The 141939-nt window shown below is 53.1% G+C and overlaps 1 protein-coding gene across 1 annotated transcript; it reads right to left on the bottom strand.

Moving 5' to 3' along the window:
• Positions 1 to 69106: 69106 nt before the first annotated feature.
• HS3ST4 (heparan sulfate-glucosamine 3-sulfotransferase 4) lies at positions 69107 to 122021 on the bottom strand. The gene is made up of 2 exons (XM_059861671.1): positions 121378 to 122021; positions 69107 to 69945 (listed from the first exon to the last, which is right to left on the bottom strand). Exons 1-2 carry the CDS (start codon positions 122019 to 122021, stop codon positions 69309 to 69311), a joined length of 1281 nt encoding a protein of 426 aa, XP_059717654.1. The 3' UTR covers positions 69107 to 69308.
• Positions 122022 to 141939: the final 19918 nt, after the last annotated feature.

The raw sequence follows: 141939 nt of genomic DNA, 5'->3' as shown, positions 1-141939 counted from the left end.
GTGTCTTCTTTTCCAGATGCCAGCACTGACCGCTGACAATGGGGCTGACCTCCAGGCAGGTGTCACCTGGAGACAAACAGCTCTCACTGGGCAGTTCTGATTTGCTTCACATTGTGGCAGCAGTAGCACCAAGTGTGTGTTCCTTCCACAGGAGCAGGGGACCAGTTGTTTATGAGGTCTGGTGGGCTTCAGGGTTTTTTCTGTTCTTTCTTCCATGAGACAAGAGGATCACAGAGAGATGGGGTTAGTGCTGGTGCTTAGTGCACACTGGGAGGAGATGAATGCAGGACTGTGCTGCTGGAGGCAGGAGAAGCCACAGAAGCTCCCAGGGACAGGGGTAGACCAGCACCACTCCTATCTGATGCGTGAGTCACAGAGCCTGGAGAGGAGAAATGTTTCAATCATTTGTATTTCATGCGTGAGGGGGTTAATTGCACTGGTGGTAAAGACGGGCATTGGCATGACAATTTGATTAGAAAGGAACTCTGGTTCTCAAAAAGATGTAGCCAGAGGCAGAGGTTCTCTCTGAAGCAGCAGTTTTTACCCCAAAGGCTGCATTTCCTGTTGTGAGCCAACTGGGGAGAGCTTTGGTATGATTTCATGCACCAGTTGGTCTATCTTATCTAAGTTGCTGCTTGTGCTTATAAATCTCTGGGCAGGGGTGATAGGATCTCAAGGCGTTCCTGTCTGTGCAGTAAGAACTTTGAAAAGATACATTAACAAGGTTATTTAATTGCTGTGTATCAATGCCAGGAGCTTGGCTAATGCACAAGAAGATTTAGAATTGCTGCTTTCTGAGAGTCCTTTGCAACCATTTGCTGTGTCTGGGACCTGCTGGGAAAGTTAACTGAAAAGTTACATGGAAAACCTCTAGCCAGAAAGCTGATGGAAGGGGTTGGGAGGCAAAGACGGTGGAGGTCCATCTCAGCAGAAGTGCTCTTGGGTCAGTGGTGCTCTTGGGTGTCCTGGTGCCTAGGGTATGAGGTGGGGAGGTGGTTGATGTTTGCTGTAGAAAACAGAATGTGCAGTGGAGGAGGAGGATGGCTCCATGTGAATCTATGCAAAGAGGACAAAAGACCAGGTTTACACAGGATATTTTACTTGGAGTCATGTGACTGGAGGTCCCATGCTACCAGAGCTAAAATGACCCCATGTTTCCAAACCCATACATGACAAGTACCCAGTTTTGAGTTGCATCCAGGAGTTCTGTGCTAGCCCTTGTTTTCCCCAAGGAAAAGCAGCTGTTAACCCTTTGTTAACTGTGTCAACCCTTCTGCAGCAAGGACATGGTCCCTGAACTAGACCTTCCAGGTAGCTTTGAAGGGAGAGCTGGGGGGGTGTTAGGACTCAACTTGGTTTTTTTGTATGAACACAATAAAATCTAAGTAGTCATCCCTTCACAGACGCAGGACAGAGTAGGTTGAAGCTGAAGTTTACCTGTGGCTGGTGTGGCTGGAGCAGAGTGCCTGGGTCTGCCAGCTGTGCTAAGGTGGAAGCTGATGCCTAAGAGAAGAGTTGGGAAGAACTATGAGATTATGGAGAATGAATCCTTGCTGTGGGGTGGGAGCCTGCAGGAAAGGATCTCTTATTCCTTGTCAGAGACAGGCTGTGGAAGCAGCTTCCTTCAGCCCCTACTTAGAGGACAGAGCTCAGGTAGCAGACACTGTGTCTGGAGGACAAAGGTCTCTCTAACTAGATGCAGCTGAGCACAGACAAGTTTAGATTAGAGAGACACAGTGGGAACTGAATGTAATTAAGCACTGGAACAATGAACCTCAGGTCTCTTCCTCATTAGAAGTGCTGGCTGTGAAGATCAAATGTTTTCTTTCTAAAAAAACCTTCTGGTTGCTCAAACTGGAGTTAATCCAGAGTAGTTAATCTGAAGGCTTCTGCTGGGCACAAGGTCATCCTGGATGATCATCACCTCCCTGTATTGCTCAGGTGAGACCCCACCTGCAAAGCTGCATCCAGCTCTGGGACCCAGCACAGGAAGGACATGGAGCTGTTGGAACAAGTCCTGGGGAGGCCAACAAGGCAAGGGATAGAACACCTCTCCTGTAAGGAAAGGCTGATGGAATTGGGGTTGTTCAGCTTGGAAAAGAGAAGGCTTTGGGATGACTTAATTGTGGCCTTTCAGGACCTGAAGGGAGCTGAAAAAAAATATTGGAGAGAGGTTTATTACAAGAGCATGTAGTAACAGGACCAGGGGGAGTGGCTTCAAACTGTCAGAGAGTATGTTTAGATTAGATATTAGGAAGAAAATCTCACCCATGAGGGAAGAAAAGCAGCTGTTACCCAGAGCAGCTGTGGATGTCCCATTCCTCTGAGTGTTCAAGGTCAGGTTGGATGGGGCTTGGAGCAACCTGGTCTAATAGAAGGTTCCCTGCCAATGGCCAGGGATTGGAACTAGTGAGCTTTAAGGTCTCTTCCAACCCAAGCCATTCAAGGTTTCTATGATCAGGTCCCGGCTGGCCTTATTGCTCACAAATGTGTGTGGGAGTAGGATGGCTCTGTCATCAGCCTGGCAGGGCCTGAGTGCTCCAGAGGGGCAGCTGCAGCAGGGTGGGCAGTGTCACAGCGAGCTGTCTGGAGAAACACAGTGGAGAGCTGCCCTGGTCTTGGTGATGGGCCTGGCAGGGATGGAGTAGGAAGCAGTGAGGGCAGGTGACAGGTCAAAGCCAGGTGTGAGGTTCTTTAAGCATTGCAGAGACCAAAGAGCACAGCAGCTGGTCTGGGAACTGCAGTGTCTGCTCGTGGGGGCTGCACAGGGCAGCACAGGGCTGTGTGTGCTTCTTGGGCAGCTGCTCTTCCTTAGGAAAAACATGCCCTCAAAGAGCTCCTCTCAAAGAAGATTCTGAGGCTTTGCTTCAGATGGCATTTTTTGTTGATTTTATTTTTCTTTCAGCAATTCTTTTTTAGAAGGAGAAATCAAAGTGCCAACACTGACTTGCTCAATAAGCCCAAAGCCATGTGGTGAATTGTGGTTTCATTGACCTGAGTGCCCAGGAGGGCTTTCCCCATCCATCCAGGGCTGACTGTTGGGGTATTGCCCTCAAAGGTTGTTATCTGTGTTTGTCGTGGTTGTGGCAGCTTCCCTCAGCTGTCAATTCAGATTACAGCTGCCTAGAATGGGTTATACAGACTCTTTTTTGCATGGCAGAAATATTTGAATACATCAACATGCTTTGAATGCCAACGCTTTAAACCATACAATGTGCAGGTTCAGTGTACAGGAACAAGGAGGGATGAGGCACTGTTGTTGCTACTCAGCTCTTTCAGTCAAGCTGAGCAGTGAGCAGCCTTGGGGACTCCTGGATGGGAGGTTTCTATGCACACTCCTGCTGCCTCAGGCACATCCTGGAATGGCTGAAGCAGTGGGCTGACCTGGTGCTTCCAAGGAGCCAGTCCAGCACCTTCCCCTCATCTCTGCCAGTTGCCAACATCTCTTTTGATAGTCCTTTTGTACATCTTTGTCAGTATTTGTACCTGCTGCCTTTCCACTCACCTTGGTTTGTGAAAGCCTTTCAGGCAAAGGCTCAGTACCTGCGTATGGCACTGCCCTCCAAACTTGTGCATGCCTGTGTCTGCTCCTCTAGCTGAGGCAGGAGTAGAGGCAGGAAGGCTTATGGGGCCCTTAAACACATTTCTGTTACTCTAGAGCCTTGTTTAGTTTTTTGTGCATTTTCCTTCCCTGCAGGTAAATGCAGACAGACATCTAGGTCAACAAAGCTATCCTGCTCCAGCCCTTGTACAACATCTGCTTTCTTGCCACTTGATAAAATCTTCCTCTCCTTTTCTCTCCTACATGCAGCTCTTCATCCTGAACAGCTCATGTACTTTTGGTTCTGGCAATGCTTCACACCTGCTCCATGCTCTGTCTCTGCCCAGGTTTTGTGAGTGGTGACTCCTATGATGAGTTAAAGGATTGAAGAAGAGGATGGTTCTTCTCTGACTGACTCTCCTGCTATGCTAGAACAGTTAACTGTGTTGGCCACGTCTGGGTGCCATGGTCCTGGCCTTGCTCTGCAGAGCAGGAACACATCTCAAGCCCCAAGTGCTGATGGAGCACAGTCTTTCTCCACTTCAGCTGCTGACTTTTAGCATGGGCCTGTGTAGAGACAGATCAGCAAGGATTGCTTTACATCGACAAAGTATGGTGCCCTGTGTAAATGGCTTTTTTCCAGACCAAATAAGTCCTTTTGTCAGATTTTCCTGCTGTATTATTCCCCACTTTGTTCTTTTTTTGACCTGTATTATTCAAGCTCCAATTCAGTTCTACCTTTGTGTAAATCAGGTGACCAGACACTCTCCTGTGCTGATTCATGGCTGGCACCATGGCACCCTCTGACAGATGTAAAATGTTTATCTGTGCAGAAGCCTGGCTCCTGCTGACCTTCTAAGCAGCATGTGAGGATCAGGATACAGACAGAGGTGTTGAGTTAGACCTGTACAGTGACTCCTGTGCCATGCTGCCTTTTGCAGTGGCATTTAAGCAGCTTGTAGTATCAGTTTTTGTTCCCTATACCCCCATGTAAAACTTCTTATTGCTGATAACTTGTGATGCATTCAAAGCTCTTTGCCTTTTCCTGGACCTGGACAAGTGGATCCAGACAGCAGAATTTTCATCTGGAATGGGCAGTTACTGGGCCCCTGTGGTGGTGCCTCCACTCTGTCTGCTTGACAGCCCTGCACAGGCATCTCCTCCCAGCCTGGGCTGGTGGTTCCAGGTCCCTTCTGCTTCCCTGAACAGGAGCTGTCACTGCCTGCACTGAGCAAGACCCCCCCAAACGCTGAAGATGCTTTGAACATGAATCAGCCAATTGAAATTCTTTTGGGGGAGGTGGGGAGGAGCTGGTTGGAGATCTGAGGCACAGAGGGCACTGCCTATAGCAGCTTGAGTAGCCTGCTGTCCAGAGAATGCCATAGTGCCAGGCACACCATAGTGCCACAACCTCCTGCATTTGGAGACTGACAAGGACAGCCCCCCAGGCAGTGCAACTGGTCTATAACATCTGCTGTGCACTGAGGAAGACATTTGGTGTCAAGTCCCCCAGCCTGGTGGGAGAAGGACCCTCTGACAGGGAGCCCACTCTGCTGGGCAGCAGGCTGGCTGCCAGCTCTGTGGGGCTTTGTCACTTGTGGGTGGATTGGTGGGCATCAGAGAGGTGTAGCCTGGCAGATAGGAGGAAGAAGGGCCCCATGTGCTGTGGGGGAAGGCTGCATTTCATGGAGACCACTGCCCATTGCCAGAACCCTGTCGAGGGTCTGGATACAGCACAGGCTTCCTGGGATGGAGACACCCCTGGGAGTGACATGGGAGAAAACAGCAGAAATGGGACCTGTGACCAGCCACAGGCACTTCTGCTGATGGGCTCCTTGCAAGGGCGTGAGTCTGGTCCTTCAAAAGACTTTGTTCCTCAAGGGCTGGTCTTGGGCAGCTCCCTGCTGCTTGGCTGGGAGCAGGGAAGAGGAGCTTGAGGAGCACTGGTTTTATTTCTGCAGCCTGTGTGAAGTGGTGTTTGGATGGTTTCAGTTTGTGTTGTCATTAGGACTTATATGGAAGAAAAAAACCCTTGTGCCTGTAACTGGAAGGTAAAAGCTAACAGCTGGTCTCAACTATTATTATATATGCCAGCAGCAGTAATGATTAAAGGGATGACACTGTGAGGTAAAGAGATGCCATCCTGGAGCCAGAGGACTGGGTGATACAATTAAGATAAAGAAATCACATGTTGTTGGCAATTGGGAAGCAGGAGTGATGAAATGTGTGATTGGGAAGTGTGGGAACAAGATGAAATTAAATAAAAATCACAATATGGAGCAGAAAATGAGCAGGACTAGGAACAAGAGATGCCGTTTTTGAGAAGATAAGAAAAGCAGAAATAAATTGAGAGCAAACATGCTTGGAGTAGAAGTGAGGACATACAAAAAGAAATCTTTCCAAACTCCATAAAAAATAAGTCGGTGTGCAAAAATGAGAACACTGCAGTCAAAAGGAAATGACAACATTAAACTGTTGGCTTCTACAGTCAGTGCTTGGGGAAGGAGAGAGGAAACCCCTGACAGGCTGAGGACTTTGTGCAAAGACCCAGCTGTGCCGCTGTTGCAGCTCTCAGGAATGGTTCTGAGGGGTCTGTCCGCAGCGATGACCAGCGAGGAGCCTCCAGCGAGCTCGGTGGCTGCAGGTGCTCTGCAGAAGGGACACCCAGGTGCCGTGGGCAGCGGACCAGCAGCACAGGAGGAGCTGTGCACAGGTGGGCACACGCAGCTCCAGAACACTGCTCACTCGAGGATGGAGCCCAGGGCTTTGAGGAGGAGCTTTCAAGGTGGAATGGGTGCTCCTGAGCTGTCCTGAGGGGCTGGTGGAGCAGTGCCTGGGGGGTGTGTCTGTGGCCACATGCTGTGTCACAGCCCTGAAAATGCTGTGGAGGCCTGAGCTGTCCCAGCAGCCCAGCGTGTTCCTGCCTTGGCTAAAACATGCCATGGTAAGTGGTGCAGCTGAGCAGTTATGCACCATCAGGAAAGGACTCGCCGTGCCGCGGAGCGGCTAAAAGCAGAGTGAAAACATCACGGGGGGATTGCACATGGGGTGGCTGGGAGGAAAGTGCCTGAACCCTCTGGTAGAGCCATTTGCCTGCACAGCTCCTCCCTTCAGTGCTCCCAGACACAGGGACCTCAGCTTGGGGGCAGCTTAGCAGGAGCAGCAGCATGGCTGCAGCCAGTCGGACTCTGCTCCGCAGGGCAGGGGACCGGGGCCAGAGCTGCTGCAGGGCTGGGGCCCCGTGCCAGGAGCTCCAGGCTTGAGGCCCCACTGCAGGCAGAGCGTGGCTGCCTTTTGGGGGCTGAAGGCAGGGGTGACTGGGTGGGGATGAGTGCTGTTACGGCTGTGGCTGACGGGGTGTCCTCCACATCTCCCTCCAGCCGGGGGTCTTCCGCAGCCCCTGGCCGTGGGGGAGCCGGGAGGAGCTGTGCTCCCACGGGGAGCTGCTGCTGCTCCACACAGAAGGCAGATGAAGCAAGCACATTATTGGAAAATTGTTTTGTTTAATATAGGAAATTGGGAGGTCTACTAAACCCTAGCTGGGGATGAGGGCAGAGCCTACATGCTTATAAACCTTGTAACTCTGGCCTGAGTCATGTAGATGAGAGTCTGAACAGTCCCTGGGGCACAATTAGGATAGGAAAGTAGCCTGCACTGATACAGAAAGTCCACATTCTGCATAGAAGGGAGAACTAAAAAGCAGGAATACATACTTAAGTATTTATATATTCTGCTTTTGATATGTGAAATATCTGGCAAGGCAACGTTTTTGCAGGAAAGGATGTGGGTGTGATGGTGCCAAAAAGCAAAGCCTTATTTTAGGACACATTAACATGAGTGCTGCCTCTATGGGCCCAGGTATAAACATTCCCCCTGCATGTAATATCAGAGAATTAAAATATTTTGTATCTTAAAAATAATGAAATATATATTTCTTCTAAGAAAAAATACAGAGAAGTTGGTGAAGTACTGGAAAATTTTGAAAGAGATGCTGAGATCCAAAATGTATGACTCATGAGGAAAGCCTGAAATAATTGAGTGTTGTTGTCCTGAAATGGGAAAATAAGAGGTGGGGAAGTGACAGAGGAAAGGTTATTGCACAAAGGACAGCATTCAGTTGTCTTTTGCCCTTCTTAGGCCTAAGTTTCCATGATTTTGAAAACCCACAGTACTGTTTTTTTGCAAATGAGGTTATAGATGAGGACAAACAATAATCAGTTTCTCTGAGTCTGCCATGGGAAATGCCTGCTCCTTCCAAAGGCATTTGTTACAACGTGGGGAAGCCCAAATGCAGGGGCACTGTGGCTGAGCCAGCTGTGGCTGCTTGGGGCTGGGGTCCAGAGCTGGACACTGCCAAGGATGGCACACACCTGCAGAGGGGCCTTGCTAGCCAAAGCTAGAATTAAGGTCTCCTGGAGAAGTTTTTGCTTCAGATGACTTTAAATCTCTTTATGCAGTATCCTCATGCTTTTTGTGGGTACAGGTATCATTATTTCATTATGCTTTCATGTGAAGTGTGAAAACTATCTTTACCAATCCTCTTAAATTAGTTAAATATAATATTCAGGGAGACAGGAGATAGCAAAATGTTAATTGAAACTGGAGAGGTGTTTATAGGGTGATAGAGTGTGGCCAGCTGTGACTGAAATTAATGTTCAGGGTCCTTGATAGCGATTCATATTCTAGAGTTTATTAAACATTTTCAACAGCAGTCAAAGCCACGTGGTGTAGTCTGCTACACTTGTGAGAATCCTTGGTGCAGGTCCATGGCACTGTCAGGGAGCAGGTCATGCAGGATTGTTTTTAACTGGGCTGGTTCCCCACGGGCTGCTGAGAGGATGCCTGTGAGTGGCTCCAGGCCTGCCACACTCAGTGTGTCTCCTTGGGCCAGAGCATGTCTGTCACGTCCCCTCCCCTCCGTGTGCGGGCTCTCCATGCTTCTCCACGTACAATTGGAGGCAGAGCTCCTTCCCAGAAAAAGGCTCAGTGCTGCTGGGCATGCTGCCCTGGACAGAGCCTGCCTGTGGCTGGGCATCCCTGAGCTTGCTCAGCAGCTGCTGGGCTGGGCAAGTCACAGGAATGGGGTCTGTGACTCATTTTCAGCTGCTCATCAGTAAAGACAACCCAAGCCTTCACCTCTGCTTTCCCATGCAGAAATAGAACAAGGAGCTCTGTCCCTGGCTGCGGGGCTCATCATGGCCTGGGCACGTGTGAGCCTTCACGGGGAGCAGCGTCCTTCTAGGACACTGGGATGCAGGCTGGGGAGGTGTGTGTGTGGGCAGGCAGGTCCCCTCACCTAGGAAGAAGTCCAGCTCTTGTAGGTAATTGGTGACTGTAGTTGAAGCACTTCTTTTACCTTGCACTCACTCAGCTCTGTTGCGCTGTTGCTTTCGTCCATCTGAGCCACCCCTCCTGTTACCAGCAAGCCCTGGTAGCTCAGAGCCACCCCTCCTGTTACCAGCGAGCCCTGGTAGCTCAGAGCCACCCCTCCTGTTACCAGCAAGCCCTGGTAGCTCAGAGCCACCCCTCCTGGTAGCTCAGAGCCACCCCTCCTGTTACCAGCAAGCCCTGGTAGCTCAGAGCCACCCCTCCTGTTACCAGCAAGCCCTGGCAGCTCAGAGCCACCCCTCCTGTTACCAGCAAGCCCTGGTAGCTCAGAGCCACCCCTCCTGTTACCAGCAAGCCCTGGCAGCTCAGAGCCACCCCTCCTGGTAGCTCAGAGCCACCCCTCCTGTTACCAGCAAGCCCTGGTAGCTCAGAGCCACCCCTCCTGTTACCAGCAAGCCCTGGCAGCTCAGAGCACTCGCCACCAGTTCACTGCTGCAGCCATTTGCAGTCATGTGCACTCCCTGGGAAGGGAGAGAAAACACAACTTAGCAGGGATAAGTGATGGTGACATGTTACAGGTGACAGGCTCAGCACTTTAGCAAACCTTCTGCTTGCCAAAGGCAGCAGAAAACATTTGAAACTATTGAATACTGCAGCCAATAGGAAGATGCAGTAATTTATTGATGTTTCTAGCTTGCCTTTATTCCTTTCATCTATCTTTGTGCCTGCCCTGGAAGGCTGAAATAATGAATGTTGCTGTTTTTTTAATGAAGTTAGGTAAGCTGTTCACCTTTGGCTAGGGGGCCTCAGCTCTTGTTATAGGGTCCTGACAGCAGCAGAGGTCATGAAGAAGCCATCCTTTGCTCTTCCTGGGTGTGTCCCTCCTGTGGGAGGGAGTGGTGCAGGACACAGTGTGCTGACCAGCCTTGCAGTGCTCTTGCTGCAGGGTGTTCATGGCTGTGGGGCTCTCCGTTTCTGTTATGCATGCAGCAGAAATTCCTGCCTGTGCTAGTAAACCCAGCAGCTCCCAGATGCCCACCATCTGCAGGATTGGGCTTTTCTGCTCTGGAATACTGAAGAAGTTCAGGATCTGCATGTCTTCTTTATGACAAGGCTTTGGGCTCAGACCTCATTGTCTGTGCAGTTAGGGCTGTGCAGTCTTGTGCTTCCAGCATATGCCATTTCCCACAGCTCCTGCACCAACAAAATGATTCTGCATAATCCCATGGCAGCTCCTTGAGCCATCAGCACACCTCATCACTGTGGAGAGAGCCAGGTCCACTGGAGGAGAGACTGCTAAAGGAGAAACCAATCTCCATAGAGCACCATCCCTGGTGATGCTGAGTTGACTCCTGCCTGATCAATTCCCACTGTGAACTCATCCCTGGCAGGAGCTCCCAGGCATGGGAACTTGCTGCTGTTTGTGCTGGTTTTCCTCCTTTGTAACAGATGCTGCTGTGCCACTTGCCATGTGAGGCCCATCTGGTCTCTGGTAATACTGTGGTGCTTGTTTCCAAGGCTGTGGACTGTCCTGCTTGGGCTATGCCTGGTTCATTTTCTTAAAAACATTGAAATTAATTATCCTTGTCATGCCAGTAAATCAGGAGGTCCTCAGTGGAAAGAGGGAGCATGACCTTGTTGTGCCAGGGATTCCCATCCTTCCAAATTTCCAGGTACAGGTTGAGTATCTGCCTCCCTGGGTAATGTCCATAACCCTGGATCTTTGACTGGCAAAGCTTTTTCTTTCATTAAGCATTTACATTATCTGAATTTATTTTGCTACTAATATTACAACAGTAAGCACAGACAAAAGGAGTCATCAGCAATCCTCAAATTCCAAGGCACCTGTCACTCACTGGAATATTTGCAGATTAGCTAACAATAGTCCTCAGAAATCAGTAACTATTTTTGGTGTTTCTTGTGAATTTGCAAATACTAATGCCAACTGCTGCCTGGTCCCAAGAGTGCCAGGAACAACAGGAATGTCTCCACTGCTGTCCCAGACCAAGTGAATGGGGAGTCTCCTCCAAGTTTGTTGTGAAGGCAACTGTCTGTAGACAAAGCAGACTACTGAAAATGTAACTTTTCAAATGTGTGAAAATGAGGTCTACTGATTATTTCATTGCAGAGAATGGGAGACATTTAAAATACTTTTAGAAGTCTTAGTCTGGATCTGAGTGCTGCCTCATGAATTGAGGTCAGCTGGTGTAAGCTGTGCAAATGTTCCAAGCCTCTTGAGCTTAGGAAGGAATTTAGAAGACTTTGAAGTGCTCTTGATCTTCAGAAGGACATCTGCAGCTAATGGTCTGTGCGAGCACACCAAGAGCTGCAAAGTTATACCAGTGCTGTCTTGAGCCTGCCCAGTCCCACTAGGCTTCCAGGACCCTTTAATACAAGTTCAGAGTCTAGCACGTTGTAAAAAATGTACTCTAGTGCCAACAGCCGATAATCTAGTGCTGGTTAAGTCAGGTGTAAAATGTCATACTGGGGCTTTAACTATGGTGTTTGACTGCCTGCTGAAGTATGGCACACAGTGTTACAAGGATTTCAGTAAAAAGGGGACTGGGCAGAAACTCCAAGCTCTTTGCTGTAAAACTCAAGGTTTATTTTGTAATTGTATCTAAATAGAAAAATGCCTGCTTATTAGATATGCAGAGTAGCAGAATAGTAAGCCAAATTGTTTTAATTCCAAGCCTAATAAGCAGGGGAAAAAAAAGCTTTGCTGTGAATTCAGGATTGATATTGGGTTTTAGGAACAGTTTTTCATCTGCCTCTCTTCTCTCATTAGCTGATGGTACCAGGAAGTTCTGTGCTAATGAATGCCTACAAAGTTCTCTGCAAGTCCTTCAGATGAAATACCCACAGGAGCACAGCGGAGGGTGCAGTCACCCCTCAAAGGATGCTGTGTGCTGCCAGCCAGGACCTGAAGGCTTTGCTGTGCTGGATTCAGATCAGATACAGAGCTATGATCATCTCCTGGGGATGGGGGAAGGTTTTGCCTTCAGTCCTGGAAGTTGTGGGTCTAGCACCCAATGGAGCCGCACCAATGTCCTGGACCCAGTCTCTGGGATGCAGATGCATTTACTTGGCACAAACACTTCATAGCATCAGTACAGGAGGAGAAGCCTCTGATCTGACACAATTCAGCCTCCAAGTCCCTGTCTGCAGTACACATCTGCTGCTGAATCTGGCACTAGAGCTGATCAGTACCCTTGGCCTCCCTCCATCCACGCAGCCCGCAGCGCCCTGCTCCTCAGGCAGGACTCACTTCAATCCCCTCTCACTCTGAAGTCCAGAAGTGAAGCAGAAGGTATGAAAGCCAGGCTGGGGTCTGTCTCACTCTGGACCTTTTGCTCTGCCTGGAGGTGGTGGAATCCATGCCCAGCTCTGTCTGAGGCAAGAGCAGATGCCTTTGTGACAGCCTCAGCAGGTGTCCTGAGCAGGCTGGGAAGTGTTTTTTGTTTGGCAGCCCTATCAAGGCTGTGGCAGTTTTGTTCCTGTCCTGGGTTGCTCTGGTGAGATGCCACAGCATGGTGGGACATGCTGGGTGCCAAGGACAGGGATGTGCTGAGAGATGTCTTCTCAATTCCCCCAAATTCAAAAGTGATGCTTTATTAACTAAGGAGAGCAATAAAAATGCACAGAGTCACTGTGCTGAGCATCACGTGGTCCATGACAGAAAGACAAACTGGACAACTAATAGGTTATATGAATGGCAAGTTTAGGTGACAGACTGACAGTGTGACACAGCAGAGTTGCAGCAAACAGATTATGGGTGGCTCCTGACAGGCCACATTGTCAGTATGTCTGACAGGGGGACAATGGCCATTACCCCTGCAAAATGGAAATGACAAGGTGTTTCCCTGGTCAGTTCTCCAGTCACCCCTGGAGACAGCAAAGCTTCCTGGTGACATTTCTGAAGAGCTGCTTCAGAGCTGTGGCAGGTGCCCCTGTGCTGGGTAGGAGGGGGCTTCTTCTGCACGCCAGAACAGTGGGCAAGCCCAGGCAGCTCTAGCTTTGCCATGGTTCTCTGGGTCCAGGACAGGAGAGGTCAGCTGGGTGTCCTGACAGCAGAGGTGCCATGGCAGTGGCAGAGCCCGTAGGTGGATCCTGCTCTGTGCCAGGGAGGCACCATGGCCTGTCTGACTCATCACGGCTCGAGCACCACGGGAATGCCCTGCAGGGGACCAGAGCCAGGTCCTCCCAGAGCCCAAATGAACCTTTGACCCATCTTTGTTCTCCCACGCAGAGCTCTCGGACTTGCTTGGCTATCACTCACACATGGTGAGCGAGCACGATCAGAGCCATCAGAGTGGGAGTGGAGTGTGCAGGCTGTGTGGCCAAGAGTGATCTGGCTCGGCAGGAGAGCTCAGAGAAATCTCTAGACTCTTAATTTTTTTTGTCAAATGGTCACTGGAGGGTTAATGTAATTTTGATTTTAATTACATTGCTGGAGGGCACACTTACGCAAGGGAAAAAGACATAATTACCAAGACATTTTATTAAGATATTATTTAATTTTATTGATGTGTCACAAGCAAAGGCACAGAAATGTTCAAATCGATATATACTTACATCAATGTTTAATCTACTTTCAGCATTTTTGCCTGTTCTATTTATGCAGTTACTAGTTGATAAATTAAATTCCTGGAAATATGCAGAACATTAATGAATTTTCAGCAAATTCATGCCTTTTGTATTTGTTTCAGTGGGAAACCAGAACACAAACAGGCTTTCATCTTCTTTCAGCAAAATTTTATGACCCTCTGCCTTTCTGCTCACCATTACCAGGTCACACGTGATGTTTTTTTCCCTTGATCGCCTTTTCCAGAGCAGGATTCAGACCTCGAAGGTCAGGCTCTCCTGCCTGGAAGGAAGACTCGAGTGAGGCAGGGTGTCAGCCCCGGAGCAGAGCAGGGTGGTGCTGGGCAGTGCAGGGACTCTGGGCCTCCTCCCAGCAGTGCTTTGCATTAACAGCTCTGTCTTTTCTGTGGAGCACCTGGGGCTGCTCACTGCTGATGGCAAGAGGCATTTGCAGCCTGTGAGCATGCAACTGCATTTGTCACTCATTCCAGGAGGCAAAATCTGCTTGGATCTGATAGAAAAACCCCAGCCAGTCTAGGGGGCTGTTACACAGGACCAGCTCCTGGGCAGCCTGTGGTGTTGTCCCCACAAGAGTGACAGCTGCACTGGCTGTGACAGAGGAGGAGGATGGGGTTCAGAAGGAAAACAGAGCTCCTGGAGAGCTCATGGACCAGGCTCTGCAGAATCCCTCCTGCTGTACTCTGATGCTGAGGCTGACACAGGACAAGGTTACTTCCAGATAGACAAAATCAGGTTCAAGATTGCAGAGCAGTGAACCATCTTTTCACCCACATTTACAGCTGGGAGAAGAGCATATGTAACCTGAATGGTCAGAGATATATGGTCAGAGAGAAATTGATGTCTTCATCCCCGTGAGGTTTCTGATATTTTCCTCTAGATTTTTTTTTTTTTTTTTTTTTTTTTTTTTTTTGCTTTTTCTGTTTGGGTGGCCAGCCCAAAGATGGGTCTTGCCGTATGCTGTTTCTGCCTTTCCTCTCCTTGCATGGGCAATTGCCTTTTCATCTTTCCACTTTTCAGGCTCCTGGTTTTCCCAGGGCTGCACTGCTCCTGTGCATTGTACCTTACACAATGCACCCTTTGCACATCTCCACTCACTGCCATTTGCATCCAGCTGCCTGTGGTTGAGAAATCTGTGATGGAATCTCTGATCCAGATGGCTGCTGAACTACCCTGACTTCAGACAATTTGTCACCAGTGGAAGGATTGATGTTGGGAAGCACTTTCTGAGGTGCCTTTTATCTTCCCACATTCACGGTGCTGCAGCACAGTTCCTCAGATGTCTTCATCTATCAGCTCTCCCAAGTTCATATATTTTCTCCTGGTTCAGCTCCTTCCAAGTCATGCAGGTGCCACTTTCACTGGTTTTGCCTTCCCCACAAGGGAAGTAGGTGGGTGTTTGCTCCTGGGCTGATTTTCATTAATGCCTTCCAGATGCTGCCTCGACTGGTCAGATTTGCAGGAATTCTGGCATGGCCCTTCCCTGCTTCCCTGCAGAATTGAGCCATCTTTTTTCCCAGGCAGTAGCTGCCATCTGCACCAGAAGGTTAATTTGTTCCTCTTCCCTATAACTGCATTTATCACATGGAAGTGGTGGTTGTGGAAAATATTGATCAAACACTGGCTTTTCCCTGGCTGGACTGAAACAGAGCATTTCAACTACTCAATTGCTCAGGATTTCATTTGTGTGCAGCAGCTCTGGAGAGTGTTTGCATGGGTGTGTGTGCACACATATGTTTTGTGGTGGGACAGTGCACAGTGGCTGCTGCTGTCTCTGTTTCACCCTTCAGCACTTTCAGCAGTGGCTTTTCTGGAGCTGGATGTGTGTGGCTGACACCTTGCACAGTGCAGGTTTCCTGCTGCATTCAGCCCCAGCTGAAGGCTGGTGGCAGCAGTGGTGGGCCTCCATGTGTGGCCAGGAGGAGGGAGGGAGGCGCAGCTGGATGGATGGAGGGATGGATGATGGATGGATGGATGGATGGATGGATGGATGGATGGATGGATGGATGGATGGATGATGGATGGATGGAGGGATGGATGGATGGATGGATGGATGGATGGAGGGATGGAGGGATGGATGGATGGATGGATGGATGGATGGTGGATGGATGGATGGATGGATGGTGGATGGATGGATGGATGGATGGGGGATGGATGGATGGATGGATGGATGGATGGATGGATGGATGGAGGGAGGGATGGATGGATGGATGGATGGATGGATGGATGGATGGATGGAGGGAGGGATGGATGGATGATGGATGGATGGATGGATGGATGGATGGATGGATGGATGGATGGTGGATGGATGGATGATGGATGGATGGATGGATGGATGGATGGAGGAATGGATGGATGGATGTGTGTGTGTGTTTGTGTGTGTGTGTGTGTGTGGAGAGGAAGCGCTGTCCCTGTCTGGGAGCGGAGAGCTGGGGGTCTGTAACTTGGCACTACATGCCCACAGAGAGTATATTTGGATGTGACCTGGTTAGTGGGAACGCTCTGCTTTAGTCTGCTTGAGAGCTAAACTCAGGCCCTGGCACCTGCCTGGTGCCTGTGGCAGCCCTGGGCTGTTTTGGAGACTCTGGCAGCTCCCTCAGGCTGCCCCAGCACCGCACACACGCCTGCCATGGTCTGGGCTCCAACGCTTGTCTGTCTGTTAAAGAACAGTACAATAGCAGCAGCTCCTGGCAGCAGCTGCACAAACCCGGGTTGTTTTGACAGCACCTTATTTCAGCCCTGTGCTCTGGAAGTCTTGTGGGAATGTTTCCTGCAGCAGCTCGTGGTGGTGGAGCCGTGGCACAGGAGAATGTACCAGCTGCCCTGTGACAATGGCATTTGCTCAGAGCAAAGGTTTAGAGCAAAGAGCTGTCCCTGGTCTCCACTGGGTGCTTTCCAGGCACTTACTTAGGGGAAATAAGGGCTGGGGACCCCTGCCCTCAGGCACTTTCAGCAGTGTGGCAGTGGTCCCAGCCCCATACTGGCCGTGCACACCTGTGGGCAGGCTGTCTCCAGGTGGGGATAGCACTGGGCTCCCTGTCCCCATCCTGTCACAAGGAATCAAGGGCATTCGGGTAAGGGCTGGGGCAGAAGTAACAAGGGGCATCCAAGAGCAGTAGGCTTGTCTGCTGGGCTCTCCATCTGTGTCCTGGTGTGCGGAGCAGCTGAGCAGACACCAGGAGAGTCAGGATCAGTTTTTTTAGGAAGGCTGAACCCAGTGTGCAGCTTTGACCTGACATACTGGGGACAGGCAAGGAACCACCCTGGCTCTGAGAGTGGCAGGTGCAGAGAGCCCATGTGCTGAACGGTGGGTGCTGCTGGGACCAAAGTGTGAGCACAAGGAAAGCAACTGCCTAGAGCCTGGCACATGCCCAGGAGGCTGCCGGCTGGTGTTCGCCTCTGCCTGGAGCAGGGTCAGCCCTTTCGGCTGCTATCTGCCCCTTAAAGACGAGCAGAGGAGCCACCGGAGGAGTATTTCATCTGCTAGAAAGAGAAAGCTACCTGGCCCGAGGTGCCGCCTGCCAGCCGGCAGCGCAGAGTGGGTGGTGCATCCGTGAGCTGCATCCCGGGGAGGGGATGCCGTGACCGCTGTGCTCGGGGCTCTCCACACCAGCCGGGAGCTGATGCCGGCAGCCCCAGGCAACTCGAGCCTGCTCTTTTTCTGCAAAATCTGGCACACTGTCCGATACAGATTCCCTAGAAGAGCTGTACTCTGCCGGTATATGAAAATTTAATTAGGCAGTAAATGCTTTCTGCTTCCAAGCCCTGAGGCTGAAGAAATCCAGAATGTCTTTGGGTTTCTTAATGGGACAATTGTCCCCTCCAATAGGCTGTGAATGGTGTTAGTGACATTGGGCAAAGCCTGCCTTCTGCATTACATTTGTGCACTTGCTGACCCGCCGGTGCATCCCTGCCTCCCCCTGAGTGCTCCCGGGGGTGCGGGAGGGACGGGCTGGGTGGGGCGGGGGGACCCTGCTGAGCCTGACCCCTCTCATGGGTCACTGAGGACACTGGTCCTCCTCGGCAGGAGGAGCTCACAGCAGTACCAGGTCCAGGGGCTTTCATCCCAGCTCCTCTTTGGAGGGTCTGTGAAGGCTCAGAGTCAGGATGAAGGCAGCAAGCCCCTTCTCCCCATGGTGGCACCCCTCCTCGCTGGCACTGTGCCCCCTGCCCTGAGCTCTTGCTGCGAGACCCCTGGATGAATGTTAATATTAATGTTGGCCTTCCTTCACTCTCTGCACTGTGCAGCACTCACAGCTTCAGCAGACACAAATTTTCTGTCCTGGCCCGTGTGTACTCTCTCCACACTAAATTAGACACAGTCCCTTCCTCAGAAAGCTCAAACTCTAAAATAAATATAATGCAAAATAGGGCTCCTGTGCTGTGGAGAACCAAGTTCTGCTGGAGTCATGACCTCTGCTAGTGTCACAGCCTGGCTCTGCTGAAGTCAGGGCTGTAGCTGCCCTGTTCCACAGCTCGGACAGAAAGCTTCACCACTGAGCAACTGCTGAGAGCCCAGCTCTGCTGTTGAGCCTCCTCACCTGGAGAGCTGTCTGTTCATTCTGAGTATTGATTCTGAAAATGCAGCTTGTCCTCGTAATTTAAAGAAAGCAAGAAATTTTTAAGCACTGAGAAAGCTCCCAGTTCTTTGAAACCTGTTTGGCTTAAAGTACGAAAAAAGGAAGTATTTTCTACATGTCTTGATGTCTTTTGAGTGGGGAAAAGGCTGAATTGTTCAACACCTTTCCAGAGGAACCCAAATGATGCATATATTGCAGGAAACTCATTAAAACACATTTCCAGTATCAAAGGACCTTTCCTAATCCCTTGCAACCTGCTGCTTCAAACAGCACCTTCAGCCTCCCAGCTGGTGTGTTCACTTCTGGGACAGCTGCTGCCCACTGCCACGTTTGCTTTCCTGCCCCTCCCTAGGGGAGCACATCATCCACATGGTCCACATCTCCATGTGGAATGCAGGAAATACCTCAGGAACAGACACTGAGCAAAAGGTAAATCATGAGCAGCAAGGGAGCTGCTGCCGAGTGTCATTGGTGTCACTGGTGCCACAGCACCTCTGTCCAGCTGTCACCCCTCTGCATGGGACAGCCTGCTGCTGTCTGTCTGTCTGCCCACACCACTGGCCCAAGACCAGGATGGGAGCCAGCACATGCCAGATTGGCAGCTGAAAAATTGGCACAATTTTTTTCTTTTTATTGTAACGCAGAAAATAATTTCACCTTGGTGTCTGTGGCAACTCAGGAAGTTCCACAGCAAGCAGACCTTGGAGGCAAACACAGCTCCTCCTCTTGGCACAGGCAGGAGTGGTGTGAAGCAGCTGCACTCCCTGGACAATGGCATTTGCTCAGAAACCTTCACCCTTCCTCAAATCTGGTGCCCATGAGGAGCATCAGGAAAAGCCTGTGACTGATCTCTTGGCTCTGACTAGTCCCAGGCTCTTGAGGCCATGCGAGTTGGTGCTGGGATCTCACTCCTCCCACCTGTTCCCAAAACTTCAAAAAGAGCCTCTCTAAGCTCTTACTCTCAATGTTTTAGACACTTGTCGCTTTATGAAATGTCTTCATTATTTTGAAATGAGACAAACTGTTGTTATTTATAGATATCTGTCTGCTGTCAAAGCACTTATCACTGTCACACCCCAGAGCCTCCAGTGAATGCCAGCTGATGGCCCCTCTGGAGATGCAGCTGGACAAGGTGGGCTGTCACCTGTGCCCCCCGCCCCCCAAGGGGCTGCAGCCCCCACCAGGGTGGGTGTGTATCACCCTTGGCTTGGAGCTGCTCGCTGGGACACAGGGACACCTCCAGCAGAGCCTCCGACAGGGGTAAATTCTCCTGGACATCCCTGTCCCAGTGGGACTGCTGCTGTGACACGGCCCAGGACACCCAGGCAGAGCAGAGGTGGGCACAGTGCAGCTGCCGTGGCTGCTGCTGACTGCTGGTCCTCCTGGGGACCCGTGTGTCCTCACCTGTGCCAGAGCTGAGTCCAGCCAGCAGCAGGATGCCAGCGCCGCTGGAGCTGAGCTGGAGCCGGGGGTGCCAGGTGCTGTGTGTGGGCAATTGTTTTACATTCGGGGAGAATCAATTCTCCTCATGAAACAGCCTGTTAGTCACTCACAGCTCTCTGAAATCCACTGCTGGGAGGGTGGCTCAGAGGGTCTTCACAGCTGCTGGGTCTCTTTGGAGTAGGAGCCTTTGCCTGCATCTCACAACCGCATCTCCCTGGGGAATCCAGCTACCCATCTCAGCCCTATAAGAAGTGTTAACATACAGGGAGCAATAAACATCCTCTGGCTATTATTTTCCATTTGCGTGGTCAGCTCAAGCAGACACCAGCTCACAGCAGGGTTTGATATGCTTATATTGATTTTCTTTATAGATTAGAGTGATTCAAGCAGTTATAAGGTTAATTTCAGACGATTAACTTCACCATATTGTAATATTTGATTTAGATTGGCTTTCAAACACTTTCCAGCTATTGATTTTCAATATCACACTTCTAGCACTGCAGCCAAATGTCATTTAAATAAAAGGTTGACAGAGTAGAAAATATCCACATCGGTCCTGAAAATTCTGCCACATCCAGCCTGGATCAGCCCTGGCGTCCCAGGCAGAGGAGTGTGCTGCAGGGTAGCACGTCTCCAAACCAGGCCTTGGCCAAATCAGTGCTGGGCTGACACAGCCCTGGGTGAGGGTGGCTCTGGCCTGGCAGGGTTTTGCCAGCTGTGGTCCCCCCCTTCATTGCTGTGGGCTCTGTCCAGCATGAGCCAGTGCTGCCAGCACATTGCTGTGTCCCTGCCACACGGGCCATGGGGACTGTGGTGTCACTGCTGTTGGCAGAGTTGCTGCTGTTTTCTTTGGAACATTAAAACTCCCGTATAAAAATCAACCATGACATTGTTGGATATCAGGAGAAGTTTGACCTTCCTCGTGGCTTCAGGTAATCCCCCCATCCTGGGGAGGCGCAAGAGTTGTAAAATGTGTAACAGGTTTTCTTTACATCAGCTGAAAGCAGCTGGGGGTTTGGAGACTGTAAGAAAATTTCATGGAAATTTCAAAATTTCAAAATTTCAAAATTTCATGTGATTTTATAGGAAGCTTCCTCTTAAAATACACAGATGGGATATGAAATCTTTTCTTTTCAAGGGACCCTCACTCCTCAGAATGTGCCAGCCCAAGGGAAGGTCAGTGCTTATGGTTCTGATAAAGGCACTGGAGATGTGGAATGTGAGCAGGAAGGACTTGTGTCCAGCACCCCCTTTGGCAGAGCACACGCAGGGAGCTTTTTGCTTTTTTAATGGCTCGTGTCTCCTTCTCTCTCTCTCACACTTTTATTTTCAGGGGCTATTTTCTTCCTCTCATTTTGGTGATGTGCTGAATACAGATGAGACTTAGAATACACAGAGCTATTAGACTGACACACACTCATTTTGTAGGTTTGGAAAAAAAATAAACCCCTGCTCAAGTTAGCTTGGCACAGTTGGAAAAGGATGTGAGCACCTGGCTGGCAGCAGTCCCCTCGCTGCCCAAACCTCAGGGCCACTGGGGAGCTGCCCGGACGTGTCCATGCAGGGGTTGGTGTCCCCACCAGCCTGGTGGGTGCTGGAGTCCAGGCCTGTGCCCTGTGGCTGCTCCCTGCCCCAGGGAACCTTCTGGAACCTGCCTTGTCTGGAGTGCCCAAGTCCCACAGTTTATGTTCAGGCCATTGCTCTCTGTGCCTGTGCCTCCTGAGGTGAAGGGGTATTGCTTCCCAGAAATTTCAGGGATTCTTTACAGAGTGCCTGGCTGGCCACAGTGGCTCGGACAGAGCTGATCAAATACTTATTTGTCAGATGAATTGTCTGATTAATCCTGTAATTTCAAATTATTTATTTATACGTCATCTGCAATAACTAATATTTATATTGCTTCATGACCAGCAATGGTTTGCCCTTTCTGATGATAAATCCCCATATATGGCTGATGCTGATGGCCTAAACTTGGGAACAATAATCCAAGCAAGTAAGGAGTGCTCTGTAATCCCCTTGCAGGCTACAGAACATGTGTATTGTCTTCAGCTCTTTCCCACAATTCTTCCACATACACTTTTTGACAAAAGGAGACTGCACAGACCCCACAAAGGTCAAAGCTATTAAAAATCTTTTCAGTGAGCAGTGCTGCATATCTCCAAACACTCCCAGCTCTCCAGGGAAAGTCAGAACTTGCATTTTTCACCTCAAGCTCTTTTAGTCCTGTCCAGCACCCACTGAAAGAAACCTGTGTGGAAAATCACCTCCTGAGGCCCCTGGATTTGTCAAACCAGGCAGATGAAGCAGCCATTGGCTTGTCCCTGTTGAACCCAGGGAAATAAATGCATCTGTTCAAGTAATTCGTGTGACTGGAAAAATACAAGACGCGAGATTCAAGGCATTTTAAAATACAAAGTAACATTTGTTCAATAGTTTTTCAGGTATCTGCTGAAACTGTATTGCTTAAGAAAAACATGTGGGTTAAATAGACCTTGCAGTCTCTGCTCCAAGACCAGGTGTCTTGGCAGGATTTTGTTGCTCACTGTCTTTACCTGCTTTCACCTCATTGTGAGACGCCTCAGAAGCTCCCTCCAGGAACTTCTGGGCTTGAATGATGTACACAGTAGTGTCATCTGTATTTGAGGCTGAGGTGTCTGCCTGCCATCCCACTTATATAATGGAAGCAGTTCCTATACAGCCCAGGACAGCTCCTTGCTAATCACCTTTGTCCTGCAGACATCTGTGATTTAAATCTGCTCCCCACTCCTGCTCCTCGGCCCCAGCTGGGAGAGGCTGTAGGTTCTGCACAATTTGCTGTGTTTGCCCAATGATGTCACCCTCATGCTGGTGAGGTTTCTGAGAGATGATGTGAAGATGACATTGCCTGCAGCCTCTCAGTCTGCACCAATTAAACAGAGAAATTAAAAAATGTCTGAGTCAATTAAAAAGAGGAATTAAACAATGTGATAAACAGGAGACAATGGAGACAAAGCTGGCACATCTTAGGAAGGACACCCAGTACAGCAGCCACATGAACAGCTGTCTGTGTCACTGCAGTGGTGCCTTCCCCACCTCTGCAGTCACCTCACTGGGGTGTGGGACCTGTCTCCTGGGGGGCTGGCACCTGAGACTGCTCAGAACCCAGGTCCTAAGGGATTTCTCCTCCTTGGTCTGGCCTCTCCTCCTGGCACCTTCTCTCCTGTGCCAGCAGCAGAGTCCAGCAAATCCCTTTCCTCTAGGCACCTGGGCAGATGTTTTCTGGCCTCGGGAGCTGGGTGCTTGGTGAGGAGTGTGGGAACTTTGAAGGATTCACAGAGCCAGCTTTGGAAGGGCAGCATTCCTTGAACTCAGCCTAATGCATCATCTCAGCTGGAGCTCAGAGATGAGACAGACCAGCCCAGTAGTCAGAGCTGCTCTCTGTGGTCACAAACGTGGCATCCAGGTTAATATGTGCCAGAAATTAATTCTTAATTCCTCCAGGGAGCTCATATGTTTGGGTGAGCTAGAGTGTGGCTCGCTGAAAGATAACAATCTGCAGGATTCCCCCCTGCTGCCCTCAGTGTGCTTGGCAGAGGGGAGAGGCTGTCTACAGGCAGGACAAGTCCCTCCTAGAGGCTTGGAAAGTGCAGCTGTAATCTGTTTTCCAAATAACTTTACAGAAAATTACTTATATAATAAAGCAACACCATATCTACAGCCATGCTTGGCTCAGTTAGTGGAGCAGCTTGCAGAGGTTGCAGGAGAGAATGGTGCTGTGGGTCAGCCCTTGAGACCTTGGGAAATGTCCCTGAGACCTTGGGCATTGTCACCAGAGTCATTTCCACAAGCTGCCTGCCCGGCTCAGCCTCCCAGTGCTGTGGGTCCCAGTGGGCAGGTGATGGTCACAGGCTGCCAGCCCCTAGGGTCCTCAGCAGAGGATGTGCCAGCAGCAGCTGGGCTCCTGCTCCTGGCTCTCCTGGGGCTCCTGGCCCTGCTGGAAGGGCCCCGGGCCCCAGCACCACAGTCAGTGGGACCCCCCAGCTCAGGGCAGCACAGCCCAAGGCCTGGATGGTGTCGAGTGTGAGGCACAGAGATATCCTGTACCCTTGGAGGGGAGAACTCAATGGACGGTCCGTCACAGCTCCCCTCTGCCCCGGCTGGAAGCAATCCAGCTTCCACGGGGTTTTTCCTACAGTCAGTTGAGTGACTTTTCTTTCCCAGAGCTGTTAAGCAGCTAAGCCAGGCTCTGTCTTTTCTGTATCTAATTGGCACTCTCAGCTGTAAGTAAGGTGATCTACAAATCATTTTGATCTCTGTTCAGTTCTTTGATCTTACTGTTGTTCTCAGGTGCATATAGTGACAGCACAATTAATTAATTGCAGGCTGATAATTGTGCAGTTGCAGCATGCTCTAGTTCATGCCTAGAGTTTTACTAGTTGAGTTGCCAGGGTTTGTCATCAATTCTGGCAAACAAGAGTGATCTGAAATAGCATTCGTTGACCTTTTCAACATCGGTAAGTCCACAGGCAGAGTGCACACGCTGGGGAGGAGCCCCAGCCTCCTACACGGGAGGCACTCAGCACCCCGAGCTGACAGGCATGAGGTGCCCAGCTGCAGATTGGCAGCTCCTCAGGATGTTGGATTATTTATTAGTGAATGCTCTATGATGCTCACTACATCCAGCCTGCAGAGAGAGGAGAGAGCTGGACGGCACTTCGGGGAATAATCCAGAGACCTTTGCTAGTATTAACTCTTCTGTGCCCTTCAGTCTGAAAGGGAATTAATTAAACCTTGTGCTGCAGGGTTTTGATCCATCCCTGCTGCAGGACAAGACGAGTCCCAGCAACAGAGTAGGATGTTCTGTACTGGATGTTCTGCTCTGAAATGTCTGGCAGGAAAGCAAAGCAGATGCATCAAATCAAATGTGATTTGTTTGTGCTGGTCTCTTGGCTTAACTTTCCACACCAAGGAGGTGATATCACTGTCCTAGTCCAGTGCCAGAGGGCTGGTGAGCTGGCACTGTGGGCAGGGATCAGTGCAGTCCCTGGGGGTGAGGAGGGTCCCCTTGCAGGAAAAGGGAGGAGAAGCCATTTGCTGATGGTGGTGACTGAAGGACCCGTGAGGGGAAGCCCCAGTCCTTTGGGATGGGCACACATCTTTTGGAGCCAGTTTTGCTGCCATCCATGCTCTGGCAGAACTCGTTCAGCTTTTGCAGGCTTGTGCTTCACAGGCTGTCAAACCTCTGCCAGAAGAGCCAGTGGACAAAAGAGCCTCGTCTGTGTATTCCGCTCCCTTAAAACAAGGCAAATATTTCACTATCTGTTGAAGAATATTTGCATTTTTATGGATAAATTCAAGAAAAAAGGCACCACACAATCCCAATTTGCATCCCTTATTTCCATAGAAACTACAGGAGCCTTAATTGCTTTCATGTGCTTTTGATGAAAATTGAGTGGGGTATCTTTATCCTGCCATAAGGTGGGAAGAAAAATTGGCATTCAAAATAATATCTAATGGTTCAAAGGATACTTTTGCAAAACAACTTTCTGTGATTTATTAAACAGCTTGATGTTTTTCAAATAATTGAAAAAAAACCAAAACTTTCTGGAAAACTTGTTGCAAGCCTTCACTAAGCTGCTGCAGATTGACATCTGCAGTGTGGAATGAGGGCTGTGTACCAGGCTGTGGCTGGTGAAGTCGAGGGCATTCAGAGCCTAATCAAAGTTGAGACCCTAGCAGGGAGCAATAAGGAATTTGGATATTGTAACCTATGCAAGCCTTTTTAACTGTAAGTCAACAGCGTGCCAGCAGGAGAGACTGGGATCAGGAGCAGCCCTGGGCTCCTGGCACAGGGCTCTGTGGGCAGGACACAGCCCCCGTACGTCACTGTGATATTTTATGAAAAATCCCTTCGCCGGGATTTCTTCCCCTGAGAAGATGAGAAGCCTCAGCTTCTCCATGTTTTGCTCCTCTGCAATGAGACTTGGAGAATTGTTTACCCAGCATGTGAATTGTTTTAATCTAATGACCCATCACAGCCAGCTGTGTCAGACTCTCTGGGTCTGTCACAGGTTTTTATTATCATTCCTTTCTAGCCTTCTGTCTGTATCCTTTCTCTATAGTTTAGTATATCATTTTCGTTTAATATAATAAAATAATAAATCATCCTTCTGACAACTTGGAGTCAAATTCTCATCTCTCACCTCGTCCTGGGGACCTCCCAACACCACACCGGTGCCTGCCCAGACGGGAGCGGGGCTGGGCAGGAGCGGGGCTGGGCAGGAGAGGGGCTGGGCAGGAGAGGGGCTGGGCAGGAGAGGGGCTGGGCAGGAGCGGGGCTGGGCAGGAGAGGGGCTGGCAGGAGCGGGGCTGGGCAGGAGCGGGGCTGGCAGGAGCGGGGCTGGGCAGGAGAGGGGCTGGGCAGGAGCGGGGCTGGGCAGGAGAGAGGGGCTGGGCAGGAGAGGGGCTGGGCAGGAGAGGGGCTGGGCAGGGCTGGGCAGGAGAGGGGCTGGGCAGGAGCGGGGCTGGGCAGGAGCGGGGCTGGGCAGGAGAGAGGGGCTGGGCAGGAGAGGGGCTGGGCAGGAGAGGGGCTGGGCAGGGCTGGGCAGGAGAGGGGCTGGGCAGGAGCGGGGCTGGGCAGGAGAGGGGCAGGGCAGGAGAGGGGCTGGGCAGGGCAGGAGAGGGGCTGGGCAGGAGAGGGGCTGGGCAGGAGCGGGGCTGGGCAGGAGAGGGGCAGGGCAGGAGAGGGGCTGGGCAGGGCAGGAGAGGGGCTGGGCAGGAGAGGGGCTGGGCAGGAGCGGGGCTGGCAGGAGCGGGGCTGGCAGGAGAGGGGCTGGCAGGAGAGGGGCTGGGCAGGAGAGGGGCTGGGCAGGGCAGGAGAGGGGCTGGGCAGGAGAGGGGCTGGGCAGGAGCGGGGCTGGCAGGAGCGGGGCTGGCAGGAGAGGGGCTGGCAGGAGCGGGGCTGGGCAGGGCTGGGCAGGAGAGGGGCTGGGCAGGGCTGGGCAGGAGCGGGGCTGGCAGGAGAGGGGCAGGGCAGGAGAGGGGCAGGGCAGGAGAGGGGCTGGGCAGGAGCGGGGCTGGGCAGGAGCGGGGCTGGGCAGGAGAGGGGCTGGCAGGAGAGGGGCTGGGCAGGAGCGGGGCTGGGCAGGAGCGGGGCTGGGCAGGAGAGGGGCTGGGCAGGGCTGGGCAGGGCTGGGCAGGAGCGGGGCTGGCAGGAGCGGCCTGGCAGGAGAGGGGCTACGGGGTGCCCGTCCTGCGGGAGCCCCGGGCGCTGCGGGCCCGGTGCCAGCCCAGCACGGGCAGGGCTGCTCTGCTCCTGCAGCAGAGGGTGTGCTGTGCCTGCGCCGCTCAGCCTGACACCAGCCCATTTATATTTGATGGTGTTTGGATGAATTATGCACATAGCCACTAAGAGAAATTTAATGATGGGTTTCGTCTTATTTTTTATAGATTTCAGCCTTTGAATTAAGCACCAGTGCTACAGGGGATAAAAGGGAATATTCCAGTCCCCGTGTCCATCACAGCTGCTCTGCCAAGCAGAGTTAACAAGTAAACAGTAATCGCCCGCAATTATTGCCCATTACGTGCTCTCTTCACCTGAGATCTCACCACAAAGGCCGAGTGTGCTGTCGCAGGAGGAGTCGGGTGGCAAGGAGCTGTCAGGATGAAATAACAGCAGAGACCTGTCAAACGCTGGCTCCGTGAAAGACCTAAATCCTCTCTCGATGGCCCCTCCGTGCAGCGTAGAAGAGCTGTTGCTGTGTAATTATAAATTGTCTGTAGGGCTTATCTCAGGTTCAGGGTTGACATTACAATAATAGGGTGGGTGAGCTTTATTTAAGGGATAATGTGTGGTGTACACACGGTGAAAAGGAGTGCGGTGGGTGATTAACACCGGCAGGAGCCTGTGTGGTCCCTGCTGCGGGGTCAGAGGAAAAGGAGCTTGAGCAGCCATGGGCTCTGCTGGAGGGGAGCAGGGTCCCACCAGGACAGGTGGGAGGAAGGACTCCTGTTGCCCAGCTCTGGATGTGCCACATCTCCAGGAGTATTCTGTCTGAACACTTCATCACCAGCAGAGAGGGAAGGGCAGGTTGCTGCTCTACCGACATACTTGAGATACTTACTTCAGGGATGATTTGAATTATTCCCAGAATTGCTTCTTCTTTCTTTTTACTATAAAAAAAGCAGAAGGTGATAATCTCAGACGTGGAGGTATTAGTCAGGAGGGATAGATCCTGTTGGAAATACCTGTTGGAAATGCCCAATATTTTCCTAGTGTGCTTCTCTGGTTCTACTTTATTTTAAGGATGCATTTTTTAAGCATGGATCTCCTACAACGTTTCCATGCAAGTAGACGTTAGAAAGGGAAGATGCAGAGAACACGCCTCGCACATCTTTGTTCAAGGTAATGTTCTCTTGAGCCAGGTTTGCCCCGAAGACAGGTGGTCCTGAGCAGTAATTGCCCCTGCCAGCCTTGCCCGGGTGCCTTCTCCTGTCTCTCTGCTCTGTCCTGCAGTGAAGGGGCAGCAGTGGTGGGGATGGAGGGGTGCTGAGAGCCTGGCCAGATGTGGTGGGATCCATGCAGCAGCTCATGGTGGAAGGCAGCAGCAGCACAGTGCTATTTATAGAGGAAAGAAAGAGTCTCTGTTCTCCTCGAGTGCCTTGGGTGAGATTCCTGAGGACAAGAGAGCCTGGAACTGCCCAGCAGCTGGGCCAGTGTATGAAGGCACTGTGCCCATTTCTGCAAGCTCTGACCCCATCTCAGTCAGTGAGGCTGGTGGAGCTGGTGCCACTCAGGGGAGTTAGCAGTGGTATTAACTGGAGGAAATACTATAGAGTAAGTATTAGCCTTGTATTATGTAGAATTTTAAAGCGCTTCATTAATTTACAATTCCACTTTTTATTAAATTAATTTGCATTTTAATGGAAAAAAATAAGTGGAGCCAGCTCTCTTCTTGAAGTGGCAATAACATGCCACCTGTATGTGAATGAGCATGCCTGAGTGAGCTGAGGTGGCTTGGCAGCCCAGTGGGGGACTGTCCCCAGGCACGTCCCCTCCCTTGCCCGTGTCCTTGAGCAGCCTGCGTGCTCAGGCTGGCTCTGTGTGTGGGGGCTGCAGCTCAGGCTGGGGCTTCCCCTGAGCGGGGGGGAAAAGGCTCCAGGAAAGGCAGGAGCAGGATGCAGTGATGCCCCTGGCAGCAGGAAATGCCTCTGGCTGCCCCCTCCTCGGCAGGGCCATCCTGTGCCCCTGCTGCCAGGCTCTGGATTCCCCAGGAAACCTGGGGCTGTGGCAGCAAAACACCCTGGGACAGAAGGGCCCCAGCACCCTCTCAGCACGCAGGGCAAATGCAAGAGTTCAGCTAAAGTTTACAAAAAGTAAAAACTCCCATTGCTGGGCACCCTTGGGGATGTGCAGCTTGTGCTCCCTGCCGCTGCCAATGGCCCTGACAGATGCTCAGTGTCTGTTCCTGGTCTGGCATTGCTGCTCTTCAGGGAACCAGCCTCACGGCCCTGCTTGGCTGGCAGGTATCAATTCTGGAGCGAAGCAAGGGGCACTTGTGTGAAGTAAATAGCAGAGATCATTCTGGTATCACTGGTGTCAAACAGCTGTGTTTAAAGTGGGACAGAGCTGATATATTTCTCTGCAAGTTTGTTTTGTTAGGGTTTGGGGTTTTTTGGGGGGTTGTTTGTTTGTTTGTGTTTTGTTGTTATTTGGTTTGTTGGGGTTTTTTTGGTAGTTTGGGATCTTTCTGTTACTGTTCTTTGCTTAGAAGTTTTTTATGTTTTGAGGGGTTTTATATTTCTTTGGGGGTTTATGTTTGTTTGTTTCAGAGTTTTTTTGGATAGGATTTCAGATGTGATTACAGCTAGGCAAAGTAAAAAAAAAAAAAATTAAAATCCACTAGCCTCTTTGCCTTCTGGCTCTGGGATCAATAAGAAATATCTCTGGTGCCTCAACGGCCTCCTAAACTATCTACTGGGAAACAAGCATTTCTCTTCAGAGTTTCATAATATTATTATTTAATAATATTGAAATTATTATTACTGTTATTGTTATTAATAATATTATAATTTCAGTTGACTGCAAATGAGATTCTGTCCACCAAACCATCTTTACTTTCAGCCTCTCTTATCATCAGCTCTGCTGTTGACTTTGTGGCAGCAATCCCATACAGTCCTTTGGCTTTTGAGACAGGTTAACTTAATAAGTATTTTAATGTTTAATTATTTTTTCCCACTATCAGCACTGGTCTGCTAAGGGAGCTTTGGCTGTGTTCCCTCACAGCTTGGTGTCACAGAGGTGCCAGCAGCTGTGAACCTCCCGAGTGGATCTCCTGGCCTGCACAGCCAGAGGTGATGGCAGTGTCTGCGCTCCAGCAGCACAGCCCTGCAGTTCCTTGCCCCTCAGAAGAGGAGCACCAGGGCATTGTGTGCATGTAGGCTTTTCTCAGAAAGGAAAATTAGGCAATAAACATCCACAGAAATGAGACATTTAAACATTCCAAGTAATTGATACCAGGAAAAAATATGATAGGATGAAATCTATTCCCGCAATAAACTGTCCATTAGTTGGGCCATCAGCATAAGCCTAATCTAAAGTTATGAGGATCCATTACAGATATAATCAAATACAATTTTCTATATTCCATGAATCAAAAGCACCATATGTATTAAGAGCCTAGTTTGTCTTTTTGTTCCTGCCTTGTCCTAGAACAGTGTATATCTGATTTCTTGTGTTATATTGCTCTGATGTCTGCTAAGGGCACCATGCCCTAGAAATTCACATTAAATAACTGAGAGCGAGTACTAGAAATGAAAAAAGTGAAATACTATCTAGACAGCTGGAAGTAAAAATATGAAAAGTGTTGCACTTACAGAAGGAAAAAAAGCCTATTTTTATGACTTGAATAGACAGCCTGGTATAAAGAGAAATTTCTCACCCAAGATCACACATGCAGCTGGGTTGCAGCAGGCAGCCTGGGATGCTGGGTGTGGTACAGATACTGGCTCCAGAGAGCGTGGGGATGTGGCTACAGGTGCCAGGTGTGTCACACTTGCTGGGTGGAGGGTCACTGCAGCCCGGGACATGTTCTGGCTTCACAAGGACATTTGCAGCGAGCATTTAAAGGAGATCCTGCAGACAGGGTGAACTTGTGGCCAGATATGTCTGCAGCTGTGAACTCTCACACTAGGAGGGCTGTTCCCTCCATCCTCAGTGGCCTGACTTCCAACTTGTCTTTCCTTCCCTTTGTTTAGTTAATTTTTCCATTTGTCACTGCTGACCAGCATGCCTCTCTCCAACAGCCCCTACCCAGGTCCAGCCTGTGCTTGCTCTGCTCAGCTGGGATGCCTGAGCAGGTCTGCTTCTGTCCTGGACATACCCTAGGTCTGGCAGATGTCTCTGGGAGCCAGTGGCCAGGGAAGGGAGCTGCCATGGTTTGTGAGGGTTGCTGCTTCCTGCCAAGAGTTGCCCCCATCTCTGAACACAGTTTTCCAGGAAGGTGTGTGTGACCTGCCTGTGGCCCAGCACAGGGGCTCTAATGTGTTGGCAGGAGCCTGGAGCCATCTCCTGTCCTGGCTACCTCATCAGTTCTCCCGCTGTTCTCTAGTCCCATCTGAAAAAAATAAACTCTTCTGTTTCCCCAGACCAGTCCTCTGGTTTATCCCTGTTCTTTTCCGTGGCTGACCTGCGCTGTTTGGCTTTGCAGCATCCTGCTGGGAAGACCTTCTCCAGAAGAGCACTTGGACACTGTGGCACTGCTGGTGCTCTGGATCTGCCGTGTGGCTCCATCAGCTGGACAGGCTCCAGGGATACTGGTTGGGGCTCTTGGTTCTTGCCCTCTGTAATGTTTCACCTTGTGCCGTGGGTGGCTGTGAACTCCCAAGGGCAAATGTCCCTGCATGGGCTTGTCCTGCTCAGGGAACCTGTCTGAGGCTGGGGAGAGGGTTTGTTCAGCAAAGCTGAAGCCACGGTGGGTCTTTTGTGCCAGCACAGGGGTCGGCTGTCAGGGCATGTTGCAGGCTTGCTGCTAAATTCTAGGGCGAGGAGCAAAAGATTGTAAAAGGATAATATTCTGTTGGTAATTTGGACAAAATTAGTGGCTGTGTAATCATCCTAAGTTAATCAGTGGATTAGCCACAGGGGCTAGGAAGCACGAGCCTGCTGAGAGCACCAAGTGGGAGAGGGGTGACAGCGGAGTGGGATGCTGCCACAGCCAAGACAAGAGTGAAACCCAGTACTGGATTTCTTTGCTAAGAGCTGTGGATCAGCCAGCTAAGGAGGCAGTGAGTTCTGGGGGCAGAGGAAGAGCTTGGGACATGGTTAGTGCTCATTAGCAGCCAGAGATGTGAGAGCTCTCAGCACCCTGGTTCTTTGGGCTGGCCAAGCCTTTGACTGTCCCTGGAAGGAGGGCCAGCACGCTGCTCCTGGTGGCACAGCTCCAGCAGCTGCCGACTGCTCCTCAGCCAGAACAGATGCTTTTGGAGCTGCGAATGCTAAAGGCTTGAGAAATTAATTTTGCCTGTCAAAAATTCAAATGTACCCGTGTGAACTGTGGTTCAGCAAGGTATGAACCCACCTGGCTGCGCTCCAGCTCCGGGAGCGCCGCTCACCGCAGGGGAGAGGAGGCCAGCGAGTACCTGCCAGTGTAAGCTGCTATTGTCTTCCACATAAAACATGCCCTTAATTAATAGCTAGCATGAACCTAAGCCACTATCTCTGTTATCAATTTGTGGATGTGGTTGGATTGTCTGTCTCCCAGGACAGTAATATCCCTTCATCTTACTGCAAATTGCTCACAGCATCCTTCTATTACACAGGCTTAATGCTTGAAAAATAGAGATTTAATACCCTACCATATCAGACTAAGTGAGGTCAAAGCAATTCATATTCACTATCCCACAAAGCTCCCTGATGGTGCTCCTGTGAGGAATGTGATGTGGAGGATGCAAACCAGGGAGGTCCTGCCCTGGCTCACGGCTGTCCCGCAGCAGCAGGGACCAGGACAGCCCCCCGTGGTGGAAGTGTTGGCTCATCCCTGGGAGCAGAGTGGGTGCAATGTGTGCCCAGGTGGGGCTGGAGGGGTCCCTTGGGGCTGTGCCAGCCTCTGGCCCCATGTTGTTGCCACCCATTCTTGCGTTTCCCATTCTGAAGGGTTTTGCTAGAGCAGAATGGCAGCAGCCTGTGTGTTTTGTGTGATAGGATCAGAAACTGCTTCTGGGGTTCCCAGGGTACTGGAGGTTCCCTGATGTGTTTTTAATGAGCTGGCTGAGCGTAACTTGTGTGCAAGTTTCCTCTAAACTGCTGGTTGTCACCTTGGCTCTGGGCAGAAAGCCTGGGAGTAGCATGTCCTGTATTCACATGTTTATTTTTGTCCTGAGAGGTGTATATATATTGAGAAAAAATAGTAGCTGGTGTTTGTGCATTTCCTCCCTAGCAAGAAAAAATATATCTCCAGGGATGATGCGTATATTGCCAGGACACATCCCTCCTGCATTTGCTTTTATGTGTGTGCCAGGACATGGATTTCACCGGCAGCTTGTGAGAAAATATCTAAGCACAGAAAATGAAGGGGAAGTTTAGTTTCAGAGGGATTTTTGCTGAGAAATTAAACATGGGTAAGGAGACATATCCCTTTGCCTTGCACAAAATTGGCATAATGAACATAATTCTCCTGGTGTGAGCCGAATGTCTAGCTGAATTTGCCACTGAATGGGGAGCACAGCTATCCCAGCCCCAGAGCAACACGTGCAGCTGGGCAGCATCAGTGCTGCCATGCTGGAGCAGGCTGCCTTCTGCACAGAGAGCGCTGGGCCGCAGCACTGCCCCCGAAAACACTGCTTCTCTCAAGAAAGGATTGCTCCCGAGTCTGAGGAATTTAGAGAATGAAAGTGCTGGGCTAAAATTAGGTGGTGCAGCTCCCGGTGATGGCTATACAAACGCACTAATTGCAGAGGAGAGGCGCTGTGGTTCCCTGCCGGGACCAGCTCCCGGTGACTGCCAGCGATGCAGGGCCACTGCAACCTGGAGAAGGATTCGGGGAAGGGAGCTGCCAGGCCCGCTGTCCTCTGAGGCACGGTGACATGCTGACGAGTGCTGATGGGTGGCTAATTGCTCAGGGCAGGCTGACATAATGGAGCAGTTCTGAGAGCACCTCAGCTGCGGAGGTCAGCAGTGACGCAGAAGGCTTAATTTTTCATAGTGTGCTCCTTGTATCCTACAACTCCTCCTGTAATGGACTAGCAAATTACCACACTATTTAAAAGGCAGCAATTTATGACATTTTGATAACTGCATGCTCCTGAGAGTATGTTATCTGTGCCTGCAGAGAGAATGGGTGGGAATGCTGCTGTCCCTGCAGCGTGGGCACGGGCATACACACACCTCTGCCATCCCAACACCTCCCCTCCAGCTCCGGTCAGAGACTCATCAGGCTTCCTAGAAAAGAATTCTGCCTCTCAGATCTGGGCTGTCTCTGTCCCATTCCTGCTTATTTCAACATGTCTCTGGTTTAGGGACCCAGGTGATGTTCCAGTGCCACCCAGTTTCACTGTTCCCCAATGTCACTGCCTGGGGTCCATGTGTGCATTGCTCTGGGTGCACCTGGCTGTTTCCATGCTTGCACTGCCTCCTATCACAGGAGAATTACTTCAGTCTCCAAAGGATGTCCAAGTGGTTGCTCCCACAGAGGAACTGCAATCGTGAAAAGGGGGTAGGGCTCATGGAACCATACTGACCTGATTTACAAAGCCCCAAGCTCAGCAGACAATTCTTTTAAAGATCTCTTCTAACCTCTTTGTGGGAAGGCACCTTGGGGCTCCATCCCAAGTGCAGCTGCCCTCGTGTCTGTGAGTTCTCTGCAGACACACTCAGGCCACCACACACGTCTGGGTGTCCCATTCACAGTATTTCAGGTACATGCTGCCCTGCTGCTGCTGCTGCTGCTGTGTTGCACAAACATTGCTTTTGCTGCATGCGAGGAATCTGCCTTCATTTCTCACTCAGGAGTCTGAAGAATTGGGTGCCCAAAGAATTTGCATGGAAACATACATCCCTCTCAAGTAAATAAACTCTCATCCCTGGGTCATGGCAGCAGGCTAGCTCTCCCTGCTCAAAATGGGCCCTCTGCAATTTCTACAGAACCACCAGGTGCCATGTCCTGGGAGGAAGGGAACACGAGATCCAAGTGCTGGTGTGAAGCCCAGGGGCTGGTGCACCCCCTTGGCACACTGTAGGAGTGAACAGAGTGAGCACAGGAGCAGGGAGCCACGCAGCTGTGCTTGGGTGGACAGTTAGCAGTGGATGTGCCTGTGGGTTTGGCAGCAGAGTGTTCCTGCACTTGCACCACAGCAGCAGGTGTTATTAACTGTCTGCTTTCCCTCTAGAGTGGTGTAACTGCTCCATGCAGCAGAGATGCATCCAATTAATCGGATGGATAAAAGTGGTTAATGCACCTTGGAGAAGCATAATTTAATTGGAAGTTATTATTATGTTCTGCCCCTATGTAAAGAGTGTGAGAACCAGGGCTAATGGCTCTGTATGAACATGACTTTTAATTGCTCTGAGGTTCTGTGATTTAAGCTTCTTTCTGGTTATGGTTTTGTTTCTCAGAGGTCTTCAGTGGGATGCAATAACACACTGGGGTCCAATGAGGTACATTGCCATGAGTCAAGGCTGCCACTCCTCTTTGTCCTGGTTCCAAGGTGGAGCCTAAGTCCATGTTTTGCCTTTGAAACCCACAGGGATGGCTCCTGAGAGCAGCAGTCCTGGCTGAATGCTGAACTCCTGGCTGAACTCCATCCCACAGCTGCCCCGTGCGGGAGGCAAAGGCTGTTCCTGCTGCCCTGTGCTGCCCTGCCAGCACTGCCTTCTGCACCTTCTGCGCCTCTCCCATCCCAGCAGGGTCTGCAGGACACCACTGGCAGCAGCTGTGCTGGTTCCTGGCTGCTCCCACACCGTGGATGCTGTGGGTTTACAGCTGCATATCAGCAGCAGGAGTGGGGCTCCAGCAAGTCGCCCTCCACAGGGTTCTCACCCTGGAGCTGACCAGCAGCGACCGTGGGAGAGATGGAGAATGGAGCCTGTATAGCCTGCAAAGAAGACAGCAAACCCAGGAAGGGAAACTTTCTCCCCCACAAAGCTGTGAACCCTCCCTGGCTCACAGACCACTTGGGTTTTTTACAGCCCCTCCAGTTTACCAGAATGGTGCTTACAGGGGTGGGGGAAATGCGGTTTTGCAATGGCATGGCAAATGTCTGTATGGAAACAAGACATCAAGTCTGCCATCAGCACAAATATATCTGTGCCTTGTTTTCCTGCTTTCCTGGCTTTGGACAAGTGCCACCACAGCCAACAATTTTCCTGTTCTTTTTTAGCTTTGCTTTCACAAGTGTCTTAAACCAACCCCCTCTATCCCAGCAGAAACAGAATACACTGTTGGGTACAGAATAAAAAAAAAAGGGATTTTTAATCTGTCAAAGAGAAGCAGGGAGAGCCTTGGGCTCCTTTATTGGGCTCGTGGCTGCAGACTTGAACACCACTGGCCTGGCTGTGTGCAATGGGCATGCCTGTTCTCCTGGCCCCTCCAGGGTGGGTGGCTGTGGGGACCAGTCTGGGCATTGCACTTCCAGTTGTTTCCCACAGCAAATCCAGGTGAGTGAGAGTCTCCTGGCTACAGGTGCATCGAGCCACCGCCATGGGGACCAGCTGTGAGCATGGACAGGAGGCAGGAGGTGGCTGTGGAGCTCGTGTCCATCCTGTTCCCGTGGCTGCTGGGGGAGAGGCGGGTGGGCTGGCAGGTGCAGCCCTGGGCGCTGACCGAGGGCCTGGCAGGTGGTGCCTCTGGGTCTGCCTCTACCAGCGCTGCCTGGAGCTTGCCCATCACAATCTCATCAACAGAGAGTCCTTTTAAAACCCGTCACAAGAGCCCAGGCAGTAAAGTGGTAACCCTGGGCACCGCCAGCCCAAGGAATCTGTATCACAGCTGGGGTGGCTCAGACGCGGGGTGGGACGGGGGGACAGTGGTCCGGGGGGTCCCAGCACGCAGGCAGGGCAGCAGTGCCAGCAGTGCTGTGCCTTGGAGTGCACTCGTAAGTGGAGCTGATTTTATAAACAGCAGGAGTGTTTTCCCAGGCCACATGCTGAGCTGTATTCAAAATACATTTGTACGAACATCAATTTTTAATGCAATTTATGCCAAATGTTGTTGCAAAAAGCAGCCGTTAACATGACATTAATTCAATCACTGGAAATACAGTACGTGCTGCTAAATGAAAACATGTTATTAGTCAATTAGATTAACTGGATGTAACACTTCCAAACACAACGTAATATGGTTTCTACATGGTTAATTATGTTGTACAAATTACATGGCAATAAGGCTTAGCACTGGACGCACACACGCAATTAATACATAAGCAGAAAAACCAGCTTGTGATTCACATTTGAACTACGTAAAAATTATTTAAAATATAAATATCTTGCAAGCTTGAAATAAAGAGGCAGAATGATGCTGATACTATAATGGGCACAGGGTAATTTCTAAAATAGCCAGGAAGGCCTTTGTGAGGAGATCACAGATGTTCGTGGTTGCTTTCACAAGTTTTAATTTGCTTTGAAAAGACCATTTTAATTTTAAACAGGAGCTCTCCTGGCCCTGTTGGAGTCCCTCTATGCGCAGGAATCTGTCAGTGCCCACACAAGCCTCCTTCTTTGTTTGTGTTTTAGGAAGAACTCGCGCCCACTCACGGGGAATGGTGCCAGCCCCTGGCACCAGGAGCAGGCACGGTGCCTGGCGCGCCACAGGCGCCACCAGCCCTCCCCGCAGCACACGTCCCACCACACACACACTGGGCTGGCCAGGTGGGGAACCCCACAGCTCTGCCACCTCTGGGACCCCCCGGGGGGTGATGAATGCCCAGCCCCAGAGAGATCTGGAAGGAGGAGGCAGTTTCTGGGAAGGACTCGGCTCTGCGGCCAGAGGGCAGCTGTGCCAAGATGGAGATCCAAGGCAGAGCCCCACACTGTTCCTGCTCTGCAGGGAAGGAACTGCACACCCAGACGTGGCTGTCTGCAGGCCCCCAGCCCCGAGGCAGCTCTCTGCTGCTGGTATAAGGTGGCTGGCACCTTTGGAGAGCAGAGCTCCAGGCCTTGTTCCCGGGGGCTCTGGGGATGGGGCAGTGGCTCGTCCTCCCTGGGGACCCTCGGAACCCTGTGCTGCAGAGGCACCAGAGAGCTCATCACTCTGCACACGAGGCAGAAGCAGGCAGGTCATGGAGCTATAGAAATGCAGTTTCATACCTACTGCTGCAATAATTATGGCAGTTCATGGAGATGTGACTTTTCCCCTCTGTTACTCCATCGGTGATTCTAACAGTAATCCAGCAGGACTTGTAGGCTGGGGGAGCACACAGAGGCCCTGCACTGGTGCCTCCATGGCACCAAAACAGTTTGGAGGGGGCAGCCAAGGGTGTGAATGAGGGAGGAAAGGAGATGTGCCAGTGGTTGACACCCTGGGGTCCTGTGGCTCCACTGCTGGGGCTGGGTGCTGCTCTGGCAGCTGCAGCCCCAGCCCCCGGTGCCCACCCCTGCCCAGGGACAGGTGCTGATATCAGCAGTCTGCCCGTGCTGGGTTGGGGTTTAATTTGAGATACCCGGGGGCATGGTCCAGCAGCCACTGTGCAGTGGAGTATGGCTTATTGGTTTCACAGGGAGAGGGGAGTGGTCTGGGCAGCCTCTGCACGGCTGGCACAGACACACACCAGCGCACTGCTGCAGCCACTGACAGAGCTGTGATAAAGCTCTTGGAGATACTCCTGTCTCATCTGCCTCAAGTAAATCAGAGCAAACCTGGAAACATCAGAGGATGCAAAATGCAAAAGCAATAAAAAACTCCTGACTCCAGTTTAAGGCAGAATGTGGTCTGACATGACCACTGGCAGCAGAAGGATTTCACATGATAGGGGGCTGCTTACATGAGGAATTGTTCATTATTTAGTGGCTGCTTAAGGGGCCAGGGAAACAAAAATCAAAGCTCCTGCTGTTCTCAGGTGATGAAAGTGCTGCAGCTGCCCCACTGCAGTCGTGTTTACCTCCAGCCTCACCTGCACCGGGATCTGGAGAGGTGTCTGGCTGCTTGCTCAGAAATGAAAGTGCTGAGAATCAATCATTTGTTTACATTGTAGGTCTTGTTGAAAATCAATTGGCTCCACATGCTGTAGATCTGATTGCATTTTGTTAGCGGTCACAGGGAATGGTTTTCCCTTGACAAGTCTGTGTTCGTGGTTTCTCCAGTGCATCAGTTGTACCAAGCTTTTAGGATAATTGAGACTGAGCAACAATCCCCTTTATAAATATTAACTCTGATATGCTTGGGAAACTCTGCCTCTCCTGGATGAATTTTTAACTAGCTTTTTAATCTATTGTTCCTTGTTAGAACAGCAGGAGCATTCCTTGGTGCCTGTTCCTGCCTCCCCAGCTGCAAGAGAGTGGCATCCCTGCCAGACCTCTCTCCCAGGGCAGGGACCCAAAGCCCCTGGTGCCAGGGCAGGGCCTGCTGCTGCCCTGCCCATGGAGAGAACCCCACAGAGCAGGGACACAGGGCTGAGAGCAGCCATACAGCGGCTGAGGAGAAGTTTTGTTTCTCCCAAAGGGACTGGTGCACAGGGATGAGTTTCCATGTGGATCTTTGGAAGCTTCCTTAGGTGATGCCTGGGACAAGCAGACCCCAGCAAGAGGGCAATCTCTTGGAGCAGGTGCCTGTCCCTGTGCCCACCCATGGCAAACAGCCCAAGGGATGCAGCCAGGGTCAGGCACCCCCAGAATGGCTGGGGAGACAGCACTGTCTGAGCCATGGAACTGCAGAGCTGGGGGACCCCCAGCCAGACCCAGACCCCTGTACTGGGGGTCCAGGACACACTGATGGAGGGATGTCCCCTGGGAGGACGTGCGGGGCTCCAGGAGCTGGGAAGGCTGTGGGATGGGCTCCTCTCTCTAGCAGGGGCTGCCAGGCCCCTCTGAGCCCTCCTTCCTGCTGGTGTTTGGTTCTGCAGGACAGCCAGCCACAGTCCAACAGCTCGGGCCTGGCTCAGCTGAACTGTTTCTTTTCCCCCACAATCAGATGTTGCCCTCTTTAATATTATCTGAACATCTGTCAAAAAGTGGCTCTTTGTGTGAAACCTCTGTACAGGAGGAGACAAAAGGCAGCAGGGATGCTGTTGAAATGAAAGCTCTACTTTACATTTCAAATGCTTTAACAGATTTTTCTTCTCTTTTCTTTTTTTTTTTTCTTGGATTTTTAATAAAAGTTTTAAACAGACCTTTTTTTTAAGGTGGTTGCTTGCCAAAGGACATGTCAGTGGGGATGTGAGGAAGCTGTTGCACTCAGAGGTTGCACAAGTCACTGCCCCAACTAGGCTTGGTGTTCCAGGCTGGTGCGTGCCTGTTCCAGTGGAGTGGCTGCTGATCTTCCACAGGGGCAGGATGGATGGATTGCCTGGAGAACCCAGGCATGTGCTGCCAGCATTTGCCTAATAGGCACCTCAGAAATGTGTCCTGGGAGCTGAGCTTGCCTCCTGAGCAGCTGCTGTTTCTCTCCAGTAAGTATGTACAGCTTAGCACATTCCCAAGTGCCGGAGGTTTCTGCTGGGGTCCGGAGGCTGCATGCTGCCACTGTGGCTGGTAGAGCCCAGGGGGAATTCCAGAGCTTCATGATACAAACAGCACCAGATGAAATAACAGTTCTTGGGCACTCACTCAGGCAGTACTTTCAGGTTTCTAAGCAGTCTGTGTCATGCTGTGGCTATTATTAAAATGCTTCTGTGGTCAGTAGCACTGCAGCTTGCTCTGAAGAGTGCACAGAGATTTGAGGCCAAGCAATCCATTTAGTGTTCTTGCAGGCCAGGCTGGGGACAGTGGCATTTGTCCCACGGGGAGCCAGAGCCTGACACAGCTGTGCCCCAGACTGTGCTGTCTGCCCCTGGCTGGGGCCACAGGAGAAGGCCAAAGTGGCCAGGTGCCAAAGGGCACTCGCACCGCGTCCCATCGCCTCCTTCCGTCCCCGGCGTCGTGGTGCCTTGCCCCGTGGCTGCTCCACAGCCACCCCGGCACACTGCAGGCTGCCAACAGTTCTGGCTGCCTGGGATGCTGCTGGTGGCAGTGGAAGGCACCTCCTTCGCTAGGAGGAAAATTAAATTCCTGCAGCAGGATGTTGCTAGCTGCTGGGAGCCGCTCCTCGGCCGGCGGCGGGGGAGCCTCGGCTGGCTGTCGTGCTGGACAGCTGTACCCATATTTCAGTGCTTGGGGAGGGCAGGTTATTTCCTCACTGCTTGGCATGGCTGCAAATTTTAGTGGAAAAGCTAAACCAAACAGACTGTGGAGTGTCACTCTGTGTTAGTTCTGTGTGGAGAAGAGTTGTCAAACCTGCAAACAAGACACGGGAGAAGCCTGGAACTGACACTGGGCTGGTGTGTGTGTGAGGGCTGCCGAGGCAGGGCTGGGACACCTCCCTCGCTGCCAAGCTCCCTGCCAGAGTCTGGAGCTTGAACCAAGGCTGATGGAAGTGGATTTATTTAAATTGCCAGGATAAATTAACTTTTAAAGTCACAGTGAAAAAGTCTGTGCTGCGAATAAGGGCCATGAATATTCAGGCACATGCACTCATTGAATTAGTTTGTTGCAAACATATTTGGAGGCAGCTGTTCATTTAATAATCAGGGATAATCACAGAAATAGGCGACCGGTTACTCCATCTAAATTGCATGGTTAAAATTATAATTTTATAACTCTATCTCCGCAATTAGATTTAATAGCTATGGAAATCCAGCAAAACCCAGTTGAGGGAAAGCTGTTAGTCCTTTAGCGCAGAAAAGCCAAGGTCAGGCTAGGGTTCCCCTCTGCCCACACGGCAGAGACACTGGGGCTGGGGCTGTTTCCAATGCTGCCCAAAGCTCAGGGCCAGGACTTCTGGGCTCAACACTCCAATTCCAGCACTGAACCGGGCGGGGGTTAGTTTTCTTGGCATTTCCTGTCTTCATTACAATATTTGTCCCAAGAACAGATTAATTCCTCTCATTCTTTCTGCCTTTCCAGCCTTTTGTCACGGGAATGCATTTCACAGGCCTGTAATGTGTGCTACTTGCTCTGAGTTATGGCTCTGCCATACGCTGTAAAAGTTTGACTCTCTCAGTATTGTACATTTTGATTCTACCCCTGCAGGCTATAAACAACCCAAATTACCTCTTTCTTTAGCTTCCAAGAGGACTAATCCCCTGTCTAGTGCTTTATCAGTCAGTTGAGAAAGACTGAGACCAACCTGCCAATCCAAACAGAATATATTGGGAAAACCATATCTATCTCCACAACACGGCTCCTTGCCATAACTCACCAACCAGCTCAGCCAGTGGAGCCTGGTGCTGCAGCCACCTCTGGCTCTGTGACAGACCAGCTGCACCACCCAGCCACCCACGCATCATCCTTCCTGCCCCATCAGCCTCTCCTGCAGCCCTGCAGGAGCAGGAAGGGCTGGAATGGTGGAGGGTGGTAGGCTGCTGGCTGGGACCCCTTTAACAGCCTGAACCCTGTGCTGGTGATGAGCTCAGCGCTGCCAGCAGCTCTTGCTGTCCCCCCAGCACTGGCTGAGGTCCGGCCTGCTGCGGGCTGGAGTGGGCAGGGGGCTGCTCTGGGGACACTGTTTGTGGGTGGGGGGTCTCCTGAGCTGCTCCCTCTTGCCCCCGTCCTGGGCAGGCCCCGCTGGGTGGGCTCTCCTGCACACCCTCCCTTGATGCCTTCAGCCACTCTGCTGAGTGTGGCTGCTAGGGAGAGGCAGGACACAGCCTCTGCTTGGGGAGGGGGCTCTCCCAGGAAGAGGAAGCCAGAATTCACCACAGCCACCCTGAGAAGAGGCATCCTGGCCCCAAGGGTGCTCTCCTGCCCACAGCAGGCAGTTCCTTGGCTTAGCTGGAACTCCACTCCTCTCCAGCACCAGGCCAGTGTGGTTGCTCCAAGGTTTAACACTTTATTAGAAAATGAGAGGTTAGAGCATGTTCCAGAGGAGAAGGAAATTTATTGTTGCCCTGGCCCTGCAGCAAAGCAAAACTCAAATAACCCAGGTGTGGGGAGGACAATAAATCCCTGCTGGCAATCACACTGCTAAAAGGATGGTGACAGCCACAGCAAAGTTTGGCCAGTTAATATTTCTCATATCTGAGTGAGAAAAATAGCTATATTTAAAATTATATCTCTGCTGAATTACACAAGGGGAAAGTCCAGATAACTGTTAGGCCTTCTAAACACCTTTCTGCAGGAGGGGAGGGTTTGCAGAGGGCTCCTGGGAGCAGCAGAGGGTCCCAGGGGTGTCTTCCCCACTGTCCTTCTCTGCTGAGAAAGGGAACTCTGCCCAGCCAGCCCTGGTGCCACATCCTGCCCTGAGCCAGGCAAGGGGGTCTCATTTTGTGAAGGGGAGAGGAAGATGAGGAAAGGGAAAGGTAAGGAGTGAGGGCTCCAACAGGCATCAGGTGGTTAAAGCACTGGAGGGTCCCAGCAGAGGGAGCAGGACAGCGTCTGTGGGGTCACTGAGCCAGCCCAGCACGGGGCAGGCACGGAGGGAGCTGTGCCTCTCTGCCCCTGCTTCTGCAGCAGGATGGGGAGGCACTCAGCACCCTAACAGCTCCAACTCCTTCTCCCATTTAAAGACTTGATCATGAGAAACTTTCTCTTCCTAACTTTTATTTCCACATGTCACTATTGTGAAGCCAGACTTGTCCACAGAGTAAAGGTGCTTGCCTGGGGGTCCTGGGAACAGCAGGGAGCACAAAGCAAAGGAAGCATTTCAGCTCAATGCATGCTATAAATTTTCAATGTGTTTTTGTTTTATGCTCCAGGTAAAGGCTACAGAAGCCATCAATCCTCTTCCTGGCTGATCCTGAGCTGCTGGTGTGCAGGCAGCATCTGTCTGGGACACCCCTGATGGGGTGAAGGCAACGAGGTGTCCTGGACCATTTTGGTTAGCCTTTAAATATTTTCCATTAACAGAAAATACAAGCCACCGAGGGATATTTGGATTTTCTTGATCTGATGCCTGAAATACCTCACTGTCAGCCTGCAGAGAGCTGTGGCACAGGAGCCAGTGTGATGCCAGCACAGCTGCCCTCTCCTCCTGCTGCCACGTGATTCATGAGCTTTCACGTCTCTGCCATTAGCCTGTTAATCCAGCACCTTGCTCCAGCCACACCGTGGGGGAGGATTTATAGTTCTTACAGATCAATTTTGTTGTCCCAGGAGGAAAATCAGCATCTTGTTATGGGTAGAATGACAATAAATGAAATGACCATTAATTTACGATCTTGCCACACAGTGGCACTCAAACAGATTCCCATTAATGGCTTGTTATTATCACCTCCCATACTGAGCTAATAACAGCTCCTGGGAAAAGGCACACTGAGCACTGGAAGGGGCTGCTGCTGGGTGTGAGGGATCCCAGCCCTGTCCCACAGCAGTAGGGCAGCCCCCAGCCCCGCTGCCCAGTCCTGCAGGCCAGGCAGGGAGGCAGCAGGCAGCCCTGGCTTTCGGGAGGGAGGTGCTGTAACTGCCCCTCCATGGGATTTGGGATTAAAAGCCTTTTGCAAAGGCACAGAGAAAAGCAAGTCCGGGCTGGTTGCATCCTCTGGGGACGCAGGACCAGGGCTACATCTCTACAGGGACGTGCTGGGCATTGAGGACCCTCATCCTGTGCTCCTCTGCATCCCCTTGCACCCAGGATGATCCCAGGAGCATCACCCACTGACCATGGAGCTCCTCTGGGCAGCAGTTTAATTGCTGATGCAGGCTGACCCCACTGATGGCAAGTGAATTTGTGCAGACCAAGGCCAGTGTGATCCTTGCCTGGCTGAAGGCCACAGGGTCCCCCTGTCCCCCAGGGCCATGGCCCTGTGTCATGCAGGAGCAAGCTGCAGTGCAGCTGTGCTGGGGGAGGTTGGTACATGGGATGGATGGAGGATGCCAGGCAGAGAGGGGAGCAGGAGCTGTCAGGTGAGAAAGAGTTTCCTGGGCAAGTAAAAACCTGATTTACTTCCTGGGAAGTAAAAACCTGATTTTTCTATTTGCTTCCAGCTCAAAAAGCCTAGAAACATTAGCTTGACATTAAATGACTCTTCAAAAACTTCTACAAAGCAGAGGGTACCATAAAACACAGAACAAAGGGCAGCCTTTTGGTATGGGGAAGTGCTTAATTTGGTCCAAAATGAATAACTTAACATCCTTACTGAATTTGTTCTTTTTAAGAACATTAAGGCATCAGGTGGACAAGCACCAAAACTCCTTAAAAAGCTGTTCTTTTGAAAGCCAAATAAATTGACATACCAAACTCACTGTCAGCAAATTTACTTCTTTGCCACAAAATGCTTCATCTAGTACCTGCTCCTGGCAGCTCCCTGAGCCTGCAGTGCTGTGCTGGCCTGGGCAGGGCGAGCAGCCCGAGCTGCCCCAGCTCCCAGGGCTCAGCAGCAGTGCCCAGCCAGGGCAGTGCCCAGCCAGGGCAGTGCCCAGCCAGGGCAGTGCCCAGCACGGAGCTGCCTCCCCTGCTGGGCGTCAGCTGTGTCAGCTGCATTTTGTAAACACATTTTTTACATGACAAGTAAACACGTGAGGAGCTGATCTCCATGAACACAGTTTTACAGTAATACAGCAGTACAAATAAATACTCCAGCATATCTCCCAGTGTCACTTTTATTTACAGTTAAGTGACCTGTTATTACTGACCCCTCTGCCACAAAGGCCTCATTGAGAGGAGGCCACGGAGCAAGCAGGGCTGCTGTGAGAGTGCATCATGCTAAATAATTCATAGCAAGCACTGTGGTTCTTGCAGTGATATATGTAAATAGGAGTTCCACAGTTTGTAGCTTGCAGTCTGGGCTGTTTTATGAATTTTAAAAGGAGAAAGTCTTGGTTCTCTGGTGCAGAACTGAGAGGAGTTTCTGTTGCCTGTCCCGTCCCCCGGCGCCAGCTCCACAGGGCTGGCTGAGGCAGGAAGACTCTGCTCATGGCCTCTTCCTGCATGAGCACTTCTTCAACCTGATTGCTCCTGTGTTTTACCTGTGGCTTCACGACAGTCCCTGCAGGGCCAGCTGCAGGTCCAGAGGATGGAAGCTGGCACCCCAGGGTGGGAGCACAGCCCTGGCAGAGAATCCTTCCCACACATCATCCAACTGCAGGGACCTCAGCCTAAAACCCCAGCTCTGGGTTTCTCATCAGCTCAGCAAGATGCCTCTGCTGCAGGAGGGAGCCAGTTTGCCACGTGCACCAAAGCCACCAGCAGATGCCAGGCTCTTTCTCTGCATCCCAGAGCTTGTGAGGCAGAGCTGAGCTCCCTGGGGAGTGTCTGGGACCAAGCACTTGTTGCAGCTCACATGAGGAAAGTGTTTACCTTTTATTCCACCTTTTAATTCAACATCATATTTCCTCTGTTTTATAAGAGTGGGATAAGAGGAGCTCCCAGACTGTCTCTTGAAGACCATTTATTATTTATTCATTCTGTTTCTACCTTGTTTTTCTGTGTCTACTTACTTGAGAATTGTTCTAGTCCTTGATATTACTCCTGTCCCTCTCTAGTTCTTTCCTATTCCTACAATACCCTCCAGAGACAGGGTAATCACTCCAAGAAAATTGACTTACATTCAATGGCAAAAAGCTTCATTAAAACCCAGGTAAGGCTCCCAAAGGTACCTTCTGTTCCTCAGAAATATTCAGCAGAGCTCTTCCTTCCACCAACACGTGCTGAGGGCTTTCAGTGCTGCCCAGGCAGGGCTTTGTGTGGGCTGCTCTGTGCTCTCATGGGGTGAGGGCAAGCTCAGCCATCCAGCCCTGCCTGGGGAACTCTCCCTCCCTCACACGGGTTTTGCTTCCCCAGAGTTTAGGGTGCTGCCTCCAAGCCTGGCAGCTTTCCTCTGGGCACCCCCTGGGAGCCCCTGGACCCTCCAGCTGCCTTCCAGACCATGCAGAGGGGCAATCCCACCTTCTCCCAGACAAGCCTTGCTGATTTGGGCGCACCTGCTGCGACACACCTTGTAGTACTGTGCAGGGGGCTCACCCTGCCCTGTCCCAGCAGGACACCCTGCCCTGAACCAGCCCAGCCCCAGGAGCCAGGGCAGCTTCTCCAGGAGATGTGAGGGGGGTCAGGCCACCCTCCCCTCTTTGTGGCTTTGCTTTTGTGGTGCCAGGTGTGTCCAGGTCAGTGGCTGCTGCCCCTGGCACTTGCTGAGGTGCTGCTCTGCCCCTGCACGCCGAGCTGGTGTCAGCAGCACGTTTTGTAAATCACTGCTGGCCCTCCCAGCCCTTCCAGCCCACCCTGCCCTTGTGAGAGAGACCATGGATGCTGCCCCTGCCTCCACGGAGTGTGCTGCCTTCCCTGGAGCTCCTGCATGCACAGGGTCTGTCCCAGCCCGGGGGCAACTCCTGCTGGGGCAGTGAGTGGAACGAAGGGGAAACAGGGGGCAAGCAGCTTCCCCTCTGCTGTAGCTTTTCTTAATGGCCCACGGAGGTTTTCCTGAACTGCAAGTAACACTGAGCCGGGTCTCTGTGTCCTCGGCAAGCACAGCGTGGAGCTGTGGTGATGGTCAGGGCACACATCACCTGGGTACAGCAAAAGCCTTGGAGCTGTCACTAACGGGAGGCTGAGGAGCCGGGGCTGCCCCGGCCAGGGGGAGTTTGGACCCTCTGATGGGAGCAGCTGGGGCTGCCGGGGGCTGCCGGGCCCGGCTGAGAAAGGGGGGCATGAGGGGGCCCCTCTTCACCTGCTGCTGGGCCCCCTCACCTGGCAGCGAGAGCAGCGTCCTGCCGGGGCTGCTGGCTGCTCCTGGGGGCACAAAACCAAACCAGAGCTGGGGGTGGGCCTGGCACCCAAGGCGTGCCACGCCTTGACATTCCTGAAAGGGAATCCTTCAGGAGGAGTAAATGATGCTTGTGTAGTATTGTCTGGAACAGTGAGAGTGGTAAACTTGCCTAAAAATAACTTAGAAAGTCAATCTCTCCTCCTCCTGCAGCAAAGGAGTAATTACTGCTTTGTAAAGCTTTTAATTTTTTTAACATTGCATATAAATACTGCTGCTTCAGAGTTCAGAGGCAGGGATTTTAAATCTAATCCACATTTAACAAGGCTATTAAAGAAAATGTTTAAGCTGCCAGAATTTAACTGATTAAAATATTTAATAAATCTTACCCCCCAAAAAAAGGGGGGGGAAGGGAAAAAAGGCAGTAAGGAGCCAAGATCACATGGCTTTTATATGTGCACTACTGAGAGTGCTTTAATGGGAAATGGAAACCCAAAAGATTGCAATAATCCTGCCAAAAAGACCCAAATGTATTATAAAAATGTTTAAAGCTCCATTTGAGTTTTTCTAATTAACTTGGTAACGACACTGGCGTTCTCACTCGATCAGACTCCTGGAAGATCAGATGCCTCTTGATTGCTGGAGCAACCTGATGGTGGTGGGAAAAGCAAGGGCTTCTCTCCTCCCCAGGGATCCAGGGCATTGCTTTAAGGCTCCCCTGCCTGGCTGGGGGACTGGGGGTCTGTCTTGTCTCTTCTCTCCCCCTGGGTGGTGAAAGGGTGTCAGTTTTCTGGCACAGAGGAGCATCCTGTGGGATGCCCTGGGAGCTTTGTGCAGCCCTCCTGAGCCCAGCCCCTGCACAGGACTCTGGGCTCTCTCTTCCTTCTGCTCTGCAGCACACCACGTTAGGGATTTTTTCAGTTTTGAGATTAATATCTCTTAAATCCTCTGGAAGAAGTTGTGCAGATAAAAGTGTTTGGATCCTTGTAGGTGGTGCCTGTCTCTTCAGGCACAGTGGGAGGAAGAGACACATGTTTATCTGGAGGGAGACTGGTGTGAGCTGGGACCAAGTGGAGTTGGGACCATCCTTCCCTGGGGCCATCTGGGGCCACCTGCACGGTCAGCATGATGTCTGCAGCATCCCCTGAGGCCTGAGGTGCTGAGGGCAGGAGAGGGCCCTTGCTGGAGCCCTTGCTGCAGCAAGCCAGCTCCTGGCCTTGAGCTGAGGCTGTTCTGGAAACTGGGGAGCATCTGAGTGAATTAACAGAGATCCACATTTTTGAGGCTGTAATTTTTGCTGGCTGATTCAGAGAAATGCCCCCAGGCTGCAGAGTGTGCTCTGCAGGAGATGGTCACTGTGGGAGCTCTAAGGTCAAGGTAGAGCCATATAATTTCATGGCTGAAGGCTCTGGCAGACACCTGGGGGTGAGGTGTTCAGTGTTGTAGGGGAAATGACACAGGAGTGAGGAATCCCTTTGAGCAGAGGCTCAGCCCCAAACACCAAGTGTGTGTCCTGAGCTCTGGCAATGGTGGAGCTGGACCTGCTGCCCCTCCAGGCATCCCATCTGGAGAAGTGCTCAGGTGGCTTCCAGCTCTCTGGGGCCTGGCTGGCACATTGGGGTGCCCACCTCTCCTGACACTGACACCCCTGGGTTCTGCTCTTGCTCCCAGCCTGGGCACAAAAGGACAGACCTGAGTCTCCAAATGTCCACCAGAATTGACCCAAGATCATGATTTTGTGTGCTGCTGAGAGCTCCTGGCTCAGCACAGACAGCTATTGCATTCCCCCCATCTGCACAGGCACCTGCATTTCCAGTCGCTTGCTCTGCTTTGCCTGGAGACAGCAGCAACCTTGCATCCAAAGCTGTGATTTTCTTCCTTGTCAGCAGTGAGAGCACAGCTGGGGCAGGGCTGTGGAGGGGCAGGAATGCACACAGGGCAGCAGGTGTGCTGGCTGTGCAGGTGGCAGCAGCACATCCCTTGGGTACGCAGTGATTTCCACTCGGTGCCTGTGGAAGGTGATGGATGCACCTGTAGGAGATGCAGGGCATGCCCAGTGTGTGGCCACAGCTCCCTGTACAAGTCTGCAGTGACAAGTGTTCAGACACATTCTTGTGCTGTACAAATTGTCTAACACTTGAAGCTGTCAGACATGAATCCTTTAGCCAGGTATATTTTGAAGATATAATCTCCACAACCCAGCAGTGCTGCCTGCAGTCTGACAGTGGTGACAGCAGCTCCTTGGGACTCTTGTGCCATCACCTGTACCTGCTGCCCCTCCTCGGGGCTCCCTGCAGCCACAGCCCCCCAGCCCAGTGCTCTGCCTGGTGATGGGGTTTGATTTCTCTATCTTCTCCTCCAGCCCAGAGAAATCTTATTTTTTAGCCACATCTCTTGGCAGCGTTAGTCTGCATTATTAAAAATGAGATTTACTACTACTTACAGTTTTCATTCAGAAGCTTTCTCAGGCTATAGATCTGTTTCCTTGCCATGTTTCAGCATTTCAACTCTACAGCATGGTGCTCCTGGCTCAGGTCCGCTGGCAGGACACTCTGCAGGGCCATGCACTCACATCTGAGGCAGATTTGTCCCTAATCCAGCTCTCCTCTCTCGGCTCTTGGTTCCCTGAAGAGCAGCAGAGAGGTGCTGGCTCAGCTGGTGCAGTCAGAGCTGCTGGCTGGGCACTGGGTGTTCACATCAGGACATCTGCTCATGTTTGAAAGATGCTCTGCAAGAGAGTCCAGGAAAGGGGCTCTGTGCCTGCAGGACGTGCTGCTGGGGGCTCTGGGCAGATGTGCAGGGCCAGCACTGACAGCTGTGGAGGATGTGCAGTCTGCTGATGAGCACCTGCTGTCCCTGGCCTGGGCAACGTGGAGCAGCTCTGACAGCCAGGGGCTGACTTGGCAATCATCAAGGTGTTTGCCTGATGCAGCAGTTCCACAGCTTCAGTGGAATTCACAAAATCTGCCTCAGCATATTCTCTGAATCACTGTGGGAGCAGGGAGCTGAACCCCCTTGGAGACCAGGAGCACAGCCCTTCCCCTGACAGTAATAACTGTGAGCATCTCTCCCTCCTCACTGCACGGGGCCTGGCTGGGGTGGTGGCAGAGGCAGAAGTGTTGGGGAGCGTGCTGCACTCCACCATCTCCCAGCACTCCACCATGCCCCCACCATGCCCCAGCACTCCACCATGCCCCCATCATGCCCCCACCATCTCCCAGCACTCCACCATGCCCCAGCACTCCCACCATGCCCCCACCATGCCCCCACCATGCCCCCACCATACCCCCACCATGCCCCCACCATGCCCCAGCACTCCCACCATGCCCCCACCATGCCCCAGCACTCCACCATGCCCCCACCATGCCCCCACCATGCCCCCACCATACCCCCACCATGCCCCCACCATGCCCCAGCACTCCCACCATGCCCCCACCATGCCCCAGCACTCCACCATGCCCCCACCATGCCCCCACCATGCCCCCACCATCTCCCAGCACCCCACCATGCCCCCACCATGCCCCCACCATGCCCCAGCACTCCACCATGCCCCACCATACCCCCACCATGCCCCCACCATGCCCCCACCATGCCCCAGCATTCCACCATGCCCCCACCATGCCCCAGCACTCCCACCATGCCCCCACCATGCCCCCACCATGCCCCCACCATGCCCCCACCATGCCCCCACCATGCCCACACCATGCCCCAGCACTCCACCATGCCCCCACCATGCTCTGATCAGCAACAGGTCACAGCAGGACGGGTCCAGGGGCTTTGCTGGGGTCAGCAAGTGATGGTGTTCCCTTCCCAGGGATCTGCTGTCACTGGCTCTGTGTCACTGCTGGGGGATAAGCACTCAGCAGAAGCACCATGTGGCTCCCACACAAGGATTTGACTCATGCTCAAACACAAGAAAAGCCCAAAGGAGGAAAGCTTACTGGGCAAACTGGGCAAAAAAGGATGTGGATGATTTTGCATTTTCAAACACAAACTGTTTAAAACTGAATTCTGGTACCTGTCTATGAAAATGTCTATGAGAGCTGTTTCCTTGGTCTGAATTTTGCCTTGAATAATATCAAACAAATAGTGCAAGGAGACTGAAAAAATATTTTCTGAAAAGCAGCATTTTCCAACCGTGCTGTCCCCTCCAGGGCAGCCTCCTGAGGCAGGCCTGGCAGGAGCTCTGCTCCCTGTGCAGGCAGCTCAGGTGCCTGGGCTCAGGTGCCCGGCCCAGCTGAGCACACCTGGGCACAGCCGTGTCCCAGCTGCTCCCCGGGCTGAGCCCCGCGCTCCCGAGCTGGCACCGGCTCTCCAGCCCCGAGGGCTGGCAGTGATCTGCTGCACCTGCACCTCATCCACGGCGGGCCCGCCTCGGCATCACCTCCCGAGGGGTTTCACACCTCCCTCGCATGTGTTAAAGAGGTTTCACCATCAAACAGGCGTAGATACTCTGAAAAACAAGATACTGATGCAAGTGTTGAGCCACTTTATTGGCTCGTTCATGTATTAGCAGCTGTGGTTCCTTTCCTGCTGCTTGTACTCTGAATAGATTTTTATTGCTTAATTCTCTGTAAGTGAAGTGCTAGCAAATTGTAAAATCCTATTGCTTAACATGTAGCATTAAGTATTGAACTAGCAAAAGAATCAATTACAGGTTTGGTCACTGATTAGCTTGACTTTTTATGGAATTTAACGTCAAGTCTCATTATAACTCTGCTCTTTAATTCAGGAAATAAAGCACATGTAGGGAGCTAATAGCTGAGAGCAGCTCTGCTCCAGCTCCCCTGCTGGGGGGATGCTCAGGGCTGTGCTGCTGGGAGGTTTCATCTGCTCCCCACCTGTGCATCAGGGCAAAGCCAGTCCCGAGGTTCCATCAGGGCCCCCAAGTCCTGCAGGAGATACGGCTGAGCCTGAGTCTGTTTCTCTGCCCTCCTTTCCTCCCCCGTGGAAGTGCCAGGGGCTGGCTGGCGGGCAGGGCACAGGTGGCCCTGGTGCATGCTGGTGTGTCTCCTTTCCCCTGGCTCCCTCGCGGTGCCTGGCAGGCTGCTGGGCCAGCGCCGTCCTTGGCAGGGCCTCGTCACCCTCTGCCCGTGGGCAGCACGGCAGGGAGCAGCTGGGCTTTGCAGTCAGACCTGCACTCTGTCCTTCCTGCCAGGCCCTGCGTGCAGAGTCGTGGGCATTTGGCGCCCGCAATCCTGACCAGCCCTCTGAGCCTCCTGCAGGGTGGGAACCTGGGAGCTGCAGCTGGTGTGCAGGAGCCTTCATCCAAGGGCCACATGGCCTCATTTGGGTCACTGGGTCCATCCAGGAGCTTTAAAAACTGTCTGGCTTCTGGAAAAATATCAGTGTAATGACCCCGGGCAAGTGAAATGTGAGGAGGAATTTGAGCCCAAGTTAAACCCAAGCAGAAATTGTTGAATCAATTGTAATCGGTGTCTGCTCTCTCCTGAAACACCTCCAAGGGAGGGAGGTGCAGGGGCAGCCGTGCTGTGCCCTGGGGATGGGGATGGGGATGGGATATGGATGGGGATGGGGATGGGATGGGATGGGATGGGATGGGATGGGATGGGGATGGGGATGGGATGGGATGGGATGGGATGGGGATGGGGATGGGATGGGATGGGGATGGGGATGGGGATGGGGATGGGGATGGGGATGGGATGGGATGGGGATGGGGATGGGGATGGGGATGGGAATGGGATGGGATGGGATGGGATGGGATGGGATGGGATGGGATGGGATGGGATGGGATGGGATGGGATGGGATGGGATGGGATGGGATGGGATGGGATGGGATGGGATGGGATGGGATGGGATGGGATGGGATGGGATAGCCATGCTGGGTGTGCTGGAGGGGCAGCTGGCGTTTCCCCTGCTCCGTGGAGGTGGGGAGAGCCAGGAGCCACCTCCCTCCTGCTCCTCTCCACTGGCAGCAGTGTGTCCTGCAGGGGCTCCAGTGCCACGCTCTGGGAAAGCCCTGGGAAGGGCCGTGGGCTGTGGGCTGTGCAGGTGATGGAGGCTTTGCACCATCCCGGGGCTCCCCTGGGCTCCTGTGGGGCTGAGCCCTCCCTGCTCTGGTGCTGGGGGCTCTGACCCCCCACAGCCTCCTGCCTCCCCTCACCAGTGGCTGCCTTTGCTGATGGACAACTGCAATTGGATTTCCAAATTACACCGTCTCAGATTAGATTCAATATCCCTTTTCTCAGACCAGACAACCCCTTAATTCCTTTTCTTTCGATTGCGTGGGGACCCTCTGTGCAGCTCAGACCCTTCAGCAGAAAATCTTTGCTGCACCAGGCTGTCGTGTGCTCTTGCAATAAACTGGAGACACAGAGCTCCAGCACAAACAGCAGGAGAACAGCAAGTTTTCCCTTCCAGCACTGAGATTTCTGGAGGCTCCTTCTTGTCTGGCTGAGCTTATCCTCCTTCCAGCAGCAGCTCTGCTGGCATACTAATTTATAGCGTGCTTGAGCAGTCCCCCTGCATCCTGAGCGAGGAGGGTTTGGGAAATTAAAGTTTGTAGAAAATGCATCAAAAATCGGATGTCCTCAAGCAAGACAGCTGTTTTTCCAGACACCAAAAGGGAGGCTGTGCCTTGCTGCAGCATCTGGAGGCCGGTGTGGGGGAGAGGAGGACAGGCTGGGGCAAGGGACATGGCACTGGTGTCCTGGCAAGGAACAGGAGGCTGGGTGGGTGCCCGGGGTCTGTGGGCACTGGGAGCACAGTGCTGCCCAGCAGCCGTGTTCCATCTGGCCTGTGCTGGGCTGGGCACGTTCCTGGTGCTGGCAAATAATAAATAACAATAATGATTATGGAAGCGCTATGCATGTGCCCCATGGGCTCTGCAAAAAAACCTTCTACATCAAAATCCAACTGCAACGTTTTCCCCCTTGTCTAATTCGCAATATATGCCCATAAAAACAAAAATTTATTTGTACATGGGCAATTCCCGAGGTATTTAGTGAAGATTGGTAGCTGCTGACTGTATCCTATCCTAGCCGATAGACCCAGTGGGATTTCTGGGACTCTGTGCAAGTGCAGAAGTGTCTTGGGGGTGTATATTAAAAAGTTATTAAATGACATTATATTGTCTACTTGGGATTAAGCTCTGGGCTAGGTCTGGTCCCACCCCCAGTCATGTCTCCTAACTTGCTCTCAATGTCCCTGGGCTCTGAGCCTGGCTCATCTCCTGTTGTTCAGGACAGGCACTGAAAGCAAATGCTGCTCCCCACTTCCAGTTTTGACTTTCATATCATGGCTCTTCAATGTACTGAAATCTGTGTGGTGTTTAAAATTCAGCTATGTTTGTCAGAATTCAATTACCCCTGAAGATTACACAAAGATTATCAAAGTTGTAAACAGCAGAATATGCTCAGAGATCAATGAAGCGCAACAAAGACCATATTTAACAGGAGAAATAAAAGTAGGAGCATGCTGGCAAACCCTGGCAGTAGAGCATAATGTCGCATCATCACACTGAAGGTTGGGAAGTAATTGAAATCTATGTTAAAGCACAATACATCCCTGCGCAGATTTGCAGGCACAGAACCCAGTTCCACCTCTAATATCCGAGCAATTAACTTGGTTTAAGCAGACCCAGGCTCGGGGGGTGCTCAGCAGCTGCCAGGGCAGAGCACTGTGCAGGGTCTGCCCTGCTGCCCTGCTCTGCCCCCCTCCTGGCAGCCTGCGGGCAGCAGAAGCCCTGCAGGGAGGGAGTGGGAGCATTAGGGGTCAGGACCATGGTCCCTAACACAAATGAACCACCTTGCTCCTCCTTGTTTGGGCACGTTTGGTGTGAAGCTGTTTCCAGCTCAGTAGCTGTGCCCCGGGCAGCACTGGGGCAGTGCTGTGGCCAGTGGGCAGTGGCTGCCTCCAGTAGTGGGCATGGCTGATCCTGGTGCCAGTGGAGTGCCCTGCTCTGGGCAGAGCCCTGTCCTGGGGTCATGCCCTGCCCTGGCAGAGGAGCTGTGGCCTGGAGAGGCTGAGATGGCTGAGAGGCAGCAGCTGGAGAGGGGGGTGCTGGGTGCCTGCCTGCCCCGTCCGGAGCACGGCCATCCCTGCTGCACAGGAGGTGTCTGTTTGTCCCATGGGACGCTGTTCCCAGGGGACTGGGAGGGACTTCTTCCCCATAAGCACCCTTCCTGGTGCCCGCAGAGCCCTGGCAGATCCCCTCTGGGCAGCTGCAGCTGCAGCTCCAGCGTGTTTGTGGTTTCCATTGTCATTCTGGAGGCAGCAGCCAGCTGATTTTTCTTCTCTGTAATATATTGCCACTATAATACCAAGTCTAGCAGAACAATGAACTCTAGAGGATGGAGGTACCTTCCTCCTGTTTTGCAAACTAAACATAATTTTTATTTGTGCTCAGGTTTCTGGATGGTGCAGGGAGGGTGAGGAGGGGGGGACAGTGCTGGGAGGAACTCCACCCCCAGTCCTGCCCTGGCACTCAGTGCTCCCACGCTCCCTGTGGCCCCTGCAGCATTGGGATGCAAGGAAAGAAATCTCCTTTTGTCAAGTACTGTGAGGTTTCAGAAGAAACCCTAAAACCCAGATTAATTACTGCTATCTGGTTCCACTGGGGCTGGTCCACCTGCTGCAGCCAAAATGGGCTGAAATTCTCATTCCCTTTCTGCCTTCCTTTCTCTCTCTCTCTCTCTTTTTTTTTTCCTATTTACTTCTTGTTTAATCTGCATATTATCATCAGTGCAAAGACCTCTGAAATAACATCTGACAAATGACGCCTATTAAAAAAACCCTCTGCACTGTCCTCTTTCACCGCCTTCCAATTTGGACTAGCACTATAACTATGCATCAATAGACAAGCAATATTATGTTAAGAACATGATAAAATACCAGCAGCTTCATAATGGCAGCAGCCAAATGGTAATTTCTGCTTCAGAAATTGGTCATTTATTTTGCTGGTCTGTTCTTACGTTCAAATTAGATGAAGTTTAATATACTGTAAAATTGAATGTATTCTATCCTTTTCAACAAATATGGCATGTATGAAATGATTTATGTGTCTTACAAACCTTAAAATGTTAAATAATCTCCTTTTTCCTGTGCCTTAACTCAGTGATGCCAAATAGTTTAAGTACAGAGAAGCAAAACTTTATTAGCTCCTATCCTGATCATCACTTTATTTCGCTGCATTTACAGAGATAGGAACAGTATTTAACATATTAGACCAAGTTTAGAAGCAGCCATATTAATTGGTACATTAATTTTAGCCTATTAACTGTAATTGGTAGGAAAACGATTCTTCCCAATAAATGTTGTACTTTGCGTTTTAAATGTTTAATAAAGTCACGGTGCCTAAATGAGGCCGCTCCTCCCGGCTTGAGCCTCCAGCCCTGCTGGGCTCCCCCTGCCCGGTGCCTTGCGGGGCCGCCCCACAGCACCCAGGAGCCCCGGCCCACGGCAGCGCCTTCACCAGACCCCTCCGTGCCCCTGGCTCTGCCCCGTGCCCCTGGCTCTGCCCTGGTGCCCCTGGCTCTGCCCCGTGCCCCTGGCTGTGCCCTGGTGCCCCTGGCTCTGCCCTGGTGCCCCTGGCTCTGCCCCGTGCCCCTGGCTGTGCCCCGTGCCCCTGGCTGTGCCCCGTGCCCCTGGCTGTGCCCTGGTGCCCCTGGCTGTGCCCCGTGCCCCCGGCTCTGCCCATGCCCCTGGCTCTGTCCCTTGCCCCTGGCTCTGCCCCGTGCCCCTGGCTCTGCCCCGTGCCCCTGGCTGTGCCCTGGTGCCCCTGGCTGTGCCCCGTGCCCCTGGCTCTGCCCCGTGCCCCTGGCTGTGCCCTGGTGCCCCTGGCTGTGCCCTGGTGCCCCTGGCTCTGCCCCGTGCCCCTGGCTGTGCCCTGGTGCCCCTGGCTCTGCCCCGTGCCCCTGGCTCTGCCCTGGTGCCCCTGGCTGTGCCCCGTGCCCCTGGCTGTGCCCCGTGCCCCTGGCTCTGCCCTGGTGCCCCTGGCTGTGCCCCGTGCCCCTGGCTCTGCCCCGTGCCCCTGGCTCTGCCCCGTGCCCCTGGCTGTGCCCCCTGCCCCCGGCTCTGCCCGTGCCCCTGGCTGTGCCCCGTGCCCCTGGCTCTGCCCCGTGCCCCTGGCGTGCCCTTCTCATCAGCTCAGCCGTGCCCGGATCCAGGTGTGTCCCCTCCGGGCTTCCCCAGGGAGTCCCGGGCCGGTGCGAGGGAGGACCTCTCAGGTGTGCATCCCTTGGTCTGCTGCTCGTGTTCCGGGGGCACACCTGGCACGGTGAGGGGCCAGGCAAAGCCAGCTGGAAGGGCTGGTGTCTGTCCTGTGTCTGCCCTGTGTCGGAGCTGGCAGCACAGTGTCCCCCACCCCCGTGGGGCTGAAGCACCCCGGGCTGTGACCCTCCCACCAGTGCGTGAGCTGCTCTTCCCGGGAGATGTAGAGTCAGGATCAGCATTCTGAACGGTTTTGCTGAAGATTACAGGCAACGTGCAAGCCCCACCTCGATTTGAAAACAGGTATTTGAATCTGTTCAATTCAAGGGGGTCTTTGTGCCTGGCGGCAGGAGCTTGGGCTCTATTCAGGTCCTCACAAGGCTGGTGGCAGCAGCTCCTCTGAGCAGGGGGAGGTGGGTTCACTGGGGGCTGCCCTCCCTTCCCCAGGCTGATCACACATCATCCCCTCTCCCAAGGTCTGGCCCCAGATCCTGGGAAATCCCTGGGGGACTGCCTTGGCTGTGGGGCGAGTGGTGGGTGACAGAGACCAGCCAAGAAGCGGAACGGGGGTGACTTCCTCCTGGCTTGCAGTTTTTTGAAACAAATTGACTCCTTGCCCTTCGCCTTTCCTCTGCCTCCCGATCAGCAGCTTGTCCCTGAGGATAAGTCTCAGAGCAGCACAATCTCCTGCAGTCCCCTGGAGCTGCAGCCCTCTGCACCAGGATAAGTGAGAAGCCTTTTATTCTGTTTATTTGCTCTATATAATTTTTCCTGCTCTTGCTGACCCTTCTGGAAAGCGTTCCACCCTTCAGGCTCTCTGCTGGGTGCCAGAATTACTGAGCTTAGGCTATATTTGCATTTCATATCCTAGTTAAACCAACATCATCAAGGTCAGGACACTCTGCTGAGCTGGAGGAGGCTCCCAGACAGCAGCCCCTGCTCAGCAGAGGGGCAGCGCGACCCCAGCCCTGCTCCGGGAGCGCCGGCGCTGCCCCAGCTCCCTCCTGGCCGAGGGAAGGAGCTGCTGCCGCGGCTCTGCCCGCCGCTCCCGCACCGGGGGCCGAGCAGGGGCTGCTTCCCCGGGAGATCATTCTGTGCCTGTGTCCTCATGGTGAAAAATTTTCCTCTTTGTCCAGACGGACTCACCTTGGGAGGAGCTGGAACCTATTTTCCCTTGGTTTTAATGTGTGACTCCGTGTACACAGGTGTCCTTTTGGTTATGCCCCATTTGAGGGGCACAGCCTTGCTACCCCCAGTGCAGGGATACTGGTGTGCATCTCCATGTATGCCTGTGTTCTACAAACAGGCTGAAACAGGCAGCAGCTGCAGAGAGCACATAGCTGTGCTGTAATGATTTTTACATCCGTGAACACTGTCTGCTTTTCCTTTCATTAAGGAACATTTCTTATGAAAAAGTAGCTGGATTTCTGATGTGAAAAAACAATTCTGCTCAAGACTGAGAGCTGTTTAGAATAAACGCCAGACACTGTGTGATGGAGACGTTGCATGGAGACTTAATGCTGGTCACATCCCTTCTCTGCCAGTAAGTCAAGGATGTGTCTTTGCTATTGTATTTGGTGACTCATCTTTCAAATAATCATCTCTGGAAGAATTCTGTGCCAAGATGAAAAAATGCCTGGGTCCCAGAAGCATGTGTGTGTCTTTCCGTGAGCACAGCCCAGGAGGGAGCTGTGGGGCAGCTCTGCTCCTCCTCCTCTCGGGGGCCAGGGCGCTGGGACACGGGCTGGCATGGTGCCCTCGGTGGGGCAGCACGTGCCCTGGGCAGAGGACAGGAGGTGAAGGAGGTAGCACTGCCTCATGCAGGTCCCGTTTTCTGTGGTTTGGCTGGGGAGCACAGTCAGCCAGGAACCCACAGCACGGGGCAGCCACAGCACTCTGCCCCACACCTGCCCATGCCCACCTGCCTTGGGACCACAGCCCCAGGCACCTGAGCCTCTTACCAGCACCTGGAGGTTTCCTCACCCTTGGAGAAAAATATGGAGATTAGGTGAGTAAGTGAAGTGCTGTGTGCTAATGAATTCAACAGAGCCACTGTTCCATAACATCCAACCTACACACAGAGGATGTGCTGGAAGTGGCTTCCCTGGAAAACATTTCCTCGCTGCTTAACAAAAAGTTACATGAACTCATTAAACATAAAACAAGATGGTGAATAGCAGAGAAACTGTAGGTGCTGTGTGGACTGAGTGCCAGCAGCTGTGCCCACAGAGAGGGACAGATTCCTTGGTGGCATGGGGAAGGCTCCAGCAGCTGGTGTGTGCCTGGGCATGGTGAAAGGTGGCAACAGCTCTTTATTTGTAGCCCAGGGTGTAGATGGCCCCCAGCCTGGCCTGACCAGGCTCTCAGGCCATGAGCACTGTCTCCAATCAGGCAGCCACATGGCCAGTGCCCACGATCCATATCCACAGGTGACTCCCACCAGAAGGAGCAGCTCAGCTGCTCACGCCCTGCTGCAGGAGGCAGAGTCTCCTGTGCCCCAGGGATTGGAGCACCATGGTTGCCTGTCTGTGCTGGTGTGTGCCCCTCAGGAATGCCTAACTGTGCATGGCCAGGGCTGCAGCTCACTGCTGTGAGCTCTTCTTTCCTGTGTTTAAGATAATAACTGGATGCTGCAGTTTTGACAGGACCAAGAGCTGACTGGCTGGTCTGAGAGTTCTGCTGCTGCAAGGAGAGCAGAACAGATGGACAAGCCAGTGGCACAAGCCATTCTCTCTGAGTTACATGGAAAGACATTTTCCATATTAGAATGGGGTTAAAACTCACAGTTCTCAAGGGCACTAGAAGATTTCTAGCACATGTCTCTGGGAGCACTGCCTTGGGTTTGTTTGGTTTTTTCCTTTCTGAGAGTAATTCTTATACCAGAAATCTTACAAATCAACTTTTCCATATAAGTTGTCGTATCTGGAAGGAAAACACCAGACTTATGATTTTATTATCAAATCTTGCAAGAAAAAATATTAGTTAAACTGTTTTTCTGTATTATAGAGATGCAGAGATGGCCCAAATGGATGAGCCAAGTGCTTGCTGCTGTGCCTGCTCTCCAGCCTGGGAGCTGCAGTTCTCCAGGAGCTGTGAAGGCCCTCTCAGCAGGACTCTCCTCTGCTGTGAACTCGGGCAGGATGTGTCAACTGGAAAATCTCCAGTTGCTCTCTTTGCACAGTCACTAATGGATTGTGGGGGCAGCCTGGTCTCATGTCAGGCAGGACTGTGCTTAGGACTGAGGAATGGCACGAATGTCTCGGGGGATGCAGTGGTGTTTTAAGGCAAAGTTCTGAGCAGTAAACCTTTGCTAGGCAGCAAATTCTGCTGGACAAACAGGCCAGCCCACAGGGCAGTGAAAACCATCAGCACTTGGGCAAAGCACCGTGAATCACTCGCCCTACTCCAAGGAGATCATCTGCTGTGAGCAGCTCATGAATTCCACCAGGCCTGGGGTCTTGCTGCTCCAGTAGCACCCACCATGCCTCTGAAACATGGGACAGGGGAAGCAGACAGCCACAGTGCTGAGAAATTAGATTAAATTAGCGTGAATTAACTGTGATGAAACACTTCTTCACAGGTGAGTTTGGAACATTGAGGAAATGCAGCAGTTCTCCATCCTCTACCACTGCACTGGACAGGGAGAGGTTTCTGATGCAGGCACAGCATCCAGCCCTCCAGCTTCACACTTCATGGGAATGCAAAGATTCCCTGCCAAAAGCTGAATTTGACAAAGGACTTGCTCTCAGCTGCTTATTCTCTCAGAAAAAAATCCTTCAAGAGGTGAGTGAGGTCACCCCCATGACCTGCCTATTCCTTACTCTTTTCATTAACTGCAATTTATCCTGCAGTAGCTTTCTTAGATCAAGGCAAAACCCTGCCATTAGCCTTCCCTTGTTGAACTAGGGCTGAAACCCAGCCAGGTCTACCTGCTCACCACTGCTGGGAGCTACAGAGGGTCCTCTGGGAGAGGGATCGATGTCAGTCCCTGGGTGGGACACCTGAGCACCTCCTGACCTGCCAGGGCTGCGCTGGCAGTGACCACAGTGGCTGGGAGAGCATGGCTCAGCTGGCACCCAGCAAGATGCTGCTGCCCTGGCAGTGCTGTGAGGTGCACTCAGGGCTTCCCAGGTTCCTCTGCTCCTGGGAAGTGTCCCCCTTTGCCACTGCCAGCCTTCGTTCTGCTTCTGCTGGTGAGGGCCTTCAGGCCTGGTAGCTCTGCCACACCTGGGGCCTCTGTCACACCTGGGGGCTCTGCTGTCCCTGGGGGCTCTGTCACACCTGGGGGCTCTGTCACACCTGGTGGTTCTGCCACACCTGGTGGCTCTGCTGTCCCTGGTGGCTCTGTCACACCTGGTGGCTCTGTCACACCTGGTGGCTCTGCTGTCCCTGGTGGCTCTGCTGTGCCTGCTGCTCAGGTGCCTAGCTGCAGCACCAGCCCTTGCCACACGCTGGCCCCACAGCCTCTCCACAAAAGCTTTGAAGGATGCTTACACTATTAATGGGGTATATTTATACCTGTTTATCTCTGTCAGTTGGGTGGAAAACTGCCAGGTGTACCTTTTGCCTTCCTAACACAGACATCTCCTGCATCATCTGGATGAGTGCGCTGAGCGGCGTCACTGCCAGGGAAAACCTCACCCTCCTTCGTGGTCTGGGCGTTGGTGGGATGTGCCTGGGCCACTACAGAGAGCAACACCCTGGGGGCAGGTCCCCATATGAGCCAGGTCTCTGTCCCACGCTGCTCTGGATTTAGCCTGTGGGAGGTCAAAGGAGCAGTGGAGCCGGGAGCTCCACACTGTGGCCCGAGCAGCCAGGGCTGCCATGGCCAGGCACTGCAGCCCTGGAGACCAGTGCCTGCTTTGGAGGCACCAGGAAACCCAGTGCCTGCTTTGGAGGCACCAGGAAACCCAGTGCCTGCTTTGGAGGCATCAGGAAAACCCAGTGCCTGCTTTGGAGGCACCAGGAAACCCAGTGCCTGTTTTGGAGGCACCAGGAAACCCAGTGCCTGCTTTGGAGGCACCAGGAAACCCAGTGCCTGCTTTGGAGGCATCAGGAAACCCAGTGCCTGCTTTGGAGGCACCAGGAAACCCAGTGCCTGCTTTGGAGGCATCAGGAAACCCAGTGCCTGCTTTGGAGGCACCAGGAAACCCAGTGCCTGCTTTGGAGGCATCAGGAAACCCAGTGCCTGCTTTGGAGGCACCAGGAAACCCAGTGCCTGCTTTGGAGGCATCAGGAAACCCAGTGCCTGCTTTGGAGGCATCAGGAGACCCAGTGCCTGCTTTGGAGGCATCAGGAAAACCCAGTGCCTGCTTTGGAGGCATCAGGAAAACCCCCGAGGCCGTGTGCCTGCTGTGAGGAGTGCCCAGGAGCAGTGAGGGCATCCCTGCTGGGGATGAGGAGAGGAGGCTCAGAGCCAGCAAATATCCTTTCCAACACAGAGCGAGGCAGAAAGATAAGAATGGCTTAAAAAGAAAGAAATTGCCTCCAAATAAAATGTTTTTCCTCATTTCCCATGATACAGTGAAATTTCTTCATGGGCAGATAGTCAGAGTAGAGTCCATTACACTCCACACTTTTTGCCTTGAAACATAAATAGCTGCATCTCATATAAGTGTTTGTTATGAGGAAAAGCATGTGCCTAGAAAAGTTAGACATTAAACCATTTTTTCATGCAGAAAGATATGCTAAAGGGAGAGGATTACTTACTATATTAATTCTGTCTCTCAGCTACCCGTACGTCTCTCTGCACATAATGACTTCAGTCACAAATGAGGTGCTGCAAAAAAATCCAGTTCCCTCCATTCCCATTTCCCTGAAGACTGTGCACACAGTGACCCTCCCTCTGGGCCCTGTGGGGGCAATGGGACAGCCGAGGTGGGAGCAGAAATCTGTTAATCTTTGTGTGCATCCGTCAGCCTCTGTCCTTGCACAAAGTACTTTAGGGCAAGTGCTGAGATTTGGTATTAGTCCTTGTATTGCAGCTAAATACTTCAAAACATAACTGTTGGTGGCACAAAGTAACTGTGATGTGACCCTCAAATATTTCTTCCTGTACCAGAAGTTAGAAGAGCATCTTAAAAGGCACCAAAAATTTTCTAATCATAAATTTTTCCCAGCAAGTGACTCATAGAGGGAGCATTTCTGAGGTTAGCAAAACCAAAAAACCCCAAGTTCAGGGTCCCAGGAAATCTGTGATGTGAAAGATTGTTTAGCTTAGGCTGTTTCTGCCTAGGATGTCACGGTCTGTTGGCACAGGGTGCCAAAGCCACGGCCCTGCAGGGTGCAGGGTCACGAGCAGTGGCACGGTGCCAGGGAGGCAGTGGCCCAGGTCAGGGTGATTCCTGCTGACCAAGCTGTAACAGGTCACTGCAGGGTGGCAACCTGCCCAAATAGACAGCCCTGCCACCGCCCTGGGCTCCGGTGTACAGACAAAGCCATGGTCCCACGTGTGAACGCTGTGGAGGGTCTCTCACGGGACATTCTGGGCCCTGTGTTTGCTGGCACTGGTGCAGAGAATGCTCTGAGCTGCACACAGGAATGGGAACAGCAGCGAGCAGCAGGGCCTGATACCACCATCTGCTCAGAGCCCATCTTGGGCATAGAGAAACCAAAATGATAGCGTTTGGGTTCTTGGAGGAGCAAGGAGGGGCCAGCAGAACTGCCTCCTTGCATGGCCAGAGGGCAGGCTGAGCTGTTGAGGAGCCTGGCTGAGAGATTTCCTTGGGAGTCTTGAAGGGCACAGAATTCCCCAAGGGAATTACAGGCCTGTCAGTCTGACCTTGGTGTTGAGGAAGCTTAAGGACCAGATGGCCTTGAGTAGCATCACAGAGCACGTACAAGAAAACCAAGGGATCAGGCCCAGTTTAGATTGGATATCAGGAAAAAATTTCTCCATGGAAAGGGCTGTCCAGCCCTGGCACAGGCTGCCCAGCAAAGTGATGAAATCAGTGTCCCTGGGGGGATTCAAAAGCCATGTAGATGTGGCACTTGGGGATATTGCTTAGTGGTGGCCTCGGCAGTGCCGGGGGAATGGTTGGACTAAACGGTCCTGGAGAGCTTTTCCAACCTAAACAATTCCATGATGCTATGTAGTAAGTCATCCTTATTCAAAGGGCTCTGTTTGAAATCTGGCATCAGCAATACAGAACATGTTGCATCTTTGCTGGTACCTCTTCAATCTGGTTTGCAAGACATCCTGGAGGACGTGACCTTGGAGGCAGGCAGCATATCGAACCTGCATAATCTGAGCATCTCTGCATCAGTGGCAGCCTGTTGGGTACCGGGCAGTTAATAAATAATGAGGATGTCAAAGATGACAGCAGGAAAGTGGAGCAGGTAGCAGCTTTGCAGCCAGCTCTCTGACAGCCGCCTGGCAACCTCCCATTAGGAGGCGAGCACCAGCGTTCATCGCGGCGCAGCGTCCGGCACCGGGCAGCGGCGAGGGCTCCGCACTGGCTGGGCACTGCAGAGGGCACGGCTGAGGGCACTGCAGAGAGCAGGGGGCTGCGGGCACTGCCCAGGGCTGAGGGCACTGCAGAGAGCAGGGGCTGAGGGCACTGCCCAGGGCTGAGGGCACTGCAGAGAGCAGGGGCTGAGGGCACTGCCCAGGGCTGCGGGCACTGCCCAGGGCTGCGGGCACTGCAGAGGGCACAGGCACTGCCCAGGGCTGCGGGCACTGCAGAGAGCACAGGCACTGCCCAGGGCTGCGGGCACTGCAGAGGGCACAGCCTGAGGGCACTGCCCAGGGCTGCGGGCACTGCAGAGGGCAGGGTGCAGGCACTGCAGAGAGCACAGGCACTGCCCAGGGCTGCGGGCACTGCAGAGGGCACAGGCACTGCCCAGGGCTGTGGGCACTGCAGAGGGCAAGGTGCGGGCACTGCCGGGGGCCCAGTGCTGTACCCCGGCACAGCTTCTGCCAGGGGAGCTCCTCAGGACATCAGCTCCTGTTCACAGGTGTTTCCTTCAAGGGTAGAATTGCATCACACCAACACTCAAAGATTAGGAACCGGAGGTGTGATTGATCTTCTGATGGCTTTTTAAATATCTGGTGAGAGGGGGCTGCTTTCCAAACAGCAGAATCTGCACCAAAATGATCTTGATTTGAATAAGTATTCCATCCTTGTTTGGTAAATATACCCAGTGTTAATGGTGCTTAATGGTGCCTGTAATTGGTGTCTAAAGTTATTTAAAAGTAAATTTACTAGAAAATAATTAGCAATTTTATAGTTCACTACTTCCTAATTTTGTCGATAAAAGTTTTTCTGTGGTTTTTATCAGATGACACAATAGGACCATGCTGTGAAATAACCTTTTTTCAAACAAGCAGGAAATTGTGCGCACAAAATAAGATTAAAACATTTTCCTCCAAATTTCTTACCCTGGCAGCCAGCCCTCCCTCATCCCTCTCTTTTTATTAGCCACTGATTTATCCTTAATGAGCAGCAAGTGAAATCTCCCAGGTATTGCTTGGGATTTGTTCTTTGTGACCTTGGGAGGTGCACCCCAAACTGAGAGGTCAGTGAGGAATGCTCTCCCCCACACCAGGACTTCAGGCTGGCCCAGGTGGTTCTGGTCCTGGTCTTCATTCTGGTCCTGGCTGCAGCACGTGCCTTGCCCAGCCCTTTTGGCTGTGGGGGCCATGGCCTGAGGGGCTGGGGTCACAGCAGCCATGGGGCTGGGGTCACTGCAGCCATGGGGCTGGGGTCACTGCAGCCAGCTGGGCTGGGGTCACTGCAGCTGGGCTGGGGTCACTGCAGCCATGGGGCTGGGGTCACAGCAGCTGGGCTGGGGTCACTGCAGCCATGGGGCTGGGGTCACAGCAGCTGGGCTGGGGTCACTGCAGCTGGGCTGGGGTCACTGCAGCCAGCTGGGCTGGGGTCACTGCAGCTGGGCTGGGGTCACTGCAGCACTGTCCTGCTGTGGCTCCCACTCGTGGGGTGTTGGTGCTGCTGGGGGGCCAAGAGAAATGGAGCCGAGAAATGCAGCTGCTACAATGATTTATTGTTTAGTGCTGGGGGTTCCAGGGTTCAGTTCAGGACAGTCACATCGTTCAGGTACAGAGACACTGACGGACAGAGACGCACTGGGGAGGCAGTGACAGCACAGCAATAAGATTCAGAACAGACCCCCTCTCCATTTCCAGTCTCTGAACCAGAAAGTACCAGCTTTTCCAGAACAATGAATCACTCAGTCTGTGTATAAAATTAAATATAATTTATGCTTTGCTAATTGAAACCAAATACAAAATTCAATTTCCTGTGTATTCTAATGCTGACATTTGAATAGTTTTTTTTAAAAAAAGTGTTATTAACCTGACTCTCATTTGGCAGGCCTCTCTCTGGCCAGATAGAAAATAATCCCCCCCATCCAGCCCCAGCTGCAGTGGGGCATGCATGGGGTGCATTTCCAAAGAGCAAAACAAAATAACACCACCCCCAGCCCACGGCAGTCCCCAGGCCCCTGCCCAGGGTGACTGGCATGGCCCTGCTCCCTCCCAGCACTGCAGCACTGGCAGCACCACAGCTGCCCCTGGGGACAGGGCTGTGGCTGGTGTCCATGGAGCAGGCACCCAGGGCAGAGGAGCAGGGTCTCCTCTCCCAGTGGGCACCCGTCAGCTCCTGCCGAGCTGGAGATGGCATCTGGTATAAAAAATAAACCTCTGAATATATGGCAGAAATGACAGGAGTGAGTGTGGGGGCCGGCTGAGGGGCGCAGCGTGTCCCCAGCCCGCCCAGGAGCCACCAGCCCCGGAGCTGAGCCCCTGTGCCAGGCAGCCAGAGCCAGCCCCCAGCCCAGCCCTGCACCACGCCGGGCTGCAGTGCTCCAGAGACAGGCAGAGATTCCCAGACATCTCTGCTGAGGGGGACACTGGCCTGGAGCCCCTTGTCCTCCATTCAGCATCTTGCACCAGATCATGAAACAACAGGTCTCAGGTAGGACCTGTTCTGATATTTTAATAATGTGTGAACCATCATAAGATTATTCTTATTATATACTTCCAATTTTCCTGTAGTAATTTGGGAGTTTGTGGGTTTGTGGAAACTGTACTATGTCAGGAGCTGTTTTTAAATCTGACCAGGCTGATGGGAACTGACGTGGTGTCAGCAGGGACCTCGCAGTGTCCCTCCAGCACGGGCCACGTAGTAAATGGTCCAAATGGCTTCAGCTCTTCCCATCCAGTCCAAGGCACGGGCACCATTTCATGGCATAGTGAGCCACACAACAGGCCCTGGAACCCTGAGCAGGGTCAGCTTGTCACCCAGTGAATGCAACAGAGATGATTTCGTCTGCTCAGCTGGAGCTGTAGGGAGTTCTTTCACCCCAACCAGAGCTGAGTCCTGGTCCTCCCACAGCAACCCCTTCCTGCACCTCTGCTGTGGACCTGCCCAATGTGAGGGGGCTCTCATGTGGCTGCACCCCAAGCTGGAGGCAGCCTCAGCCCCCATCAGAGCAAAGAGAGCTGCCAGCAGTCTCTGAGTGCCCTGAGAAATCACCATGTGAGGGTGATTTCAGCAGCTCTGCATTTCACCTTTGCTCCCCCTCTGCCTGCTTTCCCACAGCAGTGGAGGTGGAACTGTGCAGTTGTGTGAAAGCTCTGCTCTTGTCTGCTGGGCCCAGCAAACAGCTCTCACACACTGGGGGACCGAGTGGGAATAGGCTTATTCTACAGTTTCTACCAGGATTTGCAAATTTGTGTGACTTGGTCATTTCCACTAGAAAGCACAGGTTTTGTGCGCTGAGGGAGCTCGCCCTGGGAATTGATTGCTCTTTTGTAATTCTGAAGTAAGATGAAGGCTGCTTCCCTGTTCTGCTACCCCAGCTGTCCACAGCAAGCAGCAGGGATTGCATTTCCAAGGGGCAAACAAATGGCAGTGCCAGGGGTCCTGACTGTCAGACCCCATGCCAGGGCTGTCCCAGGCGTCCACCCCTCGGTCCCCACTGGCAGCCCTGGCTCCAAACCACGGAGCAGGGCATGGCACAGCCTGGCCAGGAGGAGCTGCGTGGGCACGTGTGGCACCACACTGTGCCTTGGCAGCCTGGCTGGGCAGTGGGAGCCTGGCTCACTCCTGGGGAGCCTGGAGTGTTCGTTCAGCTTCCAGGAGGGTGGAGACCTGGGGGCATCCCAGTTCTGATCTCACTGAGCATCTCAGCAAAGAAGGAACAACTCTCTTCCAACAGTGGAGGTGCACCCATCAGTCAGAGGAGAATTGAGACCAGGTGTCTGTGGCACTTGGTAAATTCTAGTTTTAGTGCAAGAAGTAATTGAAACGTTTGGTGCAAATGAAGTTCCTGTACATAGTTCCTTTGCAGCATAACTGGCTTTGTTCCTTACACACACAATGACCAGTGTGCATGTGAGTGCACAAGGCCTGAATTTTCCAGATCTGATGCTGCTGTTTGGGCAAAACTAAAGTGCAGGGCAGGAGAAATCAAATCTATGGGTTTGTCCCAGTGCTGGGTTTTGGGAGCCACCCTCTTGCCAGTTTGCTGTGGCAGGAGGTCTGGACCTGCCTGCCTGGCTGCAAGGGGGACACCAGCAGCGAAACGTTGACACAAAGTGCCCCTCACCCTGAGGAGCCGTGCTCCCCCTGCCTCCTCCTCCTCCTCCTCCTCCTCCTCCCACCTGCCCCTGACCCCCAGTGCTGTGGTGGGGAGAGCCCGAGTGCAGCCCGAGGTGACACAACAGTTCCAACTGCACGCGTGGGGCAACTTCTGCTGCAGCCCTGGCAACACAGGAGCCTGTTACACACGGGGCTGAGACTCTGGCCCCAAGAGAGTTTTGGGTCTCAAATGATGATCCACATCCCAAAAACAAAAAGTATTTTTTTCCTGATTTTGTGGTTCTACTTATCACTTTCTTCCTGCTCCCACTGGAAATCTTGGCCTGTCATTTGGTAAAACATGACATTGAAGGGTTTGTAAAACTTCCGCAGTCTGTGGATGACGTCTGGGTCTATTTTGGGGTGAGTTCGACCCTTGGACTTGCCCAAACACCGGGGAGCACTGCTGTCCTCTGGCTTCTTTAGACAGGGAAACCCCTTCGTTTTATTAAAATAAAAATGTTTCTCTGTTACAATCCTCTTGAGGCCTAAGAAGTCCTGGACCTTGGCCATTTCCCCAGCTGGGTCAGTGATGAGCCTCTCACCACTGACAAACAGGATCTGGGAGAGGGGAAAATACTGGAGCCAGTTTTCCAAGTGCAGGGCATAAATCCCAATGCGGATAGCACTCCAGGAGGCATCAATCAGCCCCAGGGTCCGGTTCTTGAAGGCCAGCACCTCGAAGGTGGGGATCTCAGGTTTTTTGGAGAGGGTCTGCGTGTAGTCCGAGATGGCGCGGGTGACGGGGTTGCGCACCACCACGATCAGCTTCGTGTCCTTGGCCATGCTGTGGATGCGCCGCGGGGCCTCGTTGGTCACAAAGTAGCTGGGGGTCTTCTCCATGGTGATCTGGCCCTCCAGCGTCTTGGGCATCACGTTCCTGTGCAAAAGCAGAGGAGGGGTTAGCAAGGGGCCAGGCAGGGGTGGGCTCCTGGTGCAGGTGTGATGGGACACGCAGGAGGAGAGATGCTGTCACTCCTGCGTGACCCCCAGACCCAAGTCCTTCTGGCTTTGTTTCTTCTCAGCCCCTGGCCATGGAGGGCACCCAAAACGTTACATCAGCCTTGGTGACACATTATGCAGACAATTTGCTGTAGGCGTGTGTAGACCAAAGCTAATTGACACTAAACCTGCACAATACCTGCCTGCTCAGAAGCCATCTGCTCCCATTTGCTCAATTAAGCCCATTCACTCCAGAGCCGTGTACGGAGCGCCGCAGTTCGGATTACACAGGACCTTTTTGTTATGATGACATGCTTTTAAATGTCTCAGCTAATAAAACTTAATACAGAATAAGATCCCTTGCTTCTAGTACAATAATTAAATTTATTTACTATCTTGTGTGTGAGAAAGAATGACTTTTCTTTTATCTCTAATTCACATGCTCTGTCAATAATTAATTGCTGCTGGGTTTTGAGCTTCCTGTGCAAGCACTTTTATTAGCCAAAAGGAATTTGCCTACTGGATAAATTAGCATGTAGCAAGATTTTCCTGGATAGCATATTACCATATTGTAAAATGAAACTGCAGTGAGATAGCAGTTATGTCTAAGAAAATGAAGAGGTAAATTCTTGTCCCAGTGCCACCAGTTAAGGATTATCATAGCCAGCCAGAGGGTTTTAAGCGATCACAGAATCACAGAATAAGCTGAATTGGAAGGGACCCACAAGATGTCCCCTGCAGGAGTGTCACAGCCTCGTTCACACCTGTTGTGCTGCCAGGTGGCACGGGGGCTGGAGGCTGTGCCACAGGCAGGGACCTGCCTGCTGCCCACCCCCAGCCACACGGTGGCCCTGGCCGTGGGCAGCCCCAGCCCTGCCTCAGTGCCAAGGACAGGAACAGGGCCCCTGCCCCGGGGAAGCACCCACGGCACTGGGCAGATCTCCTGTGTCAGAATGGAGGATGGTGATGCCCATGGCCTTGCAGGATTATCCCTTTGTACTGCAACTATTTTTAGTACAAACATATGGTGAGGAAATAACGTGGATAGGCTTGAAATGGCTCTGTGAGAGCACCTTGGGCAGCCACAGCCACAGTAACGCTGACGTCAAACTGCTGGGCCCCAGGAACACCCACTTCAGGAATAACACAGCTGAAGCCTGGAGCAGAAGGAGATGATAGGCACAGCCAGCTAGATGTGCCTGTCAGTGTCACCTCGCATGTGACTGCTAAAGGCATCATCTGGCTTTAACGCCTCTGTAATTTGTGTGTTCACCACTGGTGCCATCCAGCCCACCAGGCTTGTTCTGCTGAGAACAGGGGTGATGAGGGGTCTCTTGCCAAGGCACGAGTGAGGGTGGGTTTGCTGCTGCCAGTGTCCTCAGCATTTTGGGTGAAGAGGCTGGTGTTCCTTGGCTGTCCTGTCCTGTTGCAGAGCCTCTCCTGTTGAACAGTCCTGTCTGAGTACCAGCAGTGCAGCCTGCAGCACTCCTTGCCTCAGGGCCAGCACGCTGCTGGCCAGGCTCCATGGGGAAGCCCACCCCCGTGGCACCAGGTCCCACTGGAGCTGCCTTCCCAATGGCAAGGTGCCTGCAAGCCTGCCTGCCGTCCAGAGCACTCTGGTGCTTCACGCATGCCTTGCATCAGCCACTTGAGCAGCAGTGAAGGGAAGCAAGGATTAGTCAGAACTATGTATCTTGAAGTATTTATTCCTTTAAGAAAAAAATAAAGAAAAAATTTAGGAGGGATAGGAGCACTTGGGGACTGCAGATGCTACAGAACTACAGACCGGCTTCCTTGGGGAATCCAGTACCTGAATTTAACAGCCCTGTGGGAAGGAAGCAGCTTTTATGGCTATGCACATCATAGCAAGACGCACAGATGATCAGAGCTGAGCCCTTGGGTGCCCACTTCTGTACTAGCAGGGGTGGAGGAGTGGGAGGTGCTGCCACCAGCAGTGCTGCCCCGTGCCCACTCTCACAGCCCATGGCTATCAGCTGGTAGGGGAGGATGGGGAGCGACCCACCTGCAGCAAGGACAGCAGCCACCGTGGTGTCCACTCCCCACAGCAGCACCGGATGCCCCAGGGCATTTGGTTGGGTTTGCATAAAACAAAAACACTGGGGGTTTATAAAAGAAGCATGAACAAACACGTTAATTACAACTGCCCCTTCAGATGGTGTTCCTATAATAAACAGGAGCTAAGAAATTGCAGAGCTAATAATCTGGAAGTGTTGCCACATTTAAGGACTGTGTTTAACTCCGTGCACAATAAAGACAAATAGATGGATGGGCTGGCCCTGAGGAGAGAAAACGGGGAAGCAGTGATCAAGGAAAAGAGGAGGAGAAGCAGATTCAGCATTTGCTGTAGAGTTTTAAGCATAAAGCTGGAAGCCACAGTTTGTCCTCAGGACACCCTGGCCCTGCAGAGCCCGGAATGACTGTGGCTCTGGGACATACATACAGAAAGGCTTTACCCCCAACTCTGCTGTGTTTCAGAATCCCCCCCACGTGCTGCCCTGCTGGGACAGGAGCCAAGCTGCACTGTGCAGGTGAAGGAGGCTTGAGCCTGCAGCCCGAGGGTCGGGTGCCCTGCGGTGCAGCCGGCGGCACGAGATAACTGCTGCCAAACGGAGAGCAGGACACTGCTCGGCTGGCTCCTGCTGCTGGGAATAACAAGGGTGTTAAAGCTGGAGCAACCGAGCCTCTGGCACGGCAGGAATGCTCCTCAGAGCAGTTAACCTTCACAGAGCTGCTGCCATGTGCTCTGCCCTAATTGCGTGTGTGCCGACGGAATTCTAACCAGCTCTGTGTGTGCAGGCAGAGCAGTGCTCCGCATCGCTCCCTGCAGCGGCTGGTGCAGAGCAGTTCGCAGCATGGGGCTAGGGCTTTGCCCCCTCTGGAACACATTTTGGCTTTCCCTGCAGTGTTTGTGTCCCTTTCGAGGCCAGTCTGGTTGCTGAAGGTGCACGGCCAGGGAACGACTGCACCTGACACGCCTGCGCAGGGCACTGCAGGAGGTGAAGTGCTGGAACGGGACATGTCTGCTCATGGCTCTGCCACTGGTGCCTCCCCACCTGCACCTCTTCTCTCTTATCACTGCTGACTGAAAAAGGGGAGCAGTGACAACAATCCACTGGCAGGAGCTCTGCTGACACAGGCAAGAGCAAACCCTCTGCTCCCTTACGGGACGGGCGTCATCCCCTTGTGCTGTTGGAGCAGCATCACTGCACTGTGCAGTGCCAAAACTAAACTGTCACGCTGGCCTTGGACCCAGGAATTACCTCGTCCTCCAAGCAGGTGATCCAATATGCATTATTGAGCACTTGCTTGGGCTTTGGATATTTCTCTCCTTTCCTGTTCATTCCCAAGTGCTCCTCAGAGGCTGAGGAGGGGCAGATTGCTCTGTGCACCCCCATGCCCCTGAGCTGCACAGGGGCTTGCTGCTCTCCAGGCTTCTGCTCTGTGCACGGAAGGGCCCCAGCCAGGGCGGGTGGCAGGCAGGGCAGCTGGCCCCCGCCCGCCCTGGCTTGGAGCAGAGGCCCTCATTGGGAAAATGTGCTCTGGTAATTGCTCCTAACTGCGGGTTTCAAACAAGCTCTTTATTTTCAAAGGATACATTTTATAAATTTGCGAATTTGCATGTTGCCAAAATCCCCTTGTGGTTTATTTAAATCCAGATTATCTTGTTTATTCCTTCAGTCACAGCTGTCATTTATCTCTGTGTAGGCAGTTTGTTCACCATGTTTCAGGTTTCCTGCAATCCCACTCAAAAGGAGTCTTTGTTAACTGTATTTTCATGTTCTCAACAAGAGAAAAACTTCATAGCAACTCCCAGGGCTTGGGGAATCACAGAGGAGGACAAGGAATTGCACAGCTGCCATGGAAAGAGGAAATGGCCAGGTGCTGCAAGTGTCACCTGCCCACAGAGCTCTTCTCTGCTGCTCCTTGGGGTGGAGCAAACAGCTGCTTTTGTCTTCTGAAAAGACAAACATGAATCCTTTTTCTTTTTATTATTAACACATTCCGGTATAATTGCTTGAGCTGTCAGCTGTGACCTGCCAGTAATTCAGCAGGCGTGGGACTTTGGAGGGGAGAGCAGCATTGCAACTGAGCCCGCAGTAAGCATTAAAAGCAGAACCCATTTGTTATAAGCCCCCGAGTCAAATCTCTTGTTGAATTTGTTCAAACATAAATTTACAGCTGAATTTACATAGGTTTAATGTTTTATAATCTTTTCAGTCTGTGAATCTATATTCAAGAGTGAGTGCATTAGCTCAGAAATATTGTGCTTAACGCTGAAAATAATTTTAATCTCTCCAAAGTCCAATCCTTTGCACATCACTAAACCTCAGAAGCCAATCCCTTCTAATAAGAGACACAAAACTTGCATCTGTCGCTGCCTAATAGATTCACATTGCTCTAATTCAAACAGCTCACATATGTCTGTTAAAAAACACTAAACACAAATTATAAAGCCTTTTCAGAAAAGCTGGTGCCAGTTCAGACTTGGGGCCAAAGGAACACAAACTATCCCCAGGAGACTCACTGGAAGAGTTTAATGGTTAGGAATCTGGTGGCTGCAGGGTGAACCACCACACTCTGTGACTTGCATTCTGCTTTTGCAGGGATTGTAACCCCAAATTAGTGGCTGCTGGTACCATTGGTTTCCCTCTCCAAAACAAGGAGCTTTCCCTCTTCCCAGGGTTTCCAAAGCCATTCACTGTCCATTCAGAACGCTCTTGTGAGGGCAGTTTGGGGTTGCAAGGACATGTCCTTGCTCTGTGCCAGCCGTGGCCCTGCTGAGTTTCCCCCCGCGTCCCCAGGCCGTGCAGGATGTGGGAGCCCAGCCCGCTACAGCCGGGGTGGGGGCAGCCCCGGACCCCAGTTCAGCCAGGGAACAAGAAGCAGCTGGGGCTTGGGAGTGTCCCAGTGTCCCTCAGCAGGGCCAGCCCTTCTCCCAGTGCAGGGCTGCCTGGAGCCGTCCGTCCGTCCGTCCGTCCGTCCGCAGCAGGGCCGGATGGATCGCGGTCCCAGGTTGCCATACCAACGCAGGTGCTAACGCGTGTTGACTAGCTGAGAGCTGAGCTGATCAGAGAATGGCAGCTTGGGGTTGCCACGGCAACCGAGATGCCAAATTGGAATCCGTGTCAATAGCAAAGGTATCCGGGAGGCGGCAAGCGCGCGGGGGGCAGCGCCTGGCGGGGCTGCGGGCACCGCTGGGCACCCACCTGCACAGGCTGCCGTGCCTGCCGCTCCTGCCTGCTGGGGCGGCTGCGGACCCCACGGCAGTTCGGCTGCATCTCAGCCAGCACCCCCAGGACCTCCATCCCACGGGGCACAGCTGCCCTGCTCCCCCCGTCCCCCGTCCGCTGTCCTGTGCGGAGGGGTCGGTGCTGCCCACCGCAGCACGGACCCGGCTCCGCAGCGGGCACTCGGTGCCTGCGGGAGGCTGCACTCAGCAGCACCGCTGCAGCCGCACCCCAGACCTGAGGGAAGTGCCTTCGGAGCACAGCCTATTCCTAATGTGGTTTTTCACAATATCGCCTAGTCTAGAGTCCAACAATCCCAATGAAAGGGCTTCTGTGTCTCCACAAAATGCAAAATCTTTAACGGCTCATTGGCATGTGCTTAAGTTGGCCTGGATAAGAAGTTACTCCTGAGAACCTGCTATTGATTCTGTCAAGGATTCAAAGGTTTTATAGCATCGCTCAAGATCTCTTTAGTACTTGTACCTTCTTAATGGCTCTCATCACCGATGGAACTGGAAACATCCCGAGCACCCTGGGAACAGCTGTCTCCGTGCCAGGAGTCGGAGCCACGCTGCTGCCCAGGAGTGTGGCTGCCCTCCAGACGGCCGGGCAAGCCTCCGTGGCAACCTGAGAGGGGAGCCTGTGGCTCCCCCGGGGTCTTTTAGAAGGTGGGGCAGATACCAGGGCTGGGAAAGGGGCGGGGGGCAAACTGCACCCAGGAAGCCTCCTCTCCTCCTACCACTATGCAATAAAATCAGTGGGCAGGTGGCTGAATAGCAGACAAAAATATAAATATGCTCTGATTTCACTGGGACCATCTGGCTCAGGCATGATAGGTGGGTAGGAATGCTATAATCATGGAGCAGAGTACTAAACTGATCCATTAAAGTCTTTTAGCAGAAGCATCTATGGAACCTATATTAATCTGGCAATGCTTTGTGAACAGACATCACAAGGTTAGATCCATTCAGCTGCAATTAAAACCAGCCCTCACTGATCAGGCTAGCTGGGAGAGCTGCTGCAGCATGGTGCTCCCCAAGGCTCTCATGAGTGTAGACTGTTGATACTTGCACAACGTAATCTGAAATTATGATCCTAATGCTAAATCTTGCTTTCTTCTGTTCTTTCCTCAAGTTGAACTCCTCTGGGACATGGCTGTTGCCTTGTGCCCAAATCCCTTGCCTGCAGAGCTCTCACACAGCTTGGATAGGTTCAGGTTAGTGCTTGGTGTTCCTGATGGGGAAGTGCCTGACATTGCTTGACCAGAGATAAATTTGGCCCAATCTCTCCAATTTTAGTGCAAGATTTATTGTTGGTCAGCGGTCAGCCATGGAACAGGTTGTGAAAAAGGTTGGAAATGCACATTTCTAACCCCTCTGGTGTCAAAATTATTTTGGCAAAGTCTCACTACCATTCCCTACAGAAGGCCATGACCTTATTCACTGGGAATCTCTTAGCATTGTCTGCTGGATTTAGTTACTGTACTAGCCACGGGTACAGCAAAGCAATGGAATGAGGACTCAGGGCAGGCAGGGGTGAGCCTGTCTCCTCTTACTGGGGATGTTCAAGTCCAACCAGCCCACTCCAGTCCAGAATTCCCTTCAACACAGGATTTCAAGCCCTCTCGGTGCCAGCTCACTCACTTTCCCCTGGTTCTTCTTGCCCCATGCCAGTGCTCAGCTATGGGGCAGAGCTACATGAAATGCTGATACACGTGCAATCTCTGCAGGACAGAAACCTCTCTGAAACATGCACCTTGCTGGCAGCAGCCATCCCCCACACTCCCTTCCCACCCCCTTGGGATTCCCAGCTGGGAGATCCACACCAGCATGCAGCAGGAGGAGCCCCAGCAGCAGCCGTGCTCTCCCTGCCCCAAGCAGAGCACCAGGAGCCCACACGGGCACCCGTGCAGGAGTGCTCCCACCCAGCCCAGCCCTGACAAGTGATGCCTGGGGAAGTTTCACGGCTGTCAATAACAGATGCTGTTGCTATTGCAGCCTGCAGTACCTGGAACAGCCAGTTGGATGTGGGAAAGCTGCAACCCATGGGGAGAGCTCTGTGCACACCGTGCAGCTGACGCCTAACACTGATCAGACTCGACTGGGTGGTCAAATCACTCCCGTTTCCCAAAGATGGGATGGGATGGGCCCTTCCCAAAGAAGGCCAGGGAAGTAAAATATTAAAATATAGTGGTTTGGAGCTGCATATCCTGAGGAGTCCTTTTTCATCTTCTGGGAAATTTAATTCTACCAGGAAAAACACCCTGGCAATAATGGCTGCCTAAGTGAAAGCACCACAGCTGTATCATACTAAAAGCTTTTCAGGGAAAAGAGTAAATAAATTCTATTCTTCAGATGTATCTGGATGTTATCCTAACGCAGTGCCAGAGTAATAGGTAAGCCATCAACAGCTAAAAGGCTGGGAATTGTTATGGAGGAGCAATACTGGCAAAGAGGCTGGAAACAGCAGTAATCGTTCACACCCTGTGCTCAGCTCCAGCACCCTGGGGACGGCAGAGGGACTCCTGCCCTCCTGCCAGAGGGACCAGCACAGAAAGGCTGGACACAAAACCACCATCAAGGCTGCCACAGGAGCCCCGGGCCGGTCAGAGGTGGTGGCCAGGAGCATGACCCTCTGCACCTTCACACCTGCAGTCTCCTGTTCCTTTTCCAGCTGCCAATGAGATGGATCCATGCAAGCCCTCAGTGCTGCAGGCAGAGCAGCTGAAGGGGCAGGTGGGGAGGTCACGGGCGCTCAGCAGTTGCTGGAGCTAGCAAAGCCAGCTCCAAATCCCTCCTCAGAGACATTGAGTGGCGAGATGTCCCCAGCTGCTGTCCAGATCACAATATCCCACTGCTTAATCTACAGAGGACCAGTGTTTGCATCCAGCCTCTGGAGCCCAGCAGATGCCCTGGCAGAGCCCCAGTGCTCCCCTTGTATTGCAGGCAGCAATGCACACCAGTGCCCCAGCCCCTTCTCTGCCTCCTTGCCATGCCACTGGGAAACACATCAGCTCCAGCATCAGACAAGTCCTGCAGTGGCCAAGGCATCTCCCAAAACAACTGCCAAGGACTACACAGATCCAAGACTTGTCCATTCCCACCCCTGAGCTGCTCCTCTGCCCCTGGAGGGCGTGATGCCAGCCAGGCTGCTGCCGAGGGCACAGTTATTTATTATTTGCTTCTGTTGATTATTTTTGGGTTTAAGTTCATTTATTATGTATGCAAGAATGGTAATACACTGGCATCTGAATGTCTTTTAGGCATACAATATCCTTATTATTCAAAGTGGTTTTTCCTCCATAATTGAATGGTTTACCTTATTATTACACTATGTTAATGACCCAGCATTTCCATTTTTCTATAGGATGCTTAATTGTAAGCAAAGTGCAATCAGAATCAGAGATGCCATCTGTAATTGACAGCTTCATAATAACAGCCAGAATTGCAGGAGTGAAGTACCAAAATAAGAAGCAGCGGGGAGAAAGCTGCCCTGAAACCCCTCAGGAAGCTGATCTGGGCTGGGACAGAGCCCACCCACACAGGATCCTCTCCCCAAACTCTGACAGTCTGGGCATTAACAGAGATAGAGTGCTATTGATATCAGTTTGTACATTTAATCAGTTTTTTTGCAGTTTTCAGCAAGATGTGAACTATATCCCTGTCCAAGGCATTTGGTTCAAATCAGCTGAGACAGAGAATAATCAAGATTTATGATTCTCATTCTGACTCGGATCACACAGTCAGTGCAAACGGTACTGCAGAGCTTCCTCCCTGAGCCCCAGTGACATCCTCTGCTGGCCCTCACACAGTGATTTAACGTCCATCCCAGGGACTGTCACCATGCCCCTGCAGCTCCAGATGATGGTGACTCCAGGTTCTCTCCACTGTCCCCAGGGATGGCACTTGAGGGGCACCACAGCCCAGTTTGGGGCTGGTTGGCAGAAATCAGTAAAACACCACTTTGCAAAATGAAAGGGAATTCATCTTGCTGTGCCTCCCAGCACAGCCTAGAGCAGCCTGGAGCAGGAGCAGCCCCTGACATGTCTGACGTCTCTTACCCAGAGCATCCCTGCTGGGGAAGCACGCCGTGGGTTCTCACAGGTGAATCATACCTACCCCTGCAAGAGTCAGGGGCCCAGGAGCAGAGTGAGCACTGCAACTGCGCAGGGAAGGGCCAGGGAGAGCTCAGGAGGCAGCTCCCAGCAGCAGCAAGGGCTGTCAGCACATCCTACAGGCAGTTCCATTTCCAGGGGCTCAGCAGCAGCCAGGGAGCCAGAGCTCTCCAAGAGCTCAGCTGGGAAGTGAATGTTTAGATAAAAATTAAATGATCCAAAACCAACTCTAATAAAACCAGCCAGGTGATGGGAACAGAGCAATGGTGAGGCAATTTTCAAGCCATTTTGAAGGCAGCCATTCTGTGTGTTGCTGGCTCCTGGGATGCTCTGGTGGGCTCCTGCCCAGACATCTGCTCCCACCAGTAGGGGCTGGATGTGAGCCCAGGCCAGGCAGCCCAGCCACAACTGCGGGGGAGGGTCCTGGCACATCCCCACTGCCCAGCAGACCTGGGGTTCCCCTCTCTGGGCAGCACAGCCCCACATCTCAGCCCATAACCCCATGTCCCAGCCCCCCAGTGCGTGGTCCATGGGAAGAGAGTGTCGTGATCCTGCTGCTGAGTGGCTCCACACAGGAATGGGGCAATGGGAGCTGCATCTGGCAGAGGGCTGGGACAGGAGCACAGCCTCCTCTGCCTCCTGCCCTGCTCACAGCGATGGGAGCTGCATCTGGCAGAGGGCTGGGACAGGAGCACAGCCTCCTCTGCCTCCTGCCCTGCTCACAGAGATGGGAGCTCCATCTGGCAGAGGGCTGGGACAGGAGCAGGGCCTCCTCTGCCTCCTGCCCTGCTCACAGCAATGGGAGCTGCATCTGGCAGAGGGCTGGGACAGGAGCAGGGCCTCCTCTGCCTCCTGCCCTGCTCACAGTGATGGGAGCTGCATCTGGCAGAGGGCTGGGACAGGAGCACAGCCTCCTCTGCCTCCTGCCCTGCTCACAGTGATGGGAGCTGCATCTGGCAGAGGGCTGGGACAGGAGCACAGCCTCCTCTGCCTCCTGCCCTGCTCACAGCAATGGGAGCTGCATCTGGCAGAGGGCTGGGACAGGAGCACAGCCTCCTCTGCCTCCTGCCCTGCTCACAGCAATGGGAGCTGCATCTGGCAGAGGGCTGGGACAGGAGCAGGGCCTCCTCTGCCTCCTGCCCTGCTCACAGCAATGGGAGCTGCATCTGGCAGAGGGCTGGGGCAGGAGCAGGGCCTCCTCTGCCTCCTGCCCTGCTCACAGAGATGGGAGCTCCATCTGGCAGAGGGCTGGGACAGGAGCACAGCCTCCTCTGCCTCCTGCCCTGCTCACAGTGAGGGCAGGAGCACGAAGGCAGGAGGGCTGCCCTGCTGGTCCTGCTGCCTGCACAGGGGCCCTGCTGCATTCTGTCTCAGCAGGGTTTGCTCAGCCACCTTTCCCCACACGCTGTGTGCAGCAGCACTCAGGGTTAGCCAGGGCTCTCTGTTAATTCACACATGTAGTGTAACATCCAAGTGAGTGAAAACACAGCCTGATGCCACTCCAGTCAATAGAGTAAACAATTCCTGGTTTGGATAAACAGAATTACTAGTGTTGAAGAGCTCTGGGCAGCACTGCACAGTCTGATTAGTGTAAATGCTAAACACAAACCAATTAACACTCTCTAAGTCTGCTTATCTCATGTCACTTAGTGCTAAAATAAAGGCTAACACTAAACACACACATTGATTTAGCCATTAAATCTAGCATCACTCAAAACAGCTCATTATATCACCGAGAAACAAATAAAGTCACCTGAATTTTCAGAAGCTGCTGTATTATGAACAATGACTCAATTGCTCCATCCTGCACTAGGGAGTCACTGCTCATACTCAGAACAGACTGATACAGCTTCACCCAAAAACCAAACCTGGGCCATGGGCAGAGGTGACAGGTGACATCCCTGCAGATCCTGAGGCAGTGCTGCTGTGGAAGCACCCGGGGCTGGCAGGGTACAAACATCACCACCACTAACAACAACTGCTTGGCCAGTGCCAGCCAGGAATCCCAGGCATCCTTCAGCTCTGCTGAGGAAGAGGAAAGACTCTCCACAGTCCCAGCAAACCCCACCAGATGCCAGTGCACTTTTCAAGAGCAAAACCATCACTGACAGAACATCCACCTTAGTCCCTGAAGAACCAAAGTTACTTTGGGTTTGATTTGGGCTTTATTTGGGCTTTTCTTCAACTAGAAATTATTGAAAGCTGGTATGAGGGAAGCTGATGATAGGAATAGCCTGTCTGGGGGTATCCTGCCCTAACAAGCACTGGTAGCAGGCAGGGAAGGATGTGTGGATGTTAGCAGGCAGTGAGATCTGTTTACATTCCTAATTACAAGGGCTAATTCTTCGCTTTGGCCAGGTATCCCTTCTGCAGACAAGGTTAATGGGATGTGAGAGACCACAGCTGCCACAGCACCAAGTGAGGAGGACAGGCAGGAGACAGCAGCATTAATCAGCAAGGAGCCATGCAAAAATGGTTATCTCAAGCTGTTTGGAGGCACAGAGTAAAAATAAATCTCCCTGAGTTTAATATTCTGCCAGTCAGCTCCTTTTTGTAGGTGGAATCTATTAAAAATTATCTTTCTGCTAAAATGCTAAAGTGTTTCTGACATTTAACAGCTTGCTTCGAGCAAAAAGGTGCAATAAATACATAGGAGAGCTAATTGGCACCAGAACAGCCAACATCCACCCTGCACGAGCAAGCAGTGCTGTGTCAGCTCCTGAGGCCTCTGGCAGACCCAGCATCTCCCCTGAGAAGGGTGCCCCTGCTCCCAGGTGCCCTGCTCACCTGGGGGAACTGGGGGGTTCCCACCTTCATCCAGCATCTGCAGATGGAGGGGCTGGAGCCAAGGGTCTGGGGGACACCTGCTGCCATCTGGTCCTACCCAAGTCTCCACTTCGAGGTACTTGGTTGCTGCAAGATGCAGAAGGAGCTGCTTGGCAATGTGGTCTCAATAAAAATTAATGCTTTAACAAGAAGCCAAATAGCTACAGCTAATGTTCTTCTGAATGAGATCTAAATTTTATTCATAAGCATCAGTGTCAGGACTAAAATAACAGTTTTATGGACACTATGAGCATAAACAGCTCTGCTGATTCAAAAACAGAAACTGCATTTCTGAATGAATCAACGTGCTCATTTGGAACAAAAGCACTGTTCCAAACACATGCCTCAAATAAAAGAGAAAGCCAGGGAGTGTTCTCCTGGTGAGTCTGCTTCCAAGGAATGCAGAGGGGAAGGGAGATGAGGGAACAGTGACTGGGAATGTGCTAGGGAGACTGAGCAGGGCACACTCAGGGACCCCTGGGACACTGCTGGACGTGGGTGGGATGGTGTTTCCACCTCATCTGCATGTGGAAAAGAATCACAGGTGAGAGAAAGAGTGCTACACTCCTGCAGAAATCCCTGCTCAGCTCCAGCATTCAGGACTGGATGGCTCTGGCAAATGGTTGAAATGGCTTCTGTTTGTTTGAGGTCAATGCCTTGGAAAAGGGCAAGAGCCATATGGCTAACAAGTAATTGATAAGAGATTTTTAGAAAAATACCTCTTGGAGAGTGGGCTCAGAGAGACAGAAGTGGGGCAGCCCACAGTGTGGCATGCATGTGTGGGCAGTGGCATGGCCACGCTGGCCAGAGACTCCAGAGCAAGGCTGAAATGGGGTGGAAACACATTGTATATTCAGCGAGGAGTTTGTTGTCAGCTGCTAGTGGAGCCTCTGGACAATTTGTTTACTTTGCAAAGCCAGTTAAGGGTCATGCAGGAGGGAAGCACCAGTTTCAGCATCCCCATTCCCACACTCCTTCTGCAAATGGGAACAGGACCAACAGGACTGAGCACTTCCAGTCAGCACTGAAACACCCCAGAGATCACGGTCCTTGCCCAGGCCCCTGAGATGAGGCAAGCCCAGGCCCCTGCACTGGGCAGCCCCCAGTCTCCCAACAATCCTGTGAGCTCGGGTTCTGCAGGGAGTCTCGCTGTGGGAGAGCCTGGCTTTGCTGCTGCAGTGCTTCCCATAACTGGGGCAATATATCTGTGGCCACAAATGAAAGATCAATATTTATTTAACAGACACACTACCCTTTAGAGGCCCCTAATTGTAAATTAATCATCATTAACTGGCAGTAATTGAACACGCTGAAAGCTGTGATGGCAGCTATCCCCCACAGCAGGGTTTGGCTCCAGCAGAGGGGAGTGGGATGGAGCTAAGGGCTGGCAGGGGGACCCACAGTGTGCCCTGCAGGGATGCACAGGGACTGCTGCAGCCAGAGGTTTGCTCAGTCCACAGCAGCCCAGCACTGGGGGGACAGAGCTGCGTGGGCTGGGGGCCCTCACAGAGCGAGGGGCAAACCCTGGAGCAGGCAAGTGCCTCTCTGCTGCAGCAGCCCCACAGCCCTCAGCAGGACACACGCGGGAGCTTTGGCCCCAGTCGCAGCTGCAGCTGGAAAGGCAGTGTGCTGCAGGCCAGACGAGGCCCCCTGGCCTGTGTGTCCAGCACGGGGGGCTGAGGAGGGAAATGAGAGGGGTGACAGGCCCATCAAAGGGAAGGAAGACATGGCTCTGCTCTGTCTGCCCGGGGAAGCACCTGTCCAGCACCATCAGCACCTGCACAGAACTCTGATGCTGCTCATCTGCTCAGTGCACGCTGCCTGCTGGAGGCACAGCTGGTGGCAGCCCCTAAGCCCAGGGGATCCCTTCCCTTTGGGAGGGAGAAACTGAGGTTTGTTTCTTTGCAGATTTCACAGGAATACAGACAGCAGTGCAAGCACCAGCTCTTCCTGCCCAGCTCTCAGAGCCATGGGGCACAAGCCTGCCTGCAGGCTGCTGCCAGAGGGATCCAGGGGGACACGAGGAGATGCACAGCCACCAGCACAAGTGTTTTGGAGAGCGCTGCTTTTCAGACACCCTTGAGCACTGGAGGGCTTTGGGGATGCTGGTGTACTCTCTAGTCTGGGGCTCTGGGAGGCTCTGCCTTGTTTCTGGTGTCACCGTGATTAAGAAACAAGCTCTGACATTGTCCTTGGTGTGAGCACGGGCGAGCGCACCGGCCGCAGTGCCAGCGGGCTGTGTGGGGCGAGCTGGCAGAAGGAAATGCAAATTCTCTTTCTGTAAGGACGACAGTGGCACGAATGCTGACTTTATTAAAATGCAGAATTATTTCAGGGCCCTTTGTTTAGCTCAGAGCCCGGAGGTAATTTATGCACAAAGATGGAGCAGCGAGGGCTGTGCTCGGCTGCCTGGCATTGCCAGCAGCTCTTGGCTGTGCTCCTGGTGTGAAGGCTTTCTAACTCTGGAGGGAAGGTCTGGGAAGCCACAGTCTCACTGCTTGTTCTTGCTGAAGAATTCTTCCTGTCCTCACTGCTCCTGTGGATGGAGGCTTTAACACATAGACTAATTAAGTGCTCGCTGATCAAGTGTGCTGGTCTTCTGTCCAGAGACGTTCCCTCTCTGCCTGCCCTCCTCCTGCTGCCCAGAACAGCCTGACTGTGCTGGGGCTGGGGTCTGCTGTGCCCACGTGCCCCCCCAAGAGCTGCTGAGGGTATCCTCCCGTGCTCCCCACAGCTGCCCTGGAAACAGGGAAGGACCACTGCCTTACTGAACCTGGCCAAGGAACGTTTTGAGCCATGGGCAGTGAGGAGGGGCCCTGCTCTCTGCCCCACCTTGGCTGTGAGCTGCTCCTGTGAGCTGCGGCCACCAAACACGCCATCATCTCTGCCCTGCCCCAGGCACCCTCAGGTGGGGCAGTTCATTGACTTTGCAGCCCATGAATTCTCTTTGGATTTGGAGACTCTCAAGGCAATCTGAGCTTCTGCAAATTCTCATCAAAACTTGGGACTTAGCTGGCACTTCCACTGCTTTGGCCTCTGTATCAAAGGGATGTATGGGGGATTTAGCAGAAAAAAATCCAGAACCTGGCACAGAGATGACAATTAGTTTCTTATGAATAAATACTACAACTTGAAAGGATGAGGTTCAGAACTCCAGCATGGCTGGAGCTGTCCTGGTCCCATAAACAGCTGTGCGGGTCCTGCAAAGGTACAGGGAGAGCATGAAGCAGGGCTGTCCCACAAGCAAGAGAAGGCAAACAGAAGAGAGGTCCCAAGGTCTGTGAACAGCAGCAGTAAGCTCACTTGCTCATCACCACAGTCCCGGGAGAGGGTTGTGATGGCCCAGTTGGAGCTGGCTGAAGGCTCAGACCACTGTGTTTCAGATGAACAGGTTCAGCCAGGTGCTGGAGCGAAGCAGCACAGCCCAGGGGCACAGAGGGATGCCAGGATCTGTCCTGGCAGCAGCTGGGGACTGCTGCAGCAGCACGGGGGGCAGGGACTAACGCCAGGCCCTTCACCTCTGCCAACCATCACTGCGAAGGCAAACAGAGGCTGCTGGAGCTTGTTGGCAGGGAGGTTTATTGAAATGAAACCTTTGCAGCAGGTTATGTGCTCTTGTTTTGAAGACTTTAAACCATGTCCAAGATCAGGCTAGATTAAATCCTTGACTTCCACTACTGCCCAGGAAGCCTCATCTAGGCTGATTCACGTTTTCATCTGCATACCAATGCTGGGCTTTAATCAGCAAGGAAACCTTCCAGCACATTGCTTCAAAGGTAAATGTCTGCAGTGGAAGGCACACGGGGAGGAAACCCCTGCCAGCTTCTTTCCCTCTCTCCCATGCCACATACACCACATTTGCTGGATCTCAGCTGACAGGACACGGGGGCTCTACAGCCTAACCCCGTGCATTGCTGGCATTAGGCTGAGCACTGCTGGGGCTGTGCTTGGGGAATATTACCGTGTTTGACACAAGGTCTGGCTTCACTGAGCCAGGTTTATCACCTGGTAAAGCTGCTGTGCCCAGACATCACAGGCAGAGCAGAGGGCCTGCTATTAGCAGGGGAAGGAGCTGAGGAATAAACCCATGACTTCTGCTTTTGTGCAGGTGGAGTGCAGATTTCCGTTGCAGGAGATGCGTGCAGTCTGAGTGACTCCTCAGTCCCAGCCCGCCCTCACACATCGGCCCCAGCAGCTGCTCACAGCCCGCAGGCTGGCAGCAGGAGGGATGGAGCGCCGGGAGCGCAGAGACGAGAGCCTGGAGCAGCCGCCCTTCTGGAGGGAGATGCTATTCTTAGGCGGGTATTTGGAGGCAGTTCAGAGGAACCTGCCTTGTCACACTTTTAAATTCCTCTCTCTGCAGTGGCACAGTGACAGAAGCCTTTCCGTATGGTGCCGTGGGAGGGAAAGCTTCCGCCCGCCATTGCCTGTGGCGGATGCCACCTGGCGCGCTGGGCACCTGCCATCGCGGGGCTGGCACCCCGACTGCACTGGCTGCCAGGGCAGCCACAGCCCCAGCCAGGGCAGCAATGGGAGCAGGCTCCCCACAGCAGGTGGGGTCCTGGCCACAGAGCACTGAATCATGGCACTCAAACACCCTGTCTCAACACCCAAGCATCCTGCTTCCCTAAACCTCTTCACTTCTCATTCCTCACATGGTGATCTCCTTGCTACACATGCCACCAATTACTATGCAAAATAATCATGTTAATGTCCACAGCCATTAGCAAAGAGACAATGAAATCTCTGGCACTCACCAGCAGCAGGGTCCTGGCACTGGGACCACAAGCACAACCTGCAGAGACACTGGGCTAGCAGCACTGGACAGCATGGCTGGGAAGGAGCTGAAGAAGCCCCAGGTTACGTGGAAGGAAAAAGGGCACAGCCTCAGCAGGAAACAGGTCTGTAACACGAGCACCTCCATTCCAGCTGACAGCGGCACCATGTGCCACCAGCCTGCCCTGTCCTGCTGCAGGCAGCTGCTGTGGCACACCACATCCCAGTGCCACTCTCGCACTGTCACTGCAGGGCAGCACCACCTCACGCCTGCCCTGGCCCGAGCTCCTGCCTGCCCTGGTTCCTGGCTGCCAGGGACAACATCGACAGGTCCAGTTCCAGCAGCAAGCACTGCATTTCCACACTTTCCTAGAGAAAATGTTTCTCCTCTGTACTTGAAAGTTTCTTGAAAGTTTCCAGCAAACAGGTGCTGCAGGTAAGCAGGGCTGGGGTCAGCCATCCTGCACCAGAGGCAGCCGTGCAGCCCCACTGCAGCACACAGAGGTGTGAGAACATTAATCACCGCTGCTGAGCTCCTTTCCTGCCGTTGTGTCACAGCCTTAATTGCGCTTGTTAATGGAATGTCTTCCTGGCACTTGCTCGGGGCCACGGCTCGTTCAGGTAGGACAGAGCCGGATCGATGCTGCCTGACAGGCGATGCACTCCGATGCACTCCCAGCAAATGCTGCACGGCCTGTGCCCCTCAGAGTGCTCCCACCCAGCGAGGAGGGCATCCTCCCGGAGCCCAGTGGCCCCAGTGTCACCGGTGCACTGGGAGGAGGGATGTCTCTGGCACAGGTGTGTGCTGCCCTGCCAGCACTGCGTACCTGCACCGCTCTCCCGCACAGCTTCTGCCAGGAGGGCACCAGCCTCCCAGGGAAACCTGCTCACACTGCCAGGAGCAATAACCCCAGCCTAGTCTCAGCTGCTGCTCCCGTGTGACCCCCGTGCCCTCGAGGGGCTCTACCACACAGGACACTTGGCAGCTCTGCCTTTCCTGGTTGTGCTGAGCACAGGACAAAGCTGAAGCAGACCCGGCACTCTCAGCATCACAAGTTAGCTCATTAGATGTTTCTGTGATATCTGACTGGTCATGAACACCTTGCTTTAAGGCAGATCCAGCTCCTCGGGCTCCATAAGGTGATGCTCAGTCTGAATCTATCACGGCTGCCCACAGCACAGGCAGATGCTCCCACTGCATCCCAGCTGCATGGGCTCGAGAGCAGGGAGAGGGCCGAGGGCTGCAGCCAGTCTGGGCACACATGCTGGCTGGGGCAAGTCACTTTTCCCACTGTCACCTGGGACTTTTCCAGATTCTCCATATTGGCTGTGCCTTTTGCAGCTTGAAGGGACAGGCCATGCTTCTTTGGAGGCAGCAGGACAAGTTTCCTGCCTGAGACAGAGCTCAGGGCAGCATGGTCTCCATCAGCTCTGATGTCCTTAAAAGCCTCAGCCCACGTGGATGCTTTTCCCACCAAATGCATCTCTGGCTGAGGAGTGCTTGGGGACCAGCAGTGATGGATGAAAGTTGTGGCTGCCCTGAGCAACCTCAGACTTGTATGGAGAGACATCTCCTTCCTGTCAGGGGAGAAAAAAGCTATAATCTGCTCTAACTGACGCTGTGATTTTCTTATCCATCACAGTGGCAGCTTGTTTATACCTACCCAGGGCCCAGTGCTGCACAGGCAGCAGAGGAGAAGCGGGGCAGCTGCAGCAAAGCAGCGCAAGTGCCTGATGGGCTGGAGCCACAGGACCAGCAGGATGAGTCTTGCTGACCAAAGCCAGAGGCAGGTGCCCAGGGAGAGGGTGTGCAGCACTAGCCCTGCGCACTCCCAGGGCAGCTGGAGACCCAGGTGGGTTTTGAGAGCGGAAGAGAAGATTTGGGGAGTTGCCACGGCAACAGCATCACTTATGTCAGGGTATGCCAGAGCGGCGTTGTCTCTGAATCCAAAACCTTCCTTCAAATTAGCTCCAGAGCATACCATACTGCCTTTGGAAACATGTAATGTGCTCCTGTAATCTATAAAACTTTGTTTGTCAAATGGGTTGGTGGCTCTTCCCTGCCTGAGCAGCATCCTCCAGCGCAGCCCAGCCCCTGTGTGGCACCGAGCCTGCTGCACACTGAGACCCTCGGCTGGCAGCAGCATCCAGCCCTGCAGGGGTCTGCCAGGAGTGAACCCTCTGCCTGCAGAGGCTCTGCCCTGCACGGCCCCACTACCCACCCCGCCTCCTACGCATCCCCTCGATATTTACAGACATCAGTAATGTCTCAGCATATGACAAGGAAAGCTCAGCTTTGCCAGTCAGACTTGTAAACAACCTTGCAATAGCCCACACCTCTGACACAGACATTTCAACGTGGCACTGTCATGCACCCAGCTGTGTCTGAGTCAGCAGCTGCCAGGTGAACCTGCTGTTCAAGGGCTGGGGCACGACCACCAGCCCTGGGGGGATGCAGGTCCCCGCTCCTCATCTCACTGGACAGACCCCCGAAGAGCTGCCCGAGCTTGGCACTCCCAGCCAAGCCTCAGCTCAGGCAGAGTCAGCAGGAGTAAGTGAGAGAAGTTCGTGGGGCTCTCTCCAGCCCGGACAGAACAAACAGTAACTTTTTAACAGTCAATTAGCTTCCTGTCAATCAGCTTATGCTGAAGTAAGGTAATTACCTTGTCGCTTACAGAACTCCCCTCTCCTGGAGAAGGCAAACCTTCTTCCTGCCCGCTTGGCACCAGCAATCCCCAGACTGAGCACCTGGTGCCTGTGCGGGCGGTGGCCAGCGCTGCCGATTCCACTGCTCCGGCCACCGGCTGCCTGGGCACAGCACCGGCCCTGGGACAGCCTGGTGCTGAGCCCCTGGCTTCCACACCCAGCTCCGTGCTGAGTCTGGGCTCCCTTTTTCCTCTGCTTCAATCCAGATGCTTCTCCAGACCCTCCCAAGGGCTGCTGGGCCAGGAGAAGAGGGGATGTCCTGGGCGCTGTCAGGTGCCAGCAGGATACAGCACCTTATCCCAGTCAGCAGTAGGTGGTGAGCTCTCCTTTGGTGTTTGGTGAGTGCTGCTGTTTCCAGGCTGCTCCCTGCAGCCACAGCTTGGCAGAGCCACCACAGTAACAGTCCCACTGTAGCTCAGGAGTTACACCTCCAGAGACAGACGCTCCCCTGACAGTACGCTGCCTTGCCTTGCCTTTGACTCGCCATGTCTGTGGCCAAGCAGCATCTCACAGGTGTGTCAGAATAGGAAATCTCCATTAAAAATAAAGCAAAATAAAAAGGTTCCATTGTAATCCTATTAATGCATCTCCACACAGGTCGGTATCTCCTGAAGAACACTTCCCATTAGAGAAATCAATTTAGTATTCGGCTTTCTTCCTGTGGTGCATATTGAAGTGGGATATGACAATGATGGAAAACAGATTTGTGTTAAATACTGCCAATAATGTCTCATAGCTCAAGGTTACAGCTTCTGGTGAGCGACAGACGCTCGTAATCCAACGCATGGAAAATACTGCACTCCACTATCAATTATCTGGAGTTATTAGGTTTTAAAATAAACTGCACATCCGGACTTCAGGCCACATGTTTATTTTACATTTCCCTTGCAGCTGCCTCAGCCTGTTTGGGGCTTTCTGGTCTGTCTGAAGGCTCTGTGCACAGCTGGCTCCAGCTCCATCCTGGAGTCCCAAATCCCCTCAGGGTGCAATGCCAGCATCCTTTCTGCCCAGGATTTCAGACCTGGATAGAGCTCCAGACTCCAGAGAGGCTTACAGCAGACAGGGAATTTCTTGATCCTCTTCTTTCAACAAATTGGGGTTTTCAGATCCACCAGTTTAGTGGGGAATTTTGAACAAGTGTTTTCCTTCCTCAGTTCCTCAGGAGCCCACAGCAAAGCAGTTGCTTTGTGTCCTGAATCGCCACTTTGATGTTGACAAAAGCTTTTTTCTCTTTGATAAACAGAAATGAAGACAAACATTAATGGATCCTTCCTTCCACTCAAGAAGTCTGGGGAGCCTTGCAGAGGGTCAGAAGACCTTTTGGAGCCTCTTTTTACTTTGAGGCTGCCAAAGTCTCAGGCGAGGAGGGGAACTGAGCTCCTGCAAGCTGCTCCATGGAGGAGATGCCTGGGCAGCAGCAGGGAGCCGCACGGATCTCCAGGCTCAGGTGCCAGCATTGCCCAGCTGGCACCTGGGCTGCACAGGGAGTTGGGCCTCAGCAGTGCCACAGGAAAACTGGGATAACTGGGAAATGCACACTGGGCTGGATTTCAGCTCCTGCTTGGGGATGCACAGCGTTACATGTCTGTGGAGGAGGAACTGCCACATGCTGGGGAGCAAAAACAACACCCAGAGCTGAGGAAACAGGGAGAGAACTGACAGATTCAGCGACAGGTAGGGAGTGCCAAATGCACACACACCTGGATGGGGGGCCAAGGAACCTGGACCCCCGGGCACTCGCTGCTGGGCATCTTCCCTGTGGGTTTTTACCCTAATTTGCAGGTCAGTAAGAACCCTTACAGAAACCCTGCCCCATTTTTGGATTGCACTGTGGAAGCAGCATTCCCTGGGACAAGGAGCCTGCAGAAGGGGACACAAGGGTGACCAGAAAGCTGGAGCCAGCCCAGGGGATCATCAGCTGTGACAGTCAGACCACAGAAACATCTGCTGGCCCTACAGAACCCAGGGGAACACAGAATGTTCCTCACCCCTTCATTAAGCAATTAGACCTACAGACATCTCTCTTCTATTAAGTGTCCCCGCATCAATGGCAATGGCCTGCAAATATTCTAGTGGCAGAAACAGAGTTATTAATCAGGTGCTGTAAAGGCAAGAAATTAACATAAGGAAAACACAGACTGAATATTGGAGAAAGTTTTCTGGAAGCAAACCATGTTAGTCAGGGAATTGCCATTCCAGGGAAAGGGGGAAAACTCCACAGCACGAGATGGATCGGAGATCCCTGGCAAATATCCCAGAGGGAATGCACAAATGCTGGCTAGTGAGATGAGCAGGATGACCCAACATGTGACTTGCTCTTCCTGACATAAATCATTGAATGATTTCTAATGGTGATTCACTGCTTTGGGTAAAGGTGCCTTCATTCACACAGTCTGCTGCCCTGCCACAGGCTGGGCTTTGCACTGGAACGGTTGTTTCTTTGCAGCAGGTTATCCTCTTGCAGCAGAACAGCTGTGGAGACTCCACTGTCCTGCACCATGGTGCCTGCACACCTGGGGAGCCAGAGTCCCCTGCTCCCAGGTGTGCTCTGCCATCGTGGCCACAAGAAAAGCTCTCTCTAGCTGTGGCAAAGAAGTTAATCCAAAGGATTGGGATGTATTCAGCTGCTGCCAGCTGCTCCCTCCCTCCAAGCTTCTGGAAGGCCACGCTCTACCTGGCTTTACACTGGAGGCTGAACACAGTGAGGACACTGGCTGGTTTCACAGCACATGCCAGGAACTTGGTGTCGTAACAAGTGTGACAAGTGCAACTTGAGCAGCTGCACGGATGCAAGGTTACCTGTGCCTGCCATCAAGGGGAGCAGCTGCTCGTAGGACGCCCCCGAACGCCGACAGATCGTTTGCTCTGCGCGTCCTGCTGCAAACAGATGTCTCTGTGCAGCAAAGCAGCCACCCGAATGCTAAAGCAGCTTGTTCTGGCTCTCCATAAAGATGTCATATTTGTTCCCAGAAGTTAATCTTTAAAGATTTTTAGAGCGATCAATAACCAGAGGAAGTGTGCAGAGCAGGCTGGAGCAGCGGCTGGGGACAGCACCAGTGCAGCAAGCACCCATGCTGAGCCCCATGCCAAGGGTGGTGGGGACAGCACCAGGGCAGCGAGCACCCATGCTGAGCCCCATGCCAAGGGTGGTGACTGTCCCCCACAGCTTGGGACTGGGGACACCCCGCCCTGAAGGGCTCTGGGAACTGGGATGCTGAGCCCCGGGGCACTGGGGGCTCTTGACCCTGAGCCCTGGAGCCATCTAAGGACCTGGGCAGAACCGAACCAGACCAGCATTGGTGGGGGTTCCCAGGACACACCAAGTCATGCTGCCACAGACTGTGGCTGGGGACACACAGAGCCCCACCAGCAGCAAGGCTCCTGCCTGTCTATTCTGAGCCATAGGCTCTGGCTGCATGCAGAGGGCATCTGGGAGCAAGGGGAAGTTTAGCCTTGAGCTGGCAGGCAGATTAGCAAGAAGAGGAGTGCCTAAAGCCCAGAAACTGGAAAGCCATTTGCACCAGGGACAGAGCACGATGCTGGGCTGTGGGGACAGTGCGTGCTGAACTGAACGAGCCTGCTCTGCAGAGCACGGCGTGCATCCCAGCCCACAGTGGCTGCTGGAAAGCTGGGTGTCTATACACAGGCACAGGTAATGTCTTGTTATCCTCACAGAGCTCCCCCACACTCTTCCCTGGGCCCCTGGTCCAGCACTGTGCTGGCTCCAAGAGCCAGGATGGATGTGAGCACTGGGGGCTGCTTCAGACATCACTTCACGTGCTCTAAGAAAGGCAGGATAGGAGTCCTTCAGGAAAGCACCCCAGGTCCCAGCAAACCCCCTTCCCCCATCTGAGAAAAATTTCCATATTCATGAGCCTTATCACTCCCCTCAAGCTGCTGTGTGAATGCAGCAATTCAAAAAGCAGCACCACACAAAGACATATTTTGAGGCCGTTGGGGAATCAGCAATAGTTTCTCAGACTCCCTTGCTCTGCGCCCGTCCTGTTGGATTTGAGCTGTGTTCCAGCCCCGCTGGTGCTCAGGCAGTGACTCAGCCCCAGCAAGGCTGGCACAGGTCTGAAGCCCTCTCAGCACTGTCCACCACACGGCAGCAGCAGGGTCAGTCCTGGCACTGCCCGTGGGCTGGGCTGCTGCTCTCAGCTGCTGGAGGGTGGGAGGGGGCCCTGGGTGAGTGCTGCTGCCTGGGGGGGAGCTGGTTAAGCCTCCAGGCTGCCAGATCAGTGTTATGGCCTGCTACAAGCCCCTGCCACCAGTCAGCCTGTGGCTGGCTCCCAGGCTGGGGTGGCCATGCTCAGGATGGCCACGAAGCCTCTGCTGCTGCTGCTTCCAGCCCTGCCCACTGCTGTGATTGGCATTTTATTAAGGAGAGCCATTATCGTTTGCAAAAACATTCCAGACTTTGTCAGTGCTTATCCTTGTCTGCCTCCACAAAGCTCGTTGAGCTTTTATCTCCTGCAGACTAGATTACAGTAATGCCTCGATGCTTGCCAGGAGGGCTGATTACCAGCCCGCAGCCCCACGGGCAGCCCAGACCGTGCCCACTGTGCCCACCACCGATCCAGCACCTTGCTGGGGCTGCTCCCAGCGTGTCTCCCTCCTGGCAGGCCTGGAAAGCAGAGTGCTCTGGGCTGGCACCACGACCGAGCTCAGCCCAGTCTGTGCTCCCCGTGCCCCCACTGCCCGGCTGCGAGGGGCTCAGCAGCCAGCACTGCTGTCACCCAGGCTTTGCCCCTGGCAGAGGAGCCCCGGGTGTTCCACTGCTGCCCTCCCAGCAGCCCCAGCAGGGAGATTCTCCAACAGTGTGCTGCCCTGCTCGCCACTCTGCAGGCTGCCATCACACCTGGCTGGAACTGCTTTGGCATTCCTGGGGCCCAGCACACTCCCTGCATGGGGTAAACCTGCCACAAACCTTCTCCTCCCTCCTCCCAGGAAAGGTCCAAAATGCCACTTGCATGTTTGGGCAGTGAGCACAGCCTGGAGCAATGGTCCCAGACCATCCTGTGGGACTGAGCCCTGGGTGGCAGCAGCAGGGGAGCTGCCAATGAGACTGGCACTCCTGGCTCCTCAGCACAAGGAGTGCCACCATCTCCCCTTCCCAACTCGTGCCACCTCCTGCTGCTCTACCTGTGCCATTCTGCTGCAGGCTAAATTAATTATTTCTAATAAACCCATGTTTAAACTACCAACCCAGGCAGGGGCCAGCTGATTTGAGGGCTTCTCACTCTGTTAGCCTTACTGCAGTCAGCACTGGGCCAGGCAAAGGCCTCACCTGCATCCCCAGAATCAGCTGGGATGGGGCCCTGCAGCCGCCCTTCCTCTACTGGGTGAGTCCTCAGCTGTGTCCCCTGAGCCCAAGGACAGCCAAAGAGACTCACCACATGCCCAGCCACATGCTTCAGCACTGGGAGAGAAGGAACAAACACCTCCTCTAATCTGTGCCAGTGATGGAGAAGATGTCACAGGCAGCAGGGACATGGGGACAAGGCAGCTCAGGGCGTGCAGGTCCTGTTTTGGGGAAAGAGCAGCGATAACACGCAGCAAGGACAGCAAGTGTATTCACAGCCAGAGCTGCTACATGAGCAGGTGTCTGCAACAGGCAGGTGCAGTCAGCAGGATCTGCAGAGGCAGCTGCGGGGAAGAGGCTGAAGCAGCCAGGTAGGATTTGCCCCTGGGTGTTGCAGCTTTATCGTCCTGAGCCCAGGGAGGTGAAGCACAAACCCTCGCAGGCAGCGGGTTCATTCCAGCACGCTGAAGTCAGTGCCTGAGCTCTGAGCTCGGCTGGCTCCCCCCACAACTTATCTCAACTCTTCCCAGATGGCTTTTATCTTTAAACTACTGTACAGCAATACAAAAAGACAACAATAATTTAAGATCCTCTTTGACTGCAGGCTAATACCAATTCACTCCGCTTGCCGAGGGATGGCACTTTCCCTTTTTTATATAGCCTCTGTGATTTTTCTAGCGTATGCAGATAATCTCAAGCTCCTCATAAATGCAGCCATAAACTTTCCTCCCTCTGCCCCCTCAGAAGTGCATAAAACCAGCGGGATAACCAGCATCATCCTGGGAGGCCTCTGAGGAGGCAACAGCTAAAGCAGGGCTCAGTAGCTGGGTAGATCTCATGGGGAGCTCCCAGAGCTGGCACGGTCACTCACCCCGTGCCAGCCTGGGCAGAGAGGGAAGGGCAAAGCACAGAGCAAGGCAGCTGGATCTCTGCACATTGAGAGTCTCTCCACATGCACAGTGGCTGCCTGGGAAGGTGTCCCTGGGCAAGGCTCCTGGCCAGGGTGTGCTGGGGAGTGGGACCTCTGGGCACAGAGGGCTGCCAGCCTGAAATCAGCTCCTGGTCCCTCTCAGAGCCTGCCCAGCCCACACCAACACCTCTTGGGGACTGTCTGGAAGGAACTCCTGCTTACAGACAAGCCAGAAATGGTTCTCTTCCTCTGAAAAGATTTTAAAATATAAAATGCTCTTCCTGTGTGGATGAAAGACCAACATCTCATCATCTCTCAGTAAATTATTTGGCGTCTATGGAAATGCAGCCTTCCAAGAATTCAGCCCTATTAGTTTTGGGGGTTTTTATATGCTAGGCCTGAAGTAATTAAGCCTTCACATTCTGACTCATTTTCCAGCCTGTTCACCAGCGCAGCTGAGAGAAGGTGTTCTGTCAACAGTGGAACTTTTCCCCCAAACACTTTAAAATCCGAAGGTTCATCAAAATCAACTTTAGTTTGCAAACTGTTTAGGTTTTGACTTAGCAGCTTTTTTATTTTTTTGTGGCAAAAAGAACGGTTAAGAAAAGCTCCCAGGCATCTCTGCTGCAGATTCTGGGAGAGCAAAGGGGGCTGGCACAGAGCTCTGATTCTCAGCCAATTTCTCCAGCACCAGATTATAAGCATCCTTCTTCCTCTTGCTGGAGCGCAGACAAAAACTGCATGTTCTCATGAAAGCCTCCAGCCATAAAGACAACAAAATGGTGTGTTGTTTAACAGAGCACGGCTGTGGCTCTGTGTCCCTGGGGTTTCACACGGGCAGCTCGGGCCCTTGATGGCCCCCACTGCACTCAGACACCCCCAGTGTGGGGAACATCCCTGGCTGAGCAGTGGGAAGGTGCCACCAAGGACATCAGGGTGCAGCACCCCCAGACAGGAGTAAGCCTTCCCAAGACTTACTTGCAAAGGGGGCAAATTACTGGAAGCCCCTTTCTTGGCAGCAGAAACCTCCTGCCTCTCTGCTGGCTGCTCTTTCTCAGCTCCTCACCAGGAGTGACAATGAGTACCTGCATTTCCCCTCGACCTCTGACAGGGAAACCACCTGGAGGAACATCTCACACTGCTGGAAAGGTGCTGCCACACCTGGCTCCAAGGTTCCCAGTCAGGTTTGACAAGAAGACTTCAGGCTTTGCAGGTTCTCTCTCTAGGGCTGCACTTGCCCATCCCTGTGCTGCTGGTGCAGTGCTGAGTGTGCTGCTCCATCACCAAACCTTCCCAGGCTGCTCCCCACCAAGAAGCAGCATCGAGTTTTTCCAGGAGCCATCTCACTCAGGTGCTTCCATCCTGCAGATGACAAATCACTGCCTGAACGGACAGGCTGCACAGCATGTCTCTAGCTGAGTTGAGATTTCACCCAGAACCACATCCCCAAGAGTTATTACCAGTTTCATTAGATTAATGATTGCAGAACCAGCAGCAGCATCGCAGATGAGGCATTAAGGTTTGCATTCCCATACAGTAACACCAGTTGCATGGTTTTGCTTAAATCAGGACAAGAGACCAACTGGAGACTGACACAGTGAGGTGTGATTTCTTGCTGGCTCCAGCAGCAAGAAGACAGATTTATGATGCTTAAAAAGCACCAACTGGGCTGGGAGACAGAAATCTTGGTCTGTGCATAATGACACACAGGACTTTAACCCCAGTGACACACAGGACTTTAACCCCCTGTGTGCTATAAACTTCCTCATCACTCTCACATTAGCCTGGTAGTAGAACCCCACTAATAGAGAGGGGTAAGGAAAAGAAACTAGAAAACATCCATTCACTGCCTAAACTGTCATCTGTGCTGCTAATAGTCATGGGCAAAGCACATGGTGGGCCTGCTGAGATAAAAGGAAGCAAAGAGATTGTTTGTACCATTAATACATCTCGTGATAAATGACGTGTGAAGTTTTACTGCAAGGCCTTGAGGAGGCTGTGAGCCTGGAACACCAGCTGAGGGAATGCCAGCTTGGGGGAAGGATTGAGAGGCAAATCTGGGGAGGCTGGGGAAGGGTCAGGAGCAGCCTGAGCCATCTCTTCCAGCTCCATGTGATATCCCAAAGGCAGATGCAGGGCACTGAGATTCCAGATCTGATGGAGGCTGGATGAGATAGACTGGGGCATCACATCCACACCAAGAAGCTGGAATTGAAGATGCCTGTGACAGGTGAGACATTGAGGCAGCCATGTCCAATCCTGGTGGCTAAATATGCTCCTAGGGGGATTTCTTGCTTTACCTCTTAATATTTTACTATGCTGTGGCCCAGTACTACATTCAAAAAAGCAATTTTTCAACCTGAAAATGATGCTTTATCCTCAGCCCGGGGCTGCTGAGGACTGTGCCCTGGTACCCAGAGAGCTGGAGTGAGCCAGGCTCTGTGCCTCTGGCCACAGTCCATGCCTGAGCCTCTCAGCACCACTCCTGGAACAAATCCCTGAGTCCCTGGGAAGCTGTCACCCACCCACATCTGCTCTCCCTGCCCCATCCACCAGTACCAAATCCTGCTGTGTGGATCCTGATGCCACGGGCAGATCTGTGGCTGGGGCACTGCGAGCCACTCCTCCCCACCAGGGCTTTGAGATTCCCAAAGCAGAGGATTGATGCCATGACTATCTCAGAAATGCCACACAAACAGGAAAATTGAGCAAATGAGAAAATGTAGATGAATTTTCAGGAGCAGAGAGACTGAATAAGAAAAACCATGGCATCAAACCACACAGTTTATGCACAGGAAAGATATATCTTGACAAGAACTAATATTTTATGTGGTGCAAATAATTCAGTAGTAACAGATTTGCACATTTAAAAATATGGTATTAGGAACAAAGTCCTGATTTCCCCTACTTCTCATCCGAGTCCCTGACATACAGAATCTCCTCACCCCGCCCTCAGTGCTGCCCGTATTCCAACACCCTCCTCTTCCCTGACCTTCTCCTTCCTCCCCACAGGACTGCCACGTAGGAAGGGCCTGGGGCTCCAGCTCTCCCGTGTGGAGAGGCAGCACCTTCTCCCAAAGTCTGATGGGCAGCATCCTGGCTGGACTTTGGGTGCAGAAGAGCCTGGCCCAGACACCCCAGTGCCCACATCACACCAGGGGCTGCCCGCAGCCCCACTCCCTGGGCCAGGGCTGCTCTCTCAGCACAGGATCCTCCTCAGCCCTAGCAATCTTCAGTGGCTGCTGTTCATGGAGGCAGTTTGAGACCACCCCAGGGGGAGATGACATGCTGAGGGAGTGTTAAAACAGTGACCACGGTGGTGGGTCCAGCCCCAGAGGGAGGGGGAGCTGGGAGCCCCAGGTCACCCCAGACTCTGCCACAAGGCCACCAGGATGTCTTCCAGCCAGGGTGCCTTAGCAGCTCCCTGTGCTGCCTGTGCCAGACCATCTGTCAGCGCTCCCCATCTCTCCCTGCCACAGCCAGAGATTTGCACAATCAAGCCCATTTAACTGATGCTGGAATCTTCCTACCTGGTGTGAGGCTCTAAGCCTTATCTGTATTTAGGAATTGTGCTAAGCCAGCAGATCTCCTGCGTATTTGCTCTTTGAAAGCCCACTCTGAGGAGTTCTGGCAGGAGGGCCACATAAAGGGAAAGCCCCACAGCTCCAGCCCACAGATAAAGCTCTGTACCATACAAGACATTTTGATATTTTATGCCAGCATTTGGCGCTGCTCCAGAAGAGCTCTGAGTTATCTTAAGCTTCATAAATGCAGAGCCAAAGCATTAGCAAGGGAATGGCTCCTAAGTCAAGGGTTAGAGGCACACAGCAAAATGGGTTCTTAGGGGTGCTCTCCCCCTGGCTCTGGGGGATAAGTCTGTATTTACACCCCCCTCCCCTGACCCTGGGCAAACTGCCATGCTCCCCAATGCTAAGCTGAAGGGCTTTACTGAAACACTCCAGCAAAACGATTCCTCCTGGCTCCTAAGTACATAAAAGCATCAAAAACTAAAAATGTATTCTACACTATGGTGATTAATTAGGATGATGGATGAGGACAAAAATCTGGTTCTATTGCCTCCTTTGCACAGCTGCAGGAACTGGTCTGAGTGGAGGAACCCAGGGAGGTCAGAACATAGGGGTCACACTCGTGCACTGCAAAGGATGGCAGGAACCACCGTGGCCACCAAAAGGTGCCCGGGGCTCTTTGCCCACCCTGGCCTGGGCAAGGCAACCGCGTCTCCCTCCGTGCCCACCCCGGGCTGCCCATCTGGCAGGAGCGGATGGTGGGAGCTGAGGAGCTAAAATAGATGGTCTTGAAATAATCTTGAAGGAGAGAATCAAGGCAGCTGCTCAAAGGCTTGTGCCAGCCTGGAGCTGAATCTCACTCCAGGAAAGGTGCTGCAGCAAAGGGGACCCTGCGTCTGATCAGGGAGCTCAGTCAAGAGCTGCAGCAAAGGAACTGGGAAACAGAAAACAGGAAAGAGGAAATGGCTTCTAAACAGTGGAAATGTTCTGCTATGGAGGAGGATGGGGCCTGGAGAGGGAGGATTAGCCAGCTATAAATACAAGCAGTGCTGAGTTAAAAGGCTAATTAGAATAGCAAAAAGAAATACAGCAGTACATTTCAGAGATGATTCTGACTAACAAAGAGTTTTTCAAATCTGTTTGCAGAAGTGAATATGAAAGAGAAAATTGGATTCCTATGAAATGATTTCAAAAATTGGAGGAGGAAAAAGGTAATGGCAGATCTCTTCAACAGCCAGTCAAGCTCCTGACATCTTCATCTGCTGCAAAGGCAAAGAGAAAGGCGACAGGTCTCAGTTTTCATGTCTCGGGAGGAAAAAAGAGCTGGTGACAAAGAATGGCTTGTGCAGAGATGGGGCACAAAAGTTGATGCCAGACATTCTCCCTGAGGCAGCCTGGAAAGAAGTGACCCCTCTAACTGCTCCAGGCTGAACTCAGAGGCTGCAGCTCTCCCCTCCCTGAGGGCTGGGAACTGTGTGGCCCTGTGCCGAGACACGTGGAGGGGACATTGCCACCCACCCAGCCCTTACTGCCCGTGGCCAGGGAGGGCGATGGGGCCCGAGGTCACCCTGGCTTCAGGTCATGGGGTGGTGGAGCCAGCCTAGGGGCTTGCAGAGCAAACCCTACTCTGTGGCAGCAAACCTCTGAGCCCTCAGTGATTAATCACCTCCAGCCTCAGCATATGCCAGAAATGGCTTTAGCTTCCCCCAAAAGCTGGAACAGATGGTCCTCAAGTTCTTAACCCAATAAATGTATACAGACACACAGAGACACACGTACATACATATAGATATATAAAAATACACCCTCTACCCCACCTCATCCTGCAGACATGCAAGGCTGGGCTGAGCCACGCCTGCCTCCTCCCGTGACAGAAGGATTTAATGCTCTGGTTTTTCCAAGTCTCTGGGACACAGCAACATTCCAACACTAAAAGAGCTTGGACCTAGCCTGAGAGAGAGCTTGTCCCACACATCTGCTGTCCAGAAGCAGCACGCAAAAAGGAGACTGACACCAGAGCAAAGGCTAGTTTGGATTCCCATCCTTCATCTGGGCCCCAGAGGTTTGGGCTGTAGTGCAGGGGTGTCACCAGAGACCTCAGTAGCTGGAGGAGAGGGACTGACATCACCAGAGCTCGTGGTGAGGTAAACAGCCAAGGATAAATGGGATGACTTTTATTCTTCATCTGTTCATGACAGCACTGGTGGCTGCTGTGACCAGAGCCACAGGTCACAATGACATCAGGCCATTAACAGGACAAAGACTGACAGCTGGGATCATGCAAGAAGCAGGGATGGGGCAGGGGGGAAGAGGTGCTCAGAAGGAGCAGACAAAGAGTGCTGCTGTCTCCTCCCTGGCAGACAGTACAAGCTGGCTCTCTGTGAACTTGTCTGTGGCAGTGGGCAAGCAGGGACAGCACAGTGGCTGTGGAAAGGGCTGTCTGGCTGATAGCTCTCTGAAATTAAACTAAATGCATTGCCTAGTAAATCCTACCAGCAGCTACAATACCTTTGCTCTTCTCCAAAGATGCTGAGTGGCTTTATGAGCATCAATTTACTCCGACTCACACAACAAGCCTGTGAGGCAGGTACAATTAAATCTGTGGAGAGGGAAGTCCATAGCCCCAGGTCCCACAGCCTGGCAGTGTGGGGGGGTCCCTACAGGACCGGCTCCCTCCCCAGGGTGCAATTACAGCCCAGGAGATCCCACTCCCAGGACTCCCCTCTAATTAACCATCCCATCTCCCTGTGCATTCACATCCATATTTATCATCATTTCCTACAACAGACAAAAGGCAAAACCACAGAAGCTTTGCTAATAAAGAGCCACCAGCAGCAGCCCTTCATCCGGGCCAGACCCAGCAGAGTCCATCTGTCCTCAGGCCACGGCCCCCCGTTTCTGTGCTCCCACCCAACACACCCAGCCCACGCAGCCCACGGGGCTCTGCAGCTCCATGCCAGCCTGCTCCCTCACCCGGGTCTGCTGGGCACGAGGCAGCCCTGGAGCTGTGGGACATGGCATGAGGCTTCCAGACACTCCATGGCCTTGGCTCTGTGTCCCTGTCCTCTCCCCCCTGAGATCTATGAGACCCCACTCACTACAGTGCCTGCACTCCAGACAGTGCTCCCTGGGGTGTGGATCATGGAGAGGAGAAGCAGAAAAATCCACAGACACACACTTAAATAAAATATTTTAAAGTGAATTTCCCATGAGGTGTCAGCAGCTCTTTAATATTGTGCTGCTTTTCCTGGCCAATCGTGTTGTCACTCCAGCTGGTGGGAGAGTGATTGCCAGCTGCCTGTGGGAAAAGGATGACAGGAATGTCTCCTCTTGCCTGGGAGACCTACACTGGCTCATCCTCCTGCACCACTCTTGACTCCACAAACAAATGGCTTCTCGCAGCAGGAGCAGAGAGGCAGCAAGAGGGCCAGCAGAAACGTGTGCCACCATGGATCCCTGCCCTGTCCCCAGGGGGGATGGAGTGGCAGGTCCCTGCACGAGGCACACAGCGTTCGTCTCAGGAACGAGGAGCTGGTCTCACAGGTGTGGAGAGGATGGGGCCTTTTGCATCCACTCAGCCCTGACCCACTGGCCAGCTGGGCCACTGCCCTAGCCCTGGAGACCTTGCTGTCCCTCCAGCAGCCAGTGGGATGCAAAGCCATACAGCTTCATCCTTTGCCAGTCCCCACTGGGTGCCTGGCTGGCCCCTGTCCTGGTCCTCAGGCCGAGGGCATTTAAGATTGGAGAAACACTGTAGGAATTAGGGAGCAATACTGTCCTGTGTCCCTGACCTGTGGTGCCTGTGGGATGGCATGACACTGGACTAGGTGCCCTGCCTTCTGCACTGCTTCAGTCACTGCTGCCACGCCAGAGGCAGAGCTGTGCTGTGGAGAGGGGACAGCTGCTGTGAATGTCCCTGTGACAGCAGGCGTCACCTCCACTGCACACAAGAGCTCTGTGCCCCGTGGCAAAGCCAATGCAGCTGAGCTGCACAAGCACACCAGGGCAAAGCTGGCCAGCTGCAACTGACAACTTCTGTGAACCGGGAAGAAATAGTTATTTCCCCTAATTACCAGTTAAATGCCGAATAAACGCCTGTCCACTATGGTAATTGCAGTGTCACTGGGTGATTAGTGCCTGCTCTGAGAACCTGCAGCACATCTGCAAACTGCAATAACCCGCTCCCCGAGAGCCCCAGCTCCAGACAGCCCTGCTGTCCCTGGGCATGGGGGCTGAGGTGGGGTCTGGCTGACAGAGCTGCTCTGCAGCTTGCCAGGAGCCGTGGCTGTGCCCAGCTCCCAGCTCCCAGCCCAGCCCCAGAGGCAGCTCTGCATGCCCAGGGTGATCCCAGGGGCTCCCTGAAGCTGCTCTCACCCCAGCCAAGCACTTATCAATGCCAAGCTGAACACAACACCCATCTATCTCCAGCTGCTCTCAGGTGCCAGGGCCAGCACCATGCTCCTCCCAGGGCTTCCTGTGGGCTTGCCATGGTTACCTGTACCCATGACAGAGCGTGGGAGGGGGGCCTGGCCCCACCCCACTCACCAGGCAGCCACAGGGCCAGCTGCAGGCAGCCAGGGCTGAGCTGCACATCCTTGGCTGCTGCCACTCCTGAGGGGCAGCTGCTGGGGAGAGGGACGGGCTTTTAGGTTCAGCTTTATATGTATAGAAGGGTCTCAAGCAGTGACACTTGCTACCTACAGTTTAGAAAACAACAAAAGGAAATTCTACAGAAAAACACAGCATTTAGTCTCACATCCACCCCCATTATTTTTCCTTATTCAAAAGAAATAATTTTTTAAGCATTAAAAAACTCCCCAGTGCTGATGATACAAAACGCATTGTAACCTTGAATTATATGTAGCAGGGCTGGCTTTCATTATTTATTAGCAAGATCAATTAGAATATTCTGTTTGCAGAAGAATATAATCCAATATGTACTTCAAGCACTAACAGCTAAATATATGCTTATTTAAAAATCAATCTAAAAGTCAAGGTTTCCTTTGTAAATCCTTACTACAGATTAAAAAAAAAGCTTTGAGTGTTACCACCTGCTGAATGCTGTAGTCTCAAGGAGACAGTTATACATTTTAAAACATCTCAAATGGGAATTGATTGTGCCAGGCAAACAATTGCTGAACCCCACCATGGAGGGCTCATGGCCTGCGTGACGGCTGAGCAGCTCCCACGGGCAAGCACCCTGGGACCACAGCCCAGCCACTCCACAGGGAAGTGGGAGCAAGCCCCTGAGCCAGGCAGGGAGAGCCAGCACCCCCCTGCCAGCCGGGAAGGGCACCGAGAGTGTGCCAGCCGTGCTGAGTGACTCACAGCGACTCCCAGCATCCCAGCACAGACTTGTTTTTCTCTGACTTCCCCGGGCTGACATGGAGCCAAGGCATCCGCCTGCCAGCCCAGCTCAGGATCCGCAGTGTCCTCGCCTTTCTCCCCCGAATCACAGGTTTCTAAGATTAATTGTCATGTATAATTTATTGACCTCAGCCACGACCTTGGCCCAGAGCGTTTTCCTTTCTCTGTGCTGTGGCAACGGCAGCAGCAGGCTCTGGCAGGGCAAGGGAGCACCAGCAGCACAGGGTGGGCAGTTCTCCTGGTGCCAGGCGTGCCGAGGGGCTGCCCCACAGCCCTGGAGATGCCCCAGCCCCTCTGCTTCCACTCCGTGCCACCCTGCAGAGCCCTCTTCCCGCTATGCCAGCGCCCGCTTTAATCTCCCCCCTGCTGCCAGCCAGGCGCGGGCTGCTCAGCCAGCTTCCCGCTTCTCCTTCCTCCTTAAGCCCTCTCTCTTTCGTCTTCCATTTTTAAATCTTATCTCCAGGTAAAGAGGGTATTTGATGGGATCAAAAAGTGACCTTTAACAAGGGTAGCAGAGCTTCAAACAATATCCCTGCAAGTTCATGCACACTCAAGTGTTAAAGGGAACAGTTCTCTGATCTCCTGTTCCTCAGTGGAAAAGTCGTTTCACAAAGATTTCTGCCAAAAGCTGGTGCAGCAGACTGAGGAAACTTTCTTAAAACCCAGCACCTAGAATTTGGCACAGGCTGTCCTTAGCTTCTGATGAACCAATCCTTCAAAATCTTTTTGTCTCAGTCTTCGCCAGCAAGTGCTCCAGCCACACCACCCTGCACCTGGGTGGAAGGAGGGTTGGAACAGGATGATCTTCAACGTCCTTTCCAACTCAAATCTTTCTGTGAATCTCCAGAGTGTTTGTCTCTCTGCTCAAGTTCCCTATCTCTTGCCAGTTTCCTGGGTCTGACAGATTCCCAACTATCCCCCATCTTTCACTCAGCTGAATAAAATCCCTGAAATGCCTCTTAGGTAAAGCATTCCAGCCGTGGAGGGAGGTCAGACAGAAGCAATCAGAAGGATCAGACAGTGATTAGTGGGCTGAAAATACAGCCAGAGCACAGTGGACAGGCACCCTGAGGTTTCCCAAGGCCTCCTCAACAGCACCATGTCCTGCTCCAGCCTGAGGTCGTCCCAGCCATGCTGGGAGAGGTGCAGGGAGGACCAGCAGCATGAGCTGGTGGCTGGCACCTCCCTTCCTGAGAAAACCAGGCTGTTTGATCTACAATCTGGGGGTCACTCTGGTCTTGGTTGAGACCAAGAGCTACAGACCTGCCCATAGCACCTTGCAGAAAAATTCCAAGTGGGAAAGGAACAGCCAGAGCTAAAGGATGATGTAGGCACATCACAGTTTGCCTCCAGAGCTTCCACTGTGCCATGAGGCCCATGGGTTGCAGTGTCACTTTCCCCTGGGACCTTGGCAGACCAGAAGGGAGCAGTGGGGGCCAGAGAACATGTTATGCCAGGTCAGGACAGTCCCACACTGTCCAGCAGCAGCACAGAGCCAGCGCTGGCAGTGACGTGACCCCCACGCCGCCAGGAGGACAAGGGGACACATGTGGGGTCCCCCATCTGCAGTGGAGCTTGCTGGTGCCCCCACAAGTGGCAGGGTGCCCGGAGTGGACAGACGGGAGTGGTAGGTGGGTGGCAATGACAGCAGCGTTAATCATTTCCGCGGCACCGCGACGGCACAGCCCGCGACGGCACAGCCCGCGGCCGAGGGCTGCACCTGGGAACAGGGCACGGTGAGCCTCTCCTGCCCAGCACACCTGGGAACAGGGCACGGTGAGCCTCTCCTGCCCTGCCCAGCCGGGATCAGGGCACTGTGAGCCTCTCCTGCCCTGCCCAGCACAGCCGGGAGCGGGGCACGGTGAGCCTCTCCTGCCCTGCCCAGCACACCTGGGAACAGGGCACGGTGAGCCTCTCCTGCCCAGCACACCTGGGAGCGGGGCACGGTGAGCCTCTCCTGCCCGCTCAGCACAGCCGGGAGCGGGGCACTGTGAGCCTCTCCTGCCCAGCACAGCCAGGAGCGGGGCGCGGTGAGCCTCTCCTGCCCTGCCCAGCACACCTGGGAGCAGGGCACGGTGAGCCTCTCCTGCCCTGCCCAGCACACCTGGGAGCGGGGCACGGTGAGCCTCTCCTGCCCTGCCCAGCCGGGAGCGGGGCACGGTGAGCCTCTCCTGCCCTGCCCAGCACACCTGGGAGCAGGGCACGGTGAGCCTCTCCTGCCCTGCCCAGCACAGCCGGGAGCGGGGCACGGTGAGCCTCTCCTGCCCAGCACACCTGGGAGCGGGGCACGGTGAGCCTCTCCTGCCCAGCACACCTGGGAGCGGGGCACGGTGAGCCTCTCCTGCCCTGCCCAGCACATCTGGGAGCGGGGCACGGTGAGCCTCTCCTGCCCTGCCCTGCCCAGCCGGGAGCGGGGCACGGTGAGCCTCTCCTGCCCAGCACACCTGGGAGCGGGGCACGGTGAGCCTCTCCTGCCCTGCCCAGCTCAGCCGGGAGCGGGGCACGGTGAGCCTCTCCTGCCCAGCTCAGCACAGCCGGGAGCGGGGCACGGTGAGCCTCTCCTGCCCTGCCCAGCCGGGAGCGGGGCACGGTGAGCCTCTCCTGCCCAGCACACCTGGGAGCAGGGCACGGTGAGCCTCTCCTGCCCTGCCCAGCCGGGAGCAGGGCACGGTGAGCCTCTCCTGCCCGCTCAGCACAGCCAACACCGCGGCTCTGCTGGCCCAGAGCGGTCCCCTCGCTGTGCCCTGTTTCCCACCGTGCTCTCTGGGGAGAGGGGCGAGAGGCTCCAGCGCCGGGTGTTCCTGGATGGGATATCCAGACAGAGCTGCGCTCCCACCTCCAGCTGCCCACACATACATCCCTACATCACCTCGCCAGGGGGATGGCAACCCGCCCCCACAGGCCAGCAGCCAAGGGGTTAAAGTGCCTTGTTACTGCTTCTGTAGCCGGGCTTCACTTATTTGCAGCCGGAATTCCCCAGGAGCCAGGGCTTTTACTAGTGGCTCTGCTGTAGAACCATGTCATTATAGATTGCAAGTTCCTTAAAGGTCAGATAACACAACACAATTGAATCATATTAGTGAGCAGAGCGAGCTGATATTTTCCTAGGAAAACCCATAAAGCAGATTGTTTGCTGCAGAGAAACACACTGTTGTATAGCAAAGCCGGTGTAATCGTCTGCACAAACAAACAAGTGGTTTATGAGAAAACCCTCCCATGCTGCAGATCCTTGGGGCTGGAGCCAGCAGGACCAAGCGCTGGGCACCTGGGGCAGGTTGGACTTCAGCTTGGGTCACAGGACTGAAATACATCGCAAAAGACAAGCAGGGAAATAAACAATTTCCAAGTGTATTGTTGACAGACAAATACTCAATATTTCATTTAATGTCTGGATGCAGGTAGCGGTTAATCCAAGACAGTGCTATTAAAGAAATGCAGAATTGATTGTGAGGATGATTGAAGATTTCTGAAGAGCACAATTTCCATGGCCATGATGATCCCAACTTTTTTTTTTTTTTTTTCCTAATTTGCCTGTAATCTATTTGGACAAATCCTTTTATCACATTTATTTCCTTTCCAAGTTCCAACAGTGTGATTAATTACGGAACTTTGCAGTCCTACTTACCCTACTGCATGCTCTAATTTAGCTTTCTTTTAAAATGGTTTTCCACCCCTGATAGACACCTTTCTTAGTTCAGCTCCTTTACTTTGTCCCTCTGAAATCTGCTGTCACTAACCCATCACACTGGCAGCCACCCATCCTGCCTGAATCTGCAGTTCCATCTGGAGGCAGCCAGCACCAGTGGCTGCTTGCTTTCCAGAAGGGTGTGGGCCTTTCTGTGGGGAAAGGCACAAACCTCTTTTTCCAAAAATTTGTGTGCTTGTCAGACCCCAGGGTCTGCAGCCCCTCCACCAGCCTGGAAATTCTCATTTGGTTCTAGATTTAACTTCAGAATGAAAAAGCAACTGGAATCAGCACAACTGCTTTAACCTTCCCTAGTCACAGAAAGAGGAGGAAAAGTAATTAAAAAAATAACTTTGAATACACAAAGGCACATCTCCTCTCGTTGACCTTCAACACCTGTGTCAGCTGTGGGGGGCAGCAGAGCAGGAACACCACTGGCTCCCACTCCCACCTGTGTGGATCTCCTCTGCTGCGTTTCATCGTGTCCCAGACAAAGAGTGGTGAAACACAGGCAGAAAAACAATTAGATTTAAATCTTGTTTCCTCTTTCTATCTTGCCTTTTTCTTCTCTCTACTTAGATGCTCCTCAGTGCACTAATAGGATTTGTGTTTAGCACGGTGCGAAACGAATGATTTATGGGTCTGTCTGCTCTGCACACTCCCAAAGCCATTGCAGCCCCCTGAGAGGGCACTCCCAGAGCAGCCAGACGAAGTGTTCTGGCACTGGCTGTGATTCTCTGTACACCTTTCCCACATGATCCCTGCTGTCCTGGCTCTCTCAGTGCACTGCACCTGGCTCTGCTTAGGGAGGAAATGGGACCAAGACCCTCGACCAGCGTCAGCCCCTGCTGCCATGCACCAGCCACACTGCTTCCACAAACCAGCCTGCTGGTTTAACTGGTGCTTCAGCTCAGATTGACTTGTGCCTCATCTGAGGCAAACAGGGGCTCAAGTCCCTGTGTTTCATTACCAACAGGTAATGCAGAGGCCATGTGAGAGCTGACAGACCCAACGACCCAAGCATGGTCAGGAGCACAGCACACTGAACACCGCAGTGACTCAGGTCAAAGTCCCACCCAAGGTCTCTGGCGCTGGTCAGATTTTCCTGGTGGCTCTGAATGTGGCTCTGTCAGTGCAGCTCCTGCAGCTCTGCACCAGCAATGCCCTTCATTAATTCCTAATGCTGCCCCAAGTACATCTCATGTCCTCCAGGGTTTGGCAGCCCCTGTGAGCTGGGGCACAGAGCACAGCTCCCTACCTTCCTTCCACATATAACAAGAAGCCAAATGAAATAATGAAAGAAACTCATTTTAATGCCACAGAGGGAATTGTTTTATTGCTAAAGCAGCAAATAGAACTAATTGAATCCACTGGAAAAAAAAAGGCGCAAAGGAATGGAAAGGGTAGGTGTGGAACACAGACAAAAAGGGCGAGCTGGAGCCTGAATATTCATGGACCCAGAAACTGCAAACGCTTGAATGCAAAATATCTTCATAACTGATCATATGCCAATGGCAATGCATGCACAGCTCGGAGACAGGCTTGGAATGTTTGCATTTACAAGATTTTTTTAAGTAATATTATGGAACAAATTCTCTGGTTCATTAAGCTGCTTTGCACCTCCATGGTAAAGGAGAACATCCTGGGAGTGAGCACCAGGACTGGCACAGGTTCCCACCAAGGCTGAGCGCAGGGCAGGGGGCAGCACACAGCCCTGGGACAGTTGTGGTGTCCCCAGGGCCAGGGGAGGGCAGGCAGCTGCCTGCCTGCTCTGGGGGCTATCGAGGCAGCTCTGACCTCAGCCCCTGCCATGGGCTGAGCACGGCACTGCGTGGTTGGGCTGCCGAGCTGGGGCACCCCAGATCACCTCCCCTTTCACACGCCACCAGTAACACCTGCCACAAGCTTTTAAACTCAGTTCTTAGTGAATTTCAACTTTCAGTGGCAACATATATATTAATATGGGGGTTACATTTTAATTAAGGCAGCACTCACGTTCTTCATTACAATACTAAGTCATCCAGCAAGGAACACCAAGGATATAAATCCCATTAATGAAGAAGGAGATACGTAACCTGCACTGCATGCTCCAGCACAGAGGCACCAGTACAAGATGCTCTCATACAAAGAGCAAGGTGAGAAAGCTGGATTAGAAATGCAGTTTATACTCCCAAGGGCCATACAATGTTCATCTGGCACCACAGGCCCTGAATCTGCACCCAGAAGGCACTCAAAACACCAGTCCTACCTCAATCTATTTTCCCTCCCCGAGAGAGAGCCCAAGGCACAACACAGCTGCTGGGCGTGCTGCTGGGGGCATGGCAGTGCCTGGGTCCCTCCTGGACACTGACAGCCACATGTGGGAGGGGAGGGGCTGCAGCTGAGACCCTCCCCACAGCAGCAGCAGCGCTGCAGGATGAGGGTGTCTCCCCAGCCTTGGGGTAACTGGGGGCTCAGCTCTCCCCAGGCTCATAGAAGACAGACACTCTGGTGAAATCCACAGCTCTGCAAAGCCCTCCCTTTGTCCCTACACCAGCATCCCAAATCCTTACCCTCTGGGCACAGCAAAGAGCTTCTGGCTCACCTCTGCCTGCAACACACTCCGAGCATTAGAAAAAGTTAATAGGGGTCACAGGGGGAGCTGCACTGGGCAAAGCCATGCCAGAGCACCCGGGGGAAGGAGCCTGAACTGGGCAGCAGGAGACAGACCCACCACAGTGCCATGGGGCCCTCACCAGCCAGAGCCCCCCGATCCATCACCCGCTGACTGCCAGCAGCTCTGAACCTACACACTAATGAACAAGCTCCTTACACGGCCTGGCCCGGGGGAAGCACTTCTTCACCACTGCCTACTGCAAAAAAAGGGCTGAGGAGTTCCTGATAAGGTTTTCCAAAGGAACCCATCTGCAGCAGAGACGTGGGTCGCCTCCCACTGAGACGACCCTATCCCAAGACGAGAGTGCTTCAGAGCATTATGTGGGAACAGAGTAATAATAAAACACCTTGCCGTAACTTTAGCAGCAGTGGCTCTAGCAGAAAAGCCTGTAATGATCTAATAACACATTTCCCTTGCTGCCACTCCAGCCTTGTGAAATCCAGGGTAGTTTAAGCCATAAATCCATCCCAGCTCTTCCTTTGTCATTAATTGTCAGGCTATTTGTATCACACATTTCACATACCAAATAGACTCCAATTTCATGGTGGGCTAGACTGCAGAAATGCTTCTTTTAATCTTTTTAAATTTTAAAGTGGTACCAAACTTAAATATTTTCTAATGGAGTGTATGTTTTACTCACATCTAATAGTATCTCTACAATTTAGGAGCAATAAAAGTCAAGCTCCCGTATGTACAATAAGCTTGCAGCTCTATTTCCAAAGTTCAATCAGTTAACCTAGGAGAGCAATAACTTCCCTACAATGAGTAACAGTGCGGAATAATATTTAGATAGAGATAAACCCTTTTTGCATAGGAAATTGCATTATGATTTGCTGGGTCTATGAAATTCTCAGCAAGATGCTTTACTTTACCAATGAAGTTGTTGCCTCAGGCATTTTTCCAGTGTTTCGATTTTTTGGGGAGGGTCTAGATGATTTTGAGCTGAGTAAGGAGCCCTTATCATTCCAGATCCCAGCGTGTGCAGCAGACCCAGCAGCAGAGGTGCTGCAGCCTCTTCCCCACACTGGCAATGCAGGATGAGCAGCCCAAACAGCAGCTGCCCCACCTCAGGGGCTGTGCAGCCCTCCAGCCTCTGGCCCTCCTGCCCCATCTCAGGGGCTGTGCAGCCCTCCAGCCTCTGGCCCTCCTGCCCCATCTCGGGGGCTGTGCAGCCCTCCACCCTCTGGCCCTCCTGCCCCACCTCAGGGGCTGTGCAGCCCTCCAGCCTCTGGCCCTCCTGCCCCATCTCAGGGGCTGTGCAGCCCTCCAGCCTCTGGCCCTCCAGACTGCAGCAGCCCCTTGGGGTTGCCCTGCCAGACCCAGCTCCCAGGAGGTCATGCACACGGTTACCCCAGCGATTACAGCAGGTGCCTGGGTGCCATGGATTGTGCTCATTTGGCCAGACACCTATTTCTTTGGGGGAGCCATTAACAAAGACCAAGAGCAGGAACACTGCTGAGTGCCAATCCTTCATGGCCAGCCCCCTGGCAGATGTAATGTCCTCTTTTCTGTGGCACAGCTCGGCACCAGCACCACCTATGGCTCCAACACCTCCCTCATGCTGTGAAATCACCATCCCCACCACACGGCCTGGTGCCCCAGAGCCCCTCTAGATCACACCTGACTGGATTTGCCTTTCTGTGCAGGGTGACCAGCTCATGTAGAGGAGGCAGAGCCCTTTCCTAGGGTATCCAGAGCCCTTTCCTGACGTACCAGTGTTCCTCAGTGCACCCTCTGGCTCTGCAAGCTCCAGTGCCACAGAGCATGAAGCAGAGGTGGTGATTGGTAACTCAGGAATTAAAAGGGTACAAATAAAGAGCCCTAAAATGAGCTTGAAGGTTGTGAGTGCTGACAGTGCAGGGGAGGGGCACTGTGGGATCGATGCTGGCGCTCCCTGGGGAACAGACCAAGGAGGGATGAACCAACAGCCAGTTAAAGACCTCCAGCAGCAACGACTTCAGGATCCATAGGTCTGCCACAGCATTTCTTGAGTCAGCACTTCAGATGGAAAACGGTCAGTTTGTTGTTGAACAAGCTGCACCAGGGCCGAGTAATTGACAGCTTGTCACCTGCACAGGTGATGCAGCAGCTTCCACCCAGGGCTGAGTTGGGAGCTGACCCCTTCCCCCATGTCTGGGGCTCAGGGGTGGGCAGCAGCTGAGCCTCCCGGGGCACAGAAGTACCTGGAGGAGCCTCAGAGCCTCTGGGGCTGGTGCACACCCCATGCTGGCTTCACACGGGCTGGGTGGGTTTGTTCACCAGGCTGGATGGTGGCAGCTCCTGCTGGGGCTGTGCAATCCAGCCATGGTTTAACACCCAGGCCTGATGCTGACGTTGGCTTCCCACGAGCGTGCTCACGGCTCAGCTTAATTATATGAGTGTCCATCAAGAGCAAATACAGAGAGGGCAGAGCTGGGGCTGAAATAAAGTTATTTGCAGGTGTGGATGAACACTAATACTAAATATATTACTGTACCCATCTCAATGCAAGACGAAAGGAATTACACTCTAAAACAAAGGAGAGCTGCAGATCTGGGCTATCACAGCAGTGCTGCTCTGCTCGGATCCAAAATAATTACTGCTAATAAAGGAGGGGGCCAAGTCCAGTCCAGCCCGGCTCTGAAGGGAATGGAAATCAGATTTTGGCTTGAAATGTGTTATAGCAATCTCTGTAATACAAAATAAAGTCTGGCAGATGGAGTTATTTTTATCCAGAGCTAGTTCTGTTTAGTAGGTCGGTGGCTATAACTGATGTCCCTTCGCTATTTCCTCTTCCCCCAGGTCCCCCTGCCTCAGTTTCTCCAGGCACTGACAAGATTGGAGCAGACAACTCCACTATATTTTGGGAGGATCCTACTTAGCTGTAAAAATCAATTGTGAGTTTTGCATCCACCCCCAGCATTTGGCCTGTTTATATTACCAAATATATTCTGTGAAGAAGTACCGTACTTCACAGGAGAGCTTGTCAAGGTAAATACCTTAATTTACATAAAATGTGACTAGCAATTGAAATGTTAAAGCCATAAAGAGCAAGTTTATGATCCATCCTTGATGCCTGGATGTATAATATGACAAGGGGGGAGATACTGTGCCTTGCAACATTTACTAAATTGGTGTGTTGACACTGGGGAGGGAAGTGGGAGACTTTGAAAAAAAATGTTGGAGGGTTTTTCTGAGGGCTGTTTTTTGGCTTCTTTCTTCTCCCTTTTCATAAGTATGAATTTTTCCCCAGCCTTCTACAGTCAGCTTTCAACACTCTCCTTCAGCTTGGAAACTGCAGCTACCTAAATAACAAAAGGGGGAGCAGTGCCCATGTGCCATCATGGAGCAGAGTCTGGGCAACAGCCTGGCCATGCCCAGGGAGGGCAGCTGCTCTTGGCAGGGTCAGGGCCCAGTCCTGCCCAGCCACTCCCCCATGCCCCTGACAGATACCTTTGATCTAAACAGGAATTCCTCACTGTGATTGAACAGACTCCTGTAATTCTGGGGTTTCCTTTAAACTTTTTCAAATGTGGGGGAAACCAGTTTAAACCTCATACAACCCTAAATAACACTTATTTAAAAGTGGATTAAAAACCTAGAATGAACTCCTGCTCACATGCACACAGCAGTGAAATTACAAAATCCACACTGGATGCTCTGGAAAGTTTGATCATGCAGGTTCCTCACCTGGACTCCATACAAATGTTTCAGCCATTCATTCATACCCTCATACCCTTCGCAATTCATTGAAACCACTTCAAGCAAAAATAATTTGAAAGAAATTACCTCTGTGTATGACACTCTGAGAGGTGAGAAATGTCCCACATGAACCAGCCCCGCCCCCAAAGCAATAAAATTTCTGCTGAAGTGCATGAAAAAATGACTCAGAGGAAAGGAGTCCCCATGAAAAGAAGAGGTAAAAGAAACCCATGAAAAGAAAAAGACTCTGACCTTTGTCAATACAAGGTGTCACAAATTTGTGTTGGAATTTTGACTTTGAAAACCTAAAGCCTTTGCTCATAACTTTCTTTGAGAAGCTGTTGCTCCTTCTCTGCCAGCCCAGGCTTGGCACAGAGCAGAGTGAGCCTTGCTAGGGGTCAGGTGCATCATTTAAACCAGAGAACGTGAGCACCCTACACTTCCCCTTTTGCTTCTCCAAGGGGCTATTTTTCCCCAGGCCTGTTTTTGAGTTTTCTGTAACTCTACATGCACGAGCAGTAGTGCACTCACAAAGAGAGTGAAGCTCACAAACTTTGACATCCCAGACAACATTTAAACCATTAGCAGCAAAGCACCAGCGTGCTTACAAAGTGGGTTATTGAGCAAAATCCTAGAGAAAGGATGTTCTTGAGACTACAGTGCAACAGTTCAATGATTTCAGGGCTGGTGACATGCGCTGGCTCCCTACATGCTCCAAGGGATGCTCCAGCAGTCATTGGAACAGGCATCCCCAACACTTGTGTGGCTGCTGCGCTGAGCCCGGTGTCCATAACCCTCCCTAGAGAGCTGTGTGGCTGTTCCTGTTCCCAGGCTCCTCACACACACCAGGATCAGAGAGGGAGCAGGGCAGAACCCAGCTGGGCTTGGTGGTGGGATGTCCCCCTGGTCACCCCACCCACCTGAGGGAACGGGGCCGGACACCTCCCTGCCAAGGCAGAGGGGGGCTGGCACCTGGGGGCTGCCAAGGGGCACAGAGAGCACCCTGCTGCCTCCCCCCCTTGCTTCCACTTTTCTCTCAGCACTTCGTGCTCACAGTCAAGGGCAGAAGCAGCGACAAGCCCTGTGGGAGCGGGTGCTCCAGAGCCCTCCTGACAGTGTGCTGGCCCTGGCACTTCTCTCCCTCTCTTTGCAGGAAGAGCCAGAGCAGCACACAGGGGCTGCAGGTGCTGAGAGCAGCTGCCATTCCCATGGCTACAACTGAGCAGCACGTGGATAACCACCATCAGGTGATAAAACACTGCAAATAGACACAATTCATTCCTTCATCCCATTCCTTGAGCTAAAGCAGAGCAGAAAGGAGGGAGACAACTGCTGCCCAGGTAGGGTGCAGCGTGGGTTCCCCTAGCACAGCACACAAGGCAGGGGCAGAGCCAGGAGGCCCTGAGCTCTGGCACACAGCAGATTCACTGCAGTAGCTGCAGGATGCAGAAGAAAATCCATGCCTGATGCTGGAATGGCCTCTCATCAGTCCCCAGGATGGGTGAAACACAGGAGCCAACCAGCACAAAGTCTGACCCCTGCTCGCAGTCCCCAGCCCAGAGCTGACCCAGATGTCAGCAGAGTCCAATACACTGGATCCACAGAGGAGAGAGGCAGCTGAGTCACTACATTTCAGCAAAAGCCAACTCACAGCAGGGCCCAGAAAAAAAAAATCAATACACTTTCCCTAAGTTACCAGAAGTGCAGTGGGTACAACACTCTGGAAAGGCCTTTTGCAGAGAAACACAGCAGTTCCCAGGCTCTGCAGCTGTGCCTGTGGGCAAGAGCAGACCCCAGTCCATCCTTCCATTGTAGGTGTTGTGGGAACACAACAGCACAGGCTCACGGTGCTGATGGAAAGGGTTTGATTTCCTGAATGCCCTGAGCTGATCAGAACAGCACAGGCATTAGCCAGCAACACAATTACAGCTCACAGCAAGGTGCAGCTCACAGCGAGGTGACACTGTGTGGGATGAGGCTGAAATGGCCCCAAGCTATTGCTGCCCAACAGCTGTAAGGGGACGCTGAAGCAGGGTCCCCACACACATCCCTGGCCACAATTCCTGCCAGCAGCCATGGCAGCAAAAGCCAGGTGCTCCAAGGTGGGATCATCCCGGGCACGCAGGGCTGGTCGCACTGCCCCTGCCACCAGGTCAGCACAGGAGGAGGGTGAGATGGCCCCATGGGGAGCAGAGCCCATGGCAGAAATAACAACACACAACAGCCACCTCCCCCATGCAGACGAGCTCAGTGTCCACAGGGATGTGACTGGGAGTGCCAGCTCCAGAGCCACAGCCAGCGGCTGCACGGCACCGCTCACCCGTGAGCACGTGTTTATTACTGAGAGAAGAGCTCCCTGTCATGGCATTATTCACTATTTGTGTGAGGCCAGCAGCTCACCAAATAACACACAGCCCTGACTGCTCTGGAGAACACTCCAAAAAACCCAGACAAGCAGTGCAAATAGCATTAGACATGCAAGCCACTCCACTGCCTGTCATGGTGACTGCTCCTGCAGCGGGGCCACCCCACGCTCACAGCTACACCCGTCCGAGTGCTCAGCCCTGGAGACCCAGGGCAGAGAGGGGAATGAGATCTAATCACAGATATGGCTGCAGCCTCTCCGGGAGGGTTCCACTGAGGAGGAAGCAAGGAGTAAAGCAATGTGCACGTACACACAGAATTTAACTCTTCCAATCAGCAAAACTTAAAGCTCAGTTTCAACTCAATCACTATCAGGTGTTCTTTTTTTGTTATGGAAATCATATTTGTGTTAAAACCACAAGTTTGTTTTCAAAATATTGTTACAAATCCCCAGTTTTTCTGCTAAAGGTAGAATGTCAAGATAGCCTTGAAAGAGTAACATGACAGAAGCCCTCACCATGCTGAGCCTGCAGGCAGCTGGGATGGTGGCTGGTGGCTGGGAGCACTGGGCTGTTCCACTCAGCTCAGAGAACCTCAAGGGTGCCCAAGTGATGAGGTCTCCTGTGCTGGTCATTTCCACTAGCAGAAAGACACAACTAAACCCACTCCCCCATGCCGGGGCTTGGAGCTCCCACTTCCTTCACACAGCCACCTGCAGCATTTCTCTTCCAAAAGCCCCAGAGCAGTCAGCAGCAGCACCTGAGCACCCCGAGGTACTGGATGTGCACAGGCGAGCCCGGCGCACCACGCACAGCGCCGGTGCAGGGCCAGACAGGACCAGGATCACCTCCCCTCCTCCTCCAGTCACACAGAGCCATGGCACCACATCGACTGCAGGGCTCCCCCGCACACCCCTGCCCCCTCCCTGGGGTCTCTCCTCTCTGTGACCAAAGCAAGGCCCCTAGCACCACAAGGAGACAAACCTGTCCAGGTGCTGGACACTGCAGGCAGCCTGCAGTTCCCATCATCCACAACACCCCTACACAATTGGGTGCCCTTGATCCACGCCCAGGCAGGGAACTCAGACACATCCCAAATGCTGTGCCTGTGCTTGTAATGAGCATTTATGGATGTAATCTCCATTCCCTGGTCTCAGAGGCCTCTCTGTCATTCTGCCATCTTTTCCGTGCTCTGAGAAAGTCTCTCAGTGCTTTTCCAAACACAGGATAGCTCAGGGCAGAGCTCCTGGCATGGGACATGCCCCCTGAGGCATGAGCATCACACTGGAGAGAGCAAATGCCTGCAGTCCAGCCTGGCCATGGGGGACATGCAGAGATCACTGTGCCTGAGCACGTGAGAGAGCAGGGGGACACTTGGACACTGGCTAAAAATCAGCAGCAGCTCCTGCAGGAAAGCTGGCACATCCTGGGGAAGGAAGGAGCAAGTTAAAGACAATGGCTTAGAAAGGAACAGCTGAGGAAGACTGGATCTCATTTAAGGAAAGCTGTACTATGGAACTTGTCCTTCAGACAGCCCAGCATTAGGACAGACAGAGTCATAAACTGCAACCACACAAACAATCCTGGCAGCGTAATATGAAATAACCAAAACTAATTTTGGCCCAGTTTGCACCAGTTCATGTGTGCAAAGACCTCTTTTTGCAATTGCCACATGAACTGAGGTAAAGAGATCAGAGACAGCATACAAACCTTCAGCTTTCCCTACAGGTTCCCAGGAAAAACCAGAGCAGGCAGTGTGGAACTGCCATCCTGACATGCCACCCTGTCCCCAGCAGCACAGAGCTGGCATCCCCTGGCCCAGTGCTTGAAGCAACTCCAGCCACTGAGAGAGATCCCGGACCAGACATCCAGAGTGTTTAGGGCTTCTCAGTCTCAAGGCAGCAAAGACAGGGGCAATGCAGCATGGAGTACACACAGAGAAATGGCAATGCCCTGGTGCCGTCTCCATTTTACAGGAGAAACCAAGGTGGAGAAGGCATTTCCCTTTCCTCCAGCTCCTCAAGGCTGGGAGATAATCTGGTGACTGAACAACAAAGCAAGGACCCCTGAAGGTCTGCCATTCCCTTTTTTCACTATGTAAGAAAAAATTCTGACCGTGTTAAAAGCTCAGAGTGTGTAATGCAGAAGTCACCATAAGGAGATGACTTCAATAGTTTCTTCTTTGCTAAAAAAACATTGACATTTCTGTGGATAGGAAAAAGATCTCCAATTACTCTACCTGGGACACAGCTATGAGCTGTCAGCCCCCCTAGTGCACCCAACCAGGTAATCTCAGAGAAGGTCAGAAAGAAGCAGCTGCTGGAATGGACGGTGAGCTTTCCCCATTCTGTTTTTGGTTTGTGTTTGTATGGCACTAAAAGCCAGTCCACAATGACAGCCTGGCACCATACAGCACCAGGGAAGGTGTGGCTGCTGCTGAGGCACAGATCACCAGCAATGTCCTGCCCCTGCAAGGCTGAACACTCTTGAAGGAGCAGGGGAGAAGCACGTGTTTGGGTTGGGCAGGTGTGAAGATAACTGCGGGTCAGGCAGCCAGGGCTGACATGGCACAGAGCACCAGTCAATTCTTTACCCATCCCACAGCCTGCTCTGCCCAGACCCTCACACACCAAGGGTGCCCCAACCTGTTCTCCCACCTCTCCCACACAAGCAGCAGAGCTCCAGGGCTTGAAATGGGCAGCACACACCAGAGAGCTGCTGCAGGGACAGAAAATACCAAACCGCATTCTGCAAATGAAAACCTGTGTGTGCCTCTTACTCCACGAGAGGAGTTACACCCACTCACTAGCCCTTTTCTAGTAGCATAACTTGAAAGATGAAAAAGCAGCTGCTCATCATATTCAGTGCTTGATCTTCTTCTGCCTGGTTGGAACAAAACCAAACTTTTTTTATGTGCCACTTTCTCTCCTCTTCTATCCAGTTTTCTAAACTTATTTTTCAAGGTTTAGCCTTTCCTCCAAGAAAATTCAATACAATAAAATACTGTGTCTAAAATTCTATCTATAAACACAATAACCACAGCCAGTCCTTTAGTTCTTCCCCCATTCAGAGCAGCAAACCAAAAACATTTTCAGGAGCAGTCTCACTTTCTCAGTGCTGATGTCCACTTTCCCGAAATCTCTCCAGAAAATCCTACAGCATTTCACCAGAGCCAAGCAGATTCCACACCAAGTGTTAGGAAGACTTTCCTTCCACAATCCCCACAGAAGACTGCCTGGAGTTTCTCACCTTTAAACACCCCTGATATGCAGAGCATGTACTTTATTTTAATAACAAGGAACCAGATAATCCAGGCAGTAACTTGCCTGCTGCCTCTCATTTTTAGCTTCATTTGCAGAGCAACTAAGCAGCTGCCATAATAACCACAACAAGCACTTCACCAGCTCAGCCACAGACCACTTTTTATCAAGAACCAGTATGGTTTGCTTTGAACCATGACCTACAGAGTTACTGGGAGTTTTTAAGTTCTACTCATATGCTGCATTCTGCTCAGAAATTTTTAAAGAGAGAGAAAAACACTGAGCCATCACAATCCATTGATTTCCTACACCTGTCAAGACATTTAACACTTCCATACTGCAGTCCAGTGTTTTCTAATAACCAGGAATTTTAGCATAAAATTCCTTTAAAATGTTACCCAGTGCCACTCAACAGTATTTAGAGACTTCTTCACGAACGGAATTAGATCTTGTCAATGGGAAAAAACTTCCTAACGTGGAACTTGTTGAATAAAGAGTAAACCTTATTTGTGAAGCAAAGCTTGTGCTCGCATGAAGGCAGCATCCTTCAGCCCTAGCAGCACCTGGAATAACTTGCGATCTTGTTTATTTCCGTAATTACTAATTACCGACCTATTTAGGTGTGTTTTACACCAACTGCAGCAGAACTGCTACGGTATGCTCACACACTCCGAGCAAGCGAGAGGGATGTTATCAGAGATTTCCTGCTTTCCCACCAGAACAGCGCGTTTTCCATCGCCACCGCTGCCAGGCGCGGCCCCCGCGACCCGCCTGCCCCGGCCCCGCGGGGGTCCCGGCGCTCGCGCCTTCGCCCCGGCTCCCACCGGGGACAACCGGGGACCCCCGGGACCACGCCGGAGCCTCCCCCGCCCCGCACGGACACGCATTCCCCCCTCCCTCCCCCCCCCACGGCCGCGGATCGCGCCCGCAGCCCTCCGCCCTCACCTGTACCACTCCAGCCCCTTCTCGTAGTTCCTGTCGAAGAAGTGGGGCTCGGTGCCCACGGCCCGCACGTCGGGGTGCGCCCGGATGGCCTCCAGCAGCGCCCGCGTCCCCCCTTTCTTCACCCCGATGATGAGGGCTTGCGGCAGCCGCTTCTCCCCGTAGTCCGGCGTGGTGCTGCTGCTGCTGCCGCCGCGGCTGCCCGGGCTGCCGGCCCGGCTCAGCTCCTCGTCCGTGGTGCTCGACTCCTGCGGGTCCCTCTCGAAGGCTCCGCTCTGCGCCGTGATCACCTCCCCGGGGGCCAGCTGCGTCCGCAGCCAGGTGTCCGCCGCCCCTTCCCGGCTGCCGTTGGAGGCCCGCGGCGGAGCGGCTGAGGGGGCCGGGGCGCCGGGGCTGCCCGGGGGGCTGCCGGGGGAGCGCGGGGCCACCGTGACGGGGAAGGCGGTGGGGGAGCGCGGGGCCCCGGGGGCCGCCGAGCCGGGGAGCGCGGCGGGGGAGCGCAGGGCGGCCGGGCCGGTGCCCCCCATGAGGCTGTAGCACAGGTAGGTGAGGCACAGGGAGAGGCTGCACATGCAGAGGAGCTTCCGCGCCGGGGGCCCCTTAGAGCCGCGCCCGCCCGGCACCCCCGGCTGGGCGGGGGGGGACATGGCTGCTCCCCGCTCCTCGCCCCGGGCACCGGGCGCACATGGTGTCAGCCGCCGCCCGGCCGCCCCAGCCGCATGGGGCGCCGCTGCCCGCCCGCCCCGCCGCCGCCGGTGGGGGGGGGGGCCCGCATGGCACGGTCGCCGCCGGCCCCCGCCGGGTACCGGGGCGCTGGGGCTCCGCGCGGCCGCGCTCCGATGCCACCGGCTCCGCACTGTTGCCGCCCGAGTTCCTGCCGCGAAACTTTGTGCCGGGTGGGAGGCGGGAGCGCGTTCCCGGCGCGGGGAGGGCCCGGCCCGCCCCCGCCGCCGCCGCCGCCGCCGCCGAGAGCGCGGGGAGCGCGCCGGGCCGGGCCGGGCCGGGAGGCGGCGGCGGCGGCGCGGGGAGCAGCGGCCGGGCAGCACCGCGGAGCAGCGGCCGGGCAGCACCGCGGAGCAGCGGCCGGGCAGCACCGCGGAGCAGCGGCCGGGCAGCACCGCGGAGCAGCGGCCGGGCAGCACCGCGGAGCAGCGGCCGGGCAGCACCGCGGAGCAGCGGCCGGGCAGCACCGCGGAGCAGCGGCCGGGCAGCACCGCGGAGCAGCGGCCGGGCAGCACCGCGGACAGCGGCCGGGCAGCACCGCGGACAGCGGCCGGGGAGCCTGGAGAGCCCCGGGCCGGACAGGCCCAGCCACCGCAGGCTCGCCGCGGACAGCCCTCGGCTGCCCCACACCCCGCCTGCCCCATCTGCTGCCCAGACCCACCCGCCGTGCCGCATCCATTCGTGTCAGCTCTCGGCGCATGGCCCCAGAAACAGGACCAGTGTCAGCTGTACCCTACAAATCCTCCTCCTTTCCCCTGCAGAAATCACGGCAGCTCCTTGGCCCCATGTTTTGGCCTGCTCCCCTCCACCTCCCCCGAAGTCTATTCTGGCCCCAGCCCATGGCCCCTGCACACAGCCTGCAGCTGCCAAGAGACAGATCCTCTGGGACAGCCCCACGCAGCAGGGCCCGGGTCCCTTGGTTCTGGCCTTATGGGGATCTGGGACAGTTTCTTAGGGCAGCCTGCTTTCTTCTGGGATCCTGAGGAGAGGTGGCAGACTGTGGGCAGGGGCAGGCAGGAACTTAATTTGGAGCATGGAGGGTTCAAAATTTGGGTGCCAGGAGTTGCAGTAGTAGATGAGGCCAATTACACCCTTGCACGATGCTCTTCCAGGAACTCTGTCCCCAGTCTTGGTGGAGCAGGTTGGGGCTGACAGCCTCCCTCCTCACAGTTTTCTGGAGCAGCCATCACCTCTTTCCAGCTCCACGTTTTGTCACTTCCCACCTCCAGTTCTCAGGTCTCACATTAGGATGTATTTTGTGAGGGGAAGGAATGCATTATTGCCTCTCAGCTTTCTCCAATACCTCGTCTGGGGTGTCCCAGAATCTCTCCATCATGAATGCTGCCCTGGGATATTGGGGCATGTCACAGCTCTTGGTATCCTGCCCCACAGCAGAACAACGCTGGCAGTCCCAGTACAGAGATGAATTGAGGAACACAGCCATGTGCTAAAACCCTCACAGGTGAACGAGCAGCAATGTGACCTTGTGCACCTGCCAGCACTACCTGAGGGCAGCAGATCCCAGAAAGAGCCAGCAGTGACCCCAGTGGCAAAAGCTGCAGAGCAGCTCTATGTTCACACCTACAAGGGCCACAGCTGCACTCCTGAGCCAGCGCTGGGAGAATGCAGAGTGTGTCTCCAGCCTTGTGCATCTGTGAATGCTGTGTAATTCATCCTGCCTGTGAGCAGGACGAGAATTTGGAGGCAGTGACACTTCTCCACTCACCAGTCTGGGGAACTACTCGATTGTACAGAGATGTTCTGCGTGAGGCTGGATGGGAGAGAGCTGGCAGAGCTTCCTCTTGCTCCCCCAGCTGATGAGCCGTGACCTAGGTTCTGCAGGGGAAGCCCTGGAATTGCCCAGGTTTTACAGGGGAAACCCATCTCCAAACCTTACTGTTGCATAGGGGACATAGAATCATGGAATGTTTTGAATTGTGAGATTCTTCAAGGTCATAGAGTCCAACCCTTGCCAGGGCCAGGGACATCTTCCACTGCCCCAGGCTGCTCCAAGCCCTGTCCAACGTGGCCTGGAACACTTCCAGGGATCCAGGAGCAGCTACAGCTGTTCTGGGCACCCTGTGCCAGGGCCTCACCACCCTCACAGGGAAGAATTTCTTCCATATATCCAATCTAACCTTGTCCTCTGTAAGTGTGAAGCCATTTCTCCTTGTCCTGTCACTGCTTTCTTTGGCCTCCCTTTTCAGCTGACATACCTGTAGAAGCCCTTCTTGTTATTCTGTGTGTCCCTTGCCACGCTCAGCTCCAGCCCTGGCCCTCCTCCTTCCATCCTTACACAACTGGGCAGTTTCCCTATACTTTTCCCATGATACCTTTTCCTGTTTCCACTGCCTGTGCATTTCCTTCCTCCCCTCGAGTTTGACCAGCAGGTCCCACCTCAGCCATGTCAGACTTCTGCCTTCGTTGCCTGATCTCTTGTGCCTGGGGATCATGAGCTCTTGTGCTGTTTGGAAAGTGCCCTTAAAGACCTTCCAGCTCTGCTCCGCTCCTTGTCCCTGAGAGCAGCTTCCCAGGGGTCTCATTGACCAATTCCTTGCAGAGCTGAGAGTTTGCTTTCCTAAAATTCAGAGCCCTGACTTTACTCTTTGCCTGACCTAAATCCCTCAGGACTGCCAGCTCCACAGAGCGATGCACCTTTGGGGTCCCAGCTACGCTTGGTCTTATTGCAAAAGCAACATTTGGAAACAAAAGTTAAGTGCCAATGTTAGGTAGCTACCCAGAGCTGAAAAATGTACTCATAAAGAAAGAGGAAAAGCACCAATGTTTCCCATAATGAACAAAAGCTCAATGCTGCTCTCAGCTGGACATGTGTTCTCCCCGTGTAGCTCCAGTTCCAATGGAGATAATTCCTTCATAATATATTTTTTATGGCACACATGAGACCTCTGAAATGCAGTGTCTTGTGTCCCGTAAATCATTTTCTGTAACTTGTGGATTCCTTTTCAGCTGCATTACAGTAATGTGAATGTCTGGGGACTAACTGGAGCTGACAGAAGCGCAGCCCCAGGTCCCCGCCCGGCGCTGCAGGAGCAGCACAGCTGCCCCAGCAGCAGCACAGGCCTCGGGCATCCCTCAGGCACTGACCAGGGGAACACACTGCCTCTCCTCGACTGCCCGAGCCCACAGCAAGGCTGCTGCAAACTCGGAAATCAGGCTTGATTCTCAATGAGAATCCCAGTGGGTGCAGTGTGGGTCACAGGGCAGGGCTGGGACGGACGGACGCTCCCGGGGGCCCTGGCAGAGCAGGTTCGCTTGGCTGCGAATTGTTCTGGCACGTGTGGATTTACCTTGAGAGAGATGAATCCTTCTCATACATGGAGATATGTTTATTCCAAACTGGAGAACCCACAGAGAACCTGCTGGCAGCCACAAGCCTGCTCTTGAGTTTCCCAATATCCAAAAACCCTAACTCAACCTAAGCCAAAACCCAAATAGTTTTCAGCTTCAAAAATAAGATCAACCTCAAACTAGACTCTATTTAATGAAGTCACAGTGCTTTGGTCTTTCTGACACTGAGAACACACCCAAACTGCAGGGCTCAGCAGAATGCCCCAGCTCGACATCCCTGTGGCTCCAGCTCCCATGACGTGCTGCACAGGAGACCAACAGGATTCACAGCAAACCACACAAAATGGAGAGACAATTTCTTCTTGGGCACCAGCTTCCAGCCCAGAGGAAATTTTATAGCCGGAATGTGAAGCCCTCTAAAACAAATGGTTCATCTTTAAATGCCTGCTGCTGGGCTCTGGCTCCTGATTCATCGCAGAGTGTGTATTTCTCCGGCGTGGATGTCAAACGCATCCCTGAGCAGATCTGAGTGTTATCCAATGCTGGCCAGTGCTGTTCAGCCATGGATGCAATAGGAGCTGATGGAGTGTAACACTTTATTTGACAGTTCTGCTCTTAAAGGCTTCTGTATTTACCCTGCATACCTGCCTCTCCACGGCACATCAATTAGCAATGGGAGCACTTCCAGGCAGGAAGCAGTGGCCAAGCTAGCAAGGCCAAATGAGAATTCCCTGGGTGAGTTGGTTGGGTAGATCACCTAGTTCATGCCCCACATTTTCGTGGCGATCAAGATCAGCTGATTTTGACAAAGGAAAAGGAATCTGGGCGACCATGGAGCAGCCACCCCTTGCATGCAGTTTTTTCTAATTTCAATCACTTGGAGTGACTTATGGCTGCTCCACCTGGGCAATATTCCTGGGGTGCTCTCATCTCCACAGGGACAGCAGTACTGAGATTTGTCCCAGAATCTTGGTTATGGGGACATGTGACAGTAAGTCATGGCTGGCAGCTGAGAGCCCTTCCTGCACCAGCTGCCAGGGTCTGACTGCACACGCTGGGGACCAGGCTCCAGTGAGAGCCATGTGTGACACACAGGGGGCAGGGAAGCCCTTTCAGAGGTGTTGCTGCCCCAGCTGGAGCTCTGCAAAGGCTAGTGGCCAGGCTCATGGGGGGAAGCAGAACTCCACTCCAAGGCTGAGATGACTGAGTGCTGGCACACTCACTGCTTAGACGTGGGATTTTCTGCTCCAATATTCTCACACCTTTGCTCCAGGAACACAAACTGGGAGAGGAGCAGAGCAGAGTCAGACTCCGAGGACATCTTCAGACTGCAGAGCCTGTCTGAGGGGGGCCTGGGTGTATTTGGCCAAGTGAGAAGGGAGCTGAAGAGCATGTCCCTGTTCTCTAAATGCACAAGCAGATGAGCACCAAGAAAGGAGGAAAAGGCCTCAGATAATAGTCTGTACTGGCACAAAACCAAAGAGGTATGAGTTGGCACAAATAACTTTTGGCTGGAAATCAGATGGTTTCTAACAGTGGGAGAAATGTTGTTCTGGAACAGATTCCTGAGAGGAGTGTTGGGGGCAAGGTATGCAATTAGTTTTAAGATTGAGTTTGAAATGGACTTTATAACACCATTGCCAGCAATTGCAGGGAAATGGGATTTGATGGCCCAAGCTGTCCCTTCTAGTTCCATGCTCCTGTTGTCATTCACAAGCACCGAGCAGAGCAGGAGCCCTCTAACAGGAAAGGGCGCTCCAATCTATCAAAGCCTTAACAAGATCCATTGAAGAGAATCTGGAATTAGACTCATTTGAGTGCAATGAAAAGGGTGTATTTTAACAGGCACAGTAATTTCCTTTTGTAATAATTTGTGAAGGAATATCACAGGACACTTCTCTTGGAAGGCTTCACACTGCAACTGGAATTCTTTGTAAAGAACTGGGCCCAACTGGGAGCCAGGATGTGGTCCCTGCAGGAGAGTCTCTGGCCTGAGAATCCCTACATGCCAATATCCCAATTATCACTTCTTCTAAGGACTAAATTCCAGAGATTATCACCTCAATTTCCTGACTTTTACAAACACTAGGAATATATTTTTCAGGAAACTTCAGAGACTAACCTCCCGTAATTCCTCCTCATTCTTTACTTGTCGACAGAAGCAATGAAACACCTTGAAAAGAAGTGGATTAATGCACACATCCTTCAGGGAATGAATAAAGTTTGTAAGTATACACTGAATAGCAAAAAAACAGTAAAACTCCAATGACATTTAAACTCCAGTCAAAGAACACACTCAAGATGTTTTGCAGTGGCATTCCACTCTGTCAAACCATTTTCCCATTCATAGAAACAGCTTCAGGTTTAGAATCATTGGTAATTCTGATGGTTTTTAGTATCAGCTCCAGTGATCTAAATGGCCCAGTCTGGAAACCTACATTCATTTCCTTGACCTAAAATTAAAAAGGTGGAAGAAGACATCACTGGGCAAGCTGCTCAGGCACCAAACCCACTGTTTCACTGATACGCTGTTCACAGTTGCTATAAAAAAAGGAACAGCTATTGGACTTTGAAAAATGCATGTACCACAAATATGCTGTGGAACGTGATTTATCCAGGGGTAGTCCTGAAAGTGGAGCCAGAGGGAAAGCCAGTCAGCCTGAGAGGTGTGTGCTAGCAGAGGTGAGAAAAGGGGCACTCACAGGTGACACAGATGATCCCTCAAGGTCCCACCAGCTCCTGAAGTTTGCCTTTGCACACTCAAAGGTGCTAAACACCCCTGGCTCCCACGGTTCCAGCAATCAGAGTAGCTATGGCAAACACGGGGAATGCAGGAGCTTCAGGATCTTTGGTTTCTTTTGTCACTGTTAGGACAAACGAGCCCTTAGGAAAGCCAAGAAAATACTGAAACCAGGAAATTTTCTGTCCATTGCTGAACAACTGAAATAGAGATCTGTTCCCTCTAAACCTCCCCTTGCAGTTCTGGGGCTCCCCCTCCTCCCCCAGCTTTTCCTTCAATCAGCCCAGATCCCTGTGGTGCTGCGGAGAGACAGCCTTGTCTTTCCTTGGGGAGATGCAGATGGAGAGACCCAGAGGCTGTGGCACCCTGCTCACCCTGAGCCCAGCCAGCACCCCGGGACACGGCCCTGGCAGCAGGGCTGCACGGGGCTCAGCCCCAGCAGGCTCAGGGGGCTGCAGCTCAGCCTCCCGGGCAGCCTCTCCCTCCCTGCAGGCTCGGTGCCCTCCCGGGTGCCCCCGATCTCTCTGAGCACGGCAAGGGCTCTGCAGCCCCCGCCCCGTCTGTCGAAGGGTGAGTGGCTCGATCTGCACAGGATCAGGAGATAATCTCCCACTCCAATCTCGTTCTTACAGAATGAGGACCAGGGCTTGCCCGGGCAGCCCTTTGCTGATTGCACGCCAGGATGACACGCCAAGTCTGGGCTGAACACGGTGTTAGCTGGCTGTCTCCATCCCGGCCTGAACAGTGGGGAGAGTCAGACAGGGGAAGACAGCATCCACAGAGGAACTGCCTCAGATTGGCAAAGTAGCTGAGTGTACCATTGCTTGGCTGCAGGGAGGGAAACTGAGGCAGAGAGGAAGACAGAGGCCACCTGTGGTCACAGAGTGACTTTGATCCAGGTTTCAGAAGTCACGCTGTCTGATCCCAGCCCTGATGAGGGCATGACACCCAGGGCTGGAGGCCGACGGAGGCTGCCAGAGGTAGCAGAGGTGACAAAGACAGGCCCAGGGGAGTAGAGGCTGGCAGAGGCTGGCAAAGGGTGACAAAGGCTGGTAGAGGGTGGCAGAGGCTGCAGAAGCTGCATCACACAGAGACCAGCCCCAGCTGGGTGGCTTCAGCTTCACATCCAGGGCTGCCTCCAGGGCAGCTGTGACTCAGGTGTGGGCCTGTCCTGCTGCTGCCATGGACTGCACAGTGTGGCTGCAGGGAGCTCACTCTGAGCCATCAGCACACATGCAGCCAGTCAGCCAAGGACAAACATAACAGGACAGTCAGGAGACCACCTGGCCTCCCTACTCCCTGCCCCCTGCCCTCTGTGAGTCCCACGGCTAGTGCCCTGCTCACTCAGCGCTGGAAGAGTCCCTAAAGCCCTGGGGGAAATCCTGAAATGGGAAGAAGTGGACATACCTACCAAACAGTGCAGAGCTGAGCACCTTGGACACAGCTCATCTGCTGCATGGCCTGCTGCCACTTTAGTGTCAGGAGGCTGGATTAGAAATGTTTCATCAACATATTCTGTGCTTTCTAAAATGCCCTTCACCAGCTGCATGGGCCACTCCAGAACTCCCTGGCTGGGTGGCTCGGCTGCCCAAGGAGATGGGCCACATGCTGCACAGCCCATCCCCTGCTGCAGGACACCTCCTATGCTTCCAGCAAGGACTGTCTGTGACCAGATGCCATTGCAGGCGTGCAGCCCCCCAGCCCCACCTCGGGCAGCTGGCTCACCCCCTGCTCTGAGCTGCTCATCACGCACTGTCGTAGCCTTCAGAGAGGGAATGGCCAGTGCAGTCTCTGCAGCCATGTGTTCAAGGGGATTCAGCTCCCCCTGAGCACCAGCCAAGGTGCTTTTCTTCTCCCTTTCCTTCTCCCTCACACGGCCTTCTTGGGCCGTGGAGCAAAGACAGTCACCACTGCCCTTGCTGGGAGCAGCACTGCCCAGTGGGAGTCCCTGTAAATCATCTGCTCTCTCTCATCCCTCCCCTTCCCTGTATGGTTCCTTCTCCCTCATCACCTGCCATTCAGCCAAGCCCTGCTGATTTCAGTAATGTAATCCCTGCTTATTAGATAGATCCTCCACCTACCTCATAATTTCTGTAGCTCTTCTGTGAGCTGCCTAATTTATCACTCTGCCTGGTAACAAGTGTGCTACCCAGTGTGGTACCCAGTGTGCTACCACTAGGATTTATTCTTCAGGAACACCCGTGCTACCTCCTTGGCAGGACTCTGCTCTCTTGGCTCCTGAGGGACTCTTTCTTTCAGGATTTTGAATTATTTCACTTGGGATTGAGTCTGAAAGCATTCCCTGGAGATGATATTTCCCATCCCATAGCTGCCAGAGATGGAGCAGTCCTGCTCTGGAGGACAGAACATTGAGGGATGATGAGAAGGACCAGGAAACAAAATGGGTGTTTGCCACATGTAGTTCTGTCTGATGAATCCTGCAACCTGAGCTTATCCCCTGCTGTGAGAACACAGCAAATGTATTCAGTTTGTGATCCAGTCCAGTTGCAGGAGTGAGTTCTGGGTAGAACCAGCTCATGTAAAAAACATTTGGCTTCATCTGGGAGCAGAAAACTCTTGCTGTGTGCCAAGGGACTGACTGGGCAAGCTGGTGTCAGTGCATGTCAGGCCAGGGTGCCACTTGCAGTTCCAGCCCACGGATCTCAGCCCTCGTGTCCTCACACCACCTCCTCTCAGGGCTCTCAGGGCCACAGCCAGGCTGCACTTGCCCCCCTGCCCTGCTGTGCTTCCCTGTGCCTTCCTCTGTTCCCACTGGCTGGGAACAGCAGGACTTGGCCTCGCTGGCAGCTGGCCAGAGCCAGGGCTGTGGCAGCAGCACCAGACAGCAGCCCCCCAGCCTCAACACCCCTCCAGGCCTCTGGTCCCTCCTCCAACAACTCTAGCAGGTTGGCCAGCATGGGCCAGGTGTGTCCTTGCTGTGGCACTCAGCTCCCAGGACCTCTCCAGTCCCCAGCATGCATTTTGGGGAGCTCCTGGGCTGGCTCCAAGCTGGAGCAGTGACCCAGAAGGAAAGGCAGATGTGTCTGCCCAGAGTTCAGACAGGGCAGGGAAAGGGCACTGTGATGGAGGTGAAAACACCTGTGCAGGGATCACTGGGCCCTTTCCTACCTGCTCTCCTTGTCCCTGTCCCATGACTGGCCAGCACAGTGCTGGGAACATCCCCTGCCCCTTCCTTGTTTTCCCCTTTCCAGCTGTGCCTCTTTCTTCTGCAGCTGAGCAATCCAAACACTCTTGGCCAGGTGAGGGTTTTCTTCATGATGTGAGAAGTGTTGGCCCATAAACTTGAGAGAGTCTTGGGAATGTTTAAGGAAAGGAAAAGCTAAAAGCCCTCATGATGCCAAAGCAAGGGGCTCAGGGCCTGCAGTCAGGCACTGTGTGGCTCAGAACCCACCGTGCTGGAAGCAGAGGGGATGCCTGATGCTCCTGAAACAAACTTCAGCTTCACCTGAGCAGAGCTTCTAAAAACTCTGCCATAAAGGTCAAATAGTCCTTCCCAGACCATGAGCCTTTCTTAGAGAAGAATCAACTATAGCTCTCATTATGGAAAACAGTCAAAATAATACAGTGATGCTCCCTCTGAGGGAAAATAGATAGTGCAAGTTATTCCATCTTCCCATTCAGCAATATCAGTTTAGAAAAGCGAGGCTATTTACAGAGAGCATTTTGCTTCCAGTACTTCTGAAGTAAGTGAATTCTGAATTAGTTTAAGTGCAGGATAAATCAGCGAAATAGGAACATCTTTACACTCCAATAAGATGCTATTACTCATAAGCATATTGCACTCCAGCTTGTGGGCTAAAACTACCAGTGCATGACAGGACACCAAGGGCATGAAATGCAGGGGATCCATGAAAATTAGCACAGCACCTTTGGTGTGAAGAGGTAATTTGGGATATTGATTGGTGATGATGGCAGCCCAGTGCTGAGAGGCTGACCTGATCCTATAATCCCAGATGCTCCAGACAGCCATGAAAACCCCAAAACCCCTTCCAAAAGCAATCTGTATTTCTTCAGATTTCAGATCAGAGGCTGAAGCAGGAACATGGAATTAAATGTTGTGCAGCTGTTCAGGACGCTGAGGCCCCATGACTCGTTTGCCACATCCATCACACAGGCAAGGAAGGAGCCCAGGCAGGAGCAGAGCCCCAGCCAGGCACACAGCACACATGGCAGGTGACAGGGTGTCTGCAGTGAGTGTGACCCAGGCTGGAGCATGCTGCACAGGGTGGCAACTGCACAGAGGTGAAAAGAAAGTGAGGAGCTGAGGGTGCTGAAGAGGAAGACGGAGCATCACCACAGGATGTTTGAGGAAATTTTTTTTTCTTTTTTACCTCTGTGACCCCTCTGGCTGGGGGACAAGGAAATGGCACAGGTAGCCCCGTGCCCTGCTCCCCACTGCATGGGTTGTTTGGCCTGTGGCACAACACTGGGCAGGCCCTGCTCCTGGCAGCACAGCATGGAGCTCCAGTGTTTCCAGTGTCATTGTGTAGGACACAAACAGGATATGCACTCAGAAAGACAAACCTGGAGGGCTCCAGGGATGGCTGGATGATGGATTGTGCTTCATGGTTGTGATCAGCTATTGAGCAAGACCTTCAGCACAGGCAGTCACTTCCAGCCCTCGGGATGTCTCTCCAGGGAAAGAACCTCCTTGGCCTGCAGGTTCAGGCAGAAGCTGGTCAGAGGAATGATGCTGAGTCTTCATCATCCATAGTCCCAGCTGGCTTTAAGTGTGACAATAAGAGGATGAAGACCAGAAAGGGCTTTTCAATTTCCACCATTTCTCTCCCTCCTCCCCTTGCAATGGGGAAGGAGAATGAAGTTCCTGAGGCAGTTCCAAGCATTGGGTCAGTGACCCAGCCAGGTCATCACAGCACCACATGCTGAGGTACATTGTGCTGAGATTTCCCATGGGATCCCATCTGCTTTCCCACTGCCAGGTGACCTTCCCATGGGCTGGTGCCTGGGCCCTGTACTTCCAGCTCTGCAGCAGAAGTGTCAGAATCCTTTCTGGGAAATGGAACGCAGCCACGCGCTGGAGGCAGAGAGGCACTGAGAATCTCTCCCTGATCCCTTGACATCTTTCACCCTACTTCTCACAAGCTGCTTGGATTCTGTGTCAAGAGGGTGATTCTGCAAATTACATCGGTTCTTGTCTCCTCTTGGTTGGCATGGCAACCTGGGAGGATGGATGGCACAGCCTTGCTGTAGCTCTCAGGGATGCAGACACATCCCGGCTCCGCCGTGGCTGTGCTCCCGCTGATCAAGGCAGACAGTGCCACAATCCCAGAGCAGCTCTGTGGAAATGAGGGGTCCAGCTCCCAGGGTGCTCCTGCCACCTGATTCCCACTGGTGGGAGGGCTGAGACTGGCTCAGGTGAGGCAGGAACAAACTCAAGTGCAGGACACGGCTGCCCAGGCCAGCAGCACTCCAGACCCAGAGGCCAGCATGGCCACGTCCCAGCTCTTGGACCTCAAAGTCCTGGGCAGGGATCCACTATTCCTGCTGTCTCAATAAATAAATTTAAGCATTTTCCAGCTCAGCAACCAGAGCCATTGCTGGGCTTGCATTTGTGTCTGATTAATGAGACAGTTGGTCATTTACACATCTCTTGGGGTCTCTTGTCTTTGCTGGGTAATTCTGAAGTTATGGCTGTTTACACAGAAGAGAATCACATCACCTTGCCAAGAGCACAGCTGGAGTGATCCACGTGGAAATTGATCTTCAAGGACCTGAGGCAATGGCACTCCCATGGAGTTTCAGTGAGTGCTCATCATTTCCTGGAAAACAGCTTCTGCAGGCTGAAAGTTGCCCACCCAAATCTTGGGGAGACTGGGGCCATTCCTGCCCCAAGGATCTGAAGTGTCTGAGACTGTTTGACTTCACCTTCCTTGGGAGAGGCACCAAGAGACAGCCAAGGGGACTGGGACTGGCCATCACAAAGCCATGTATTGTGGGTTCCTCCCAGCTGGGGATGGGAGGGTTGATTTCCAGGAGCAGACTGGCTGTCAGACCATTTGTGATAAATCTGTTTGCAAAATTATTATGTTAAAAGGTTTTAATTATAAGGGACATGTGAGGAAGACAGCTGGGTAATACAAATACAGCCTTCTGTTGTTCCCATCAGGCCTGATCAGTCCTTGGTTTTCTCACATCCCAGCATAAATCTGGAATAATCCTCCAGGTCAGAGGAATCAGGCTGCTGTCATGGCAAAACCCAGCCTGGGAAGAGTGTGCTGACATGGATGATTTGGGGGATGTTTTTACAAACCAGGACTTGTTCTAGAGTCTCAGACCTGGGATTAGTGCTGGCACTAAGTCCTGAAGATTGCTCTGTGTGTGACCTTGGAGCTGCTCTGCCTTTGAGAAGCAAATGCTGCAGCCCAGCATCGCTGGCAGCACCCCACTCCAGCTGGGGCTCCCAGAGGAACTCGGAGCCAGTTCAGGTCCTTAGTCCTGGCAGTCAAGAGCTGCTGTCCCACCTTGCTGCCATGGATCTGGGCCTTTCCCAGGCTGCAGAACTGTGCTGGGTGATCCTGAGCAGGCGATGCCCTGAGGCAGCCCCCCTGTGCCCTGCAGCTCACTCTGCCCCTGGAACACGGGGAGCCTGGTGCCAGCTGGGCACAGAGCACAGGGTCCAGTGCACAGCATTCCTGTGTGGAGAGGTGGGCAGGAGGTGCCCTGCAGGAAATTTACCACAAGACTCTACTGGAGTACCCCACTCCAACACCACTGCTATCCCCCAACAGCCCCCAGGGAAGTGGCTGAGCAAAGGCTGGGCAGACTTCTCTCTTGCTTCCCCTGCTTGGGTGAGCCTGACACCAAACTTTGCCAGCAATGCGGGTTTGACACCTCCCTGCTCTCTATCCCAGCTCTCATGTGGCCCTCTGAAAAATAATTTGGATTTAATAAGTTCAGTTAACTGACAATTAATCAAAAACAATTTTGCACAGGTTCCTTTTTTCATTATAACAACATTCTGATTTGTCTTTTCATTTCTCAAAATTGTCTTTATGTGGTCATTTCCCTTTTCTCCCTTCTCTCCTGCTGCTGATACAATCACCTTTACTTACCTGGGCTGTCTGGGAGAGCAAAAGCCTCAGAAACTCCTTAACCCCTGCACCTTCCCACGGGAGAGGCACAGAAGTCCTCCCTGTGTGCATGGCACATGGTGTGTCCTCAGGAGAGACCCTGAAAACTCCTGCCAAGGCCCCAAGGCAGTGTTTGCTGCAGAGCAGCCTCTCCCTGGCACGGAGGGCCCTGTGTGGGGCCACAGCTGGCAGCAGCTGGCAGTGCCCTGGGCTGGGCTCACGCCCGGCTGCCCCCAGACCCTTTGGGGGTGCCCCCCCGTGCCTGCAGGCTCTGAGCTCAGTCTCACTGCGCTCACTGCTGGGTTTCTGCCCCGACAGGCACCTGCAGGGCCTCAGCAGAGCTCGGGGAGCTGTGGCTGGGCCACCCCACCTCGGCACCGTGGCCAGTGGGGGAGGCATGTGGGGCACGGCTGTGTCCCCCAGGGCCAGCACAGACCGTGTGCCCGCAGTGCTCCTGAGTGCCAGGGCTGCCCCTCGGCCTGCCTGGGCAGCAGGAAATCCATCTCGCTGCTTATGGCTGTGCTGCTCAGGCTGATTTACTGTTATTGGCAGGCAGCAACCTTTGCCATTTATATTCGGTGCCAAGCCTCAATTTACAGTATACTTTCTGCTCCAGCTCACCCCAGCCTCTATCTCCACCTTCCACATTAATGCAGGATATGTGTGGAATTCATCTTGGAATTTATTTAAAAACCATCAGCCATCCTGGCTTTAATAGATTCCCTCATCAAGGCAGCACAAAGCTCGATTTAAATGAAAATTGGGGAATTATGGATTGTCACCCAAGCCAGCACCTTCTGCTGTACTGGCAGGGTCCCCTTTGGCACAACCTCAGCCAGGCACACAGGAGCCACAGCCACTGACTGGGAGAAAAGTAACATGCCTGGGAAAGTAAAATCTGGAACACTGGCTGCCCCAAGTTTCATCAGGACTTCAGGAAGAGTCTCCACTGTCCCAGTCAGCAAAGCCAGCACCTCCTGGTGCCAGGGCCCTGCACAGCTCCTGCCCTGGAGCTGGGAAGATGCTGCTCTGCCTTTGGCCTCAATCCAGCAGCAGCAATTGGTGATGGCTGCTGCTTTCCTTGAAAGAGTGTGGAAAATGGGTTTACAGCTAAAAAAGGAATTAAAATACTGAAGCAATAGGCCAGCGGTGAGTAGCACATAATCCCTGCAGAATAAGCAGAGCTAAAGAGCTGAAAGCAAAAAAGAGCATAAATAGAAAATCTGCAATTGTTGTGCAGCTTTGCTTGCTGGGAGCTGTTCCAGCACCTGCACAGAGACCCTGGCTGAGGGCCAGATCCCGCACCCAGAACCTGGGCACAGGGGCTCTGCCCATGCCTGTCAGGAATGCTCTGGGTGATGAGGAGCTCTGGGGGGCCTCAGGAGGGCCACGAGGGAGTTGAGTGTGCAGAAAAATGATCCATGTGGCCAGGAGGGCACAGGACAGAAGGGGGTCCTGCAGAGGCGTCCAGGAGAGCCAGAGGCCCTCATGCACCCTCAGAGGCAGGGCTGAGCAGGGGACAGCGTGGTGGGCTGAGCAGGGGACAGCGTGGTGGGCTGAGCAGGGGACAGCGTGGTGGGTGGCACAGTGGCTCTTACCCCAGCTGACAGATCCATCTGATTTCCTGAAGTTAAACCAACAGGCTTGATGGTGCAATGTGTGCCCAGCGCTGGAGCCTGCACTGTGACATCCACTGTGACACAGCACTGCTGTGGCACTGTGACACCCACTGTGACACCGCACTGCTGTGGCACTGTGACATCCACTGTGACACAGCACTGCTATGGCACTGTGACATCCACTGCCCCACCAGGGCTCTGGGCATGAGACCCCGAGGGGCTGGGCCAGCAAGTGCTGAGCTCTGGGCCTGGGGCACCTCAGTGAGTCTGGAAACTCAACTCGATGGGGATGGGAAGGTTCCAGAAGGCAGCTCCAGACACTGCCCACCAGCCAGGGAAAGGCTGGGGCCACACGTGCTCACTGCTGCAGGGAGGGGGCTTCTGCACAAAGTCAGGAACAATGACAGATATTGCAGAAAAACCCTGTTTCCCGCATTTGGCATCAATTTATATTCTTTTGGAGAGCCAACTATTGCTCCTTTGAGGAAGGGACAAAAGAAATATCATCGACAAGTTTTTCAACTTCATTACAATATTCTGTAAAACAAATGTGCTAGTGTATCAGAAAATACAGATGTTGCAGCTGTCATTTGGGATAACCTGATTATCCTTTTATTTCTAGCTTTGTTCAAAATAAATTAGCTGGTAGTCTGTTCAGAGAGATAATGAGGGTCAGGCTAAACACCGGAATGTAGGGAGCATTCTCCAGGTCAGAGCCACACCAGGCTGCAGAGCCAGCCTTGTGCTGGAGCCTGCTCTCCACACTGTGCCCAGGCCCTTCTGCTCGCTTCCTAGAGCCACTGAGAATGGGGAGGGAATGCTGGGGAGGGAACGTGGGGAGGGAATGCTGGGGAGGGAACGCTGGGGAGGGAGTGCTGGGGAGGGAACGCTGATGAGGGAATGATGGGAGGGAATGCTGGGGAGGGAGTGCTGGGGAGGGAGTGCTGGGGAGGGAGTGCTGGGGAGGGAATGCTGGGGAGGGAGTGCTGGGGAGGGAATGCTGGGGAGGGAATGCTGGGGAGGGAACGTTGGGGAGGGAACGCTGGGGAGGGAACGCTGGGGAGGGAACGCTGGGGAGGGAACGCTGGGGAGGGAATGTGGGGAGGGAATGCTGGGGAGGGAATGCTGGGGAGGGAATGCTGGGGAGGGAATGCTGGTGAGGGAATGCTGTTGAGGGAATGCTGGGGAGGGAATGTTGGCGGTGCTGCTGCTCCAGCCCTGCTGGAGGGCGGCCAGGAGCGCGCTCCTGCCTGCGGGCGGGGGCGCGGGCACGGCACATCCCAGAGCCTTTGTGGGATGCTCCTGGCCAGCCTTGCCTTGCCGCAGAGGAGCGCTCCGAGGGAAGGTTCTCCCAGCGCTGGGGCCGGCCCGGGAGCGAGGCGTGGCTGCTGCGCTGCAGGTGCTGCCCCGCAGGTGAGCCAGGGCTGGCAGGGCTCCCCGCAGGGCTCCGACCGGCACCCCGCTCCAGATGAACATTCAGACTGAGAACTGCTTCGCTTCTGGGGTCTGATCTCAGCCTAATGAACAACTGGATCCAGCACCGTCTGTGCGCAGATTCAATGCCCCCATCCCCGTTATTAACTCCACTCACTTTTTAACAATAGAAAGTGAAGACATTTTCTTTGCAAGTCTGATGGTATTTTGGCAGCTGTTGAACATGTCAATCTTTGCAGAAGCTAATTCTTCTGAATCGGGCCATAGTCAAATCTCTTTTTTCTAACTGTAGATATTTAAAGCCCAAATGATTAGATAATCCTGAATACAAATTAATAAAGCCCGAGAAAAAGGAAAAGGGAAAACGAGCCGCTTTAGTGAGGTCCCATCCCATATGTTCTGACAAAAATAATGCAGATAAAGGCAGGTGTAGGTGTGGCAGGACCGGAGCGTGACTCTGCAGACTCGGCTCACCTGCTTGGTTTGCCTGTGCCCTGCGCGATGTTTTCGGAGGGGTCCCCTCGCGCCTCCAAAGCAGCTTCTGCGCGGCGGCAGAACCAGTTCTGGTGGCTCCAGAACCAGCTGTGGGTGGGGATGGAGTGGGGAGGAAGAGCCGCTGTCGGCAGCCATCCTCTCGCCTCTGTTTGAGCCCCAGGGCGGGTCGTTAAAGAGCCGGTGGCTGCCGGCGATGCCAGAGCTCCCGCCCGGCTGACAGGGACCGGTTCCGGGCACCCTGGAGCCACCCCCGCTCCTGATGGAATGCCAAGTTTGCCGTTTTACTAGTCAGGAGTGAATACAGTCCCAGGGAGTGCGGCTGAGGGGCCGGGAGAGCAGAGCGGGAGCTCTGCCACAGCACACGGAGGCGCGGTGGGCTCAGTCCCGCAGCGCCTGGCGACGCCAAGCTGGCCCAGGACCTGCTCTCCCTCCTGCGGGGCTCTGCACGGAGGCTCCCAGCCAGCAAAGGTGAAGCACTGGCTCTGGACCAGCACGTGAAAGGAGCTCAAGTGTCCCGGGGGTTGACCGGCACCGGGGGGAATCAGAGGGGGCAGGAGCAGCCCACCAGCACCGCAGAGCAGGCGCTGAGCAACGCTGGGGCTGGACACTCCTCACTGAGCAGGGCTGGCTGCCCACACGCTCATAAATATTCTCGATGCAGGCAAGACTGGCTGGGTTTTGATGGTGGTTTTGCTGGAGAGCTTTTGCAGGGATCTTTATCATTCAGTGTCTGTGTAAAACACTTTCCAGAGTCTAAATTCTGCTATAGAAAAACTATATATCAAATGCCCCCCTCTGCTGATACACTGGGCAGGAGTTGCCAGCCCCTGCTGACAGCCAGCTCCAGGCAGTATGATAGATATGTGGCTAATAATCAATCGATACTTTTGTTTAGGCCTCTGTCTATCAGTCTGGCATTGTGTGAACTAATTAGATGATAAAATGTGATGAATGTGTATTAAAGTCAGCTTCCTCCTGTTAGTACTCTAGAGACCCTTTCCATTTTCTAGCTGACCTTTTAGATCTCAGCTTTATTGTGCGTGAACGCAATTAAATCAATTTGTCAGATATTTGCATTGCTCCTGCTAGTTCAGAATTCAATTAGTCAGTGTCACTTTACCGTCCTTGTCAGCCTCTGCACCAGCTCAGGGAAAAAAAGCAACAGAAAACCCACCCTAAAAAGCCTGTTCAAACCAAACCAAATCGTACCAAAACTGTCTCCTCTCTCTGTGGCTCATTCCTCCACAGCTCACGCTTTTTCCTGCTGCTCCCCTGTGCCAGGGCTGCATCCCAACTGGTGCATGGGGCTGTGACACCCGAGGTTCCCAGGTGCCAGGGTGGAGGGGACCTGACTGGAGCAGGCAGACCACTTGGGGCTGCTGGGGCAATTAGCAGGCACCCCTTGTTACCACTGCTCTGTGCCGAGTGAAATCTTGTCTGGCAAAATTATTCCCAGAAGCAGAATGAACCTGCAGCAGCCATCGCCACGCTACAAGGGTTTTAACAATATTCAAATGAGAGCCAACCTTGGCAATTATTTTTCTTCCTGCTGCTCTGAAGTGATGGCTCCTTTATCCATATTTTATCAGCCAGCAAGGAGCTCTGATAGTTAAGATTCTGCTGCTTGCTTAGATCCATGAGAGCACATCCTGCAAGTCTGTTTGAAATTAGCACACAGGAATGGGGCTGTGAGCCAGGGCTTGGTCTTTGCCCTTCCCCACTGGAATGTGGAGTTCTCTTAATGGTAGAGCTGGCAGGGGTGGAAGCTGGCCCCAAGGCCCCCAGGCACATCCCTGAAGCTTGGCTCCTTGGCAGTGTCTCCAGCCCTTCCCCCAGCGCTGCCTCCACCCTCACCCACAGCTGGTGTGGGGCAGGATGGCCGCATGCATCCTGCTGCTCCTTGGAGCTGAAAGCTCCCGTGGGGGAGTGCAGCTGCAGGCACTGCCAGAGCACGGTGTAATGCTCCTGCTCTGTGTGAGCCGGGCTCAGCCTCATCATCATCCCCAAGGTCTGACCCCGACCTGCTGCAGTACAGGATCCACCCTGCTCAAAGCCACCCGGGATGGGCTTCGAGCAAAGCTGTCTCTGGAAAACGCTTGCAGAGGGATCTGCAGGTACTTCCAGTGAGAGGCTATTGCTGGGGCCTCAGAAGTGGAGAAATGCCACCAGGGAGAGCCCCAGCGAGGGGCTGGAGCAGGGGACAGGAGCTGCTGCCCTCCTGCTTTGAGCAACACCCAAGAGAGGCTCAAAGGATCTAATGTTTGCATGAGAGGAGCTTTGCTTGCACAAGCTCACCTTCCTCCTCTGAGTTCTGGCTGGGATATGAATATCTGCACCATGGCAGGTATAATTAACAGATGGAACTGGCTAATTATGTCCTTCGCATGTGCGCAGAAGACGCAACTGTTAATTGCTGTTTGCACATTTATTATTCTGAGCACCAAGGCCGCTGGCATTTACTGTGACATGTGCTCTGTTCAAAAACAAACACACTGTGCTCCTGTCTGTGCTCTGGTAGGATTTAAGGCCTGATGAATCCCAGCTGCTCCGCTGCCCTGTGCTTTGTGAGGGTGCTCGGTGGGAGGGTGGCAGTGGCAGCCCCCAGACCCCATGGCAGCAGGGATGGAGCTGGGGCCTGGCTGCACACTGGGGACAGCCCTCCAGGCTGTGCAGGGAATAGGTTCACAGGGAGCCAGCCATTGCCCCCCTGCCAGCATCACAGGGCTGCGAGGGCTCCACGCTGAGCTCCAGAGGCTGTGGAACATCACACAGTTCTTCAGTGGATGGCTCAGAAACCAACACAGAAACCCTGGACATTTATGGGACTATCCTCAGGTGCCAGAGTGTCTGCCAGCTGGAAGAGCTGAGACCAACTGCAGGTCACAAGTTGCTTCCAAAATCCCCACCATGAGTTGGAGCATCCACCATGCCAAAGCCTTTTCACTTCTGAGCAGGTTCCAGCCCCCACCTCATCCCCAGCTCTGCTCCAAAATCAGCAGCAGGAGCAAAACTTCTCATCTGGACCTCTCTCAGCTTCAGGCAAGGGCTGGCCTGTCCAGTGAGGAGTGACCCCACACGCTGGAGGGGATCAGGGGGCCGCAGGGGCTGGGCAGGGGTCCGTCAGCACAGCCCT

The sequence above is a fragment of the Haemorhous mexicanus genome, chromosome 17, assembly GCF_027477595.1.
Source record: "Haemorhous mexicanus isolate bHaeMex1 chromosome 17, bHaeMex1.pri, whole genome shotgun sequence".
In the NCBI taxonomy this organism is placed as follows: Eukaryota; Metazoa; Chordata; class Aves; order Passeriformes; family Fringillidae; genus Haemorhous; species Haemorhous mexicanus.
The sequence above is the reverse complement of the archived record's forward strand: the minus strand, read 5'-3'. Positions and strand labels throughout refer to the sequence as shown.

Excerpts from the sequence above, each read along its gene's own strand:
- HS3ST4 (XM_059861671.1), bottom strand. The coding sequence starts at position 122,021 with ATGTCCCCCCCCGCCCAGCCGGGGGTGCCGGGCGGGCGCGGCTCTAAG. Across the intron at positions 69,946-121,377 it reads AAGGGGCTGGAGTGGTACAG|GAACGTGATGCCCAAGACGC; the intron begins GTGAGGGCGGAG and ends GCTTTTGCACAG.